At 37.0% G+C, this 144179-nt stretch overlaps 6 protein-coding genes and 1 long non-coding RNA gene across 16 annotated transcripts in view; 5 read left to right on the plus strand and 2 right to left on the minus strand.

Moving 5' to 3' along the window:
* The first annotated feature begins 12928 nt into the window (after positions 1-12928).
* On the plus strand, positions 12929-15000 carry LOC149629851 (uncharacterized). Of its 2 annotated transcripts, none has more exons than XM_089851531.1 (2): positions 12929-13398; positions 13469-15000. In XM_089851531.1, the coding sequence occupies exon 2, from the start codon at positions 13486-13488 to the stop codon at positions 14605-14607; it is 1122 nt and encodes a 373-aa protein (XP_089707657.1). In that variant the 5' UTR covers positions 12929-13398; positions 13469-13485; the 3' UTR covers positions 14608-15000. The 2 variants fall into 2 exon arrangements, with proteins under 2 accessions (XP_089707657.1, XP_089707656.1); XM_089851530.1 differs by having other exon boundaries at positions 12929-13178; positions 13247-15000.
* On the minus strand, positions 14764-18494 carry LOC149629852 (uncharacterized). Of its 5 annotated transcripts, none has more exons than XM_089851529.1 (7): positions 18243-18494; positions 17949-18103; positions 17549-17875; positions 17402-17491; positions 15553-17343; positions 15356-15491; positions 14764-15290 (listed from the first exon to the last, which is right to left on the minus strand). In XM_089851529.1, the coding sequence occupies exons 3-7, from the start codon at positions 17828-17830 to the stop codon at positions 15046-15048; spliced, it is 2544 nt and encodes an 847-aa protein (XP_089707655.1). In that variant the 5' UTR covers positions 17831-17875; positions 17949-18103; positions 18243-18494; the 3' UTR covers positions 14764-15045. The 5 variants fall into 5 exon arrangements, with proteins under 5 accessions (XP_089707655.1, XP_089707651.1, XP_089707653.1 ...); XM_089851525.1 differs by having other exon boundaries at positions 18162-18494; XM_089851527.1 differs by having other exon boundaries at positions 17549-17887; positions 18162-18494.
* A 1957-nt stretch (positions 18495-20451) lies between these two features.
* On the plus strand, positions 20452-22059 carry LOC149629853 (uncharacterized). Of its 3 annotated transcripts, XM_089851539.1 has the most exons (3): positions 20452-20822; positions 20914-20934; positions 21007-22059. In XM_089851539.1, exon 3 carries the CDS (start codon positions 21014-21016, stop codon positions 22028-22030), a length of 1017 nt encoding a protein of 338 aa, XP_089707665.1. In that variant the 5' UTR covers positions 20452-20822; positions 20914-20934; positions 21007-21013; the 3' UTR covers positions 22031-22059. The 3 variants fall into 3 exon arrangements, with proteins under 3 accessions (XP_089707665.1, XP_089707664.1, XP_089707663.1); XM_089851538.1 differs by lacking the exon at positions 20914-20934 and having other exon boundaries at positions 20454-20822; XM_089851537.1 differs by having other exon boundaries at positions 20775-20934.
* Positions 22060-25639: 3580 nt separating this feature from the next.
* Positions 25640-41032, plus strand: hop (tyrosine-protein kinase hopscotch). Of its 2 annotated transcripts, none has more exons than XM_089851540.1 (14): positions 25640-25842; positions 25947-26299; positions 27432-27728; positions 28735-28995; positions 30425-30582; positions 31984-32509; positions 33938-34150; positions 34240-34361; positions 34732-34876; positions 35423-35576; positions 36702-37162; positions 38121-38432; positions 39714-39880; positions 40697-41032. In XM_089851540.1, the coding sequence occupies exons 2-14, from the start codon at positions 26015-26017 to the stop codon at positions 40989-40991; spliced, it is 3396 nt and encodes a 1131-aa protein (XP_089707666.1). In that variant the 5' UTR covers positions 25640-25842; positions 25947-26014; the 3' UTR covers positions 40992-41032. The 2 variants fall into 2 exon arrangements, with proteins under 2 accessions (XP_089707666.1, XP_089707667.1); XM_089851541.1 differs by having other exon boundaries at positions 26001-26299.
* A 2346-nt stretch (positions 41033-43378) lies between these two features.
* Positions 43379-44633, minus strand: LOC149629855 (uncharacterized). The gene is made up of 2 exons (XR_016374364.1): positions 44196-44633; positions 43379-44079 (listed from the first exon to the last, which is right to left on the minus strand). It is a non-coding gene; the product is annotated as an uncharacterized LOC149629855 (long non-coding RNA).
* A 10888-nt stretch (positions 44634-55521) lies between these two features.
* Positions 55522-90504, plus strand: LOC149629856 (dual specificity protein phosphatase 10-like). Of its 2 annotated transcripts, none has more exons than XM_089851542.1 (4): positions 55522-55793; positions 70275-71018; positions 77460-77855; positions 88246-90504. In XM_089851542.1, the coding sequence occupies exons 2-4, from the start codon at positions 70325-70327 to the stop codon at positions 88614-88616; spliced, it is 1461 nt and encodes a 486-aa protein (XP_089707668.1). In that variant the 5' UTR covers positions 55522-55793; positions 70275-70324; the 3' UTR covers positions 88617-90504. The 2 variants fall into 2 exon arrangements, with proteins under 2 accessions (XP_089707668.1, XP_089707669.1); XM_089851543.1 differs by lacking the exon at positions 55522-55793 and adding an exon at positions 64170-64366.
* A 44278-nt stretch (positions 90505-134782) lies between these two features.
* Positions 134783-144179, plus strand: part of LOC149629857 (uncharacterized) — a 17893-nt gene continuing 8496 nt past the window's right edge. Inside the window, exons 1-3 of the mRNA XM_089851545.1 lie at positions 134783-135253; positions 135368-135711; positions 141595-144179. The exon at positions 141595-144179 is cut by the window's right edge and continues 6857 nt beyond it. The gene's annotated coding sequence lies outside the window, so the exon portion shown is untranslated. The remainder of the gene's footprint in view (positions 135254-135367; positions 135712-141594) is intronic.

The following is a 144179-nucleotide window of genomic DNA, read 5'->3' on the forward strand; positions in this document are numbered from 1 at the left end:
TATTAATTTCAAACTATTCATAGAAAAGTTTTGAAATTGGCAAAGAAATCTTACATTTTGAGAATTGAAGACCTTAAAAATAAAGAAAATTCAAAACTGTTCATTGAATTATTGAAGAATCAAAATAAGCAGCTAATCTTACCGGCTATGCAGACAGAATGTTTAAAAAAGTAATGAAGCTAAAAATTATTCTCAAACCATATTTTAAAAAGTGTGGTAATTACGGAAGTCCGCATCGATGTTCTGCACCAGATTGAGAATGTAAAACATCACGATCATAAAGATCAGGGTTGAGCGAACGACATTTTCAAGACGCGACATGTTGGTATGTATATCTGAAAAAATCAAATATTTATGGTAGAATCTGGAGGTACTGTAGAGATTTGAAAGACATTTGACTCGAAATGACTGCGCAAGTAGATTTACAGGTTTGTTAGTTGTGCACACGAAGCAGAATTTTAAGCAGAACGCGTTATCTTTTGAGTTAGCTGAGCTAAATTAGCGTGCAAGTGTAATGGCATGGCCAGTGTTAAAATGGTCAGAATGGATAGACGTGAGTCTGGAAATAGCACACTTCCTCTGGTCCAAAACCGGTTCATTAATTGCTTGGACTAGTTTTTAAATTCAAGAAGTGGGGGTCACTGGTCCTCGGGACCAGTTGACTAATTGCAAAATCTATAGGATAACAAAGGCGGGGACCAGTCCGGAGACCAGTTCATTATTTCGGACACTGGACGGGTCACTGGTCCCAAGAACTAGTTTAAAAATATCCTTATTTCCAAATAAAAATAAATGTTGGTAATCCCTCAACCTCTTGTCTTAAAAACAAGATGGCCCTAGGGCTGGGCCTTAATAGTAATTTTACAAGGCTCACGTGACCCCCCCCCCGTATAGATGATCTCCAATAAATCGTACAACTAAAAACATTTCTGAAGCACAATCGTGTCTCCCCTTAATTTCTAATAGCGTCACATTTCATATAATATTAATGAAACTAAATTGTGCACCCCACTAAATTATAATTTTTAAAAACCATACGAATCAAATAATGTATCTAAAACAAAATCCTGGATCCCCTAAACCAGAAATCACTATGACCGTAAACCGTCCCCTCTATTTTACGAAACCTAACCATCCAGCATAATCTGATGTGTCACGCGCACAAAGTGCAGTAGTGCACGAAAATTATCATCTTGTTTCCTTCACTCAAAAAAGCCCGCGAGATTTAACTACCTTTCTTTCTTTTGCTTTCTCCTCTCCGAGCGGGATGCCCCCTCTCCCTCTTCCCATTCTCACTAATATACCAGGCAGGCAGTTCTCTCTCTATGCGGTGCTTCGTTTCCCTCCGATCCTAAGAATTAGGTATAGAGTCCCATTGGACCGAAACCGCTTTTTTATGGAGAATATATTTAAATTTCCAGCCCGATGGCGGGTTTCTGCTGAATGGGAATTTATTTGAAAGAATTAGTTAATTAAATGTCTGTGAGGATTTCGAATCACCGCAGCAGCATGGTTAAATATCAGGCTTTTAATTCAGAGGCTCGGGTTCAAACCCAGAGAAGGAAATTGTAGGTTTGGTTAGGTTAGGTCATGTCAGGTTAGATTAGGTCATGTCAGGTTCGGTTAGGTTAGGTTATTATCCTATTAATTAGCTGCCACCTTTTCCAAAACATTCTCCCACTAATTAGCTGCCACTTTTTCCTAAACATTCTCCTACTAATTAGTGCTACCTTTTCCAAAATATTCTCCTAATAGATAGCTGCCACCTTTTCCAAAACAATGGTTCCAATAATTTGTTGCCACCTTTTCCAAAACAATGGTTCCAATAATTTGTTGCCACCTTTTCCAAAATATTCTCCTATTAATTAGTTGCCACCTTTTCCAAAATATTCTCCTATTAATTAGCTGCCACCTTTTCCAAAACATTCTCCTACTAATTAGCTGCCACCTTTTCCAAAACATTCTCCTACTAATTAGCTGCCACCTTTTCCAAAATATTCTCCTAATAGTTAGCTGCCACCTTTTCCAAAATATTCTCCTAATAGTTAGCTGCCACCTTTTCCTAAACAATGGTTCCAATAATTCGTTGCCACCTTTTCCTAAATATTCTCCTATTAATTAGCTGCCACCTTTTCCTAAACATTCTCCTACTAATTAGCTGCGACCTTTTCCAAAATATTCTCCTAATAGTTAGCTGCCACCTTTTCCAAAACAATGCAATTCTCTCCATTATCAATCACTCTTAAAATTAAATTTTGCATTTCAATCATCAATATATATATACAACGAAAACTGTAGGGTTAAAAAAATTCCTTAAAAAATGTGAAAACGTTTGCTTTTTAAATTTTGATATATATTTTCCCAAAACCGCACATTTGGGCTGTTTTCGGTTAAATGGGAAACGCGTTCGGTCGAATGGGACACAAGCAACAATTATATACGAGGCATGTAGTTCTCGGTTCCCTCTCTCTTCGTATCGCCATCGCGTACGCTAGCGATCTCTCTCCCCCCGCACACTTTTGTTTTCCCTCTCTCTCTCATCCTTCGCGTTCGTTCGCGTACGCGTCCGGCACAGGGACAGGGACAGGGACAGGGGTTTGGTGCCCTTTCTTAAATTTTACCGGAATAAAATTCCGTGTAAAATTAAAAAAGAGTTTCTACTACAATCAACGATTTAGAAGCAATTACGACGTGGAAAACACAGTACAAGCTGCTCTACCCACTTCAGATTACATTAATAGGTAAAACTTGATGTCGACTTCAGTGTGATTTGAAAAAGCTACGAAAAAATATGCCATAAAGATAAAATGAGGAATACATAGATTTATTTCTTCTAGGCCCTACTTTGAATCTTTAACAGGTAATTTTACGGGCTTTTCTGCTTGAATTAAAGGGGGGAGGTGTAGAAACCTTCACCCCTGACGTCATGCATAATATATCTGAGCTTAGAAACCACCTGACATTGACGTAGCTATCGAGATGTGCCGCAACTCCCGCAACCTATGACCGCCGAACCTTCGCCAACATTATTAATACAGGCCTGAGCGCTCTATCTCGAGGAAGGGGGTTAAAGCGTATTTGGGCACCACTCATAGATCTCGCTTTTCAAAACCTCAAATCTCTAAATTACCCGTGAATTTTTAAACCCAGCAAAACTTTGCGATTGAGGGATTACCATAGATAGTTGAATATCTATATGATATTGAATTATTAGAATATAATTGTTTGCACATCTAAATTTAAAATTAAGTTATTTTATCACAAAGGAATGTTACAACATGAAATATTTTATCACATTTTAAAACTAAGAATAAAATAGTCTCACATTTAAAAATATAAATTAAATAGCGTCACATATTACAAATATAAATAAAATAGCGTCACATATTACAAATATAAATAAAATAGCGTCACATATTACAAATATAAATAAAATAGCGTCACATATTACAAATATAAATAAAATAGCGTCACATATTACAAATATAAATAAAATAGCGTCACATATTACAAATATAACAAGTTGGGAAAGCCAAAATATTACCTCTCCGAGTGGAGATGACTATCACTACCCCTTAAACAACCTAAATATATGCATCTTTCGCTTTTTTTTAATTCTTTGCAAGTGCAGGAATTCAATTTTAAAATAGTCAATTGTTCAAGCCTTTTCAATATCTCTCAATTGCTGTGGAAACTCTACTCTCTCGCTATACCTCAACCGTATTCTTAGTCTACCAGTATGATTTGTAACATTTGTCCATATCAAAGCTGAATCATACCTCGCCACACAAAAAGCAAATGTCCCCAAAACATGGAAGCCACAACCCAATTACACATAAGCTAGGCTCCCACTTAACCAAAATAATTATTAAACAGTTAAATACTCACAAAGATTGGCAAAATCAATCTCCTTCAGTAATACGTAGCGCTTAAATATATTATTTTCCGAACAAAATTAATCGAGTAAATTTAACGCTTAACTTCTTCTCTTGAAATTCTATCAAAGAGTGATTCAACTGTTTAAAAAAAGGTTTTTTTCGCAAATAGGGCGCTATCATATCAACCGCAATTCCGTCATATTTAAAAAATATACATTGCCAACACTTTTTTAGACACAATAGTGGAAGTTTTAGTCTCATTTCAAACATGTAAAACAATTATCTCATCTACAAATAGCTTACACATGTCTTTTTTACCAATACCTAGCCGTTTGGATTTTTCTAAAGCAATCTTAGCACCAAAATATTTTTTGATACAAAATAAATGTTCTATATTCTTCATTTTTGAAAATATATTTTTAAGCGTTTATAATGATTACTCTCTACACCTACAATAATCAAACACAAACAAGGAGTATAAATCCACTAGTGGAAGCGGTGTTTTTATTGAAAATATATATTTTTAAGCGTTTATCATGATTACGCTCTACAGCTACACTAATCTTACACAAACAAGAAGTACTATAAACCCACTACTGGAAGCGGTATTTTTATTCAAACGTAAAACAATTTCGGTTAAGTTTATCATCTCTAGACATCGGTAAAAATGTCTCTATCACTCCTAGGTAATGCAGAGGATTTTACGGCATTGTAACTCAAATTCATCTGATTATGTTTTAACAAGGTTAAATCTAACTGGGAGTAAGATGAAAGGAGTATAAGCTTATCTGTCTTAGGAAATATGAAATTTTATCTTCTCAGTTCGTTAAATCATAAGTTTATAACGAAAAAACGCGGAAGGGGAAACCGAGCAGACAAATACGATTTTGGGGGGTAGAAGGTTAAGAGCGCCATCTGTCGTCCGTGCCAAAGTTGAACTTCCTCTCGAAACGCAATGAGAAAGTGCATAAAATAATGCCATCAGCTATTTAACTGCGTCGATATATTTAACGACTTGACCCATGACATGCCCTTAACACTGGCTTCTATGAATCCTATTTATTCTTGGATGCTAGGAAACTTGGTGGACGTAACAGTCTGTACCAAGTACCCAAGCATCCTTCAATAAACGCCTGGCAACATTGCGGTACGCATGGTACAACTAAAATATAGGATGTGTATTTATCTTTCGACTCACTCAATCGCTTCAATACTTACAGAGAGACGAAGTATTGAAATCCATATTATGTACGCTATATATAAATGTAGTAAAGCTGAATTAAAAAGTAAACACCATATTATAAATGTTAATATCAAAAGATGTTCTTGGAATATTGAGATGAAACAGAGCTTTATAGCTACACAACTACTAAAAGAATCGTAATGCCGAAAATTATTTAAAATATTTCCATTTAATATTCTGCAAAAAGGAAATGTTATCGTTTTGTAAGAGATCTTATCATCCTACTCGCTTTATTACCTCTCCGAGTGACGTATGTCACGGAGAGGTTCTAATTTCGACGTGTCTGTGTGTGTGTGTGTGTGTGTGTGTCTGTCTGTTGTTATTGACTTACACCCCAGGGGACCGCGTTCGCAGTTTCCGAATCGAAGCAAATGTGTTCGCTATTTCCGGACCGCATTCACAGTTCCCGGAAAATTCAAAACTTGAGGCTATCCACAATTCAATTGGCCACTATTACTTCATCTGACTAGTGAATTGTCCATTCCACATGAACGCCAATCTGTATTCACTGGCTTCTAACACCATCATCTTCTGGGCGTTATTTTAGTCTATCCCACATAGACACCAGTCTGTACTTACTGTCTTCTACCACCACCATCTTCTGGTCATTGTCCATCCCACATGGACACCAGTGTGTACACACTGGCTTCTAACACCACCATCTTCTGGTCATTGTCCATCCCATATGGACACCAGTCTGTACACACTGGCTTCTAACACCATCATCTTCTGGTCTTGGTTTTTGTCCATCCCACATGGACACCAGTCTGTACACCCGTCTTCTACTCCAACATCATCCTTAAGGTTAAGACATACGCGGCGATCGGCCAGGGTTACGAGAAACGTCCGGCCTCCCTAAGGTGGGGCTTCCACCAAAGGTTCACGCAATTGCGCTGTTCTTATCCATAGCTTCGATTCGAAACCCTTATATACTACCTATTTGAGTAAGGCGAAGCAACCGGCGTATGCTTCATTTCAAACGCCAATATTAGTCAAGGCTCTCAAGAATGTTTAATTGTTCTTTATCAACGCGATGTAACGATCAATAAGGCGAACAACTAACGAAGAAAATATTTAATATTAATTATATTTATTTTAATATTTAAGATAATCTTGTTTCTCGACTCAAAATTAAAACAGAAAGAGTTAAAAAGCAGTCTATGCTTTAGTCTGTGTGTGTCCGTCTGTTGTTACACTAGTGCATCGCGTTAGCAGATCGCTTTGTGTTTTATGGAAAGAAATCCTACAAAACCTTAATATTTGGTTTTCTCATAATGCAAAATTAATATATGGAAATATTTTTCGTAATTTCGATGCCTTTAGTGGTTTTGTAGCTATAAAGCTCTGTTTCATTTTGATATCCCAAGAATATTTTTTATATTATTATTTGAAATGGATGTTTATATATTACTTAAGCTATACTACATCTGTTTATAGCGTAATCCTTTCTAAAGTGATTTCAAGAAGAACACTACTATGTTGATCAAATGAACTTTTATTTGTCAATAGGCCTAGTGAACCAAAAAGTAAACGCTTGGGTTTGGTTTTCGTTTCTGTAATGCAGAGACAATAACGGTTCAGAGTGAGCCGAAAGTTAAATACACTTTTAAATAACTAGGCTTAGATTTTATAATCATGGTGGAAATATGGGCCGCGTTCAGCAGAGCCCAGCGCTGTTAGCAGTGTCATACATGACGGGATTTTGCTTTTGAAATTTGACGTCACGGTGCTCAGCGCTGAGCCAGCGCGGTATTCAAAGAAAATAGTCGGGTTTTTGGATAACGTGACGTAAAACGCGGAGTTCTCAGCTTGGCGAAAAAACCATGGAGGAACTAATACAAATAGCTCTTGATGATTCTGATGGGACTATGGCTATTTAATTGGCGTGAAATCAGTTGATCTAATTTTAATTATAAACGTTGTTGTTATCTATCTCTATAAATATGTTATCATACAATTTTTATTAAGCCTTGGTACCTTGCACGCTTTATTGCGCTAGCGTCATTTTTAAAACGCCGATGACCGGAGAAAAGCTATGACGGCAGAGCTCACTGGTAAACATTTCCAAAATCCACTGTCTTTTTTGGTGAGCTCTGCTGAACGCAGCCCAGACCAGTGAAAGGTCTGATCGTAATCGGGTTACAGCTTCGTGTTTTCATGCTTTTTATGGTGCGCATTTACTTTCAGTGTGTGTAGCCACAAATAAGCTTTGGTGTTATGTAACGTTAACAGTCATGTTGACAAACTAAGAAAATCGTTGAGGTGAAACGAGAGGATAGTGTTTACATGGCAACCCTGTTGTGAATATGGCTTTGAACATAGAGGGCATACAGTTGAGTAGTAGAAAATTGGGCCTTTACAAACACGTAAAGGTAAAATCCCTCCAAAGTTTTATCTCTTCATTTCCCGTTTTTCCCCCATCGGATGACTTTAATGTGTACAAGTATACCCTTATTGGATGTAGAATGTCGCCTGATTTACAGTATATTTGCTATGCTTTGTATACTGCTTTAATATTTCATAAATTTAAACTTCAGTATTTGTTCATAAAAAAAAGAAACATTACCATATCTGGGTAAATAAGTTTGTAAGTAGTCGTCTTGACTCGGAGAGGTAATATTTTGGTTTTCCCAACTTGTATTAACTTTGAAATGCGTGTAGTGTTTCGATTCAGATGTAATCTTCATTACTCGTTCTATATAAACTCTCACTTGTGTCACTTCAAAGAAATAAGTTTATCTTAAATAATTAATTAAATATAAATGATATTAATTATTTTAATCGCCAGTAAATAACTTTAAAAATAGTTAAATCGTTTAAAATAAAGTTGTTCCTTTTATCTTTCGAAACTTTGCTAATATTGACGTTCAAAGAGAAGGGTGCCCCTCTTGCCCGCTTTCTTCAAATTTCGGGGTATATATACGATTCGTTTCCATTATAATAATAGATAAAAACGCATTCGCTTGAACCGATGGTGGAAGCCCTGCCATTGGGAGGCTAGACGTTTCTCGTAACCCTAGCCGATCGCCGCGTATATCTTGAAACCAATAATAGATCAAAACGCATTCGCGTGAACCGATGGTGGAAGCCCTGCCATTGGGAGGCTAGACGTTTCTCGTAACCCTAGCCGATCGCCGCGTATATCTTGAAACCAAACGATGATGACGAAGGAAAAGAAGCCGGAATGGACAAAGACCTGAAGATGGTGGTGCGTAGAAGCTGGTGTCAATGTGGAATTGACGAAGAACAGAAGATGGTGGTGCTAGGAAGCCAGCAAGTACAGACTAGTGTCCATGTGGGATGGACAAAGAACAGAAGATGGTGGTGCATAGAAGCTGGAGTCAAGGTGAAATTGACGAAGAACAGAAGTTGGTGGTGCTTGAAGCAGACTAGTGTCCATGTGGGATGGACAAAGACTAGCAGATTGTGGTCCTTAGAAGCCAGTTAGTAAAGACTGGTGTTGGTAGATGAATGACCAAATTTCCTTGAACCGCGAACGCGTTCCGGAAATCGGGTATTTGTTTGCTCCGATTTGTAAACTGCGAACGCGGTCACGTGGGGTCTGACAGACAGACACACAGACAGACACACACACAGACACGGCCGGTGTAATACCTCTCCGTGACATACGTCACTCGGAGAGGTAATAAAATAGCGTTCTTATTTAAAAATAGAACTAAAAAAAAAGTATCACATTTTAAAAATTATAAATAAAATAGTATCACATTTTAAAAATATAAGTAAAATAGTGCCACACTTAAAAAAAAAATAAAATAGTACCACATTTTAAAAATATAAATAAAATATTAACACATCTTAAAAACATAAATGAAAGTGCCACATTTTAAGAATATAAAAAATAGTGCCACATTTTAAAAATATAAGTAAAATAGTGCCACGTTTTATAAATAGGAATAAAATGGTGTCATATTTTAAAAATAGAATAAAATTATTCACATTATGAAAATAGGAATAAAATGGTTTTAATGTGGCTCTATGTTATTTGTAATTTTAATGTGGCACTATATTATTCGAAATTATAATGTGGCACTATATTATTCTCTTAATCTGTTTTATTTGAATTTAGTAAAAAAATCAATGTTCTGTTGTAAAATTTCAACTTTTAAAATGAGATAAAAAACATACTAGAAAATTACAACTAATAGAAAGGTTTATTCATTCTTAAATTCCTAATTTTTCATTTTAAATTTAGAAGTTCAAATGATTCCCTAATATTCTAATAATTCTTGGTGTTCTATTATCTAAGCTCTTCCCTCAGCCCCTTAAAGAGGGATTGACCATGGTTGGTATTGGTTCGTCCATGAGTCCGGAGACCAGTTTATTATTTAGGACACTAGGGGGGTCTCACTGGTCCCAAGGACTAGTTTAAAAAATATCTTTACTTCCCAGACTGCTTGGAAAAGGCCTGTATTAATAATGTTGGCGAAGGCCGAACCCAAATGCGTTTGCGTGTACTGATCTAGGGTCGACTTTTGTCCTATATATGTGAATAGCCAATGAAACGCGATGAATGAGGAATGGGTGGTTTAACAAAGTTTGACCCTTTAGTTTTGGGTCTGTTAAGGATACCAAGATGAATTGTACTTTCTTAAAGGGTTAATAACAACAGGTGCCAATATAAATTTCATTGTACTCTGTCTCTTACGAGATGCAACTTGGCCCTAGACCCGCACCTTCTGGATGCAGCGCTTGGTAGAAGAGCTATCTCCTAAATTCTTAGTAAAATTTGAAATTTTCAACTTACCCAGTTACTCGACAAACACGGAAATAATGTCAAAAAAGATGGGGGGATTACGTTTTATAGCTGCATTCACAAACTTAATAATATATGATTTTATAATGAGTTTAGATATAAAGGTTGACTCCAGTACACGACATCGCATGTGCTCGGAGAAGATGGGGGAATTACGTTTTATAGCTGCATTCACAAACTTAATAATATATGATTTTATAATGAGTTTAGACATAAAGGTTGACTCCAGTACACGACATCGCATGTGCTCGTAAACAAAAACAAATTAAAACTCAATTGCTCAAAGTCATATGATTCATAACATAGGGTTGGGATACATGAGTAAATTTTTTTAATGGGTGAATAAAATTGTATGATAACCATTTTTCAATCGATTTATTATGATAAATTAACATCAAAATCATTAGTAAAAGTTATCAAAACCTTTCCTTTATTTTTAAATAATATTTTAAAGTTTCAAAAGTTGACTTCTAGGTCTAAGACTGTTTTTTTTGTATAATAAAGACAGAGTGACCAATTACTGACCTACAGCTCACCAAGAAGTGATATCTAGTTTACTAGGGAGAAGGTATAAATTCGCCACATTTCCAGCTCTTTATCTGCAGTCTAAACGTAGGTCCGGAGTTAATCCCTGCCTTAAAATTACAACCGGCATCTCATTGGTTTTTTGAAAACTCACGTCAGCGAATGACCAAAATTACGTATTTTCCAACTAGGGAGAGGTGAAATAGTCCGGCCTCCCTTTACGTCTCCCCTTGCATTTTGAATTTAGTAGAAAGGCAGGTAGGCCTAGTTATGCGTTGGTCAGAGGGACTTATTTAAATTATCCATGAAATTTCAAACTAATTGTAATTTTAAAATCACTCGGTGTTATTTCTTAGATGTTTCACTAAGCAGATTGGTCTTATAATTAGTAGAAGAATCGATAAAAAATCACTTGATTTACTTTTCACCCTCCCTTTAATTATTAACTGATATAAATATTTAATTCAACTGGAGACTATTTTCCCAAATTTTGCTCGATTTTAACGAAAAAAACGGGTCTAAAACAGGGATCCATGTAATTTTAGAATCAAACTAAAAGCAAGGCAAAAGAGCCTCCTGATCAGGGTGGGAAATAAGGACATTGGGCCAGCAACCCCCCTGGTCGGGAATAAATAAACTGGCCCATGGTCATTGACTAGGGGGCGTCGTCTGCTAAACTAAAGAAGTGGATAATTAAAATAGTTAAGATATATTCTGGACTCTGGCTACCCTTGAATTTTATAAGTGGTCCCGTGGGCCACTGACCTCCCTCCGATTTAATTTTTAAACAAACTGGTCATTTGCCCTGTGCCACCGCCTTATTTATTTGTTAGTTGGGTTCAGGGTGGGAAATAAGGATTTTTTTAAAACTGGACATTGGGCCAGCCACCCCCCTGGTCGGGAATAAATAAACTGGTCCACGATCCTTGACCAGGGCGCGTCGTCTGCTAAACTAAAGAAGTGGATAATTAAAATAAATGAGATAATATCTGGACTCTACCCTTGAATTTTATAAGTAGTCCCGTGGACCACTGACCTCCCTCCCGATTTACTTTTTAAACTGGTCCAGGCAGTTTTTAAACTGGTCATTTGCCCTGTGCCACCGCCTTATTTATTTGTTGGTTGGGTCCAGAGTGGGAAATAAGGATTTTTTTTTAAACTGGCGGTGGCACAGGGTAAATGACCAGTTTAAAAATTTAATCGCAGTGGGGTCAGTGGTCCACAGGACCACTAAGAAAATTTAAGGGTTTCCAGAGTCCAGACATTAGCTAATATATTGTAATTATCCACTTCTTCAATTTAGCAGACGACGCGCCCTGGTCAGTGGTCATGGACCAGTTTATTTTTTCCAGGCCAGAGGGGTCGCTGGCCCAATGTCCAGTTTAAAAGAATCCTTATTTCCCACCCTGGACTTTAATAACGGTTTTCTGTCGGATTTTGAAGATATTTCCAAAATATTCGGATTTAAACATTAAACAGTATCAAACCACCCATAAAAGACCCTCAAATAAAATACAGTTTAAACCAATGAAAATATTTTTATTTTGGAAATCATTTTACATAGTAAGAAATTGTGATATCATTTTCAACTTCTGGTTGTTTAAAACATTTTCAACGTTATCTCATAATCATTGTCAGTTGTGGCAGTTGATAGAGGAGCTTTCCAATAGCCGTAGAGTCTAAATTTGCTGCCCCGCACTGCGTCCTTCATTAAGTTACGAGTCAAATTCCCACATTATCATCCTGTTTCTCGGTGTTAGTTTAGTTATGATAATCAGTTTCTAATATTTCAAAAGATCCCTCCTCTAGGTGTCTTTCAGCTTTTCGTTTTACGCTTTTTCGGGAACCACTCAACCAGTTTTTACAATTTTGACAACGCGGCAGGTTGAGTTGGTCCGGAGAATTTAATACATGTTTGGTGACTCGAGGAATACATCTCCTGAAAACTCCCTCGCATTTAGCGGAAATGTACTTTGTATAAGGACTTTTGAGGCATATTAGAAATTTTGAAGGAGCTTTGGACCCTATTTCCGCTTTGGTAAAGCCACAACAAATTTGATAACTTCCATCATCGACTTCTCTTAATATTTCTAGCATCTCCAATAATCGTTCTGATAAATGCCAGATATTATCAGTTTCATCAAAATAAAACACATTTGAAATACGATTTATTTCTCTTTGATTTAGTTGTAGCGACGCCGTAAAAGTCTTGACGGATATCACAACACGAACGGGTTTTAAACACACATTGAGCTCGCAAAACTCCTGTGTATTCTCTAAGCCTTGGTCAGCCTCATCAAATTCAAATTGGCTTACAAAATCGTGGGGATAATAGACGTGATTGGCTTTAGTAAGAATTAGCGAGCATTTTTCACCCTTACTTAAATACTCTAATTCCAAAACACCTTGACCACATTCAGTAACTACCTGCTTAATTGCTAATAAAAGCAATTCCGGAACATCAATTTCCGGACTCTCGCTTTTTATCACCGGCTCCATTCCTTGGCACCAGAGAGAATTAAGTAGGGAGCGGAAGGCTGGTTGAAAAATGTAGCTCTAAAAACCACGTGACTTAAATTGTAGTACAAACCGTTTTCCGGTTTGACGTAGACAGGCACCTCCTTTATGGGCGGGTTTAATAAGACCGTTGGGCTGGGGATTGCGGGGGAAATCATTTCAAATTTCAAGCGCGCTGGTGCCACGCGCTAGCGCTACCCTGCTGGAGCCATGGCTTCCCTAAAGGGTATTCAGTTGAAAGGTAATTATTCTTTTTTTGTTACTTTAATTATAGGTCCTATAAATATTCATAATTATTACAATACTTAGGTGTTGTAAACCATTGTTTTCAATTAACTGTAAAGAAGATCAGGACCCAGATGTTCGTATTTCGCTTTGAAAAAGAAGCTGTGAGAGTGTTTTTTTCTCATCTGGACAGCGCTGGCATTAGAGAGCAGTTTATACCATACCTTGTGACAAAGGTTCAATGCGTACAATTTAAATCTACTAGGGAAGAATTTTTAAAACAAACGCATGATTTAATGAAAATAGAAAGGAAGGAACAAGAAATGGGGCATCTATTATGTACAATTTGCCCTATGTTTAACGATCTCCCACAACCAATGAAAAGGAATGTTGTAAGTCGCATTCTTCAATACTTCTTTCTCGAAATTATGGTCAAGATGGAAGTTGGGGTTGACAATGCTGTTAGCATGGAAAATGCTAAAGTGGAACGGGAAAGGAAAAAGGTGGAGCTGCTTGGATCGCAACATCGGAAACGAAACCCCTTTGCCAACATCACTAACCGTAAAGTAATTACTGAAAATACTCCTGTGACAAGATATGTAGCAGGGTACTGTGCCTTTCAGTTGGTTAAGAACAAAAAATGTCCACCAAACCTAGTCAAAATGATAGTCAAGGACAAAATCCCGTCTTCTCTCGATGTTACAGAACCAGACAAAACAGGGGCTTGGATTGTTAAATTATCTAGGGGGGGATTAATCTCAGTTACAGATGAAATGTTTAACCTAATCCAATTAATTAAAAAGATATCGGACTTAATCTATGTGACTGATGTGTCAAAAATTAGGAACCAAAATTTAAAAACCCGAACTATCCAACACATTTTTCAAAATTCAGAAATCAATGAACTCTGGAATTCAATGTACAGTGAAAATGACAGTAGAAAATGGCTTTTAAAACTTGTGGATTGTTTTTTAAACACGAGGGGTAAAGTGTTAGTTCGTGACTTATTGGAGCAATACCAATACGAAACGAAAGAAACACTCAAAGCTAAGAAAGCTTTAAGAAAATCTTTGCTCGAAAAAAGTCAGGAGTCTAAAATTCAACCCACAAGTACAATGAAACCAAATATCAAAAAGTCAAGATTATCAGTACCAGTAAAAGTTCTAGAAAGGCAAATCCCGACAATTCAAATTCCTAATACTGAAATGTCATCAGAGAGATTAGTTAAATTCAATGAACATTCTGAATACAAATTTTTAAATGGTGATCCTGATCTAGATCTATTCCTACAATTCATACCACCAGAAGATCCAACCCCAACTATTCAGATTACCGATACTGACACATCAACAAAGACATTAGTTAACATAAATGAACATTCAGAGTATTCATTTCTGAATAATGATCCTGACCTTGATCTATTTGTGCAATTTTTACCTCAATAAGCAAGCCAATGTGATATTCACTTCAATTCATTCGTGACCAAATGTTCCTAAAACATGCAACCCTTTAACTCACACACAACTTGTTATTATTTAGAATAATTAGCATAAATTTGAAACAAATGTACATAATTTATATATCTAGGAAAACAAATGTGATACGGTTCATGAAATTGTTTTTTAATTTGCCTTAAAGAGTAAGTGATATAACACTACGTTAGTTTTCAAAATTGAAGGTAATCACAGCAATAATTGGCTGATTTCGTTGTAGTAAACCAACAGTATTATAATTGTGTTCCTATTCCATGATTGTATCAGTGCATTATGTTGTATTTGTGCATTAATATGGTCAAAAATTGGTGATTAAATCAAGATACATGTTCTTAAACTTTAAAATCTGGTTACAAACAAGTTTAATAATATTTATTAACTAATAAACGTTTAAAGAACCGTCTTTTCAGAAATAGTTGTATTTCCATGAATTGCTTCTACAACCAAACCCTTTAAGGCTTTCAGCTTATCCATGTTCGCTTCAAATAGTGAAACTGATGGATTGCAGTTTCGACCTCCTGAGCATCTCTGCCTTCCAAAATACTGTTCCAGGGGGTCTTGGTTCAAATGTTGGGTTAAAACATATTTCGCACCTTTCTTCAGAAGAAATCGTACTATTTGGACTGTTGAAAGGGCTGTAATAGAAAAGGTTGACAATATTTAAATGTGGCTTATATTACATTCAGAGCGTATTAATTACCTGTCATTCGTAGCCCTTCAATAGTTGTTGCGGATAAAAGCATGTTGCTCCTTTCTGTTTTAGAATAGTCTCCTGGGCGATTTAATACATCACTCTCCCAGTCATCCAAGTATTTTATAAAGTCAACTTCTAACCACTTAATGACAAATTATATAACATGATTATTTGATTAAACCATCCATGATTAGTTTTAATACCTGCAATCGTTCATCATGCTCATGCTCATATATTCTTTTGTTGGGTTTTCTCTTTGCCAAGGCTTCAAAACAATTTCCAACATTGCACAAGTCAAAAAACTTGTCAAATGTCCTAATAAATTTAACCGTTTCTTGGTATTTATCTTCTCCGAAAAGGACTTCTATCGCAGACGCAACTGTCTCGCTCAGAACTTGACAAGCTAAATTGACTTTCATCTTTGAATATGCATTCAAGAAAACGTGACTGTATGTTAGCTTGGAAACATTTTTAAATTGGCCTTTCATTCTTAATTGCGTGTAGTAAAGGCGCAAGATAACTTTCCAGGAAATATCTTCGCCATTTATCCATAGGCTACGAGAATTGGAATTTGCCCCACTGTTGCTTACACAGTTACGCACTGTTTTTATCAGGTGAGGTGCATCTGACAGGAAGTATATGTCCCTTTCTTCATCAGCAGCGTGTATATTACTAGTGGCAAAAGGTACATTTTTGGTTCCTTGGTGATCAGCGCACATGCGAAAAACCTTACGGTTTATTGAAGCTCCGTCTCCAACAACCGCTAAAATTCTAAATCCATTGTTTTCCAACAAAGAAATGGCTTCCCAAACAATTGAATATAATTCAGCGCTCGTTACTCCTTTTGTTGGAAAATGGGCAAATGGAATTTTAATATTGCTTGTTATGCCACGAAGCATAAGTTGAAGAATGCTTGTTGCTAAAGGTGGCACAGTTGTTCCCTTTTCTCTCATCACAGTGTCATTAAGAGAGTTATGATGGTCCAAGACATCGATAAAACCAGTGACGTACCCAGTATCTTTATGACAAATTAGGTCTGGCTTGATAGCCATTTCATCCAAAAGAAGAACAAAGTACTTCTTATGTTCTGGAAGGTTATCAATGTCTGTAATATTTATCATTTCATTGATAGCATCTTCATTAAATCCTGATTTGTTTGTTATAGTGTGCTCATGATGATACAATGTTCTTGTCGTGGGTAGCTTTATAATTCCAGACAATTCTAAAGCTTTGTAGGCTGATTTGGATTTGTTTTTTATATAGGAACACCATTTAAGGAAGAATGAGTCCCATCTCATGCCATATTTAGATCTCTCCAATGCTAATAACTGTTGTTTAATAAAAAGAGCCATGAAGGATCCTGGCTTCTCTTTTTTAAGTTTCTCTTTGAAAAGTCTCTTCAATGTTGATAAGTCTTGTTTACCTTTCTCAGATAGGAGTAATTTCGTCTTGGATGCCCTTTTAGTTTTGTCTTTTATTGTAATATCTTTAGTTACTTTTTTACTTATTGCTTGGTAACGACAACGCAATGTTCTTAAACTTGACCGATATTGTTGGCATGAAGCACAACGATTCTTACTAACCGGAACTAGGCCTTCGCATCTATTGCTGTAAACAGCTTTTAAAGCACTGGAATAATTGCTATTTCGTTTGTGGTTATTTGGGCGTCTCACATTGTAAAGCCTGACAAGTTCACCATCATTATTTCCTGGGCAGATCTTAAATTTATCAAGTTGTGATAAATAGTTGTAAACGTCACGATTTGTTTTAATGTCCAGATGTTTTTCAATTTTATCACTCGGTATGTTTTTACCCAACGCAGTGATTGTCACAGTAACAGGTCCATTTCCCACAAATGAACATGATAAAACTATCTTCCCATTTATGTGTTTTATGAACATAACACCCTGGTTTACTTTTTCCATCGACCAAGACATTGGTGGTGATAATACTTTCAAGTCTAAGATATCTTGGGATCCCTTCTGATCAGACACCTATATGACAATAATGTAAATAACTTGCAGTTTTCACTATTTGCAAATCCCTGCTTACATTGCATTCTTCATATCCTTTGTTAGAAGCTTCTTGTGTATCATTAATTTCCTGTGTTTCTTCAACATCTGCGATAAGTGTTATTTCTTCCTGAAAAATATGTTTTTCAATACTCCAGAGATAAACAAATAATATAAACTAGGTTACTTGAATGGGTTCCCAAACAGATGCTAACGGAATAGGATCTGGATATTCGGGAGTTGGACCTCTGAAACCATAAAAGTGTCTCGAACAGATATAAGAACCACGAGAGACCTTGTCTATGGTGAAATCTTTTCGACTACAGGCATTAACCCATCGTTGACACTTTTCTTTTTCGTTGTTTAAAGATGGAAACTTCACAAAAAACACTCCAGGCGCTCCTCTAACCTCCCTAATGCTTGAAGTTTGTTTAGACGAGCAAGAGCCATATTTACAAACAATTCGCATTATTATTGCGTGTCAAAAATCCAAATATCGCGACGCTCTCTGTCACTGTCAGAATTACTACTGTTAGAATTACTATTAAATATTAAATTCTTTTTATAAGGAGTAATTAAAACTTCACCTTTTATCTTCTAAATAGTACTTGTTACGATTAAACGTAAGTTTTAACGTTATTCCGTGTCAAAAATCCAAATATCGCGACACTCTCTGTCACTGTCAGAAGCCTCTACTCTAAGCCTTGGACTTCTTACAAAACCTTTTTCCAACGATTAACCCCTGTTAGAATTACTATTAAATATTAACTTCTTTTTATAAGGAGTAATTACAACGTCACCTTTTATCTTCTAAATAGTACTTGTTACAATTAAACGTTAGTTTTAACATTTGAGAAATTAAATGTGATTGAAACACGAACCGACAGGTTTCGATGGTTACGCGCTCAGGTCTGCTACTGCCAGAGGCTGCTGCTGGTTGGTTCACACAGTGCCACACCCCCAACACTTTACAACCAGTAAAACACTTGCTTTTAAAACAAAGTCATGTGACCGGAAAAGAGATTGTACAGAAACAGAGAAAATAGCAACGTAGCCCACTTGTTTTGCGCTACATCCCGTTTTGCACTGTCAAAGGCTATAGCTTCCGCTCCCTACTTAATTCTCTCTGTTGGCACAGACGACAGCCATCTACTAGTACTCTCCCGTCTGTATTCTGTAATGATCCCAGCCAGGCTGGGAAATAAGGATATTTTTTAAACTAGTCCTTTGGACCAGTGACCCCCTAGTGTCTGAAATAATTTACTGGTCTCCGGACTGGTCCCAGCCTTTGCTCTCCAATAGATTTGCAATTAATAAACTGGTCCCGAGGACCAGTAACCCCCACTTCTTGAATTAAAAAACTAGTCCAAGCAATTAATAAACTGGTTTTGGACCAGAGGAAGTGTGCTATTTCCCAGCCTGATCCCAGCATCCCAGGTGGGAAAACTGGAACTTTCTAACACTTAAAATTTCCCTTTTTGGAGCAAGATTTCCCTAGTTCAGGGCTGCCAGATTCCGCGCATAGAAAATACATATATTGAGTGACAAACTGACAACTGTTTTTGGCGATGTATTTTCGTAACGAACAGTCGAACACAATGGGATTCTTGATAGCAGACTACTAGCAAGACAGTTCGATAAATTTATCGCCTGCTTGCTGTCTGAGTTTAAGAAATGGGCTGGAAATAAGCTTTTTCTTGTTTTCCAAACTTGTCTTGACGCAGGTCAGAGTGGGAAACAAGGCGGTGGCACGGGGCAAATGACCAGTTTAAAAATTAAATCGAAGGGGGTCAGTGGTCCACTTGATCACTAAGAAAATTCAAGGGCAACCAGGGTCCAGACATTAAATCAAATATTTTAATTATCAACTTCTTTAGTTTAGCAGACGACGCGCCCTGGTCAATGGTCAAGGACCAGCTTATTTATTCCAGACCCCGGGGGGGGGGGGGGGTCCGCTGGCCCAATGTCTAGTTTAAAAAATTTCCTTATATCCCACCCTGGCGCAGGTAGTGCTTGGCGGATTGAGAGCAGTCTGGGAAATAGCAGTGCACTTCCTCTGGTCCAGTTTATTAATTGCTTGGACAAGTTTTTTAATTCAAAAGTGGGGATTACGGGTCCTGGGGACCAGTTTATTAATTGCAAATCTATAGGAGAACAAAGGTGGGACCAGTCCTGAGACCAGTTTATTATTTAGGACACTAGGGGGGTCACTGGTCCCAAAGACTAGTTTAAAAAATATCCTTATTTCCCAGACTGATTCGATGTATTTTGACATTATATGTATTAAAATAATCTAAGTTTTGTCTATTGACTTTTTATCTATTTATGATTTATTATCTAATTATTGTCATATTCACTGAAGTGACTTGAAATTTTAAAAAAAATACTCAAATTTCAACACTGGCTTTCGTTTCTTTTTGAATTTATTATATAATTAATTTTTTATAATGACTTTTCACAGCAATTTTCATGTTTTTATTACAAGAATTCCCCTTTCGGCACCGAGGTTTTCAATTTTCATAAGTTTTGCAGAGACAGTATTACTAGCAGACGAATCATACCACATAGTTACGATTCTCCCGCAATTCAGATGGCGCTGTAGTTGTGTCTAATCAGCGCCACTAGCGGATGGTCTGAGAACTACTCCCATAGAGACCAGGTATATTTAAGAGGGTTTGCAGAATCATAGCCAGGTGGCTCGAACGCCGCGCCATCTGACGAAAATTCTGCAAACCCGCTTAAATATACCCAGACTCTATGGGAGTAGTTTTCAGACCATCCGCTAGTGGCGCTGATTAGACATATGGAATGGCCAATTGCCCCTTTTTTAACATTACGACCAGAGTCAGAGGTGGATTAGCCAGAGTGGAATATACACCTATTTTTATCAGGAAATAAGGCGGTGGCACAGGGCAAATGACCAGTTTAAAAATATCCTGGACCAGTTTATAACATTCAAGGGTAGCCAGAGTCCAGACAATATCTTAACTATGATTTTAATTATCTTTAGTTTAGCAGACGACACGCCCTGGTCAATGGCCATAGACCATTTTATTTATTCCAGACCAGGGGGATAACTGGCAGGCTGGGAAATAAGGATATTTTTAAACTAGTCCTTGGGACCAGTGACCCCTCTAGTCCCCGAAATAATTAATTGGTCTCCGGACTGGTCCCAGCCTTTGTTCTCCAATAGATTTGCAATTAATAAACTGGTCCCGAGGACCAGTAACCCCCACTTTTTGAATTAAAAAACTAGTCCAAGCAATTAATAAACTGGTTTTGGACCAGAGGAAGTGTGCTATTTCCCAGCATGGATTAAATATACCTTACGTATAATAGGTATATTTAATCCATGTTCCCAGCCTGATAACTGGCCCAGTGTCCAGTTTTAAAAAAATCGTTATTTCCCACCCTGATTACGGCCCGGGTATAGGAAAAGGCCGATCCCCCCCTGCTTTTAGGTAAATTCGTTAAACTTTTTCTTTCAAAATACTAAAGAAGTACGACTTAATATTTATTTGATGATCGATTTTCTCGTGTTGACTTAAAAAGCATTTTTGGCAAAATTTGAAGGTTGCATTTAAGCCTTGGTCTATTTTCATTAATAGGAAATATAGGAATAAATTTTCAATTCTTTTAATTTAGGTTCAAAATGGTTAGGTGTATTGTTCCTGGCTGTAAACAAGCAGAAGGTAGAGGAAAGAAGCGACAAATTGAGAATGAAACTGTTATTAGTTTCCATTCCTTCCCAAAGGATGTTGAAAAACGAGCAAAATGGATTAGGGAAATTTTTGGCCCGGAAACTGACGCTTATGAATATGATAATTGGGTGGCAAATAAAGGCGAAGTAAAAATATGCAGCAAGCATTTTAAAACTACTGATTTCAGTGTCAGTACAACCAAAAAGCGACTTCTGCCAAACGCAATACCCTTCGGTAAAAGTGACGAGAATAGAGTAACCCATCATCTAAACTCGCCTTCGAAACAAATTAACCCTTCACCGAAAAGAGAATTAATATTACCCCTTTCTCCACTCAATGAGAACAATGGAAATGATTTCACAACATTAATTGTACCTGAAGTTTGTCGTTATCAATGCGAACAAACGTTTAACGCAGTACCCGAAACGCTAGGCAATGTACCCGAAGTTTCTCGTTATAAATGCGAACAAACTTTTAACGCAGTACCCGATGAACTACATGATCCCAAATGCGAACAAACCTTTAACGCAGTACCCAATGAACTACATGATCCCGAATGCGAACAAACTTTTAACACAGTACCCAATGAACTACATGATCCCAAATGCGAACAAACTTTTAACGCAGTACCCGAAGCGCTAGACCTACACGACCCTAAAATTCCAAATGAATGGTCTTGCCGTAGAGATGTTTCTACGCAAGCATCTCATATCGTAAGAAAGAGGAAATATAAAACTTCGCCTAGAAAATTTCAAAGAATGAACTTAACTCTTAAAAACAAAGTTGAACGCTTAAAAAATACTATAACTCAGTTAACCGCAACTGTTAAAAAACATGAAGATGAAATGAAACGAAAAGAATTTGTACAATTGAAAAAGATCATGAATGCGAGCTTAAACAATGATTTGAAAGCTAATTTGCTTCTCGAGCAAATTATCACATTCAATAAAAAGAAATTGCCGTATTGAGTTTTAATAAAATTATTTTTCAACTTTAATTACACCTGTTTATTGAGCTTAAATATAACTATAAATTAAAATTATGAAACTGGTATTGAATTAATTAAGTTTATTAATATTAAGTATATAATAGTTCTAATCAATATGCAATGTTGGCCAAATAGTCAAAGACACTGTTCTAATGCGAACGGGCCTGATTTGAAATAAGAAATCCGGAAAACGAGCTCCATCTTGCGGGAAAACCGCACAATTATATACAAGTACAAAACTCCATCTGATGAGGGAGCAATGCATACTCGGGCCTTTATTCTATTATAGGTGCTCTTGCTCCTCTTAAGATACAGTCTCCATGGTTGGAGGCTACAGGGATGCCATATTGGGCTGGAAAGCCGCCAATTGGGCTTCTCTAAAATATTGGCTGGAAATAAAATGGTTGGCAGTGATGACAGATTGAGGAAAATTTCCCATATGTAGGGAAATTTTGACTCGTAAAAGCGGTAAAACGGGAAAAAGCTAAATTCCTCCAAAAATTTGCTAAATCTAGGGAAATTACATGTTAAGAAATATTTTATTGAAAGCCAACCATCTCAACATAAAAAATTCAACAACGTTGGATTCACAATAGATGGCAGCCCTAGCTGCTACTGTATTTAGTAATTTCCAAACATTGAATCAGTGTGGGAAATAAGGATTTTTTAAAACTGGACCTGTGGCCAGTAGAGCCTAGGTATTTTAATTAAAAAACTGGCCACGGTGCCGCCTACCACTTTTAGCCTCAAAAATCAGGCTTTCGTAATTTAGGGCCAAATTATCTATTCTATTTCTGGACAATATTTGCTAGGACGTAGGCTTAGTAGGTTACTTTTTATAGTTATGGGTATTTAAAAATATTGGAGTCTTAAATTAAGAACTATAAGTCTTTATTGAGTAATGCTAAATTAAAAAATCGGCCCGTAGGGAGGGAGTTGACACTCCATTGTTATCTTCCCATAGACTCTAATACAGTCAAAGGCAGCAGGCTGCCTTTCCATAGAGACCAGACCCAAACAAGACTACGGAGAGATTATCTTCCCCTTAGCCATGCTTTAGCTAACTGCAAAAATCACTTCATCTACAGATTCTACACTGTGTAGAGCGTAGACAGACATACGAAACCCACCCATAATCCCACTCCCACAAACACAATTCAGGCCAAGCAAGCAAACAGCATAGAAGCAAAGACGAGACAATTTGAGGGATTAACATAGTATTTATTTAATGATCCAAAATCTTGAGGGGGAAAACTTTCAATTAATGAAGTGGCCACCAGGGCCAGTAGACCCCAAAGCGTTTAATTTTTAAACTGGCCCAGGTAATTTTTAAACTGGCCTGTGAAAGTGCCTTATTTCCCACACTGCATTGAATTATTAAAAGTCGTCTGCTAAATAACTGACCCTATTTGTGGTCGTTAGTTCGTTACAAAAATACATCGCTAAAAACAGTTGTAATACTTTCTCATGCTATAATTCTATCATTTTCTATGCGCGGAATCTGGCAGCCCTGAACTAGGAAAATTCTGGATCAAAAAGGGAAATTCCATTTTTCCCACCTGGAATCACTGGAAGCAGTCTTGGAAATAAGGATTTTTTTGAAACTAGTCCTCGGGACCAGTGACCCCCAGCGTCTACAATATTAAACTGGTCCTTGGGACCAGTGACTCTATCCCTAATTTATTTTTTACTAATCCTATTGAAAAATTAAGGGAGTATTTCGTTGACGCACAGCCCACTCGATCGGGCTATAGATGCAAAATTATGTCAAAAATCAGAGTTAACTCTTAACATTTCCGTCCTAATTTTGAAAATACTGGTTGAAATCTCTTGAAATTTTAATGAGATTTGCAAAATAATGTTTGGTATTTTTGTGCAAAGTTTTTCTCTTACAAAGCTTTTTGTAACAACATTAAAACGAAAATGAACCATAATTTAATGGCTTAGTCTCAAACAGTTTAAATTTGTTTCTTTCAGCTTCACTGGTTCAAGTCTCTTGAAATTTTAGTGAAAGGCATATTTAAAGTTTTTAAATTATTGTGGAAAATTTCGAACTTTTAAAACGAATAGTCCTTTTCCTAAAATTTCCCTAAGCGACTAAATAGGTTGTAGGATTATGCACAAGCACAATTTTAATGAATTTTTTGGAAGTGAATTGTTTCTTCGAAAACTTCGAAACTTTGCATCATAACTTAAAACCGTTCAATGTGCCTCTCACTAAAATTTCAAGAGATTCGAACAAGTGAAACGGAAAAACTTATTAAACCGTTCCAAGACCAAGCCCTTTAAGTAGGGCTAATTTTCGTTCTAATATTTATACAAAAAAAGAAGGGAAACTTTTCAAAATTTCCAAAACATAGCAAACGTTGTTTTTTCACATCTCTTTAAAATTTCAAGAGGTTTGCACCAATAGTTTCAAAATTAGGGCAAAATAACGGTGTTCCTCCCATAGCCGGTCATGTTAAAAGCTGGCTCCTTGGATTTTTCGAGCGAAAAAGCTCAAAATTACCAACACGCGCTTTTACATAGGAAAAACATTGTGTGGAGGGGCTTCTATAATCTATAGCAAAGCGTGTGAAGCCAAAGCGTGATCGAGTGGGCAGTGGTTGTAGCAAGGAAGGAGAAAATGTCAAGGCTAGGAGACTATATCCATGGAGTAGAAATTTATAATGTCTAGAATTTTTAAACTGGTCCCTCCTGAATTTTCATAAAAATTCTCAATTAATAAACTGGTCCCAAGGACCAGTAACCCCCGGATTTTGAATAAAAAAACTGGTCCGAGCAATTAATAAACTGGTTTTTGACCTGTGGACCTGTGCTATTTCCAAGACTGACTGGAAGTCTGGAACAGGCTGGGAAATAGCACACTTCCTCTGGTCCAAAACCAGTTTATTAATTGCTTGGACTAGTTTTTTAATTCAAGAAGTGTGGGTCACTGGTCCTCGGGACCAGTTTATTAATTGCAAATCTATTGGAGAGCAAAGGCTGGGAGCAGTCGGGAGACCAGTTAAATATTTCAGATACTAGGGGGGTCACTGGTCCAAAGGACTAGTTTAAAAAATATCCTTATTTCCCAGCCTGGTCTGGAACTATTTGGGCTTCTTTTCAGTCTGGGAAATAGCACACTTCCTCCGGTCCAAAACCAGTTTATTAATTGCTTGGACTAGTTTTTTAATTCAAAAAGTGGGGGTTACTGGTCCTCGGGACCAGTTTATTAATTGCAAATCTATAGGAGAACAAAGGCTGGGACCAGTCCGGAGACCAGTTAATTATTTCGGGGACTAGGGGGGTCACTGGTCCCAAGGACTAGTTTAAAAAATATCCTTATTTCCCAGACTGCTTCTTTTAGAAATATCAATTGGCCATATGTCTAATCAGCGCCACTAGCGGATGGTATGAAAACTACTCCCATAGAGTCTAGGTATATTTATGCGGGTTTGCAGAATTTCCGTCAGATGGCGCGGCATTCGAGCCACCTGACGGAAATTCTGCAAACCCGCTTAAATATACCCAGACTCTATGGGAGTAGTTTTCAGACCATCCGCTAGTGGCGCTGATTAGACATATGGCCAAATTGGCGGTTTTTGGGCTTGTTTCCATTTGTTTTTGGCGAATTCAAGGGTTTCATTGAATCCCTGGATTCCTTGCTTAACCGCTGTATTTTCTGCGTTCAAAACAAATTTGAAATTACCAGCATTAGCTATAGTATAATTAATTCTAATCCTTATGCAAATATAACTGCAATGCATTTAACAAAGCTGTAAAACCTCAACTGCATCAAGAACAAACTAGGTTAGTAAAATAATCCCCTGCCTTCCAGATGAAGTAGAAAAACATTGTTTTTTACCGTCACCCTAAGCCTTGGTCTGTTTATTATTATAAAAATTTTAATTTAGATCCTTATAACGTTATCATGTGATGATATTTGGTTTTAAATTACTGGAAAAAAGGCGTTTAAAACAAAATGGAACGCCAAGAATCCTTAGAAAGTTTTGTTTCAATTCAAACTCACACGATAAAAGAACCCATTCACGTTCTGGGACGATGCATATTCATCGCGGAGGATTTGTACATTTACGCCGCGAAATACTGCGGAATTGGTCCAATTTCGCGACATTTATTCGGGTTATGGTGCACCGATTCTAACACGTGGCTTAGCCCCTGTCAAGAAATTGACGCAACTGGATCGCTAAAATGGTCTTTGGAGTTTAAACTGCGTTTCAAACTTCCCAGCATCGGAATACTCGAAGTAAGTGAACGTAATAGAGTAAGCAGGGTTCATACAAACCTGGAAAACCTTGAAAATCAGGGAAATAAGTAGTTGACAAAAACCTCAGGGAAATTTCGAATTATTAGTAAAATTCAGGGAAATTTTGAATTTTTAGTAAAATTCAGGGAAATTTCGAATTTTTAGTAAAATTCAGGGAAATTTCGAATTTTTAGTAAAATTCAGGGAAATTTCGAATTTTTAGTAAAATTCAGGGAAATTTCGAATTTTTAGTAAAATTCAGGGAAATTTCGAATTTTTAGTTAAATTCAGGGAAATTTCGAATTTTTAGTTAAGTTCAGGGAAATTTCGAATTTTTAGTTAAATTCAGGGAAATTTCGAATTTTTAGTTAAATTCAGGGAAATTTCGAATTTTTAGTTAAATTCAGGGAAATTTCGAATTTTTAGTTAAATTCAGGGAAATTTCGAATTTTTAGTAAAGTTCAGGGAAATTTCGAATTTTTAGTAAAGTTCAGGGAAATTTCGAATTTTTAGTAAAGTTCAGGGAAATTTCGAATTTTTAGTAAAATTCAGGGAAATTTCGAATTTTTAGTAAAATTCAGGTAAATTTCGAATTTTTAGTAAAATTCAGGGAAATTTCGAATTTTTAGTAAAATTCAGGGAAATTTGCGTCAAACAGGGGCCGAGTAATTAAACAAAATGTTCATAAACACCCCCTCCATAGGATTAACATTACACCCAACTTTGCATTCTCATAACTCTGGTTCTACTAGAGATACAGGGATATCCTTTGACTATGTTATAGCCCTATTTGCACCCCATCCAATCATACTTAAGACTTGGGATTAAGACAAACAGGGGCCGAGTAATTAAGCAAAATGTCCGTAAACATACCCCCCTCCATAGGATTAACATTACACCCAATTTGGAGGCTCATAACTCTGGTTATATTAGAGATACGGGGATGTCCTTTGGGTATGTTATAGCCCTATTTATCCCCCATCCAACCATACTAAAAACCTGGGGATCGAGTAAACAGGGACCAAGTAATTAAGGAAAATGTTCGTCTCAGGGAAATTTGTTTTCCAAAAGTTGTATGAACCTTGGGAATAAGTTAAACCATTTTTTCTCAATTTCCTTGATATATTCGTAGAGATTGAAGGATTTGCCCGCGTTGGATTATTATTTCCATCAACTACGCCACGATTTCCTTAACAGTAAAATCCCCGAAATGGTTCAACATAAAAACAAAGCGTTAGGTTTAGCGGCCACTGACATGATTCGCGAAATGTTAGAACATAATTTGAGTATCGAAGATATGAAACATCGTTACAAGGATTTTTTACCGAGGGAGTTATGGAAAAACCATCGTTATTGGGTTAAAACTCCGTTGTTAGAAGCCGTTAATCGTGGCTGGCAAAATAGCAAACAAAATGTTGGCTACGTTAAAGTAAGCATGCGCGAACATTTTTAGTATTAAATCCATGGATAAATAATGCGCGTGAGGAAATTGTTTTCACGCTATAGGATAGGCAACTCCCTACTTCTGGCACCAATTGTAACAGGTTTAGGCCTAGGCTACCGCTATGTCAGTAGAACTATTAATAATGATAACTCACTCTCGGTATATCCAGTGAACTGCCAGGGGCTCGGTTCATATCCTGTCCTCTGCTGCTTATCAAACACCGTGAGACCGCGACTCCGTAACTACCCACCGCCGACCTCACTCAGTCACAAAACAACACTCCTCCCGGATCCCAGGCTTTTATAGCCACCACTCTATACTACCTTGGTCACGTGTTTAGCACACGACAGGATACTCCTACACTATCTCGAACGACAGCTTAAGCAAGTAGTCCACTTAGCCTTGCGAAACCGTATCGTTACCGTTTTAAGTTCGTAAATCATCCGAAAGAGGGCGCCCATTACCTAAGTCCGAAAGCGTCGTTTAAGAAACGTTATCAGATGGAGTTCTGTTCGTATTTGGATACGTGACGTTACGTTAACGATACGGTTTCACAAGGCTTAGTGGACTACTTGCTTAATTCTGTATTTACTCTGATAGAACATCGGTTGTTAGCACGCGTAAAACCCAGGTCTGTATGTAACGTAGCTTTGTACGTGCTGTCAAGAGATGATAGAAAAACTTCAGGATCTTCAGAATTTAAAATATCCCCGAGTTTTTTATCTCGAGTGCATGCACGGACCTCTACTTTACTTTAAATCCTGAAGATCCTGAAGTTTTTTGTCTCTTGTCAGCACGTACAAAGCTAGGTTACATAAAGACCTAGCTTTGGGCGTGCTAACAACTGATGTTGTAACAGAGTATACACAGAATAAGCTGTCGTCCGAGATAGGGAGTTGCCTGTCCTGTAGAGTGAAAACAAATTTCACGCTCACGCGCATTCTTTATCCATGTTAAATCTTTATATTTTAATTCTATGGGAATTTCCTAGGAACAATTTATAGTTCAAGTCTGTGATTTAGCGCCCGATTATGGTAGCGAAGAATACAAAGCTCAAATAGACGAAGATGGCAAAGTTTGGGAAGTAACGCTTCAAATAACTCCTTACAATAGCCAGGAACCCGGGTTAAGGATGCGACTCAAGAGTAGTAAATCAAAATGGACTCATATATGCTCAATTGAAGATTTATATTACATTAGCGTTCGCAAAGATAATACTCTCGAAATTAGCCGGAGAAACGGAATACCTCAAGTAATTTTTGCATTTTTTTTAAGTTCTTATAGTAACTGAAAGTCCTAAAAAGTAAGCAATGCCAAGGCTCCCTTGATAAAATAACGGCTGGTGCAGGTTGATCAGGTAAGGGGCGGCAATAGCTTGTATAGAAAAAACCCATCTCATCCCTAGATGGCGTTACAAATCATCAATTTAAAGCAGTAGCAAGTAGCACAATGCATATAAACATTTTGGCCTATCACCTGTGTCAAAAACGGATTAATGTAAGAAGAACGTTGAACCTAGCATATTCGCTACCCATCCTCGACTACTTTGTATGTTTTGATGGGAGTGGCTTATTATTTCAAAACTCGCGCTCGCCATCTATCGGCCTAATTCTCTTATATTTTGGGCTTTGAATATAGATACTGCATAAGGAAAGTAAATAATAATAGTAATAACTCATAAATGTACTACAATAATAATTTTAGTACAAAGAAAGAAAAACCCGAAACTTCAAAGAAAATATTTAAAGAATTATCATTTATTCGTAACTTTAAAACTTAATTCCACCAAATCGGGAGTTATATCGCATTGTTGTCCATTGGCGCAATTTCGAAAAGAAATTTAACCACGAAAATAGAGATAAGAATGACAATTTTGACCGCTAGAAGTCGCTATATCCGAAATTTTTGGGTGGAGTCATAATATAAGCAGACGAAGTTTCTCAATAAAGTATGCGAGGATGGTACCAGAGGGTAATGCTTTGATCCGACGTTCTTAGTACATAAATCCGTTTTTGCCTGTGTTTTATAACATTTGTTAAGATTTGGGTTTCAAAATCTGCACAAAAGCGCTATAATTAGTAGCAATTAGTAATAGAGAAAGCTATTTTCTGTTAACAAATTACTATTAGCATTGACAACACCATATTTTCTTAGATCAACTATAGTTATGTTAAAAAAATTAATTTCTTATAAATAATTTTTAGAATATGTAAAACTTAAGAAATATTCATAGTTATATTGTATAATTTATTATTAATAATTGAACTTAACCCGGGCCTCGTACATACTACTCCGGGTACTCCCCGTTTGAATATCCGTTTTGGCGCGAAAATATTTCTGAAAACGAGCGCCCCTACTGGCGAAAATTGGCAAACTAAAATTCCACTTTTGGGTTGAAAAAATTAGCAAGCTCCAGCCGTTATTTTATATAATGAGCCTTGGCTAGGGCAAAGTGCTAGTAACGCTCACTAGGCACTAAAAAGATAATGGGAATAGGCCTACAGTGAGGTCTACATTTCAGTCAAGAGTTAAGTCGACAGCAAGACCTAACAATGTAATTTTTCCTCGCATATGTATTTCAAAGCCTATATATTTGTACATTTCAGAATCATCATAAGTAAAAATTACTCCAAATAAGTTATACTGAGACATTGAAGTGTTGTTTGTTTTCAAATTTGTAGTATGTCAGATTTGATGACGTTTTGCAATTGAGGTCTTTCGTATCGTGTTTAGACGGTTATTACCGTTTGATGGAAAAATGGACCTTCAATCTTTGCAAGGAACTCCCAACACCATCTTTACAGAATCTCAAAACGTTGAAATGTCATGGTCCTGTTGGGTAAGTTAACATGGCGAAGAATGCATTCAGGATAATGTAAGAATGTTGAAAACCTGGCAAGGTCACATCTGTCTTTTTTGGAACATTTAAAAATGGTGGTATAGCCATAAAATCTGTTTTTAGGCAAAGATTTGTTTTTAAGGTAGCTTTCCAGTAAATGGCGCCAGTAAATTCCCATATAAAGGTCTCAGTTCCTAGCAGACTTCATACAAACCTGGAAAACCTCAGGGAAATAAATAGTTGACAAAAACCTCAGGGAAATTTCAAGGAAATTTCAAATTTTTAGTAAAATTCAGGGAAATTTGCGTCAAACAGGGGTCGAGTAATTAAGCAAAATGTTCATAAACATACCCCCCATAGTATTGACATTGCACTAAATTTTGGAGGCTCATAACTCTGGTAAAATACAAATGTAATTAGGAATATTTTAAAATTGAGATAGAAAACCAGTAGATGGCACTTGTAAAATTCCCTTATTAGATAACACCTTACAATACGTTTCTAGCGCCATCTGTAGATCAAAAGGTAAGAGACACAATTTTTCTGATCACTTAAAAATGGATATAGGAAGCCAGTAGGCGTCGAAATAAAATTCCTTGCACAAATGTCCGTTTAAAAATTAAATGCTTGGGTGTATACGTAACTCTTCATGGTAAGGCCATTTTAAGTGGCAAATGTCCAGTTTATTTAATTTTAGTTCTTGGGCTCTACTTCTACTGGCCAAATGGCCAGTTAAGAAAAATCCCAATGAGATAGGTAGTTACAGTTCAAATTGGCTTACCGCGAAACACATTGTTTTTTATCAAGCACGTTTATCAAAACATAACAGCGCCATCTGTGAGCTTCTAGCAGAACTAATTAATAATAATAATAATAATAATAGCTTTATTTATGGATATTCCTATCAGTTTACAACTGGTTAACGTAGGAGTTCGGTTTAACTTAAAAACGTTAATTAAAATTAAAAGTTATCTCTGATATATTCTAGGATTACAACTTTTACTTGCTTATTTGCAATTAGAAACATCATTATGATTTTATTTCATCTGTTTATTACATTAAAAAGGACTAGAGTTTTTATTATTTAACACGCGTATTTTATTTAACAAGCTTAAAAAACTATCTTGACAGCTTGTTACGCAGATTATAGCAGCAGACGGCAATAAAAAGGTTCTTCAAGTGAATAATAGGTGGCGCCACCCGTATTTGATTTTATCTCATTGAACAATCCTTATTTCTCAGCCTGCCCAAACGTGGTCCACGCCCTCTGTCCCCAGTCATTCAGTGACATCGTTAACCTTGTCTTGTTTTTACATTCTGACATTCTGTATCTTGAATGTGTTCTAAACATAACTCAATGAATTCACTTCCCGTTTACCAAATACAAGTTTCTTAAATCAGGTACAAATTTTCATACCAAAAATTGAAAGAGAAGCGAAACTTTGACCCTGGTAGTTACTTAATCCGCGAGAGTTCGTCTTGTTACGACGAACTTCGAGTTGACCTTTGCATTCCATCGGAAGATAAGCCTTTAACGTTAAAAGTCTTTCGGGGGGAGGAAGGCAAATACCGTTTAACGGAGGAAACAAACACTTTCGACACTTTAGTCCAACTAGTCACGCATTCCTCTAAGAAAATTCGTATACAGGATCCGGTTTACTGCGTCTCACCTTCCGAGTACGATAAGACTCGTCTGCTCTTATGCCGTCCCGAGAATAAAGAAAGCCAAATATTACCGAGTCAAGGAGAATGTTCCTGCACTTCTCAATGCATCCCTAGTAACGCCGTTGTTATTAATACGGCTCAAGGGGTCAAAGGTCAATTTCATACAGTTTATAACGATGCCAAATTAAGACAAACTTCCGGGGAAATGAGACCTATTATTGTTAAAGCGCTTTTGCCGCAGTATGTTACGCCGTACATTCAGGTACGTTTGTTTGTTTGTTATTTTTGTTTAACTAATCTAATACACTCTTATCTCCCATTTACTGTTCTGGGGCGACCTAGAATTGCTCTGAAAATTTTGGCCTTTTCCTATTAAGGGTTCATAAAGAGCCTGGATAATTCAGGGATAATATAAGTCGGGGATTGAAATTTTTGTCCTAGAGTGTCTGGATTGGTCAGGGGTTTTGTTTGGTATATCAAACAGTGCTTTGAGCAATGCTAATTATGGGCTCCAGGTGTGACCATGCAACACCTTAAATTAGTCAGGGATATTGATGGAAAAATTTCGTCAGGGATAAGCTGGAAAAGTCCGGGATTTTCATTTAAAAAATTTCGTCCGAACCTTAAAAAGGACTATTTATTCCGGGCTAAACTTCACAGGGTTCATACAAACCTGGAAAAATCAGGGAAATAAATAGTTGACAAAAATCTTCGGGAAAACTCAGGAAAATTTAGAATTTTTAGTAAAATTCAGGGAAATTTGCGTCAAACAGGGGCCGAGTAATTAAGCAAAATGTTCATAAACATACCCTCCATAGGAATAGCATTACACCCAACTTTGGAGACTCATAACTCTGGTTCTACTAGAGATACGGGGATGCCCTTTCAGTATGTTATAGTCCTATTTATCCCCCATCCATCCATACTAAAAACGTACGGCTACGACAAACAGGGACCGAGTAATTAAGGAAAATGTTCATAAACATACCCCCCTCCATAGGATTAACATTACACTAAACTTTGAAGGCTCGTAACTCTGGTTCTACTAGAAATACGGCGATATCCTTTGAGTATGTTATAATCCTATTTGCCCCCCATCTATCCATACTAAAAACGTACGGCTACGACAAACAGGGGCCGAGTAATTAAGAAAAATGCTCATAAACATACCCCCTCCATAGGAATAGCATTACACTAAACTTTGAAGGCTCGTAACTCTGGTTCTACTAGAAATACAGGGATGTCCTTTGAGTATGTTATAGTCCAATGTATCCCCCATCCAACCATACTAAAAACGTAGGGCTACGACAAACAGGGGCCGAGTAATTAAGAAAAATGCTCATAAACATACCCCCTCCATAGGAATATAGCATTACACTAAACTTTGAAGGCTCGTAACTCTGGTTCTACTAGAGATACGTGGATGGCCTTTGAGTATGTTTTAGTCCTATTTGCCCCCCTCCCTCCTTCGTTAACATTTGCTCCATAAGATACTCCATATACGGGAAAAAAATCAGGGAAGTATATGGGGAAAAACCTGGAAATATCAGGGAAATTTGTTTTCCAAAAATTGTATGAACCCTGGATAAGTCCATGATTTTCAGTATAAAAATTTCGTCCGAACCCTTAAAAGGACTATTCATTCCGGACCAAACATTTAACAGTTATCGATATATTCTTCTTTATTTAGGATTTTTTACAACTATGTAGCAAAGTGATGCAATGGCGATGTCAAGCCATAGTTTCAACCGTTGGAATTATTCTGCATAACCCTTTGGCTTTAGTCCTGGAATCTATGCCATTAGGACCCCTCAATGTCTTTCTACGCAACAATCGGAATGATCTGGAGCAAGTTGATCTGATTGAAGCCGCGACTTATCTCGCTACCGCTTTGTGGTATCTGGTAAACAATTAAGCAACCTTTTGTGCCACTCGCTACACTAAACTTTGACTCTGAACTGACACGGTTTAATTGGTTGCTTGGGTTTGTAGGAAGAACAAAATTTTTGTCACGGTAAAATTCGCTGTGGAAATATAATGGTTGCGTCCTGGACGGAGAATTCCTTGAAAGTCAAATTGTCAGATCCTGGTCTTCTAATTTACGACATTGATGAGTGAGTTGGGATCCGGTCCACAGGGTTCGTACGGAACCAGCATGGATAACCTGGATAAGTCAGGGATATGAAAATTAGGGAGAAAGTTAGGGATTTAAAGGTTTTTCCTAAAAAGTCAGGGATGTGTCAGGGATTTCCTTTGGTATATCAAACCATGATTGCTTCGAGCAATGCTAAATATGGGCTGCAGGTGTAATTATGAAGTGGGCTCTGGTAAACACGTACTTAAAATGGTCCCAGGGATATTGCCAAAATTTGGTCAGGGATAACCTGGAAAAGTCAGGGATTTTCAATGTAAAAATTTCGTACGAACTCTGGCGGGACTATTTCAAGCGAGTGAACAGTCCAAATTGTTATCTTTTTCAATTAGTTATCCGTGGATTCCACCAGAATGTCAAAGTGAATATTCTTTGTGCCAATATTCGATCCAAGCCGATGTTTTTGCATTTGGCACAACAATGTGGGAGATATTCTCTTACGGAGATAAACCTCTTGTTAATGATTATGGAAATAGTGTAAGTATACAAGGTGTTCCATGAAGGGTTGGGTAACTGAAGTACAATGGCGTTGTTCTATGGGAGATTTTGAGTCGAAAATATAACTTCTATTACATTTTGACACAAGCGGGGTTCATACAAACCTGGAAAACAGGGAAAACCCGGAAAATTCAGGGAAATAAATAGTTGACAAAGACCTCAGGGAAATTTAGAATTTTTAGTAAAATTCAGGGAAATCACGGAATTTGCGTCAAGCAAAATGTCCGTAAACATTCCCTCCATAGGATTAACATTAAACTAAATTTTGGAGGCTCATAACTCTGGTTCTACTAGAGATACGGGGATGTCCTTTGACTATGTTATAGTCCTATTTGCCCCCCTCTTTCGATAACATTTGATCCATAGGATACTCCATATACGGCAAAAATTAACCTGGAAAATTCAGGGAAGTTATGGGAAAAAACCTGGAAATTTGTTTTCCAAAAGTTATATGAACCCTGCCACCGTACTTTGATCCCATTCTTTCTGGAACACCGTGTGTTGTAATTATTGGTGGTTGTTTAGGATGTTTTCAATGATCACCGAAGTCATCTGCCAAATCCTCCCGAATGTCATGAAGACGTGTACAAATTGATGAGTGAATGTTGGATCCATGATCCTGATAATAGAAAACAACCGCAAGCAATTATGAGAGACGTTAATCAAACATTATATGAAGGTTTGTGTAATGTTTAATTAAGATTTATGCAAACAGGATTTGTGGGTTAATTTAGAACTGAAACTTGAGATAAAAATAGATCAGAGTGTTAGGGTTATGATTTAGTTTAGGGCTGCCACGGGTCAGGGAACACCTGGAAAAGTCAGGGAATTTAAAAATGGGCCGAAAAGTCAGGGAATTTTAAAAATTTCAACAAAGTCAGGGAATTTGATTTTAGTGGGTAAAAATTCTGGGGATAAGTCTTTATTGAAAGAGTAACGAAAGTTTTTCCTCATCTCGTCTCTTAACACAGAGTGAACTCTAGAGCAATCCTTAAAAATGCTGTCTAGAATTGTTTTTGTAAAGTAAATGCCTTTAAAAAAATCTCTTGGACTGTTATTTTCATTTGGTGCAACAAATACATTGGAAAGCTTTAGGCCTGTGCGGGTAGCGATTTTTGGGTTTCGGGTCGGGTACGGGTAGTTGAAAAAACTTCAAATCGGGTATCGGGTCGGGTACCCGGATTTCTAACGGGTACTCGAATAATTAGGCCTAGCTAGACTACCATTAGTCGGGTGCTTTTCGGGTAGCAAAAAATCATATCTGGTACTTATCGGGTTGAAATACTTTTATTTGTGAAAAAAATAAGTGTCATGAAAGACTTGGATACCATTATGGCGAAAAGTACAAAAATAAGACGCTAAAGCTATTAGCGAGGATTGAAATAATACTGAGCATTGTGGAAAAGTTTACTCAAACTGAAGTTCAAAAAACTTTGCCAAACCAATACCCGATTGTCCTAAGCCTTGTCACGGGTTATGAGCGGGAAAATTTAAATATTCGAATAATTTCGGGTATTAAGAAATTAAGTTTTCGGGTATCGGGTCGGGTACGTACCCGACCCGATACCCGACCGGGTAATTTTCGGGTACCGGGTACTCGCACAGGCCTAGAAAACTTAATGTAGATCGAGTTTATTTAATTATAAGCACTTAAAACGTGCTGTAAACATTTACACTTTCGGTTTAAAAAGCTCAGGGAAAACCTGGAAAAGTCCGGGAATTTGGTTCTGAAAATTCCGTTACAACCCTGTGTAATGAAATTTGCCCTGTAATAAGGCTAATAGCTATTCAATGTCTGTTACAGTCTACAACTCTCGGAGAAATCATTCCTACGCTACCGTTTACCCTGTTAACAAAAGCCCAACACGTAATGATCATTTCGACTCAAACAACATCACCCCACGTTTACCCCGACATCACACCGAATCTCGTAACATCGAGCCGCCATTGACAACGATTACGACGTTCACTGAACGCAAAAATCTGATCAAAAGTGCGATAAATCAAGTCAAGTTAACAGCCACCAATAGTTTCTCCTACGATCAAATGTCTGCCAATGCTAACAGCGGTTCCAGCGAAAGATCAACGTTTACGATGCTTTCCGATGTCGAGAGTTTTAGCGATGGTCCCGATGTACCCGTTGGAAGTTTGATTACGTTAGATCAGACCATGAACGAGAGTGACAGAGATAATACCATAACGGACCAGTCGTCGCCTTGGGTTATCGATATTAATGACCTTACCATGGGTCAGACTTTGGGACAGGTAGGAGAACTTTGGAATTATTTGTTACAATGGTTCTCGTGGGTCTGGTTGATAAACGGAGTTTTTAAATGAGACCGAAAGGTCAGGGAATTTTAAAACAGGGTTCATACAAACCTGGAAAAATCAGGGAAATTAATAGTTGACAAAAACCTCAGGGAAATTTCGAATTTTTAGTAAAATTCAGGGAAATTAATAGTTGACAAAAACCTCAGGGAAATTTCGAATTTTTAGTAAAATTCAGGGAAATTTGCGTCAAACAGGGGCCGAGTAATTAAGCAAAATGTTCATAAACATACCCTCCATAGGATTAACATTAAACTATATTTGGAGGCTCATAACTCTGGTTCTACTAGAGATAAGGGGATGTCCTTCGAGTATGTTATAGTCTTATTTGCCCCCCATCCAACGATACTAAAAACTTGGTATTTCGTCAAACAGGGGCCGAGTAATTAAGCAAAATGTTCGTGAACATACCCTCCATAGGATTAACATTACACTATACTTTGGAGGCTCATAACTCTGGTTCTACTAGAGATACGGGGATGTCCTTTGAGTATGTTATAGTCCAATTTGCCCCCCATCCAACCATACTAAAAACTTGGTATTTCGTCAAACAGGGGCCGAGTAATTAACAAAATGTTCGTTAACATACCCTCCATAGTATTAACATTACACTATACTTTGGTGGCTTATAACTTGGGTTATATTAGAGATACGGGGATGTCCTTTGAGTATGTTATAGTCCAATTTGCCCCCGACTCCTTCTTCGTTAACATTTGCTCCATATACGGGAAAAACCTGGAAATCTCAGGGAAATTTGTTTTGCAAAAGTTGTACGAACCCTGTAAAATGAGGCTAAGAAAGACAGGTTTTCCTTATTGTACATCAAAACCGGTTTTTGTTATTGCATATCTTGAAAAATATGAAAAGCAATGAAGTAAAATTTGGCACTTTTCAGGGTTTTTACGGAGAAGTTTGTCGAGCAACATTTTCTCAATGGGAAGGATTGAAGAAAGAAATGGTGGCCGTTAAACGAATTAAGAAATCAGTTCTTTCGGAAGCTGGTCTGAGAGATTTGCTTCGGGAAATCGATATCATGAAGTCGTTAAGGCACAAAAATATCGTCGAAATTAAGGGATTAGTGGAAGAACCTCAAACGATGCTAGTCATGGAGTATTTGGAACTCGGAAGTCTTTTGGCTTATCTTCAGATGTACAGAAGGAAACTCACAATTAGTCGATTGCTCAAATTCGCCTCTGATATTGCTGAAGTAAGTGCTTTTTATTGTAATCAGTTTTTCTAGTCCCGTTGCGGCCAATATAATGTCTGCTAGCGTGTGAATTATTATTAATCCCGGGTTTTCGGCACCACAAAATGGCCCGAATTGAAACAGGCCTGCTTTGAGTTCATTATCATTGGTTTTAGGTTTCCGTGAATTTATAGTCAAAAATTTATTAATCCCGGGTTTCGGCACCACAAAATGGCCCGAATAGAAAAGGCCTGCTTTAAGTCCATTATTATTGGTTTTAGGTTTCCGTGAATTTATAGTCAAAATTTTATTAATCCCGGGTTTCGGCACCACAAAATGGCCCGAATAGAAACAGGCCTGCTTTTAGTCCATTATCATTGGCTCTAGGTTTCCGGGAGTTTGTAGTCAAAAATTTATTAATCCCGGGTTTCGGCACCACAAAATGGTCCGGATAGATACATGCCTGCTTTAAGTACATTATCATTGGTTTTAGGTTTCCGTGAATTTGTAGTCAAAAATTTTTTGTTTCCGGGTTTCGTCACCACATAATGGCTCGAATAGAAACGGGCTGCTTTGAATCCATTATCATTGGTTTTAGGTTTCCGGGAGTTTTTAGTCAAAAATTTATTAATGCCGGGTTTCGGCACCACAAAATGGTCCGGATAGATACATGCCTGCTTTAAGTACATTATCATTGGTTTTAGGTTTCCGTGAATTTGTAGTCAAAAATTTATTGTTTCCGGGTTTCGTCACCACATAATGGCTCCAATAGAAACGGGCTGCTTTGAATCCATTATCATTGGTTTTAGGTTTCCGGGAGTTTTTAGTCAAAAATTTGTTAATCCCGGGTTTCGGCACCACAAAATAGCCCGAATAGAAACGGGCCTGCTTTGAGTCCATTATCATTGGTTTTAGGTTTCCGTGAATTTACAGTCAAAAATTTATTAATCCCAGGTTTCGTCAACACAAAATGGCCCGAATAGAAACAGGACTGCTTTAAGTCCATCATCATTGGTTTTCGTTTTCCAGGAATTTGAAGTCAAAAATTTATTAATCCCGGGTTTCGGCACCACAAAATGGCCCGAATAGAATCATGCCAATTCGAGCTTAGCTACCCCCTCTCCCGCGCCATTATGGTATGTTTTCTTCACAGATAGAAAGTTGTTGTTTCAGCTTATATGTTTTGTAGCAATAGTTCAAGGTTGCCAAGTCCCTATATGAAATTTTTGGTGTCTTTCAGTCCCGATCGAGTGTAATGTTAGTTATTATGCTACGAAAAATATATGTTCGATCATTCTACAGGGAATGCACTACTTAGAAGGAAAACACATCGTTCATCGGGATTTAGCCGCTCGAAACATCCTCGTCGCCACTCCTGAAAACGTTAAAATAAGCGATTTTGGCTTGGCACAATTCACGGAGAATCATTATTACAAAGTTAGGACGGAAAGAAATTTACCAATTCGTTGGTAAGTTAATTATTTCTTCGATATTTTTTAAGCCTTGGCGAATACCACTTTTTAACTATCGGGACGAATATGCAATACAAAACCTTTTCCTAATCAAATAACGGTGTTAGATAGGCTTAAGCAGGGTTCATACGAACCTGGAAAACAGGGAAAACCTGGAGAAATCAGGGAAATAAATAGTTGACAAAAACCTCAGGGAAAATTCAGGGAAATAGTTGACAAAAACCTCAGGGAAAATTCAGGGAAATAGTTCACAAAAACCTCAGGGAAAAATCAGGGAAGTAAATAGTTGACAAAAACCTCAGGGAAATAAATAGTTGACAAAAACCTCAGGGAAATAAATAGTTGACAAAAACCTCAGGGAAATAAATAGTTGACAAAAACCTCAGGGAAAGTTTAGCATTTTTAGAAAATTCAGGGAAATCTAGAATTTTTGGTAGAATTCAGGGAAATTTGCGTCAATCAGGGGCCAAGTAATTAAGCAACATGTTCGTTAACATCCCTTCCATAGGATTAACATTACACTATACTTTGGAGTCTCATAACTCTGGTTCTACTAGAGATACGGGGATGCCCTTTGAGTATGTTATAGTCCTATTTGCCCCCCTCCCCTCCTTCGTTAACATTTGCTCCATGGGATACTTCATATACGGGAAAAACCTGGAAAGCTCAGGGAAGTATATGGGGAAAAACCTGGAAATCTCAGGGAAATTCGTTTTCCTAAAGTTATATGAACCCTGTTAAGGTTTTGAAAGCCTAATTAAGTTAAATTGATGTTAATTAACTAACATAAATACTATTTCTAATTTGATACAGGTATGCCCCAGAAAGCATCCGATATGGACGATTCTCTCACAAATCAGACGTCTGGAGTTACGGCGTTACATTATGGGAGATGTTCTCATTCGGTGATAATCCTATGATTCCTAATGTTCCCGATACGAGTTTAGCGGACGTTTTAGAACGAGGTGAAAGGTTAAGTTGCCCCGACCAATGCCCGTTTGATGTTTACATCTTAATGGGATCTTGTTGGCAAATGGATTCACACGCCAGACCCTCTTTCACCGAAATATACAAACAAACGATGGTCCTAAAAGAAAGACTAGAATAGAATAATCAATACTTGTAATTAAAACACTCGTTACATTTTAACACGTGGGGTTTGTTGAAAGTTCAAAGGTCAAAATAATTGCCTATTCTGATGCTTTAACACATCGGGTTTGTTGAAAGTTCAAAGGTCAAAATAAGCCGCCTATTCTTATGCTTTAACACATCGGGTTTGTTGAAAGTTCAAAGGTCAAAATAATTGAATATTCTGATGCTTTAACACATCGGGTTTGTTGAAAGTTCAAAGGTCAAAATAATTGCCTATTCTGATGCTTTAACACATCGGGTTTGTTGAAAGGTCAAAGGTCGAAATAATTGCCTATTCTTCCAAGAATAAATAGGGTATATTGTGTTTTTAATTCGGCTTCAGTTGCACTTGCGCAAGCTGTGTTCGCGTCGACTGCTTATTAATCAACCAATAAAAATAATTCTCGTTATATTTTAACACATGGGTTATTTTTGAAAGTTCAAAGGTCAAAATAATTGCCCATTCTTTTAAAAATAAATATGGTATATTGTGTTTAATTCGGCTTCAGTTGCACTTGCGCAAGCTGTGTTCTTTTATGCTGACGAAAAATACGCGTCGTCTGCTTACAATAAAAGGAAATAGTTCAAATTTCAAAAACGTTTGTGCGGTTTCGTTTAGGCCTTTGCGAAAGCACAAATTGAAAGAGTTTTGGGTGGTTTTCCCGTTTCTTGGTTTGATTGGTTAAAACTTTGGCTAATGAGAACGCTGCTCCAATTTTGCGATAACTATTATTAAAAATCGGTGCTATATTACTGAGTTCTATTAGCATTATCTAATCCTATCTTAATTAATAGCATTTTAAATTGTTTTCAATTCATATTAATGCCCTTTAAAATACGTATTTAACATATTTAATCTCTCTCTCGCGTTGCACACTTTGTTTTTATTTTATCAAATTATCTTCTTATATAATTAATATTTAATAATAATTATTATGATTATTATTATTTCAGTTTAACAAAATTTATTTTAGCATTTTTATAGGATTCCTAATATTTTACAAATACCCTTTTCCCGATAATTAAAAGTCTTTAATTATAATGACAATTTTAAGGAATAATTTCAAATAATGTAAATAGTTGTTATTTGTTAAGCCTTGGCCCATGTTTTAAGTTTCCTCAAAATTTCCGGGATTTTCGTATTTCTCCAGGATTTTCGTATTTCTCCAATGAGGATACTAAATATTTTCAAAGAATTTAAATATACTGTTAAGCCTTGGCCCATGTTTTAAGTTTCCTCAAAATTGCCGCGATTTTCATATTTCTCCAATGAAGGTTCCAAATATTTACTTGTTAAGCCTTGGCCCTTAGAATAAAGAAAAGCTCGATTGTTAAGTTTCTTCATTAAATTTTCCGTTATTTTACGTAGTTTGCCTCAAGTTTATGGCGGTAGTTGCGTAGTTAGGAAACCGTCCAATTAATAGAAAGAAGCGAGAATTGGCGCCAAATAACACTAACCTACATTTAATTAAAAACTAAATAAATTTAAACATTCCAATAAAAAAAACCCGATGCGATTCTCGTTTCAAAAAATATTAAATTCACTCAGTAATCAACCCCATCTTCTGATTATTTAGGGTACACATAGCCCACTCGATCACGCGCATCACGACGCAAGCAGCAGCGGATCGAGTGGGCTATGGACTAAATATAGCGACAGTAGTGGGTTTTAGTTTAAACTGTTTTCACTAGATGCTCCAAAGTCAGGGCATGGATAGAGAATGCGCGTAAGGAAATTTGTTTTCACTCTACAGGATAGGCAACTCCCTCTCTCGAACGACAGCTTATCCTGTATATACTCTAGCTGTTACAGCATCGGTTGTCAGCACGCGCAAAGCTAGGTCTCTATGCAACGTAGCCTTGCACGTGCTGTCAAGAGACCAAAAACTTCGGGATCTTCAGGATTTAAAATATCCGCGAGTTCTTTAGCTCGAGTGCACGGAACTCTTGGCCTTTGTTTCAAATAGGCGTGAAATTGCCTACAGCCTACTACACGTATTTGAAACTAAGGCCTAGAGGTCCGTGCACTCGAGCTAAAAAACTCGCGGATATCCTGAAGATCCTGAAGGTTTTCGTCTCTTGAAAGCACGTACAAAGCTACGTTACATAGAGACCTGGGTTTTACGCGTACTGACAACCGATGTTGTAACAGAGTATATACAGAATAAGGTGTCGTTCGAGATAGGGAGTTGCCTATCCTATAGAGTGAAAACAAATTTCACGCTCACGCGCATTCTTTATCCGTGGTCGAGACTAGTTTTAGCTCCGCCCTATTGGACGAGTTTTGATTGGTTCCTGCCTTCAGTGAGGTAAAATTAGTGTGTAGTACATTACCCAGCATGTTAGGGGGAGCCGACATTCGCCTGTAAGGTGTTTGGTTCCGAAATATTTTGCTCCATTTATTTTTATTTTTACTTAATTTTTAATGTTAATCATTCCGCATTGTTTTAATTTTTTATTATTTTTTCAGCGATTTTTATTAATAAATAATAATTTTAATAAGTCTAGTCTTAAAGGGCCATGTTTTTGAAATATAATGGTTAAAGCCCCAGAAATTAAGGATTGATCAAATACTTGTATTTTTAGTATTAAATTAAAGTAGCTTGTTAATTGAAAACTGGTTTGTTTATTTTGAAAATAAAAGAAATTAATAATAGGGTCAGCTGCCCTAATTTGGAACAGCTCTAATTTGGAACACTTTTCTTAAAATCGTCATAACTTAAGTTTGAGAGCTTCAAATTAATATTTTAAGGGCTCATTTGGAAGAATGAACATCCCTCTATCCATAAAACACGGCCTCAAGACTCTATCATAAATTCCAGAGAAGATACAAGCATAATTAGACAACCTCATATTTTGCATAATTTATTTTTTCCAAAATGAAGGGAAAGTTCTTGCATGGGTCTCGGGAAATAAGCTTTCACGGCCAATGGGAGAAACATAGGCTTGCGAAAACGATTCCATTGAAAACTTCGGATCTTTCTCTTCAAATTAAACACTTTAAACGCCAGGTTAGGCCCAAAAATTATTGAGAAAACTCGAATAGAAAATATGTCCTCATTTGCCTAAAATGGAACACCCCGAAACACGAAAATTTACTCTATCTTTTTACATCCATAACTAATGTTTTGCTCACTAAAGGACAACAAAAAAGACCTTAGAAGATGCGTTGATTCATTACCTGTTTAATAATTTTGGTCCCGTAAGCGTAGATTAAGATGCGGAAAAGATACGGGAATTATTAGCCCAGTGTCCAGATTTAGTCATAAACGCGATGCCAATTTTAGCTGATTTAGCATGTTTCGCCTAGTGATATTGGGTTTCAAACACCGTATCATGACTCATTTGATGTAAAATGTAGATTCGACACAATTACGCCACAAAAACATAACAGTGTTGGTTACTTTGATCTAACTTGGTAATTATTTCATTCGAAATACCGTTAGAGTGCATTTAATTTACAATGTTTAACCGTAGTGAACTGACAGCGCGCCAATTTTTGAAGCTTTAAGCAGATGACACTCGGTGCCCTTTAAAATATATGTACAGGTATAAAATGGAAAGCGTTGGTCGCTAGATGGTCGTAGCATCGCTAACAAATTATATTTGCTTATTATTAGTTGCAACAAGTCGGGAAAACCAAAATATTACCTCTCCGTGTCGAGATTATATAAACTTAAGTATCCAATGAAAACGTCGACCTTTTTGCCCTCATCCTTTCCCGCGCTTTGCGCTTCCGCATTTCATCCTTACTCTCAACATTATCTTCCTCCATTTTACATACAAAAATCGAATACTCACAAAAAGGAGCGGCAAAAACCTGCTGGCTCTTTACAACCACTTAATTTGACTTAATATCCAACTTCCAAACACAAATATTTACTGGTAGATAAATTGACAACCTACAAGCAAAGAAAAATTCTCAAGAATGGCTCCCGCAAATTTAAAAGGTCTATTTTCAACTAGGTTTTTTTGAAATTTTTGGTCTAACTGTTATCTACACCTAGATGGTTTTCAGAGAAACAAACAAGGAGCATAAACACAATAATGGAAGCTTCAGTTTTATTTAAAACATGTGAAACAATTATCATCTCTGCAAATAGCTTACACATGTCTTTTTTACCAATGCCTAACCGTTTGGATTTTTCTAAAGCAATCTCAGCACCAAAAAATATTTTTTGATACAAAATAAATGTTTTATATTCTTATTAAGAATAAAACAAAAGGATAAAAAAGATCTGTCCTCTCGTAATTTTTTAAGCTTTTATCAAGATTACTCTATACAACAGTAACAAGGAGTATAAACCCATTAGTGGAAGCAGTATTTTTTTTCCGAAACAATCTCGCTTATGTTTATCCTCTCTAGGCTTCGCTAAATACGTATTTCTCTTACGTAAAATATTAATAGACAGGCAAGGATTCATACCATTAAAGAAGGAGAGCAATATTATCCATATTTTCATTTCATATACAGAGAAAAGAAATTATTATGTTTCTGAGAGGAGCTTCCCATTTTTGTTGTTGTTTTGAAAAATATATCGCAATGCACGGGCCTTAATAGATATAGGAGGCAATGAATGAAATATATCACAATGCACAGGCCTTGATAGATATAGGAGGCAACGAAGGAAATATATCGCATGCACGGGCCTTGGTAGATATAGGAGGCAATGATAATCTCTCTCTTTGCACGAGAGATTTATCTTTAATATTTAAATAAATATAATTATTTTTAATTATTTTAATCTTCAATAATTAACATTAATAATAGTTAAATCGTTTAAAATAAAGTTATACCTATTATCATCTCAAACTTTGCTAATATTGACGTTTAAAGTGAAGGGTACCCCTCTTGCCCGCTTTTTTCAAATTTGGGGTATATATACGATTCGATTCCATTATAATAGTAAGGAAAAAGCGCAATTGCGAAAACCTTTGGTGGAGATCCCACCTTAGGGAGGCTAGACGTTTCTCGTAACCCTAGCTGATCGCCGCGTATATCCTAAAACCAAACGATGATAATGGAGTAGAAGCCAATGATATAGATTGGTGTCTATGTGGAATAGACTTTGTGGATGGTGGTGTTAGAAGCCAGTGTAAGTGCAGACTGGTGTCAATGTGGGATTGACAAAGAATAGAAGATGGTGGTGGTGGAAGCCAGAAAAGTACCAGACCGGTGTTCTTATGGGATGGACGAAGACCAAACATGGTGGTGTGAGAACTCGAGTATAGACTAGCCAAAGGAGAGAAATACAATTTTCCAAATTTCTGTGAACTGTCAATGCGGTCCGGAAATTGGGAACACGTTTGCTCCGATACGCAAACTGCGAACGCGGTCACGTGGGTGTAACAACGGACAGACAGACACACAGACAGACACACACACAGACAGACACACACACACACACAGACAGACACGGCCGTTACAGAACCTCTCCTGGACTACGTCACACGGAGAGGTAAAAACACGGATATTTTCGTATTCAAATTAGGGTGTTCCAAATTAGGACGGGGTGTTCCAATTTAGGACGGGGGCGTTCCAATTTAGGACGAACTGTTCCAAGTTAGGGCTGAAATCGATCTTTTTTAAAACCTATTTTGCAGGAAAAGTACGCGTCTTAGCAATCTGAAAATGGGTGCAATAGATCGGCAATAGTTCAAACTTATTGTATTGGTCTGCTTTTTAACTTCAGTAACTTATTTGGTATTGAAAAATCTGACTTTCCAAAAAGTTTGAGAAAGTGTTCCAAGATAGGGCTACTGACCATACAGTTTTAAGAAACCAACATGCTTTGTTAATGATGAGGGTGTTTTGTTTCCGATTCTCTCGTCGAACGTGTTATTTCGAGTGTTTATTATAGTTGTACACTCAGTCCAAGTCGAAATGAAACGTGTTCTCTTGTTGAGTAAGACGACTCTGAACGCCTGATCAACGTTATTTCGTAAGGAAGGTTATGGTTTCATTTGGTTCCGGCCGCGATTTGTCCATGATGATGGTAGATTGGGAGAAATTGTATCTACTACCATAAGTTTGTAAGATTTTGCAGTCCATCTTCCTATTTAGTCTGCATTACTAAGCCTTTGACAGCGCGTCACCAGGCATCTATTTACGAAAATTTCTGATCTTTCAGCTACGTCACTCCATGACCTTTCACCTACGTCACTTCATGACAAGCTTTCACTGACCAGTGACAAACTTATGAAACATATTTTAAGAACTTCTGGTACTACTTAAATAAATTAACTTTCTCTGGATCTTGATAACAAACAGGACGGAGGAAACCGTGTTTTTGTCTGAAACACGAATCCATTATCGAATTAGATTTAGTTTATTTCATTCTAATAAACCTTTTTCATACGTCTTGGGTAAACTAGAGTGTGGTTTTTGAACAGCTTGTTGTGTACGAAACTTCAATTTTTGGATTGGAGGTTGGGTCCGCTTGTGGTGAGTTACTCAGCCAATAGAGAGACGGATATCTTATAAGACGATCGGAGTTTACGTTATGGCGGAGCAAGTTACGAATAACGAATCGGGTGTAAATGTATTAATTTAGAAATGGATAAAAGGCTTTCAAAACAAACTCAGAGTATTTCCGCGCCAGAAAAACATAAGTCCGTCGGCTTTCTTTAAAAACGTTTGCACTCCTCACGATACACCGTTGCCATAAAAAACGCAAACACCGTGCACTTGGATGAACCCTCCATGCTTGAACTTACTCGAATAAAAAAATTAACCCCGCCTGTTTAACTTCACTCTCCACCGCTGTGGAGCGCTGCTTCAAAAGCTCGTTCTCGGTCGTGGCCGATATTTTAGAAATTTTATCTCTCCATTCACGCGAGCTCCGTTGGAAACTTTAAAAAGCTTAACGTCAGAACTTTCAGACACAGAGGCTACGGCAAAAAATCTTACATAGGAACTTGGTGTAAGATTATTCTACTTGTGTCATCACTAATTAAAATCCTAGTAACGAATAATTTTCTAGAGCCGAAGAGCAAAGTTTCTTTGAAAGTGAAAGATCTATCGCCTAAGATTCTTGCAAAGTTTGAGATGTCAACTTACCCAGATGCGCAGCAAACACGAAACAATTCCGGGAAGCTGGGGAATATCGTTTCATACCTGTATTGTAAATTTTAGCAATAGAGAATTATGTGTCTAGACGTCAAATTACATAGCAAAACTAACCAAGGAGAAGTAAAGGATATAAAGGCTAAGGAGTCATAATTTGTTCTGATCAAGTCTTCTTCCATTGAACATTGCATTGCCGAAAAAACCGATCGTTGTACATCGTTCTAAATTATCTACAGTTGCAGTCTAGAAGAACTATTAAGGATTCCCTCAAGGTATCGCTTTTTAATATTTTTAAGTAAATTATTTGAAAGTCAAATTTGAAACTCCTTGCCGCGCTCAGTTTTTGAACTCCTAGTTTCCACGTTAGTCATATGGTATGATGTCGTAAAAAACATCGTATAATCTCTTTAACAATAGGCAATAATAATTTTGTTATAGTTACGAAGGAGGTTCTGTTCCCGACATGTCTGTCTGTGTGTCAGTGTGTCTGTTGTTACTACCCATTGGATCGCGTTTGTATTTTGCAAATCGAATCCATGTGTTCGCCATTTCAGGACCACTATCACAGTTCACAGAAATTTAGAGAAGTTGGGAAACAAAATAATGTTTTGAAAATGTCTGTAATATTTTTACTTTGGTGCGCTTTAGTGGCTTTACAAAGCATTGACACAACCCTAGATGGCAGGCTGGATGTCCCATTAACTCCATTTTTTACACTAAAACTGCTTTAAGCGAGAAAGATAAATGCTTTTATGCAATTAAAATAGTTTATAATTTTGGTTTTATTGCAAAAATATTTTCTGCAGCTTTTGCTTTCGTCTTTCGTTCACCGCTTCTCTGAATAATTAGCATTTAGTACGTCATAAACGGAAAAAGAAAGAAATTGCTTTTGGTTGTAATAACTATCGACCTATTTAATAAATTTAATAATAATTCAGGTTACTAGAGGGCACGCAAAATGTTAATATGGCCGGGGCCATCTTGTTTATCCAGATAGTACTCTATCACTAATAGGGACTTGGCAATTCGGCCTTAACTCCGCCCCCAGTGCCATTATGGTATGTTTTTTTTAACAGAATGAAAGCTATATAAGCCCATCCTCCTGGTATGTTCTTAGCACTAGTGGAAGGTAGCCTGACGTTGCATGACGTAGTACTACCAAGTCCCTATTGTCCTGATAAGACTTTCTGGTGCCTAAAAAAGTATTTTCCTTGAAAATTCACGAATTTAACCCTTTAATATACGCAACATTGAAAACAAAAATGATTTCTGGATAAAATTTTAATTATAGAAAAATAATTACACAATCAAATTTAAACTCATTTTGCATGCAATAAATGAACCAATCCAAATGTATCTTTAAAAGAAATCTTTATTGCTCTACAAGAACACTCACTATCATGCGCGTTTAAAACTTTGAAAATTCTAAAAGCAAATATTCATAATGGTATTTTATGATTCCTTATTAATTTTTGAACAACAGTGACTTGAAAAAATTCCAATTCATATAGGCCTAACAATTATTTAAACTTTGAGACTTTGACAGTACAACATTCGTTGCACAAACAAATTATGGAAATGATTGGTTTACTATTGTAAATTGGACTGTGGTAGTAAGGGTAAGCCGCATAGTGAATGAGCAGCTTAAAAAAATATTACACTTCAATCGTTGATCCACTTCGTATATGACGACCCCACCACAAACACACGTAGGTATTACGAGATTATTTTCGTGACTTGTTTCGAACCGAGTCTGTCAAAGATATTTGCTAATATTGGTCGGAGATATTGGCAAAAATCTATCGAAGATATTGGCATAAAAATGCAAGAGACATTGGCATAAATATGAAAGAGATATTGACAAAAATCTGTCAGTGATATTGGCATAAATCTTTCAGAAATATTTGCAAAAATCTGACAGAGATATTTAAAAATATTTGTCAGAGATATTGGCAAAAATCTGTCAGACATTTTGACAAAAATCTGTCAGTAATATTGACAAAAATCGGTCAGAGACATTGGTATAAATCTTTCAGAGATATTTTTAAAAATCTATCAGAGACATTTACAAAAATCTATCAGAGAATTGCCAAAAATCTGTCAATGATATAGGCAAAAATCTGTCAGTTATATTAGCAAAAATCTGTCAGAGATATTGGCAAAATCTGTCAGAAATATTGACAGAAATCTATCAAAGATATTGGTAAATCCCGCTCATGAAATTTCTAAACGAAAGTTTCCTGCAAACCCAGCCAGAATGAAATTCTGGTTTACCTCAAAACAAACCTTACCCTCATACCCAACCCATATTCATTAAAAAAATCTAGGTTCCTTCCTAGTAAGACCGGACCGTTTAATCGTGAACAAGAGATACTAGTTGATTTTTTGTAAATACGAGTTTTATCAAGTAGTCCTCCTCCCTCTAAAGGTCGTTGGAATTTTTATTTAACACACAGAGAGAGAGAGTGAGTGAGTCAGAAATAAATAAGCTGCAGATATGTCCTTGCTTTGCGAGGCCACTTCGAGGGCGTCGACTATAATAAAGTTGTTATACACTCTGTTGTTGTTATTACTCATTCCTCCATCCATTTTAAGAAGTGGAAGATTGCAACGGAATATTTTTAAAAATGAACAGTGGTTTCATTTTAAGCCTTTGTCTTTGTCAAAAGTCAATAGAGCGGTTGAGAAATTGAGCTTAAAAACCGAAAATGTTGGTCGTAGGCCTAGGCCTTGTTTACCAAAATTTTCGAGGTTTCGCTGGTCTTTTGAGCGATTGTAAATTAACTTCTCTTAATTTCCATGTAAATTTTTAAAATTTGATTAGAGCGTTGCATTAATTGATGCAGAGATGCCAGAGAAGCATACATACAGGAAGGAGACCACCATCTTGGGTTATTTTTGTCAGAGACAGTGAGAGTCATCAAGCCTCCGGCGTGCAGTGAACTCGGGCTCCGTCTGGTGTTGCCTTAGGCATGCGGAAATAACCTTGGTTTGTCAGAAAGTTTATAATGGAATGGTCTATTTGAGAGAACTTTGTGAGTCCACAGACACAAATTCAGAAGTATCCGACCCAACAGAAACAAATTCAGAAGTATCCGAAACCACAGACACAAATTCAGAAGTATCCGACCCCACAGGCACAAATTCAGAAGTGTCCGACCCCAAAGTTACAAATTCAGAAGTATCCGACCCCACAGGCACAAATTCAGAAGTGTCCAACCCCCACAGGCACAAATTCAGGAGTATCCGACCCCACAGATAGAAATTCAGAAGTATCCGACCCCACAGACTCAAATTCAAAAGTATCCGAGCCCGCAGACAGAAATTCAAAAGTATCCGACCCCGCAGACACAAATTCAGAAGTATCCAACACCACAAACACAAATTCAGAAGTATCCGACCCCACAGATACAAATTCAGAAGTATCCGACCCAAAAGATATAAATCAGAAGTATCCGACCCAAAAGATATAAATCAGAAGTATCCGACCCCAAAGATACATACTCAAACTAAAAGTATGCGACCCCACAGACACAAATTCAGAAGTATCCGACCCCACAGACAATTTCACAAGTATCCGACCCCAAAGATACAAATTCAAAAGTATCCGACCCTACAGACACAAATTCAGAAGTATCCGACCCCGCAGACACAAATTCAGAAGTATTCGACCCCACAGACACAAATTCAAAAGTATCCGACCTCACAGACACAAATTTAAAAGTATCCGACCCCGCAGATACAAATTCAGAAGTATCCGACCCCAGAGATACAAATTCAGAAGCATCCGACCCCACAAATAAAGAGCAAACTAACGATAACGAAAACGAAAACTCCGGCCACAGTTACTACTACTACTACCACTACTACTATCACGGCTCGGAGAAAACTAAGAGCTTCATCGTGTACTAGGCCTACGACGTGGCTAAAAAGTATAACGTTATACCACAACAGTAAAATTCACACCACTGAACATTTCAACAAGAACAAGTTGCCCCGCGACCACAGAAACAGTTTTTAAAAGGCCTATCATATAGGCTGATAAAATCATTGAAGGGGTTCTCTCACGAGATAGCGACAACAGTCGTCAGAGACGTTTGATAATCAGAATGAGATTACGATAATCATAATTAAAGTGGCCCGATTTTGTTTAAACCAATCAGGATTTCCCTCATTTTGCGGTGTTCCGCGAAAACCAGTGATAAGAATTTATTAAACGGTGTAGCGGTTTCTCGGGGACAGACCTCGGGCGCCGGTGAAACATCTGTCCTTCGAATCGCGAGTGGAAAGATACCGTAAATATAAATAAAGAGAATAAAGGAGAGGAGTTGAAGCTCCCTCGCTCCACGGAGCGTCTATTTATAGGGAGAGGAACTTCCTCCCCCTCAGGTACTGTAAAGGCTCTTAGGCAACGTAGAGACTATTTGTCCATAAAATGGGGAAAGCGTATTTTAACCCCCCCTCGGTTTTCGCTGGCAAAAAGGGGAGCCTATGTAAACAACAAAGATGGCCGCCTTCACTCGTTCGTTGAAAGGCATAAGCACAAACGGAAAAAAGCTACAAATTTTGCTCTACTTTCCACTCCTCTTCTATACTCTCCTTGATATAAATTAAATAAAGCGCATATAGTAAAATACCTAAAAAAAGGGAAAGATTCACGCTATTAAAGTGATAGTTGCATATAAATAGGTAAATAGATTATGAATTGAAACAATATTTTCCTATTGCAATGTAAGAAAAACATGCAGTGTTTTGAGAAATATCTTTATAAAAAATTAAGCATCGGCTCTTCATGCACCAGATTATAGACCATTCCATTAAATACTTGCAGAGGAAACAACACACTGGGACGGTGCAGTGCTGCCATCGGCGGCTATTTTCTTCGTGCCGCCTGCGTTCACTCCACGTGGGAGGCTGAATAACTCACACTGCCTCTTTCGGTGCTTATTGGTGTGAGGGAAATAGACTAATATGGTGGTCTCGCCTCTGTGTTGTTTCTTCTCTTATGGCATTAATGGAATAGTCTAAAATAGCTCTTGTTTGAAAAGTAGGCCCAAACAGTTTCCTAGAAATGGCTCAAACAAATCTTTTCAATGAGCTTAATTAACACATTTTCAAGTATTTTAAAGTACTAAAACCTTATGGTAAGTCCAAGTTCTATAAGCCTTTACCGAGAGGGGTGACGATGCAGGACAAACACCTACCTCTTTTCACTTATGATTCAACCTCGCTAACGCTAGACAAGATGTTAGAATGCAGTCAGTTGTGGAGAGTTAAGGCCTTTTAACAGGAACGAGGGGCTCATAAAATTTCGGAATCAAAAGTGACCGCGTTTGATGGTATGTGTCAATTGAGAGTCAAAATAGATTCTAATCCAAATTTTAATATTCAACATAATATTCAATCTTGTTCATAAATTTTCACACACTTTTATAGGGGTCAAAATAAAAAATTAAACAAAAATCAAAAGGGGGGTTTGCAATTTATAACCTCTATGGAATGTCTCCTTTAAGTTTCAAATTTTAGGGGTGTTTAGGTTAAAATCGTGCAGTTATGCACTAAAAAGAATAATGTTCAAAAATAGAAAGTTAAGATTTTTTTAAAATTGAATCAATCCGTCAACCATAATCTAAGTTCTTTATCCATAGTTTCAAGTCCGTTTATCAAAATAGTTTCAAGATTTTAATTTCTTACGACAAGTTGCTCCTCTTCCATATTTTTCTTAAGGGTTCAGGTTTCTATCTCCTTCTTCTCGATTTAAGGGTTAATTACTTTCTTTTTTTTTCTTTTAATATTTCGCGCACTCGCGCTCCTTCTCTTCTTCAACTTAGGGATTAAAAAAAATGTCTCCGAGTTTCTTTTCCGAAAAATTAAGGATTCAAATTGATGAAAAATAAAGGTATCAAAATGAATAAAATAAAATCTCCGATTGTCTAAGGATTTCTTAAGGGTGAGCCGACAGGGTTTCGTTAATAAGTTCAGGTATCGACTGAGGGTGGGACAGGAGGGACCTCGTATATATATCTTCTAGTTTCTCGCAAGGATTTCTGGGACAATGACGTTTGTTGATTGACTTTGGTTAGCCGAATAGTGGACCATATTTATGACGTAGCCGGGCGGATTCATGTTAACAACGAATAGGCAAAACTTTGAAATCTGGGACCAAATTGGGATTGGTCAGTTTAAGGGTTAAAAAAAATTGTTCTAGAAGTTTCTCGGGCCAGGTACCAGGATAGTGACTCAAGGTCGTGTTGCTTGGGGTCTAAATAAGCGAGACATTTCTCTGGGTTCTTGGAAAGTACTTTAGTTGCTAGGTATTTCATTTGGCACTGTGGATATAGGGGTATAGGAAAGTTCTAGAAAGTTCTTTTTCAATTTTGATGGGCTAGCTCCTCATATATTGTACGAAAGAATTTCTTTTCGGTTTATTTTAAAGGGATAGGTTTAAGTTTAAAGGGCTAGTATTATCTTTATGATGCTACTTTAAGGTATTTTGTTATTAATTTAAAGATTAATCGGAAATTTAATTTGATTTTCGAGTTAAGATGGTTACAGTTCTTGCCAATATCTAACTTAAAAGAGTTCTATAATTTCTTTAATGTTCTATTTCGTACCCATCACAATAGAGCTATATCAGTTGAAGGGGGGAAACGTCACAGTTGGGCTAGCCAATAAACGGAGCCGGTTTGCACCCTCCCTCCGTGCGGGCCGCTGAAGAACTCTATGCTAAATTTCCCGCACAATATGGCGCCTATAGGCGGAGACTGGCGAAACCCCGCCTCAAAAGCTCTCTTTTCCCCCCGAATTGAAATAGCTCTATTTGTTCAAGCTTATGACTGTCAAGTGCGCCTACTTTGAACAACAGTATATCGGTAATAATACAGAGAAAAATAGAGAGAGTGGAAAACTTAAATTTAAAGTTAACTACAATTGAAGTGCATTAAGAATTGGCCGAAAAACGTGTACGACTAATGTCCAACACCTCTGTAGACCATAAGTTCATAAGATATGTTCCATAAGTTTGTCACTGGCTACTGAGTGCATGTCGTGAAGTCACGTAAGTGAAACGTCATAGATTTTACACAACCAGTAAGGCCTCGTATTTAACTTTATTTCAAATAAATTCTCTATAAAAACCTCGCTTGTGTTTACTATTTGTACTTTAAAGGAAACACAGCTAACCTCAAAAAAATGTAAACAAAGCCTCTAGCCCTGTGTTTAGTTCGGAAACGTAACGCTGGGTGTCGCTGCGGACTCAAGATGACCTCATTCTCATTTCTATCTCGGCTCGCGCGAAAACCCGTACAATCTGTTATTTCCTTCCACCCTCCCGCATTAGCTCCCCATCAAAGACGAATCCTGACTGGCTGTTCGTGACGTAGCCGACGTCATACGGTGACTCATTCAGCGCTAAAACCGAACCATGGCAGAAGTTTACCTTCTGGCGAACCTGTTGCTGCAGTTTAACTTGAGATTTGATAGAGGTTGGTAGCGATTTTTATTAGCGCGGCGCGAGGCCTCAAAAACGAGTGTTCGAGTAGTGTTTTTAATGTTGTTCCTTCAAATATAAACAAACTATTTCCATTGTTAATTTATAAATATGCGAGGATTAAACTTGTGAACAATTAATTTATCAGTTTTAATCAAAGAATCAACGTCTATGAACTGTATTTTCATTTTAATCAAGGATTTATTGAAGTTAATTATTCTGTAAGTACACATTAATTCATTTGGCAACTTTAGTATTAAGTTAGTTTAGCACTACTAGGTTAGTTTAAATGCGGGTCAAACGCTGCGTGTAAGAACAAATTGGCCGAAATGACCCCGAGATTAATCATAAGTTTATAAGATGTGTTCTATAAGTATGACACTTCCTATTTTAGAGACATACCTATAGCTAGTTTTGAGAATGACGCGAGAATAGGCAGTCCATCTTTTTCTATTTAGTCTGTGCCTCACCAGGTGTCAATTAATTTTCATGAAACCATGACCTACGTCACTTCATGACAAGCTCCAGTTTGTAACCGGTGTCAAACTTATGGCCAACGTATCTTATGAGCTTATGGTATTGGTTACGATTAACAAAGGTACTGTGCAACTGTCGCTCTATAACTAGGTTAGTTTAAATGCGGGTCAAACGCTGCGCGTAATAACAAATTGTGCATAAATAACCCCAAAATTAATTGGACTACTTTATTCATTAAGTTCAAATTAAGTTTAATTAATGCCAAACTTAGCCAAGGCTTAACTGTCGCTATACAAATAGCTCATAATTTTGTATGCTGGTTAAAGAACAAATAGACTTAAATGACATCAAAATTTATTGGAATTCTTAATTAATTAAGTTAAAATTAAGTTTAATACTAAACTTACTTAGCCAAGGCTTAACTGTCGCTATACAAATAGACCAACATTTTGTACGCTGGTCAAAGAACAAATAGACTTAAATGACCCCAAGATTAATTGAAATTCTTAATTAATTAAAAGTTAAAATTAAGTTCAATACCAAACTTAGTCAAGGCCTAACTGTCACCATACAAATTGCTGGTCAAAAAACAAATAGACTTTAAAAATGACCCAATTAGGCTTAGCGGTTAACGTAATATTCTATTACAATACTTATAATATAAGTTTATTTATGTAATGTTAAAGTAGTTAGTCATTCTTAGTAATTAAGGAAACGGGGTTCATTGTTACGAAATGAAATGAATTATTGTCGATGAGACATGAATCAGCCCGAAGCCTGTCTGCACACCCCCGCTCGGAAAGTTTTGATTTCTAATGTCAAACTGAGCAGCAATCACAATTTTCCTATTAGACATATTTCATATGAATCATTTAGGATTTATGGTAAATTGAAACTGCTTGTTTTATGACTCTTGTTGTCGCTATTTACAAAGTAAATATGTATACAATGAAAGGAAACCAAACAAATATGAGGTCATTTAAGTGATACTAAGTGGTGTGTTGGTGTGTGTTTTAAGAAATTGTGAAATAGGGGAGCGGGTGAGTCACCGGAGTACAATTTCAATCGCTTTGTTCACCTATTAGTGTGATTTCACAGAAATTTGAAGCGTCACCATGCCTATTTGAATTCACGTGGGTTTAGATTAGGTTAGGTTATATTGACATGTGACTAATTCTTAGTGAATTGTCGTCGACTTTTTAAGTGATTCACGTCGCTTATTAGGTTTTTATGTGAATTGAGATTTCACGCGACCAAAGAAGGAGTTAAGTTGAAATTACACTAATTCACGCGACTCTAGGAAAGTTTAGGTTGAATTGACACTAATTCACGCGATTCTGGGAAACTTTAGGTTGCATTTACACTAATTCACTCGATTTTAGGAAAATTTAGGTTGAATTTACACTAATTCACAGCACGATGCTAGAAAAGTTTAGGTTGAATTTACACTAATTCACGCGACTCTAGGAAAGTTTAGGTTGAATTTACACTAATTCACGCGACTCTAGGAAAGTTTAGGTTGAATTTATACTAATTCACGCGACTCTAGGAAAGTTTAGGTTCAATTTACACTAATTCGCGCGACTCTAGGAAAGTTGATCCTAGAATAATTGTGGTTGATCTTACACTCACACGACTTAAACCAATGTGAACTTCATCTTAACCATTATTTTCACGTGAATTTAAAATAATTCACCAGCAAATTCACCAGAATTACGTTAAAATAGTATTCACACACATATCTACAACAGTGAATATCCCCTCGGAAAGCGGGTTATTGTATTCAACGTTCACGCGTGGTTGCCTTGGCTATATCATACAATTTTTCTTATTCAGTGATTAAGAAAAAAGTCTGTTTTTATTTTATCTTACCAAAATAAAATTTAAAAAAAAAACTTTTATAAGGCATATGATTCATAGATATAATTTACGGCCCAATCTGATAATAAATAATCTGTGTGAAACAGGTATTGCTACCTTTACCAACCTGTCTCTTTCAAGGTTATTTGTGCATGGGGTAACCCTTTATGACGTCATTTCTCCGTATAGTTCAATCCTCCCCACCCTTATCAGTCATAAAATATCGCCTTACAATCACAGTGCATAATTTTCGTAGAAATTTTATGTATTACATTTCTGGTTAAAATTGTTAAGGAAATTGAAATTCGTGATTTTTTTTTTTTACATTTTCATTCATCCGGGTTTTTACCGATTACACCCACGTGACCATAAAATATCTAATTTTTTATATGTATGCATATATATTTTTTAATTTTCTACCTTGCACTATCTGAAAAAATTCAAATTTGCAAAATTAATTAAAACTTAAAGGGAGGGTGAAATGGAAAATCTAGTGATTTTTTTTTGTGGTTGATTGTTCTACTAATTATCACACCAGTCTGCATTGTGAAACATTCAGGAAATACCAGTCTACGAATGATTTTAAAATTCAAAATAGGTTCAGATTTTAAGGATAATTTGGCATTTCCATAAAATCTGCACCTAATTTTAATTTTAAAATAATTCAGAGATATTTCCTGTATGTCTCACTATTCAGATTGGTCTTATAATTAGTAAAAGAATGCATTAAAAAATACTTGATTTTCAACTTCACCCTCCCTTTAATAGAATGCTTTATACCGAATAATTTTAGAACTGGAAACTGTCCCTTTCCTTGAAATACTCCGTATTTGGTCAACTGTCCTTTCCCTCTAAGAAAAACCCCTTTCATAATGTTGAGAGGTTGGTTTTTGAATAGCCAGAAAAGTTCCTATCTACTGGGTCTTTATGCCCCAATTCGACACGCTTCGCATAACAAAGGGTGCTTTGAAATTTATGGAAAACTTCGTGAACCCGTAGAAAAGACACCTCAAGAAGGTTAAGCCTAAAATCCTTTTATTCATTTTGAAAAGTTGTTAAAAACTTTGGTTTGTATTGAAATAAAATATAACAATAAAAATTAAATATAAAAATAATTAAATAAATATAAAAATAAATAAATAAATATGAAAATAAATAAATAAATATGAAAATAAATTATCTCCTATTACAAAATAATTAGCATTTAATTAGTCTTAAAAATAATCATTTTTTTTAGTGGCGTCTGCTAAATGGGACCACTTACCCCTTATCTCTCTCAGCCTGTGAGAATTCAACCAATCCCTTTAAGGGTAAGTAGTTCGATTTAGCAGACGCCACTAAAGCAATGGCGGACGACGCAGTAGTCCTTTATTATTTTTAAGACAAATTAAATGCTAATTATTTTGTAATAAGAGATAATTTATTTATTTATATTTAGAAAAAATCCATATGTTATGTTACCTAAAATTTTCCTTTAAAATAACATCATGCATATGTATGGATGTAGGGATAGATTTAATTTTAGAAGTAGGAATGGAGAACTGTTAGTATTTACTTCAGTCCAGCTCATAGCCCAGTATAGAGCCCCTCCCTCCAACACGTACCGAAAAGTTCACCCCCCCGTCCCGTGGAAGGGGGTCCGGGACTTTGACGCGCGCCCAGATTGCTAGATCTGTTCTCCATTCCTACTTCTAAAATTAAATTTATTCCTGATGGTTTAGTGTCAACATAGACATGAAAATCTTCCCTAAATTCATTCCCCTCTTTTAAAAAGCATACCCGTCTAGCTAAGCTAGAATCGAAACAGTTCTGTGAATGAATTTCAAAATTGTTATACTATTGTTAACCGAAACCGGAAAAGGAAGAGCTCCTTCTTGTTTCCGGTCCAACCCCCTTCCCCCGTCATCATTTGGTCACCACGTTTTTTTACTTTTGGTTTGTTCTCATCTCATCTGAATGAAATTTGAAATTCCCACGGTGGGGACTAAAGCAGGAAACACAGGGTTCTCGTTTTACCCTCAGCTTATATACAGGGGGTTCTAAAAATGGCGCCAGGACCGCTGTACCCTACGATTTTGAGTCCCAAATATAAGGCTTATCAGGGTTCGTACAAAATTTTCAGAACTAAATTTCCCCAACTTTGCTGAAATTTCTAAAATTCCCTGACTTTGCTGCAATTTTTAAAATTCTCTGACTTTTCCCTGGCCTTTTGGGCCCATTTTTAAAATTCCCTGACTTTGCTGAAACTTTTTAAAATTCCCTGACTTTTCCCTGACCTTTTCGGCCCATTTTTAAATTCCCTGACTTTTCCCTGGCTTTGCTGAAATTTTTAAAATTCCCTGACTTTTCCCTGACCTTTTCGGCCCATTTTAAAATTCCCTGACTTTTTCAGATTTTCCCGACCCGTGGCAACCCTGAGTTGAGTCAAAATTTGTATCGTCTGAAAAGGCATTTAGTAATACAATGAAATTTTGTTTTTAAAAGCCCCAAACTTGTAAACGGTATAACTTCAGCTTTCCTTCTGCACTGAACCCACCATTATGGCCATGCAATATATCGCACGAGTCTTAGCTCCTTATCCAAAGAAAAGCTCTCCATTAAATCCACTTCGGCCTTATTACCCATTTTGCTACACCCTGTATGTTTGTACAAGCTGGGTACATACCTATTGTATTGCAGTTCGCGAGAGTAAGACTAAACCAACCAACCAACCAAACCGGAAGGAAGTTGGTGTAGTATCACCCGTTTCCGGTTCCTTTTAAAATTAAAATTTGCAATCAAAAATTTTTTAGAATTATCGCGTCAGTATACTATAGATACATTGCTATTTAATTTTTTACAGTTAAATTATGAAATAGACCTAAATTGTAATTTTTGCATTAAACTCGATGTATTTGTACTTAATTCTAAATTAAATTAATTTTATTTCACTCGTGATTCTATATTGGGGTCAATTGCAAGAGCTTTAATTTGAATTAAATTTCAATTCTTGAACAAAACGTTAGTAATCTTATAGACTGTGTTTTTTTCTAGTACTATGCCATTTAGGGTATGTTAGGTTAAATATATAAAATCTTATCAGTTCTTGACAGTGTAGTTTGATTCAGTTCAGTTTTTATGCAGACCTTAACTCGGTTGAAAACTTCACGTAAAAAATATATTTTTATTTATTATTTATAAATTCGAAGGTTAATGATGTAACCTCCCGTAATAATCAAGGGACCTCCTGGGTTTCCACTCCAGGGGTGTACGGTTACATAGAGGATTAACACACAGCGTTACCTCTGACCTTTCCCCGTACTATATAAGCGTCGACTGCTTATGCTATTAAGTCAGTCATTCTCCACTACTAGAATGTAGTAGTATGCTCGAGCATAGGGCGTCTTGCCCTGGTATTGGACTTCATCCATTATTAGTAATTATTTAATTCTTTAGTTGTATAATGCAAGTCGGGATTTAATTATTATTTAATTAGTTAGTTTAATAAAGTATGATTGAACCTAAGGAACAGTGTAGTTTATTCTTAGTTATAGCCAAGGCTTTTATGGCCACGTGGGCGAGTTTAGTAATATCGCAAGCGTGGTTACAATATTTTAAGGAATTAGTTGACGAAGTTTCTTGAGAGGATTTTTAAACAACCTTCTATACATTCAGGGTTGTTATAAACGCGGAAAACCTGAAATACTAAAAATCATTACCGTGATTATTACTACTTCTCATCTTTTTGAACTAAACCCCACTTAAATTAAAATTAGGAATATTTTAAAATATAAGGGAAGTTCAATAAAATTGGGATATAATTAGTTTTTTATTATAATACCCTGAAATTGGGTATATTTTAATTTTTTTGTGTAATTCAATGAAATCGGAGGTATTTTAATTTTTCAGTATATATCATTGAAATCAGGGTTATTTTAATGTTTTGTACATTTCATTGAAATCAGGAATAGTTTATTTTTATAGCAGATTTAATTGAAATCAGGGGTATTTTAATTGTTAGTATATTTTATTGAAATCAAATCATTGAATATTTTTTTTAGTATAATTCAACGATATCGGGGGAATTATGATTTTAACAACTATCAATAAAATCAAAAATATCTTAAAATGTAAAGTTTTGATAAAATTCTTTAATGTTCTTGAGTTTTAACTAACTTTATCAAGTTTGCTCTAATTGGGTAATTTCTTCAATTAAAAACATCCACTGTGGATATTCGTCCTTCAGATTATATGATACAGCTGAAAATATCCATGATATGTCAAAAAAAAAATCTGTTTTTTTTTTACAAAAGTTATATGAACCCTGACAGTTTTTTTTAAATCCAAGACTTATTTTTCAAAGACATCCTTGGGTAGGAAAGACCGAGAACGTGTCGTGATAAAAACAACGATTCTTCCAGGGTTAGTCCATGTCAATGCGAACCTGCAATGAAACCAAGCTAGTATAGAGTACGTTAAGTTTTTTTTTTGCAAAAAAACCAGCACGGATTAACATTAAGAAGAAGATAAACTTCTCCTCTCATCATCTTAGTAAAGCTGCCAAAAATATTTTTTTAATGCGAACGCGGTTAGTGGTGTTGGATAATTGCTGAAATTAGAAAGCACTTATATCAAAAGTATATAGAAATAGAAACAAAAAGTGCACTTCATTAACAATTCCCTGCCTTTGGTTAACTGTAGACGACATGTAAACTCAACCCCTTACTGGAACCAAAGAGAATATACCAAGAGGAGCAGAAAGTTTAGCCTTTCACAAGGCTTTTGAAAAGCCCTTCCACGGTTTTGGAGTAACTAGATCCGGTTTTTGTTGATTGGCTAAGCAGCGACGCCTTTTATTGGTTAAATTATGTCGGCTGCTTACTTTGGTGGTGGCAAAGGGTTGATCTCCGGGTTGACCGTTGACGTACAAAAGGTAATTTTTAAGCAGACGACACGGTCACGTGAACAACCAACTGAAACTTGTTTCTCCAAATTCAGAGCCATGCACTCCCTATTTCCAAAGTTTCTGCTCCTCTTGGTATATTCTCTTTGCTGGAACTAAACCAATCTTGACGGAAATAGGTTTAAAGAAAGTACTACATGATGCTGGTGATCCAAACGTTAATTTCTGGTACTATAGGAGTTAGCATCTGCTACATTATGAGCCTCTAGAGAGCTTTCAGATGGGATAGTAGTACGTCAAACACACCCTCCCAAGTCTTACCGATGCTGTTCTGGTAGCCATATTGGGGGTGGTCTCAGCCTCATTCCTGTAGTTTAAACCCACCAATATGGCAGCGTAAATTATGCCACGAGACTCAGCTCCTCCTCCAACTGAAAGCTCTCTATTCACGACTTGTTCGCTGTGCCACTGTGCAGAGGGGGGTCGACACTATTCTTTTGGTAAAGGAGTTAGGGCTTCTCATATTTCACTGCGCGAGCAAGTTTCAACGATGTGTACTTTTCGTGTGTTATATCTATATACTTTTGCTTATATATATGTTAGTATTTAAAAAGTGCTTTGTTTGTATATCCTGTTTGATATACACAGACTAAACTCATTAACTTCTCAATTATATTGACCAATCAATCAACAGTGTTGTTGATAAAGAAAAGCCACTTGCCATCACAGAACCCAATGTTCATCTTCATGAAACACGTCTCTAATTAGGCATGGTTTTAATAAATTTAAAACTAATTTCTAAAATAAAACATTTATGAAGTCTATTGAGTATTTGTTTATTGTCAACAATGACATAAACCAAACCAAATCATTGAGTCATTGACCCAACCCATGTTGAGAGCAAATACTTATTTTCAAATGGGGGGAAGTGTCCATCCCCTTGAAATCTTAGTAAGTAGTCAAAGAGTTACGGAGTAAGATTTTCGTGCCAAGTTTGTTAGAATGAAAAAGGCGGGAAAAAAGTACTCATCGCATCCCGGGAGCCGGGCCGGGTTAACCCACCCTAACTTCCTCCCAGGGGTCCCCATGATCCATTCCTTCAAAATAGAAAAATAACAAGCAAAAATTCTTTTCCCCAAGTCTATAAAAAGTCACTTAACTTTTAGCTCGAACTACTTTAATAGTTATATTACGAATCAATACGCCTCAGTTTAAACTACGCGTTGTGTCGTGTCGTATGTGATCATTGGGAAAAAATTAGAATTCACTTGGTTTTCCATCCATAACCAACGGAACGGTTAAAACGATGATGTCATTGAATACGTCATCCTTTTAAGGGGAGGGTGCAGTTAGCCAGGGACCCGCTGTTGTAGGAAGGAACACTTTCGCTTTGGCACGCGAGCAGATCGCACGCGTGTTTCGGTCTCGGAGCTCAGGGTTTGTAGGCCCTAGTTACTACGGATTTCCGCTAGAGGCGCGAGAGTGGTGGTGTCCGTGTTCCGTTCCGTGTGTCTTTCGTATGGGACTTACTGACTTTATAATATACTAATAACTTTTGGCAACCTTTTCTGACTGGTAAGAGAATTAGAGATACTTTGCTTTGACTTTCTTTTAATTTCTGTTTTTTAATTCTTTCTTGGCTTGACATTTAATTTGAGGATTGTCTTTATTTTAAATGGTTTTTTTTTAATTATTTATTTCTTTTTAAAGATCTTTATTTTGTTTTAAACTGTTCTTTGGGGAATTTATTTGTTTCTCACATGAGTGTTAAAATGTTTTTCTGAATTTTTAAATTTCGCGCACTTTAATAATTGAAAATAATGTCACGTGATTAGGGTAGGGGTTAAGAACATGGATTTATTTATAGATAGGGTTTTCCAATAAGGTGGGATGATTCTAATGCTAATGTACCTTCTATTACATTTTGCTTCTAGGGACAACCCCTAAATTAGTCATGAACATTGATTGCCCTAGTCTTTCAGATTCTTATTTAAATTAAGTTAAATGCGGTTATCAGTGGTAAAACCCATAATTTGTTTAGGGGGTGTCCGTGATGGGATAATGTCATAGATGTTGCAATTTTTGGAACAACTTGTGTGCATTTAAATGTATTTAAAGCAACTCTATAGTGGCAAATTATACAATTCTCTCAGCTTCAAATTTAAATATAGACTCTATTTAGTTAAATGATAAATCTCTGTTCTACTCCGTTATCTTTATTAGCATAAGTTCATAAGATATGTTCTTCATAAGTTTGTCACTGGTAACTTAGAAACTTGAGCTTGTAATTTTTGAAGTGAGTGAGGTAGGTCATAGATTCGAGGTAAAGCGACATACGCCTGGTGAGGCTCTGCTGTCAAAGGGGGCTTAGTAATGCAGACTAAATAGAACCTAGATGGAACTTGGTCCTGCATGCAAAATTAACCACAGAGTGTAGGACTTCAATTCTCGCTTCCGTCGTTCTGCTAGAACTAGCTCGATCTGTAAGTCTCTCAGTAGCGTTACGAATTTGTATATTTAGTGTCACACTTATTAAAAATATCACTTATAAACTTATGATAGTGTGTAGACAAATACACACTCTGCAAACATTTACTCTTATTTTTATATGTACTTAACTCCGACTCAGGGAAAGCAGTTCTAAAATCCTTGAAATAATGCATACCGAAACGAATTAGAATGAATAGTAACTAAGTTAATAAAAAGAAAACTCGTAGCTCTCGGCTCCTCATTAAGAAAAATGTTAATGGGGCTTCTTCAATTCCATTAGGAGAAGCTTACGTGCAAGCAAACCGTGACTGACTCATTCTTGAATAACTTAACTGTGCAGTTGTTCTAGTCCGGGGTTTTTCTCTCTTTTTGATGCCCACACTTTTTCTTTCATAGCTTTAAGGTTTAGTGCGAAATGCGTAGAGAAATAAATGCACTTTAATTAGATTGTCGCCTGCTGTTATGACAAAATAGAAATTAAATTAGATCTGTGAATCTTCGGGATTTTATTTTATAGATGTGGTTTTATGGTTTGAAGTTTTTTACCTTGTTTGTAGAAATTCTTGGGAACTACTTGTATCATAGTTTGCTACATGATTTTATCATAAGTCTATTACGTAAGGTCCCCATAAGTATGAGTCGTCCCCAATTAGGTCCTGTACTCATATTAACATTTGAAAAATTTGGCGGGTACGAAAAAAGCGCCATCTATAGTTCCTAGGCTGTTTGCTTATACCGGAAGTTAGGATAGGTTTGAAATTACCATACCTGCTTCCTTCATTAGGGGCATTTGCTAATGACTTAAATTGACTTTGTTTCTGACTTATATGAACCTTACATAATAGACTCATGATTTTATACACACATCATAAGTTTATAAGATATGTTCCTACCATAAGTATGACACTTTCCATACTTCGTAATGCTAGAGACTTATAGTTCGAGAACGACAAGCGAGAAGTGCAAACTACACTCGGTGGTTAATTTTGCAGGACTTCCATCTAGGTTCTATTTAGTCTGCATTACTAAGCCCCCTTTGACAGCAGAGCCTCACCAGGCGTATGACGCTTTACCTCGAATCTATGACCAACGTCATTCACTTCATGACAAGCTCCAGTTTGTAACAAGTGACAAACTTACGGAACATATCTTATGATATATGAGGAAATGTGTTTTTTTGTTTGTACTCAAACTTAAAACCAGCCTGACTATTTACATGTATTAGAAACAATCATTTTGAATTTTGAATTTGGGTGTTATTTACTTTGTAAAATTCTTGCTTTAATAGAGAGATTAAAATTGGATCGGTCCTTGAAAAACCGCGAACGTATTTTCAGCAAATTTTAAAGAGATGGTGTTTTCTTAAAAAAATAAATAATACTTAGCTGTCATAGATTTTTTTTTAAAACCGCCCCACTAGCCTTCCCATTTGTACTACGTGAACTAAATTTTGAGCATTTCAATTTGACTGATGTAGCGCGACTTCATGCAGCCTTGAAGGCCACCAGCATTGCTAGAACAACGGAGGCTCTCAAAGAATAGACCGTATTGCTATTAGAGAAATACACTAATGTAACGTTTATTGGCGCCTTTGTCGTTCTATTGAGACAGTGTTGTAACTCTTTTATGTTCTTACATTATATCGTTTTGTTTAGCGATGTGTATGTCTTAAGCTGACGCTACTTATTCGGTATTCAAGGAATAAATGCTATTGCTATTGCCAAGGCTTACGGTTGTTACTCGCGTTAGGGTGAGCACACATCTTAAGTGATTGTCTATCCCCATGTCAAACTAAACAATTTCAACCTGATCATAGTTGACCCGAACTCCAGCAAATCCATTTTAGGCCGAAACAAACAAACCAAACCTAGCCTCGACCCCTTACCCTATAACTGAAGAAACCGTTATCTAAAAATCGTGTTATTTATTAGACTTCAATCTGACCCCCATTGATCCTAACCTAACCTTCCATATCTTAAAGCATGGTTTTCACTTGGCGTAAATCACGACTTTTCGCCCGACGTCAAGCGACTACCGAAAAAAAACCTAGTTACGCTGGACAGAAATTACGCTGAGTGTGGCGATATTAGCTTTCTATTTTTTCGGCCGCGTTCAACGTTAACGCTCTGCACGAGCCAATCAGCAATAAGCTAGAGTCGTGACGTCATTTTTGACCACGCGTGTTCGGAAGAGGCCGTCGGCGGTCCGCCATCTTTTTATTTATTTCGATCCTAATCGAGTCAGTTACTAATAAAAGTCCCTGAAAATGCCGAAGTTCAATGCTGAAAGGTTTATTGAAGAGGTTAGGAACGATACAAATATGTATGATATTAGAAACAAAGATTGCAAAAAAGAAAGACAATAGATGTTCCGCAATTAGTGCAGTGTTCAGTTTATCTGTTAAGCCTTGGTTCCATTATTTGCATGAACTACGCTAAGTGAAAACGCTATAGCGCTGGGCGACAACGTGAAAAACAAATCTGACGTTTGACGTCCAGCTGCAAAGTAGTTTTTTTCGGTCAAGTGAAAACCATGCTTAAACCTAACGAACTAAAACTAATTCTCAAGAAACGAAATTTAAACTAAGCCTGCAGACCTAACCTTTCTTAAAAAAATTAAAACCAAAGTATAGCACGTGTACCTGACCCCCTTGACTCTTAACCTAACCAAACATAACCCAAAGTTAACTTAAACTTAACCCTAATCAAACCTAAACTACTTCACCTAATCAAAAGCCTAACATGAAATGAACCATACCCAAAATTAAACCTAACCAAACATAACCCAAAGTGAACTTAAACTTAACCCTAACCAAACCTAAGCTACTTCACCTTAATCAAAAGCCTAACATGAAATTAACCTTACCCAAAATTAAACTTAACCCTTAAACCTAAACAACTTCACCTAATCAAATGCCTAACATGAAATGAAACCGAGGGGGTAGACACTTGAGAACTCTGGTGTACAATATGTCTTGAACTCAATGTACTGTCAAAGCTGAACTCTGAGTTCCGAAGGCTTTGAACTCAATGCACTGTCAAAGCTGAACTCTTTTGAACTCAGGTGTACACTGAGATCCAAAGTGTCTACCCCCTCGAATGAAACTTACCCAATCTTAAACCTAAAAAAACATAACCCAAATGAATTTAAACTTAACCCTAACCAAACCTAAACTAATTCACCTTAATCAAAAGCCTAACATGAAATGAACCTTACCCAAACTTAAATCTAACCCTAATCAAACCTCTACTAACACGCCATAAGAGTCCAGATTCTCAGTACTTCTGCATGAGTGACCCACCAACAGTAGCTGGTGTTTATTTCTTCCCCAAATTACGGAATATGTAGCAGCACCAGCTTGAGCTTGTAAGCAGCACCACGTGCCATGAGAGTGTACTGTCTTCATATTTTGAGTCTAGGCAACGAACGAACCTAACTTACTCATCGTCTCCCGTACTGATGTACAGAAATGGAGTTGTCTTCAAGAATATTACTTACTCCAGACCGTTCCGTACTTCCTTCTCATCCCGTTAGAAGATCTTTCTTAGTCTCAGATATTAGCAATGCATCCCCATCCCCTTCCCGTTCTCTAAAAACAACCAGAGACACTTCTAGAACTCTTTGGCATCCCTTCACCGAAACCAGAAATTATGTTGACTCGTCAAAGACGCGAGACATTTTAAAAAGGGTTAAATTTAATGAGGTTAGAAAACATTGCGGTCCCGCGGTTTATGACGAGGGGAAAAAACTATCACGTGATTTACAGGTGTCATCCCCATACTTTGGGGAATTTAAATTAGTTACTTTTGATTAAGTTATTGTGATATTTATTTATTAAGTACCTATACGGTCAATAATTTTTTTCTTTGCAAATTAAAAAAATCTCATTTTGAAATGAAGTTTGATATGATTTGAACGTGGTGAAACTTCTGTTATGGTTCATTCTTTATGCACAGGTACAATTAGTTAATTTCCCAATTTGATTGATCAAAGTGCCTAATTAAGGATCGTTTAATTCATCGAAATTGAAAGTTGAATAAAGAAAGGTCTAATTTTCAATAATGAAGATTATGGGTTAGTCCAAAGATTAATTAGTTAAGGGTTAATTATCATGCTCTTCGTGGTTTTCAGTTAAATAGTGTCATAGAACATAAGTTCATAAGATGTAGACACTACCTATACTTCGTAGTGCTACAGAATCCAAGCGTCACTTCATGACAAGCTCTCTGTAACTAGTGAAAAACTTATGCAACATATCCTTTGAACATGAATTTATTTATTAACATGAATATATATGTGTATCATTAGCCTTTCTATCATGTTATTCAGGGATGGGAGGGACCTTTCTATTACATACGCGTTTAACGTCATCGCGGTAGCCAATCAAAATCGAGACACCTGGAAGTTCGAACAGCAGACGACCAGTTTAACAAAATTGTATGAGGGATACAATTTTCGGTTAGGTTCACCAAACTGCGTCAACTGAATATTAAAAATGATCGCCAATACGTGAATAAATATCTCAACACGATGTCCGAAAGTGATAGTGATCTTTTAAAGGAAATTATATTAAGTGCCTGCAATGTTTTTCCTAATCTGAAACTGAAAACTGTTGGTAAAGTGCTAAGCCTTGGCCATTATGAAAATTAATGTAACGGTTGAAAGTAAACTACTAACATTTTAAATCGTGAGAATTGATGATGCTGGTTTTTTCCCTGCTGTTGGAGTTAAATTAATGCGGTAGTTGATCAATTTACAAGCATAATTAGCCTTCCGCGTGACAAGAGCTTTAGCTTTAAAAACAAACCGACAGAAATCCTCTGACGTCACTCAAACTAAGCCCCTCCCATCCCTGAATATGTAATTTAACAAGTCAATGCAGATATATATTCATGTTAATAAATAAATTCATGCTTTGAATCATAGGCCTAAATATCAAAAATCCCTGCCATTTGTGTTCTTAATTGAATTTAAATTTTTAATCTTTTTGCAGAACCCTAACGACGGTTTAAATTTCTCTCGGAAATTCCATATTTGTTCTCAATGTCCGGGGCGGCTCAACTCATCGACGTGTCCGGCATGTTGCATTTGGGAGGTGACCAACGACGACCCAGTAAACTACACTTGACTCTTGACCGCCGATTATGGGCGTCATGTTCTCCCAATTCATCCAACCATCACGCTTCACCTACCTTACCAATGGCCCCGAGTTGCGGCACTCGTGTTGTCAACTCCCCACCAGTCCAAAAGAAATGCCGTTTAGACCAGCAACAACAGCAACAATTACGTTCCCCAACGAACGCTAACGCCAACCCAAATAACACTTTCAGTAGCAACAACAACAACCTTAATTGCAACAGTAATGTGTCCAAGATAGTACGGTTTATGAATGTTGCCGAGTTGTCCGATCGCGTAACGCGTGGTAGGACTCGAAGTGGTACCGTTCTCCTGGATTGTCGACCATTTATGAGCTATAACGCGGGTCACGTGGTTGGGGCTTGGAACGTTAACTGCGCCGATAGGATAACCAGGCGTCGTTTGCAACAAGGTCGCGTGCCCTTATGGGAATTGGTGACCACCAAAGAAGGTAAAGAACTTTTGAAGAAAAGTATGCAAAAAGAAATAGTTGTTTACGATGATTCAACTAGTGACATTGAGAAGTTGCCTCCGTGTCATCCATTGGTACTTGTTCTCACTGCCTTGTGCGAAAATGGAGCCACACCAGTTCTAGTCAGAGGTCAGTGCCACTTTGCTTTTCTTATGGTTATCGAATTTTTATTTATCTAAATGTTTTGTTTTGTGTTCTTATATTTTCGGATAAAAGTTGATCTAAAAAACTTTTCGCTACCCTAGTTTTTTTGGTAACCTTTGACCCGTTTATACCTAAATTTAAATTCATTGAAATCGTGAGTTTCGGGGCTATTTAAAGTCTTCTTTTTTTTAAATTCAGGAAAATCATAAATTTTTTTTAATAATTCGGGGATATTATGAAAAAAATTTATTCAGGAAAATAATGAAAATTTCAGTAACGTTTAAATAAAGTTTTTCATTAAAATTAATTTAAAATTGTGAAAATTTCGAGGGTACTTAAAATTAATTATCAAAATCCAAAAAAATTTAATTTTTCTCTGAATAAATTAAATGCTTCAACTAAAAAAATAAGTAACAGCACTTCCGTTGTTAAGTTGGTCTTACACCTGAATATACTCCTGCAAATCGACTATCCTAAAATTGCATGACCTCTATTTAACATCCCATAAATACATGATTTCGAGTGATTTTAAAAGTGGCATAATAATTGCGTGTTGTTAATTTAGTAGGAATTTTAATTTGCGTCATTCGTTAAAATAAAATAAAATAAAATGCTCCCGCATCCTCGGTTGCTCTCTCAGACCTGCACGCTAATATCCGTTTCCCGCCTTTTTCGACATACACACTTCCGGTTTGAGAAAAGCGCAATCAAAAAATTAAAACTCGTACGAGCTTTTCAGCTTTATAGACAAGGTACGGGTTCGATCACTGAGGGCAATTGTATAAGCCTTGGCTGCTTCGCTCGTTTGATTTTTAGGTTAGGGTAAACGCTTTTAAAACATAACGGTTAATCTAGCGATGACTCATTGCAGCTAACTTCCAAACTTATGCCATGATGTTTTCTACCCTCCCTTCCTCTCCTCTATACGGGTTTTCAACGTGGCGCGATTCGAGCTTTGACGGTTTCCTTGGCGCAGTTTGGGTTAGCTATTGGAGTTGATTAGATTTATCGCGTAAGAATAGGCCCTCTTTAAATGGGGGCGGGGCCGCATTGTCTTCTGCTGGAGCATGGACGAAGCAGTACTGAAGGACGGATGGCAGAGGGAGAAAGTTGAAAAATACTCGTTAATTCGCCTTCTAGCGGCAGATTGTAGCTAGAATGGCATAGTTGAGTTTATAATGGTTGCATAGAACAAAGCCAAAAATGCAGTAGAAATTGTTCAAATTAGATATCTGATATCCAAAATTTAATTGATATGTAATTTATTTATTTATTTTCAAAATATGTGAATCAGAACTTTGGGATAAAAATTGGGAAAACCCTGCTGCATATGACCTCAAATAGCTAACCCACTCTGTTTAATACTTAGCGTTCATTATAACGAATGGGAAATATTTTCCTAGGACACTACACTGATTATCTTTCTCTATGAAGGTTGAATTGAATGAAAAATATTTTAGGCTTAGAGGTTCGGCGAACTATGTAACCGCGTAATGATTAATGTCTTAATAGCGTGATGGAACCATTTAACGCGACTTGCTGTTGTAATTGCCTTCAAATTAAGGTACCGTTTTGGTGGTCAAACCGCCTTTGAAAGCTTCTGAATTGCGTAATATTCACCATTGAAGGTTAGACAATAGATCCTATGATTTATTCATTATATCAGATGAAAATCATGATTGGGCTTATATACTTATGGTTCAATTAAGGCAGAGTTTATTTAAGTTAAAAACTTCTAAAGGTACAATCCTAAATTATCGGTCCTCAGCCCACAAACGCTATCAATTCGCCTCTTTAGGTTAATAGACAAGGGACCCCTAACAGCAAGCATGCAACCCACTTCCGTTAACGAACCATCGGGTCGCCGCGAACGTCCTATCCGTTTATCGGCACGCGAGTCACTCAAGAGTGAAGCCCCACACAAGGTCCCCCTAAATATAACCCCCAACGAAATAAGCAACCTAAACTCTTTTTCAACGATGATTTTGTTACAGGCCAAAAATGATGAATGGTTCCCTTAATGTTTAGTACTTAAGCTTCTCTAATGTGCTGTTTATCAACGGTAAATGGACGTAAGTTAGGTAGTTACCAGTTGTGAAGTTTTCATATGGGAAATGCTCTTTGGCCATTTCTGATTCGGAAAATGCTCTTCTTTGGCAATTTCTGATTCGGAAAATGCTCTTCTTTGGCAATTTCTGATTCGGAAAATGCTCTTTGGCAATTTCTGATTCGGAAAATGCTCTTTGGCAATTTCTGATTCGGAAAATGCTCTTCTTTGGCAATTTCTGATTCGGAAAATTCTCTTTTTTGGCAATTTTTGATTCGGAAAATTCTCTTTTTTGGCAATTTTTGATTCGGAAAATTCTCTTTTTTGGCAATTTTTGATTCGGAAAATTCTCTTTTTTGGCAATTTTTGATTCGGAAAATTCTCTTTTTTGGCAATTTTTGATTCGGAAAATTCTCTTTTTTGGCAATTTTTGATTCGGAAAATTCTCTTTTTTGGCAATTTTTGATTCGGAAAATTCTCTTTTTTGGCAACTTTTGATTCGGAAAATTCTCTTTTTTGGCAACTTTTGATTCGGAAAATTCTCTTTTTTGGCAACTTTTGATTCGGAAAATTCTCTTTTTTGGCAACTTTTGATTCGGAAAATTCTCTTCTTTGGCAATTTCTGATTCGGAAAATTCTCTTCTTTGGGACTTGCAGTTTCTGAAAAATGCACGTTTGCCAATTTATGTTTTTCGATTTTTCGAAAATGTCTACAAATCTAATACAAAATACTCAATCTCACACGAAAAAAAGTGTTAATAAATTACACGCGAGTAAACTAGTTTCCAAGTGGATAGGTTTCCTGTTTCTTGTGGTGGAAAGAAGCCCAAGCCTTTTACTTTCAAATTGAAGTGATCTGTAAAAAAAGCATGAAAACTATATCAAGTTTGGGCCGGGCGACAGTGTATAAAATGCATTTGAAAAAGATGGTCCCGTTGCGTTCTGCTTTGCTCCGTGCCGTGCCGTGTGAGTCAACGTTGCGGAGACACAAGAGTCAGTGTATGTATGTCCTCGTGAATCATCGCAGTTCTCTCTCCTCAACTCCTGCGAGCTCTATATATAGCGGAATGGATCTAAATATATTTTTATAAATACATAGGTTAACTCACTCACTCACTCGCACTCTATACTCTACTTCTCTTTAAGCTCTTAATTCTAAGAGACTTATACTCTGTCTCGTTTTCCATTTGCAAGGAGTGAAATTGAAATGTTATAAAGGAATATTTCATCTGAAAATGTTTTGACTTATTTCTTAAATCGCGATTTATTGGACTTGAATCGCAATTTATTGGACTTGAATCGCAATTTATTGGACTTGAATCGCAATTTATTGGACTTGAATCGCAATTTATTGGACTTGAATCGCAATTTATTGGACTTGAATCGCAATTTATTGGACTTGAATCGCAATTTATTGGACTTGAATCGCAATTTATTGGACTTGAATCGCAATTTATTGGACTTGAATCGCAATTTATTGGACTTGAATCGCAATTTATTGGACTTGAATCGCAATTTATTCGACTTAAATCGTAGTTTATTCGACTTAAATCGTAGTTTATTCGACTTAAATCGCAGTTTATTTGACTTAAATCGCAATATATTTGACTTAAATCGCAATATATTTGACTAAAATCGCAATTTATTTGGCTTAAATCGCAATGTGACTTAAATCCCAATTTATTTGACTAAAATTGCAATCGGTAAATAGCAAAATATTTCTGTAAAATACTGAACCAGAAGTTACTTAATCAAATCATGAAAAATAAATTAATTACTAGTTTGCGCAATATCAAAACCCTCACTTCCATCAAAAGTAAAATCTCGTACTGTTACTCCTTAGTAAATAGCAGAATGCTTTCATCCTTTCCTTTCTCTTAAGTCTTAAAGCACCCCTCTATATTAGAGAGGTACAGTCAGTTTTCAGTGCCAAGACTGTTTGGTAATGGGTGGGATTTGGGAACATATAGAGTTGTAGTAAGCACACGCCGGCATCGTATATATACCATCACCAAGATGTTTCAGTCTCTCTCTCTTTCCTCTTTGCGACTAAATGGATGGCTAATTAATGAGTGGGGTGGTGTGCTAGAGTTCGGACCCACAAAAGGAGACATCAAGCTAATTTAGGAGCGGTGCCACGGGCGGTTTGCCGCGCGGGTGACTCGTTCGTGACTAGTTCACCAAGCTCCGCACCCATTAGACACATCGGAGGACTTCAGTTGCGTTTATAGAACTCCCTAAGATCCTTCTCGACACTTGGATAAATTTATTTAGTCGCTGGTGTTTACTTACAAGCGGTTTGTGTGATTAATTTCCTTTGCTGTGTTGATTGCGGCTTCGAAGTTTCTTGTCACTAGTTCAGGTAAATTGAATTTTTGTTTTGAGCAACTGTGTCCTGATTTTGATCACCACTGCGTCCTGATTTGATCGCATCTGCATCCTGATTTTATCACCACTGCGTCCTGATTTTATCGCAACTGACCGCGCTGTATCAATAATACTTAACACAAAACTTAGAAGCCATGTAGCATCTTTTGTTAAATTGGATTATCCTTAAAGTGTTAGTGACATAATTTTCGTCATCCTCATACTTAAAATGCGAAAAAAATCCTTGGAAAATCTAGTTTATTATGATATGTTTACTTTTTTATTTGGTTTCGTAGCAATTTATTAAATTGCAATCAAAGTTTTGTGTTTGGAAAAGGCCTAGTTGAGATTTTGTTTCGTTTGATGACGTAGTAAGGAGAAATTTTCACTCTAGATGTCGCTCACGTGACGCGCCTGTTAGTGTCGCCGCGCCGCGTTAAGCCTAATTTATTCAGATTCGCGCGCGCGCCGCATTAGTAGACTCGGGAGTCTCGCGCTTGGCTTTTCCGCGAGATGCCGTGAAGGACGTATCAAGGAGAAAAACCCGCCAAAAATCATCTCCGCAAATTTGCCTTTGTCCCCTAAATTTCAAGTTTTCAAAGTGTTTTTTCTGTGTTTTCCCTCATAATTAAATATTATTCAAGCATATTTTTGGAATCAGAAGAGTTTAAACTCTCAAAGAAGTAAGGTTTTCTTTAGATTTGAGATCATTTTTAAATCACGTCGCTATTCCTTTAACTTAGCATGTCCGTTCTTTGGTTATCCCAAACGTGAAAAAACTGTCTTGGACTAATCTTAAGAACGGCCATTTAGCGATAAACTAGACGTGTATGTATTCAAATTAGAAGTTTTGTTCTTATGCAGGCTTAAAATATTATTAACCTGACACAACCCAAAATTCGTTTGGTTAAATGTTATCGTTGAAGTCCATGCCTTATCATTACGAAGTATATCAATCCCGCATCTAGATCTTCCATGCTAATACCGTAAAAACCCCAACAAATCCATCCTCGAATTCAATTGTATTGGCTTAAAATATCCCATCGAATCGAAAGTCGATTTAGAAAAGATGACATATCGTTTAAACCCAATCCTATAGTCAGACTGGTATCGCTTCAGTTCAATCTGTTTCAATATCAATAAAGCTGAAAGGGGACGCCCCTGTTCCTCGGTCGGGACTAGGAGATGGCGCGTGCATACGAAATGAGCTCGAGATGGGGAAGTACGGGGATAATATTACGGGGAAGCGAGCGACGTGTGGGGAGGAAGTTTGCTAGCTACGGTACCCCGACCGAAAATTCCATCGGAACCCGCAGGAATGTACGTCTATGTGTTTCCTCATCGAAGAATCTTTCTTTGGTGTTTCCCGTCCCGTCCCTTGTATAATAAGTCTTGATTGATGCTATCTATCTTTTGCTTTTGACTAGATTAGTAACCAACCGAGTTAGTTTAGTCTCCCCGTCGTAATGGAGATGTAACGACGTAGGTGAAAGGGGAAATTCATTGCATTGCATTGCGTTGCGTTTACCAAAGCTTTTTTCGGTAGCGTGTGTGCGGTCTATTAGTTATTTCACTGTTTACCAACCGGTACGCCGCCGGATTTGTGAGTTTTTAGATCAACTTTAAATTTTGAGTCGAGATGTTAACAGATAAAATTGATCTAATATCGAAAAAGTCTATTATTGGTCTACAAATAATTACTGATTCATTGTCTGTCGGGAGTTTAATTTAATCACTTTTTTAACACAGATTATAAATCGATAATTTTTTCACCACCAAATTTACATTATCGTATAGATAGTTTACAAAAATGGAGGATTCATACCATTTACACCAGGAGGCCAGACTACCTGTAGGGCAAAAGGGGATGGGTTTCTGTCCTCCAGGTAGCCCGGACTCCTGTTGTAAATGGTATGAATCTTCCTTCCATGTGTGTAAAATATCAATAGGGCAAAGTAGAAATTGAAATCCAATTAAAAAAATATTTAAAGTAAATAATTTTGTTTTTCCAGGTGGTTTCCGTGAATTTCAACGCTCATACGAAGATCTCTGTATGTCGAGTTCTCTTCACCACCAATCCTCTCCAGTCACCAGTCCCCTAGCTCCGAAATTCATCGTCGACAATGAGAGGCTGCGAGACATGGCTGATTGCCGAGTGAACAGCGATGATCTGATTAACCATGACTTACCGGCTACGGCCATCTTACCCTTCCTATACTTGGGCAACGAACACGACGCGTCCGACCTACGGGCACTCCGCGAATTGGGCATCACCTACGTCCTCAATGTTACTAATCATTTACCCGGGTACCACGAAGAACAGGGAGTAAGATACAAGAGACTTCCGGCTGCGGACACGTGTCAACAGAACTTGAAACAGTTCTTCGAAGAAGCTTTCGCCTTTATTGGTAAGCCTTTGTTTCCCTTTATTTTCATTACTATTATTATTGTTTCAAGTAGTTGAGCAATGAGTTAGGTATTTAAGATTGATAGTCCCAAGGTCTTGCGTGAGTAGGTTTATGTTTACTAAAATGTCGCCAAGAATTTTTCGGTTTTATTTTTCCATTATGAAATATCCCGGAATCGAACGAGGGTTGTTGGGTTGGGTTCAGTGTTACTAAACGGCCTATGGAACCAATAAGTATAGATGAAGCCTGAACGCCCCATAAGGGTCCGTAGAGTAGTGCTCATGCATGTTTTAAAAGACTTTTAGACTGTAGTTAATGACCCCTTATTTAAACTAAAAATCCCACCAGTTGACCTTGTTGATGGACCCGGACTCTTCTATTGTAAAACTCTACATATTTTACCAACCGCCTATTAATTTGCCAAAATGGTTCCTCTTCTGAAGACTAGCATAAATCCATACGGTCTTTATTCTGCACTGAAATAAATAGCGTATATTTATATATGCATTAATAAACAAGAAGAAATTTGCAAATTACGCAATACGCTTCCCTTATTTTAAAAAATATTTTTCCTCTCAACTTAATAAAGATTCAATTGGCGCGCATTTTATTTTCGTCAGCAACCTCCGCCAAAAATTCCAAACACGATCGTCTTAAGATTAAGAGAAAGGGTTCCTTTTTAAAAAGAGAAATTTCCTTTTAGAATAAATGATGGGGAAACCGAGTTTATGACGTAAGATACTTTTCCATGACGTAACGAAACGTTTGACGTAATTAGGAATGCCCGTCCGTCCCTAAGAAGTGTGGGTTGTTTAAAAAAAAACGTCAGAGAAGATTTCATCAAGATTCTAGCTAGGCTCGAAAGGGTTATTATTATAAACGGGCGTTTTCTTTTTTAACATTTTCTTTAAGACGCTGGATTTTTTAAGAATGTTCGCTTTGTTTGGTGTGGTTTTATACTTTGTTACGTGATCAGCGCGACGGATCTCAGAGACGCATGGCTAATTATATACTTTTAAAGTTGACGTTAGAAAACCGACAAACATTTTGTTCATTGCCATAGACTTATTAAGGCGCCAAATAGAGTGTAAAAAATAGGAGTGGAACGGTGCTCTGAGGACCTTTTGTTATGTCAGATTTTGTCACGTGATCAGCGCAAAGTTTTTACTTCTAATTTAAGTTTACTAAAGCCGACAACCGTTTGCCATAGACAAAGTAAATCAAATAGAAGTAGAAGGCTTTTTTGCCCCACGCTGTGCGACATTTTCAATGCTAGTTTATTGGATGCGCCATCTGGCGACTTTCTTTTCAGCTTTATTTATCATTTATTTTAAAAATGGCGACGTTCTAATCTCACTATTTTAACCTTTTTTCTGACTGTATCAAATCCATAAGCTCCATTTTCTACTTTTAATCGCAAGAATAGAACAATAATCTTGTAAGATCAGTTTTACATTATTAGGTTAAATTAACTTAATACCGTTGAAAGCTTAAAAATAACTGGCGAAAGTAAGATTTCAGACGGCGTTATGAATTGTATTTACTTGTGCGTAACGCTAGGTGGTTTTAATAGCACAAAATAATGACTTTTACTCTACTTTGATGCCATAGATGGCGTTAGTCAAAGACAGCTTATTCATAAACAATGGCGGTTCCCATTTCTACCCTTGTGGATTGTTCTTTATTTGTTTTCAACGCTACATGACTTAAAAAGCGGCTTTGTAATAAGGAATGTATACTTCAATTCGTGGCTAGATGGCGCTAGCAAAACCACTTACCGATAAACAAAAGTATCTTTCATTAATTTACCTTATTAAAACATGTAAACTGTAGAAAGGAGAATTTTGTAATGCCTAAATTAAGAGCCGTGCCGTAAAGAAGGCCTATAAAACAGACATCTTTGTACACGTACGGATCCAATTGGTATAGGGGGCTATCGTATATGTCATCACCGCGGGATTTCCGGAGGGGGCTCTAAGGGGTCGCGTATTAGGTTAAACCGTTACACTCATTCCTCGATCGCGTATAAAACCGCCTACCCTCTCTCCAATTTTATATTAGTATCTCCTACAAAAGGCGACGGGCACCCCGGCCGTGACGTGATCCTTTGCGTGACTCCTCGAAAGGAGGGTCAAGCGAAACCCCTCATACGTCATCGCCACGCGACTCCGTTCAGTCCCTAGATAGTCCGTAGTAACCCTAACCTCTCTGAACCGCAAACTGTCGCCGTAGAATTAAAAGCCTCGTGAACGTCAGGGGTGGGTTCTTGTAATATCAGAAGGCATCGGACGGACACGGACACTAGTGGCAACAAATAATAAGACAGGCCTCTTCGTTTATATGTAGGGGGCGCATACACACGCGCGCGTGATTCACACTCGGCACGTGGATTGAAACGCGCGCGCGCGGGCTCTCCGTTCCCGCCAAAAGCCGAAAAAAGATCTCGTGACCCGAGAAAAAAGGCGCCTTTTTTGCCTAGAGCTGGAAATAAGTTAGAATCACGACAGTCAGATTTTTTTTCTATACAATTTCGGAATAAGTCCTGTCATAGGTAATATAGTATTAGAAAAGTATGCTTTTCGAAATTGAGGTGACTCAATTATTTAAGTTCTTCTATATGGTTTGAAGGTTATTTAGAGAACTTGCATTTTGACAGGTGTAACTATATTAGAATTCTACAACCGGAATCTTTAAAACGTTATTGGGCGGTATTCAAAAACTAAAAAGGTTTCTTTGGGCAAGTTAATATCGAAAGAGCTCTTCTATACTAAACAATAGATAATTATAACAATTCAAAACGGTGCACTTATAACTGTCACGTTACTTATTGGGGGGAAGAGGGGGAGGGAGAAAAACCTGTTTGGTAAATTTCAAAATGGCCGCCGGTGACATCAGCCCTCACTTTTATCAAAGTAAACCCGACCTTATAGAATTAAAAGTCGGTGTGTCATTCTAATACACCATAAGCCCTACCAGGTTTTTGGCGGGAAATGGGGGGGGGGTGAAAGTTCATTGTGTCCAGTCCGAAACGGGTCCCGTCCCGCGATCTCCGCGCCATGAGAGGACGAAGGGGGCCCAAGGTGGTTGGTGTAAGGATAGGACACACTCATATCCCGAACTGGGACGGGTGCTGGTACAGCTGCCTCTCGAGTGACGCTGCCGCGTCATGGCTGGGTCCTTCGGTCTCCGAGAGAGAGAGACGGGGGTCATAGTCATACCTGCATGGGAACTAAAAAGGGCTTCCCACACTATTAGTCAACTCTCTTTTACGCCTTTTATATTCGCTTATTATAAAAGCTATCGAGTCGGAACACGTCATTTGCCGATCTCTCGAACCTAACTCGCGTTGAATGAGTAATCGGAACTCCGTTGGCCTCAGATCCCGACGATCTCCGTTTTTAGACACCCCCCTACCGCCCCCACTGCCTTTTCAATGACTGATAAATTTGGTTATTCATTCGGTAATGAAGGTATTGATATTCATTTTTATTTTAGTTCCTGTGTGGTGGTAGAAGTATATATGAAAAATATGATTGCAACTTAAGACTTACTAACCTTTGTGAGCTAACCCAATTGAACTTTCTGTAACCCTTGCTTTAGTTGTGATGTATGAAAAGATTTACTTCAGTTAGAGGCCCATTACCGCTAAAACAATAAGCCAATTGTAAATGCAATTGATTGTGGAATGTTTAGTCTTTGTTGTTAGAGATGAACTTCAGTTTAGGGTGCCTCAGAGTGCTTAATTTAATTTTATTGAACTTAAAACAAATTACTTCTAATTAAATAAGTTCATAAGATATGTTGGCCATGAGTTTGTCACTGGTTACTGAGAGCTTGACATCAAGTGACGTAGGTCATAGATTCTAGTAAAGTGACGCCTGTTGAGGCGCTGTCAAAGGCTTAGTAATGCAGACTAAATAGGACCTAGATGGAAGTCCTGCAAAATTAACCACCGAGTGTAGTCTGCAATTCTCGCTTGTCGTTCTGCTAGAACTAGCTCGAGCTGAAAGTCTCTAGCATTACGAAGTATAGCTAGTTTCATACTTATGGAACATATCTTATAAACTTATGTTATTTTTATTTACTTTCATGAAAAATTAGTCGGCTTTCAACCTTGCATCACGTAGCTTTCCTAAAAATTAGTTTACACAGTATTTGCACCCGATTCAAATCTCCATTTATCCTTGTGTGTCTTGTGTGAACCCCACGAACCTAATTGCGACGTATAAATAGGTCTTTTTCATTTTGAACTTTAATTTTAAGTTAGTAAACAGTCACAATGTTGGCACTAGAACCGAAACGAACCCAATAGAAAAAAAATACCAAAAAAAAATAAAAAAATCTGAATGTGAAGTTGGTTGCATTTTGGGGTCACCAGACTTGTTTCTGGTATTCTTAAATAGCTAAGTATTTTCTCTCTTAGTCTTAGTCTTAGTCTTAGACGAAGACACGGTTAGTTTGCGAGTGATGGAAAGACTGGGGGGAGGGGAGGGGGCGGAGCGTAAACAATTTTTAGAGAAGGTGACTCAGAAGTGGGACTTTTAAAAACCTTCTTTACACGCTCTAGCTAGCTTTGCTTTAAAAGGCCGCTTTGCTGGCTTCGTTTGAAGATACGAAGAGAATTAGAAATTACGAAACGAATCCAGGCATTTAGCTGATTCACAACTTGGATTTTTTCTAGGCAGGCCTATGTTACGTTTCAATAATAAATATTGACTTTTTGTGTGTTATATATTAATATTTATATTTATATTTATATTTTAACGAGAGGGTAAACTGTGTAGTTTTTTTGTTTAATCAATGCAGAAACCTAATCTAATCTGCACGCGTTATTGTTGCGTTTAATTTTGGTTTCAATAACGTTTTTGATAGTTTTAATATCGGAAAACGTGAAATTATTTGAAATCATAATTATAACCATAAGTTCATAAGATATGTTCCATAAGTTTGTCACTGGTTACAAACTGGAACTTGTCATGAAGCGAGGGAATCACATCAAGGCTATGTCAAAGGCTTAGTACTGACTAAATATTAAGATGGACTGCAAAACCGAGTGTAGTCAGTTCTCGAGCTGCAAGTCGCAACAATTAAGAAGTATAGGAAGTGTCATACTTATGCAACATTTCTAATAAACTTATGATGATAACGATGTCAGATATCCCTAGCTTCCTCCATAGTGTGCCGTGTGCAATATTCTAACAATAACATGATGAAGTCGTAACTGTGTCGTTTTATTTGAGATATCAGCAAAGTTTACAAAAAATATACATTTATCAAAACATTTAATTTATTATATTCTAGTTTAAAAATATTGCGCGATTCAAATTTTATTTGTTTAATTTAAAGCTCACTATCCCTTTAAAATTGAATTCTAATATATACTTATGGCGTTCTCTTTCTAAAAAAATTACTTAAAAATATTTATTTATTTGCAAGTGTTGAAGTGGTGATAGTGAATTTTTAAGTAGAATTCGATATCAAATTTTTGCAAACCATCCGGGGATATTGTTTCTGGTTGAGTCAGCCCTTAATGGTACCTCTTTCCTCTTCCTCTAAACCTAAAAAACAATTTGGGTGGAGATTGGACAACAACAGCAACGACCCAGATTTTTCCTAAAATATCGACACGCAGTGAATTCGTTTAAATACATAAAAACTTCCATTGTTTAATTTACAATATTTATATCTAGGGACGAATATTTTATTTTCAACCAAGTCATTTCCTCGTAAATTTTTTTTTTGATTAGCATCTGTTACCTAACAAGATTTAAATATTATCATAAGTTTATAAGTGATATGTTCCATAAGTATGACACTATTTATACTTCGTAATGCCAGAGGCTTGCAGCTCGAGCTAGTTCTAGCAGAACGATAAGCGAGAATTGCAGACTACACTCGGTGGTTAGTTTTGCAGGACTTCCATCTAGTCCGGTTTGGTCTTCATTACAAAGCCTTTGACAGCGCCTCACCAGAATCTATGACCTACGTCACTTCATGACAAGCTCCAGTTTGTAACCATTGGCAAACTTATGGAACATATCATGAAATTATGATATTTTTAAAAAAATAATAAATTTATCGTTGTGCTTAGGATTAGTGAATAGCTTAATTTCTCCGTGTATCAAGTTGTTCTGTCTAATTTAGTTTTGTAAGTAACCATTGAGGTTTGAACTTGCGCAGTAGATACTGCGCATATGACTGCAATTAATTCATAATACAAAAATAAACGCCATAAATAATTTTCATGTTGACAATTATAATAAAATTCTTGGAAATAAATTAATTTAGGGGTCATTGTACCCTAGAAGAGAAGGTCTTTAATCTATTTATGCATGAAGAGTTGTTTTAAACATAGATGTGTATATTTAAATGGCCGGGCGTGGGCCATACATAGCCAGTACTGTAGTATGTAATCTCGCTAAAATACTGGTTACGTAGTCTCGTTTTTATTAACTTCGCCTCATTTTATACTAAACCGCAAAACGAGTATTCAAAGACGCGGAAAACAAAAACTAACTCTTATATGTTTTTCTTTCAATGTAACCTGAAAAGAAGTATGACTCATCCATAGTGAAATTTGAAATTCTCGCCTGGATCCTCTAATCTTTTTATTTATTTGAACAATTTCTATGGAAATATAGTCCGTTAGCTCCTTCGACTGTAAGACGTTATTGCATTAGGAAATTCGCGTAGGGTTTACCATGTATGAGAAGGAGAGTCAATGGTAGAAGGGGGATGGTAACTATAACGGTACAGCGTGATATATTTCTCACGCGCATCTACCTCGGCGCACAGCCAAGAGCCAGTCGTCACGTGATCCGTTAGGAATACTGGCCGTAAATATCTATTAGGTGTGGTTTTCCCAGGCGCTTATACAATGCATCTGCTTTTGTATTATATTTATGCGTTATAAAAGGTAAAATCAAGAATGATTATGCACTCCATAAAGCAAGAATAAGTGAGGGTGTAGTGGAAATTTAAAGCAAGGGTGATTAAGAGTGCAGTTGGAATTTTTTCTGATAAAATTTAAAGCACTGATGATTAAGAATAACGTGGAAATTTAACGCCATAATACTAAAAGTGAGAATAATTTAGCTCAGAGTGAAATTTGACCTAAAAATTAAAGCAAGAATGATTAAAAATGTTGCGTTAAAATTTAGAAGCAAAGGTGATTTAGCATGGAGTGGAAATTGGCTACAGAAAAAGAAGAGTGTGATGGGAATTAGGCATAGATATTTAAAGTAAAAGATACCTCACATGAAGTTAATTTTAGAAGAAAAAAAATCCAATTTCTAATGAAATATTCGACAATATTTGTGACGTACCAAAGCGCTAACTGATTTTAGTTTGGCCTCTTTCACGGCAATCAATTTGTAATCAGTTCTAGGGCTTCGTTTTTGGTGTCTCCCTCTGTCCGCCGTGGTTCTTTATCTATCTCTTGAGCTGCTGGAACTAAATGCAGCAGGCCTTCTTTGCTTCACCAAACTTGAATTGTCAGGAACTCGGGGCACACGCTTCTAATAACCTTTCTATGTCCATTCAACGAACTGGGCGTACTGTGATGACCCGCTTGCTCCTTGGCCGTCTAACTGTGTTACGTAAGGATTATTAAGTCGATGCCCCGACAACTTAAATAGACACCGTGTAGATTAGGTTTATCTTGGTTATTTCCCAAGTGGAGGGGATTTCAGGTTAAACTGTCCGTGTTGTTGGGATTAAAGGACTTTGACTCGGACTTTGAGGAGCTTCGCTGAATTTCAGAAATAACGTAATGTTAAAGAGATTATTGCGTTTAGAAATTTCGTGAAATTCTGTGTAAAAGTTTTCTTTTTAATGCAATATAAAAAACTTTAAAATATGAAATTCTGTTTTTAAAAAATCTACTTCATCGTATTTACGCCATTACGCCATCTAGAGGCAGTTGTTGTAACGCATAGTTTCAAAATTGAAAACAAGTCCTCAGGAACACTAGTATTCAATGTTCATAATATTAGCCACAATACAATTTTCTAGACATTTTAGACACGTTTTAAAGTTGAAAAATAAAATAAACGGTTTTAAACTTGAATTCTTAAAAAACCCAGACTCTTTTTAAACGCTCATTTAGCTCAAGGTTGCTTTGATTCGAAGAATAGACACGTGTAAGCATCGTGCCTAACTGGTCTGGATGGTTTGAACCCTTGAGATGAAATCTGAAAGAAAACCGCCCTTTCCACGAATTTTATACTAGGTCATTTTCGTGAATAAATTTTAACATTTATTTCAAACGTAATTGACAGAAAATGCAATGCTAGCAGACGATAAGAGTTGTCTAATTGATCATTTGTATAATTGGTTTATTGTTTTTGTCGACGTCACGTTGGGCCTTCAGTGCACATTTATCTAAGAGATAAAATTTACTGTTCAGTTTCCTAGGTAACGCAAATTAGGTTTGGTTATGTGTCAGCCAAGGCTTAGCTAAATCCCCAATAATCCATAGTGCTAGAATTTTGCCAGTAAAGAGGCTTTTGGAATGAAGTTGCCGCATCTTCAATTACCTATTCATCAGCACGCAACTCTATGGCTTTCGCGTTCCCCCAAATTACCAATAATTAAAGCGGTAACACGATTTTTCCGAGGCGTACAGAGTGTGTGCCTAATCGCGGTTTCGTTTCAATCGAGGGTGGTCCACGGAAAACCTTATTCGTGCACCCAGCCCTCTTCCGGAATGAAAGGTGTATTGTTAAAATGTCGCCTAGCACAACTGACAAAGGCTAGGCTCTCCTTTTGTTCTTTATACTCTTAGGGTCAGGTAATATTAGCTACATCGACTGCACAGACATAGAATTCACGAGGACAATGGAATGGTGCTTAAGTCGAACGTGCAGTAGAATGAATTCAGGTGGGCGTTGGGTTAGTTTGGCCTACCAGGATGTTAGGAAAGTCTACTCATGAACAACCAACCCATTCAATTTGTTGAAGTTAAATATAATTTATCAATATTTTGCCTGAAGGGCCACCCTTAACAAGTAATGAACGGAGTATTTTACAGATAACCCTTTAATTTAAAGTAAGAAAACTGAACCACAATGCTAAATTAATCAAATCCTCCAATTAAAACTTGTAAACGGGGGCCCTTAGGGCATGATGTCACAGAACATTTTACCCTCAAAATCACTCCTAGATTCATCCCACCCTCTTTTGAAAATCTTGTATGGATAGAAACGCTGTAAACACACGGTTTATTGACTACCTTCGTTAAAATTACGGCCAATTAATCCTCGATGTTTGAAGTTCACGTCAAAAAGGGATTTCTAAAATACCTGCTGAAACAAACGACATTGCTTGAAACGCGTACGTCATGGTAAATTTAATTTGATGTCCAAACAATTTTTCCCTACCTGAAACGGACGGACTACGTCACCTTACCACTAATCTGACAATGTAATCTTGACATTAACATCGTATGACAACGTGTCATATCACATTTACCACACCATAATCTCGAATCGATTTGTTCAATGACGACGTGCATGTATGCATTTTGTATTCATTTTGAAAGTGGCGGGGGTGGTTGGGTCGAATTAACGATTTTTTCTTACACGAGCGGAAAACTTCGTCGTCAGGTGAATTGCGTGAAGGGGAACGAAAGATTGAAACCTTTCTATTATGAGTCATCGGTATTTTCTTCCAGAGCTTTAAATCACGTTAGCGTTAATATTACAAAGGAAAAACCTAGCTTAGTTTTTTGTGTAAAGATGCTTCACGATTGAAGTTGAGGTTAGTGAACTCGGAACAGGGTTCATACATGAACTGGATAAGTCAGGGAATTAAAGTTTTTCCTAAAAAATCAGGGATGAGTCAGGGATTTTGTATGGTATAACCAGGGATAGATATAATTTTAGAAATAGGAATGGAGAACAGAGTAATGTGGGTGCGCGTCAAAGTCCCGGACCCCCTTCCACGGGACGGAGGGGGGGGGTATGAAAGAAGAGGCGGGAGGGTCATAGCGACAGAGGTAAAAGGGAATTACGTATTTTTCACCGTCCCCGTCAAATATCTGCATGATAATGTCTATTAGAGACTAACCGTTTGTACAACTTTGAAATTAAGTAAAACGATGATAAATTAGGCCTAGAGGTTAATTATAAAGACTATGAGTTTGCCTCCGTCCTAATATTTAGCAAAACTCAACCGAAACACTTGTAAAACAGTAACTTCCAAGGTATCACTGATATTAGACATGCAATTTGCTAAATTGTGACAGTGCATAATGAACAAAAACCTACAAATATACTTCTCAAAAATATATAAGATTAGCTTTAGCATTGCTCACAACTACAGTTATTTATGTTTTCAAAATTAAAAAGTTTAACCTAACCAATTTATTTTTTTTTTATTTCATTAATAGATGAAGCTGAACGACTAGGAGGTCGAGTTCTGGTCCATTGTCAAGCCGGTATCTCACGTTCGGCCACCATTACAATCGCCTACTTAATGCACCACACTAGAACGTCCCTAGGAGATGCCTACAGAATGGTTAAAAGGAAAAGGCCCATAATCTCCCCTAATTTCAACTTCATGGGACAACTAATGGAGTTGGAACAGTCCCTAAAATCCTTGAAAACCAGTCCAACAGATGGCGTTATTCAACAACAATCCTCATTGGATAGTGAGCCATCTTCACCCACGTCTTCTGGTGACTCCAGCGAAGTCAGTTCACCCGTTGAACGTGACGATATCACGCGGGCTGTACCCTGTTTTCAAACGGCGGACTTATAACAACGCGGTTACTTTCTCGACGAAGATTTAAACGGGACCAGCCTGACATGTTCATATTCATAATCCCCAAGAAAAGAAAACCCCAACCAAATATGTGATAAAACGTACTCTCTCTTCAAAAAAAAAAAAGTTTTTTACTTTCTCTCCAATATCGGTAGGGAAAATTATTAGTCCGACCCTTCCCGGCTGGCAGGCTCATTTCATGTCGTGCGCCGAATACCCTACTGAACTAATTTAAAAACAGCCTTATGTGTGCCATTACATTACGCGAGTTGTTTCTTAACGCTGTCGACGTGTTTTTTGATAGTTAATAAATTATCACAGTCATAAACAATAACTTACTTGCCGATGTCAAAAAATAAAAAAAATGTTTTTCGAAAGATACGAATTAAATGCATGTGTAAAATTAAAGAAAAATATGATTGATTGGAGAAATTGGATATAAATGAATGTTTGGTATTATAAATTGTCACGTTTTAGCTTGATAAGTGTGTGTAATTATTAAGGAAGAGCTCTTAAGTTTGATGGGAAAGCAATAGAAAGATTAGTGCAGTAGTGAACACCCAACGAATTTCTAAAATACTTCCACATTTTTTATAAATCTTAGCCAAATATTTGAACAAATTAACGGATAGTGATATCCCCATTTTCTAAAAGTTTACATATTAATAACAAAAGTGATATGATATGATAATAAGTTAAAGTACTACGAAGTGTTATTGACGTAGGTAACATCTGACGTCACTATCTTACTTCAGAAAAGGAATATTATTATTTAAGTAGTTTAATAACGAGGGGGACGACACTCTAAACATGATTCAGATTGTCTATTCCGTCGGTTTTATCACCACTTTTGTTATTAAATTTACACATCGATATAAAAATCAATTAAGAAATTTTCCTAAAATCCAAACCAATCACGAGCTTCAAATTAATTAATTAACTTAGTTCTCCATTAGTCAACACCAGCAGGTGCCTTTTGGTATTTATAAACACGTGACGTAAAAATAACGAATTTTCTACCATTTTTGTAAGAACTTAAACGGGAATTTTTATACACGTATTTTTACATTTTCATAATTGGTAGCTCCGAACTTAGACATTTCTCAAAATAAAGCGATACTCTGTCTGAAAAGGAAAAACTAGAGTTTAGCTTTAAAAATGCCAAAAGAAAATAATATAATATCCTAAAGTGCGTTAGAGCGTCTTCCCTTTTTCAAAAAAAAAAAAACATCTGGAGCCATTTTAAAAAATTACGAATGAATGATTTTGTATATATAATTTAATGTGAAACTTTTGTGTTAAAACTTAGTCTAAAGTAAGAAATAATAATTTTTGTTCAATATTTAAATTTTCTTTTGCACACGGCACTACACACATCTTCAACATAAACATGTTAAAAAAATCAAATGGCGATCTGACTTTTTTTGTATTACTTCAATCACTGAGCAAATTCTAGTCTTTGAAAATTAAACAAATTGATAATTATTATAATTAAATATGTACTTTAAAAATTTAATATATGTTTTTGTAGAACCTTTCCCCCCCGTGTTTTTTAAAATTACACAATTCACAGCACGCTGTTTGGTTCATTTTATGTAAATGTTAACGGAAAAACTTATACGCAATACGGGCCATCTTGTTTCTCCCCGTCTTAACTTATGATGCTTCAAAAAATGGGCGGGTACTAAAGCTCATGACGGACCGTGATTCCCTGTGTTGCGTGTGAATATTTCTGGTGAAAATATATCAATAACATTTGTGTTTATGATAAAACAAAATGAATCCTTTCCCAATTACCAACTTCATTATAATTCAACGCTTAAAAACCAAAAAGAACGTTGAATTTAATATGGTTTTTTAATAAAAATATTTAAAGATAAATAAATTTGTGTTTATTTTAATCTTTTTTACACCGATTTTATTTTAAAATGCAGACTCGAACCCCGTCACCATTCTGGCATGACGTAATACTACCGAGTCTCTATTAGGTAAAATCGGGTAAGTATCGTCTTCATTTTTTACAAAGTTTTCCAGAGTTTTCCATTGGATGTTAGGTCTGTCACCAAGGAGCAATGTTTGAGGAGCTGTAGCTTTAATGTAACGATATTTCAGTAAATAGTCATTTTCACTCTCAACTTTTTTTCAATGTAAGTAAGAAAATGTGTACTGTTCTAAGCGGTAGTAGTTGGACACAAAACCACAGTCAAAAAATTAAAACAAGTAGAAGTAGTCCAGGATATCGAGGGCGTAGTTAAGCCTAATAAAATATTGACCCTAACCAATCGATGAAGCAGGAGTTTCAAAGGTCAACTTTTTAGACATATTTAAAAGTAGCATAAGTCATAAGATCAATTCAGGAAGTTTAGAACTCATGCTAGTTTTTCAAAGCCCTGCCTTCAATAAACATCTACCTAAGATGAGCATTTTGGAAAGTGTGGAACTTTGCAAATTACAAGCACATAGAATTTAAATCAACTGTGGTCTTGAACTTCAACCAAACGTTTTCTTCTACTTCATGGTGATGGAACACCAAAATGGTAAGTCAAATTATTTTTCTCTCCATAATTCATCACAACATACCTGCAACATTGACCTTTTCAATATGTAGCGACATTTAAATAGGTAATGTGTCAGTTGAAGAAATACAATCAGTTGTTAGTAATACTTTTCATGAAATTTCTCTTTCAAATAAATAAAATTTTTAATCCTTAAATATTTGGGGACTGTACAAGTTAAGTAATTTGGTATGGTCGGAAACTAATATTTCATTTGTAATCTGTTTACAAACGTTGTAAAAGGTCCCTTCGAAATTGTAAACTATTAATTACTTACATCTATTCTATAGCTGGTAATAAAAAATAGAACGTTCGGCCTGACTTGTGTTGTCATAATATTATTAAGGTAGACAATAAGGTCAATTCAATTGGTTCCTTGTACCATTGAGCAGCAATACTCATTGACCGAATCTCGCCGGTTCTTTGTAAATGTGCTGTTTTAAATTACAAACTGAACAGTGACAACGTGAACGAAAGGGTAAAAGAGTGTTCAGTTTTGAGATCGCAAATGTGCTTTTGGCTGTGCCTTAACGTCCGCACTCACTTTCTGATGCCAAATTTATAATGTTAATTAAGAAATCTAGCGAAGTGTTTGGCGAAATCGTACGTGTCAGTGTATCCGAAAACTTGGTTCTTGAATAGCTTAATGATTACTGCTAACATCTAGTAAATACCCCAAATCTTATAACCATGATCTGTAATTACTAATGTTGTAATCCAACATTCACGACTTTGCCCTTGAATGATGTTAAACATAAATAACAAAATGTCAGTCAATCGTAGCAACCGACCTAAGTTGTTTTAAGCAACTTTGTCCATGTTTTTAATTTTCCTCGGGTCAGGGGTCAAAACAACAACAGATGTTATCACCGAATGTAGAAAAACATATAGATCGTAACAGTGGTCCATATTCCAAATTTTATGTCCCTGACCTTGAAACGTTTTCTTCAAGCCATCTTTTCCAACCATTTCATTGTCACTTAAATACCCATTTATTTTGTTATTTGGACAATGGCGTGATCATTTGTTTGTTATTTACAAAGTCAATCGGCTTGTAGAGTACTCGAAAGGTTTCTTGAACTCATTCATATTCGTAACTAAAGTGGTAAGTCCCTGTTATCTGCATTAACAATTGTGCACACCGTCGATACAAATACACTTAAGCTGAAGCATTCATTTCCGCTGTATTGGAAGCCATTTATAGATAAGCGTTCCATCATCCGGTTTTTTAATCACAGGAGATATTAATAGACTTTCTACAATATTTTTAGCAAAGAGAAATTGGAATAAAATCCTTCCGTAGTGCACAGTATGATGTTAACGACATACTCCAAATTTTCTTCATTCCTTGTAGCTTATTTGGTCAACCAATTAGGGCTCTACTGTAATTTGACTTTAATTTTAACTTTAATTAATTTTTTGGCTATTGGAGACCTACAAAGGTTTCGTAGTGCCATTTTTGGTTGGTAAAATTCATGTTCATCAGCCATTAAGAGTTACAGATATATTTAGTGCCATAAGGGTTTGAATTCTATAAAAGCCAGCCAAAAAAACCCTGGTTTAATTGTGTATCACTAAAAGAAAACCATTTCACAAAACCCATCACTAAAATCTTCAATTTTGACTGATTTAAATGCTTAAACAATTCACTTTAAAGATAGTTTAAGATATTTATTGTATCAACTTCAAAGAAATATCTATGATTCTTGAATGACAATTTCTATTCATTTCATGCAACTGCTAAATATAAAAACCAGGGATAGATTTAATTTTAGAAGTAGGAATGGAGAACGGTTAGTATTTACTTCAATCCGACTCATAGCCCACCGAGAATTGGGCCCCTCCCTCCAACACGTTACGAAAAGTTTAAATTATCTTATTGGCTCACTTAAACTACGTTTTGATGAGGTTGCTGACGGGGTCGGCGAAAAATAGTGAAGTAATTCTTCTTTACCTCTGTCGCTATGACCCTCCCGCCTCTTCTTTCTTAACCCCCCCCTCTCCGTCCCGTGGAAGGGGGGTCCGGGACTTTGACGTGCGCCCAGATTACTCTGTTCTCCATTCCTACTTCTAAGATTAAATCTATCCCTGTAAAAAGCCAATAAAACAATAAACTACAAAAAAGTAAAAACTTGCTGGGCTGGGTTTTTTTTAATGAAACCCGTGTGCCATCCTTCTCTCATTATTCCCTTCTGGTTTAATTTGTATTTATACAGAAGATTTTCAATGGCATATCGAAAGAGGCCATAGGTATTTCATTCCTTTGCTCAGAGACAAAGTGAACCAAACTTCGATCTCCTTACCGCACACTTATTTTTAGGGTTGTAAGTCGGAAAATTTTCCGGAAAATGACCGAGCTATATTTTTCCGGAAAATTTTCCGTATTTTTCCGCTACCTGTTTCTCAATTAAAAAGTTAAAACTTTTATATTTTTCAATTGCCTTTCTTTTCAAAACATTCATTATTTTTTTTCGGTGAATTCGGAGGGGGAAAAAATTGTCCAAGGGTACAGAGTCTAGTGACCCCTATTCTCTATAGCAAAAGCTCACTCATTGGCTATCGCTTGCATGCATAGGGTTACTGTTTGCTCTTATGGCGGTATAAAGCGTTAGAGAGTCGAGACCTAACCGTTAAGAGACCCAAGTGAAACTAAAATTATCAGGCATAAAGGATAGTGATCGTCTGCGTCATTGTAAGGGAAACGAGGTGTTATGTTGTTAATGTTATTAAGTTTGTTAACTCTGTTTAAAGTCACAAATTATGGGAAAATCAACCAGTAATATTTGGCGGTACTTTAATAAATCTAAAGATGGCAAAATAACTGGAGAATGTTTTAAATCTTTAAAAGTTTGATAAGCTCACTTAATTGCTAGTTTTATATTTTTCCGATTAGCGGAAAATTTTCCTCTTCGCGGAACATTTTCCGCGTTTTATTTTTCCGGAAAATTTACAACCCTACTTATTTTATTTTGCGCTTGGTATTAGGGGAACTTTTTCTTCTCTTATTTGTAATATTGGCGAATGGCATTGTTTTATCGAGTTAGCGAAAACGACCCCAACCTCTTTTAAAAAGCGTGTTATGAGTCACGGTGTTAAAAAAATGCTCGCGGGATAAATGTCTCAAAAGGTGCACACTGAGAAGCCGAGCTTCGCTTTCATAGTAAATTGCTATTTTAACTTATTACCAAGCCTTCCCCGGCGTTATTCAACTCATAGATATCTGAAATACTGTAACAAAGATGTTCTTTCTGACGTTGAATTAGCAACAACGTGCTGTAGTCTTATGTAGGGTCTTCCATAAAGGGTGGTAGGTCCGAAACAGTGGGATACAAGGGCGATTTTGAGTGAAAAATGTTCTATTGCATTTTACCCTAAGGGCCACAGTTTACAAGTTATGACTGGAGTGTTTTACAGATTATTCATGAAGTTAACGTGAAAAATTTCATTAAGGTGTCATTAACACTTTAATCATACTTTGTAAAGGGTAGCCCTTTAGACAAAATGTCATAGAACCTTTTTGACTCAAAATCTCTTATGGAACCCAATGAATACTAACGTCACACCATAATTTTGGAACACCCTGTATGTTTGAGTGAAAGTGTTTTGTTGGTATGTTCTTTAATTTCTCACGCATGATATCAGTAACACCATGGGAAAATTCACTAGCTGTTCTTTGTGGTTGAAACGGTGCCGAACCCCTAACCATTAAGCCTCTTAAGAACCGTGTCCTATTTTAGACTTGTAACATTCCAACTTTATGAATAACCACTTATAATCAGTGATTCTTTGAAATTGAAAGTTGTATATAAGGTTAGTTTCTTAAAAACAAACTCCTCATGGGGTAGAACTGGGCATCTAGTCCTTGTTTTTCGCGAGATTGCAGCGCCAATTCCATGAAGTCTGGTAGTTTTCGAAATAAAACGAACTAAGCTTCTTTGAACCACGCCTCTCCTTGGTCACGTGCCTCTGACGTATTTCAAATAATTTTTACCCACCCGCCGATGCCTTCTTTACAGTCCCTTTAAACACAGATGGAATGGAATGGAGATGCAGCGCGTACTGGTCCTTTTAGGGTAGCGCCTCTTTAGCGCCACGCCTCGACGAATATTGAAACTTTTTCGACTCAAACCATAGCAAGATCCTGATCCATGAGTCGAAAAGTTTCGTGACTCTCCCGCTAGGGGCGATGACAGGTGTTTAATGGTCTTTGGTCAAAATGAACAGTCAACTCATAGACAAAGCAATACTGAAGGACCGATGGCAGATGGAGAAAGTTGAAAAATACTTGTTAATTCGCCATCGAGCGGCAGATAGTAGCAAACCGGATAGTGGGGGGGGCAAATGGGGAATTAACGCTCTAAAGAGGGAAGCAGCTAACGTCTTATTTTGTCTAGATGGTGCTAGCTTTTTCCGGCATTTGACTCAGTATATTTAATAACCCCCGTCCATTTTGGGGCTGAAAAGGGGGAAGTAAGCTTAACATTGGTTGTTTAGTCGCTTAGCATGAGGCTCTATGGGCTACCATCGGTCCTTCAGTATTGCTTTGTCCATGGTCAACTCTTCCCGGGCAACGCAGGGTAGCTTCGAGAGTATACTATAATTGACTAAACTTCTGATATCCAGGGTTTAAAGTGTTTGTAGTGAGTAGCGTATCGTTTTTTCTTAAAAATAGATTCATAGCATCTCTTATAGCTGGTGCAGAGTTATTTTTAAATCGTAACCCACGAAGATGAGAGGAAAAAAGTATCTGGGAGCATTCACACCGTCTCGAGATAAAGATTATCCATTCCCCAAAGGTTTAAAGTACCTACTAAGATCCCGAACGGGCTATGATTCACTGCGTGACATAATTCTATACCTTATACTACTTCTCGGAAGCTACATGTATTCATATCACCAACGAAAGAGTGCGGCGTCGAGAGACCATTTACAGTAGTGTCTTGTACGCTAAATTTAAGGTATGGTTTGTTGGTTTATATTTGTCATTGAAGACACGATGCAAAACAGGATAAAATATTACGGAACGAAAATTGCAAGACAGAAATATAGTTCATGTACATACGTATTCAATTTTCGCAGAATCTATTATAAAAACTTATGCTTTCTAATATTTCACCGATTTTAACCCAACGCTTGATTGAGGATAAGAGGATAACTTAATCAAGCTTGCCTTCAAAGCGTTTTTGCTTAGAATTTGAAATCTCCAGAGTTCTTACTGGTCAAAATTAAAAATTAATTTGGTTAAATTTTGGTTGATGTAGCAAAAGGTACTATAGATACGTTGGATAAACAATTACACCTTAAAAGCATTTCTATTTGGTATTAAGATTGCTATAGCTCTGGTATCCATAGTTGGTGCGTATTCTAACACCAAGTGCCCCAAGGATCTAAAATTATAATTTTCAAACCTTTTTATTCCAATTAATTTAGCTGAGGTTGAAATATCAACAATTATTTTGTACCATTGGACAGAGATCCATATTATCTTACAGCCTCACGCTAGAATTAAAGTACCAGAGCTCTGACGCCTCAAGTTAAAAAAAAAATGCTTATTGTGACCTAAGTAAAGCATGTATAAAATCTCCATCGCATTGGCACTATAGATTCTCAATTGCCAGAGTTCTGACATCGAAAGTTAAAAAAATTATTTTTAAAAACTTAATATCTCGAGTTCTGGGTTATGTAGTCCCTAAGTTTTGGCTCATCTATCACACCTTAGAATGGTTTAAATAAAAATAACCTGAAATCTGGAGTTCTAGAATTTATTTAATGCCCAGTGGTTCTAAGTCATACATATCTACCTTCCAACTCAACAATATTCCCAAATGGAACCGCGATTTCCACTCACTAAACCCTAAAAGGGAGGCGAAATTTGAATTCTGAATCCCATATATACCTAAAGGTGACTCAGTTCATCCATAGGGGCTCGGAAGGTATAACAAAAAGCGTTGCGCGCTGGGAACTTATAGGGTGTTCTTGCTAGAGTTCTAGCTCTAGCCATAGTCTCTGGGGTCACTCAAAAGGCTTGATGCGTGACACGACCTTACCATTAGCGTATCTATTAGGATTAATAGGGCAGGCGGGATAGGGTGTATTTCTGAAATCCCGCCCATAGTTTCTCTGATTACGGGAAACGCACAGGTTTAGGCTAACTCCGCTACGCATTCATATTTTCAGAAGCTTATAATCTCAGTGAAGTTCACATCAGGAGCTGTCCCTTGCTCCAGTGAGCATTTATAAGGAGAGGAAAAAGGGAAGGTAACTAAAATGGCACAGCCCGATATCTCGCTCACGCTCAACCACCTCGGCGCACAGCCATGGAGACAGGCGTCACGTGATCCGTTAAGAAGAAAATTCGGTTATACGAAAAGAGGTTAGAGGCTCAAACAGAGATCAGCGTAGCCGTAAACAAAGTTCTCTGATATATTTTTTCCTCGCTGTTACGCCGATTGCGCATGTGCGGCACTCTGATACAAAGCCCCAGCTTGGTACCGGTTTTGAAAAGGGGGTGACGGAGGGGAAGGTAACTATAACGGCACAGCCCGATATCTCGCTCACGCGCACCTACCTCGGCGCATAGCCGTGGAGCTAGGCGTCACGTGATCCGTTAGGAAGAAAATTCAAAAAGGGTATATACGAAAAGACGGTTAGAGGCTCACAACAGAGATCAGCGTAGCCGTAAACAAACGTCTCTGATATTTTTTCCTCGCTGTTGCGCCGATTGCGCATGTGCGGAACTCTGATACCGAGCCACAGCTTGGTACCTGACGGAGAATTTGGGCTCTCCGAGGCTCTTTCTCATTTGTGCTCACTGCCATCTATCGCCAGTACAATGAATAACTCTATGGCAACGGCTGCAGCGCGTGATGCGGAATTTTCGATTCCTGTCTGCCGGACACAAGAAACAATTGATAAAATAAATCCACTAGCTAAAAGGGAGCCAACGCCGGTCACAGAGTAAAGCATTGCTTATAGTAACTCCCTTATAATAAGCTCCTGATATTTTTGAGTGGGGTCGGAGCGTTACGCTTTTCGAACACTGTCTCTACGCTATACTGGAACTCGCTGCAACTGGATAGGCCAGGAAATAAGTACTAAAGGTGATGAAACACCGAAAAGCTTTCACAATATGTCAGAAAATTAACCGTTCAACAATAAGAGTGTATGTATAATTTTTATTGGGTTATATGGGCCTATTTGGGGAGGCAGATTCGTATGAATACTCTAATATGAAACTAGCAGTAAAAGAACTCGGCGTTGCCCGTCTTTCTTGGCCACCATTTTTAAAGATGGCGTAGGAAATGTTCAACTCAAAACGATATCCGTAAAGCCCGACTATAGGATATAGCTAAACAGTATAAGTAATATTAATAAAGTCACTTGAAGCCTCAGATCGAGGTTATTTGGTGAGGATGGTTTAGGTTACATTTCTGGCCACAATTTTTCAAGATGGCCGCTGATTCAAATAGTCTTCCTTATCTACTGCTTAATGGTAATGTTTCTGAAAAATTTCGGATTTCTTGGTTAAGGTGTTTGGGCAGGGTGCTTATTATCAGTTGAGTTACCAACTCAACACTGCCTTTGCAAACAAAGACTGCACAAAGTGAAACATAAGTGGTCAAAATGGTTTGGTTGAAGAAACAGATATTCAAGTTTTCAATTTTAAAGACATTATTGGAAAACATCAATTAGGTTAATTGAAAACCAATTCTATATTATTTTTACTCTCCAAAATTTTATTTGCCGAGCATATTTTATTATGCAATTTCTGCAATTATGTTAAGTTTTAAATATAAACGTGGATAAAATGGTTTTGCTGAAGGCACAGATATTCAAATTTTCAGTTTTAAAGACACTGTTGTAAAACATCAATTAAATTGGAAAACACACATTTATTTTATTCTCTAAAATATTCCATTTGCAAAATATAATTCATCATGCAATTTTTACAATTAATTATGAGGTTTTAAATAAAAACGTGGACAAAATGGTTTTGCTGAAGAAACAGATATAAAATTTTCAGTTTTAAAGACACAATTGTAAAACATCAATTAAATTGGAAAACACATATATTTAATTTATTCTCTAAAAAATTCCATTTACCGAATATATTTCCTCATGCAATTTTTACAGTTAGGCCTAATTATGAATTTAGTTTTCAATAAAAACGTGAACAAAATGGTTTTGCTGAAGGAACAGATATTAAAATTTTCGATTTCAAAGACATCATTGAAAAAAAATATTTATATTAATTTTATTCTCCAAAAATGTAAAAATTCATCAAGCAATTTTTGCAATTAATTTTGAAGTATTAAATATAACCATTTTAATTAAGAAAACCCAATTGCTAATCCTTAAGCATTTTATTGCGTATATTGCTGTTGGTCGTGAAGTTTCGCGCCATTACGGACGGAGCATTCTACTTTAAAAGGCGTGAAGGAAAAAAATTAAGTCTAGCGCAATGTTATGTACGATTCGTAATTGAAATTCCTTGGCATTTGATGCAAAGTCGTGGAATTGAACACTAAATAAGCCAAATATGAGTCTCCTTGAAGGAATGAGTGTGTTTGAGTGTGAGTAGTAACATAGCGATTAAAAGACTGAGACATTCTTGAAGATTTTGGGCAACGTAACTCGCTTGTATCGTAAATTATTTTATAGGAGGTTTACTCATAAATAGAATTCGGAAAACGACAAGACAGAGCTCGAAGACTTCGACCGAGGGGATAGATACTTTAGAAGGAATCTAGAGGGCCTTTTCAGAGATCGTTTAAATTTGTTTCGAAATAGCTTAGACCGTAACAACGCAATAATACATATAACAATCGTAGACATATTGTAAATGTGCAAATAAATAGTAGATAAATGGATAATAGGAATTAAATTGTGGATAAATGGATAATGGGAAATTAATTGTGGATAAATGGATAATAGGAACTAAAGAGTAGATAAATGGATAATTGGAAATAAATTGTGGATAAATGGATAATAGGAAGTAAACAGTAGATAAATGGATATTTGGAAATAAATTGTGGATAAATGGATAATAGGAAGTAAACAGTAGATAAATGGATATTAGCAAATAAATAGTAGATAAATGGATATTAGGAAGAATAATAGTAGATAAATGGATAATTGGAAATACATTGTGGATAAATGGATAATAGGAAATAAATAGTAGATAAATGGATAATAGGAAATAATTAGTAGATAAATGGATAATAGGAAATAATTAGTAGATAAATGGATAATAGGAAATAATTAGTAGATAAATGGATAATAGGAAATAATTAGTAGATAAATGGATAATAGGAAATAATTAGTAGATAAATGGATAATAGGAACTAAATAGTAGATTGGATACTAGGAAATAAATGGTAGATAAATGGATAATAGGAAATAAATAGTAGATAAATGGATAATAGCAGAAGTAATATAAGAAACCTCCCTACGGGAGGGAAGTATACAAGACGCCATAGGCATAACGTTAAAACACGCGAGACATCCTCGAACCGCCAAATACCATATTCAGACACTATTGCTCATGGACAAGGTACGGTAGTCCTTCGATATGGTCGTTGGAAAAGGATAGAGGAAAAAGCGCTTCAAACTAGTGTAGTCTGCTTAGCCGTCTGTCGTAAGAAACAGATGATTCCTGATTTTACTAATAAATATTCACATACGGTTATTTCGAAACAAAAATCTAGTTTGTTGTGAAGCCAAGAAGATGAAAATGATGAATACAAGAATAAAGTTTCGAGATAGATAATAACACCATTTTAAAATTTATCTAATCTATGTATAGTGTTAGTCATATACCTTGGCTAGGTAAGGATTTAATTCAAATTTTATGCAAAGACCTATGAAAATCCTATAATCTATTAACTGCCTGTCTATTAATGATTGATTATCATCAAAATCTAAAAATACTGCATGAATTATTTCATTGTAAAAGTTTAAAATTACAATGAGTTTGTGAAATTGACAAACTTAAGCAGCCGACGCAATGACTTAAGCAGCCGACGCAATCACTTAAGCAGCCGACGCAATCACTTAAGCAGCCGACGCAATCGCGAGATCATAGAATGTATTCCTACGCTCTACGCGGCCCAGCCCTATTTTTTAAGTTTTGTTTACGGCCGTATAAGTGCGCGGGGACATTCGCAGTACGAGGATGTATCGGGAAAAATTCGCCTTTGTACACTTTCCTCCCGTAGGGAGGTTTCTTATATTACTTTTGATAATAGGAAATAAGCAGTAGATAAATGGATAATAGCATGAGTTAATAATATGTTAGCTCCCTATAAGTTACTCAGGCAATTCATTTTTATACTCCAGCGTTTTCTCCCGCGCCGCCGGCTTCCCAATTATATGCGACGCTCTGCGGCCGCCACGTGAACGAAAATCTTATTTACTCTTCATTCCGGTTTTTCCCCGGAAGCGCGTGTAGTGCAAGCTGGCCAATGATATCGGAGCTATTTAAGCAGCCAAATATTTCGCAGTAGCCTCGGTTAAGAAAACAGTTAACAGATCAGTGTATTGGATTTAGCTCAGTTGTATAATTTTCTGGTTTCAAGTCACAATAACAACTCTTAGCTTTAGAATTCTTTATCAATATCGGTAAATTGCATTGAGTTCCTGCATTTTTTTGTCTCAGTACTGACACAACGCCATGATTTAATGTTAAATTTTTAAAACATAAACATTCACGACTAAAACACTCCCTTGGGAAAAAGCAGCCGACGACTCGAGGTCGAGGAGCCGAACGAGCGGGGTTTTTTTTTCGTCAAGAGAGAGCGCAACATTCGGATTTTTTTCCCGCGCGGGCGAAATGAGAAGAAATCGCTGGATACATTACGCCTATGGAGCCTGAGCAACTTATAGGGAGCTAACATATTATTAACTCATGATAATAGCAAATAAATAGTAGATAAATGGATAAAACATATAAATAGTAGATAAATGAAAATTTTGAGATACCTCATTCAAGATAAAATTATTAATGGATAAAATTTTTGGCTCGCATTTGAAACAAGAAGAAATACATGAAATAATGAGAAACATTTTAGAAGAACATTAAATAATGGTTAGAATATCATTAGAAAACATTAGAAAATATTTTGATTAAAATATGAAAAAATTATAAAGGAAATAGGTCGAAAATAACTTGGAATTAATAAGGAAATAATTAATAACCTTTAATAAATACGGAAATATCGAGATAGAGAAAAATATTTGAAAATTAGTTTTATAAATAATAGCGAAATAATAAAAATAATATATATGAACTATTTGAAAAGAAACTTAGAATAAATACAGAAATAATTAACATAAGCACTAGGTATAATAAGCTGAATTAATTTAACTTAACAAATAAGGTAAAATTTAAAAATCAGAAATTAGAATGTCTATTTTAACGAAAGTGTCTATCCCCTCAACTGAGAGCGTAGCTCCGAAGAAAGTGGCGAATATCTGAGATAAGGAATCATCTTAGACGCGCCGGCGATGATCTAAGCTCGAGCCCATAAATTATCTTAGAATTTTCCACGCCAATTTTTAAAGAAAAAGAAATCTTTTTGCGCTGAGTCTGCCAATTCAGACTGAAGGCGTTCCTTCAAAGGGTTACGTACCCTCTAGCTAGTAGAAAAAATTCCGTCGCAGTCGGAAACTAGTTTATATTTAAGCAGTAATTAAAGGCCGAGATACAACACACCGAGCAGTGTTTCCCAAAGTTCCGGATGTGCATTTTCTTTGCACGATTATAAATATACTAGCTGTTACCCGCGGCGTCGCTCGCGTAAGAACTTCCATCAAAATGATACAAAGAATGGGTAGATTTTCACTGATTCGACTAATATTTTTGTAGTCGTGCCCTAAGACTATCGAAGGCACTCGGCGTTGCCCGTCAGCCCCTAAGGATGCATTTTTTATTACTTTTCACGCGGACATTACTCCATAAAGAAGGGCTTTTAAGTTTTTGGCCGCCATTTAAAAAGATGGCAACAAATCGAACCCAAAAGACCATTCAGCCCGTCTATAGGTTAAAGGAAACCAGTGTACCAAATATTTGTGAAATCGGTTGAAACGCGCGTACTTTATTGCATAGAGAATATTTTTTACATTTCTGGGCGCCATTTACTAAGATGGCGGCGGATTGGGGCAAATCTTTCTTTGTACGCGCCTACTACTTATGAGTAACGTTTCTGCAAATTTTCAGCCATCTAGGGCAAGCGGTTTGGGCTGGGCGTTGATTACCAGTCAGTCTGTCAGTCACGATTTTGATTTATGTACATATAGATGATGTCATGTGAAATTTTTAAATTTAAATTTTAGATAAATGTATTTTGAACAATTTCTACTCTACATTTGACTTTGTTCCGCGACTTTAAAAGGGAGAGCAACTAAATTATGTTGCTGCTTTTGTATTTTTTCCGAGTGAAGTTCTAAGCTTCATATCATGATTTTTAGCATCCCACAAGACTAGAAAGTGGATCCAGGGCACTGACCCTGAGCAGAACCCCGTTTCTTTAACTATTCTAGCTAATTTTTATGACACCTTATGGTTCCAGTCCCATCTAAGACTGGATGAAAGTAGGACTTGTCTCTAAGTGGTTCCCATATGGTATTTTACACTATTCAAAATGTTTATAGCACTCTCTGCTTTCTTAGTTCCAATATTTCCCATGTGAAACTTGCATTTTCAATCTTTTGCTAAATGACTTTAGTGCCGCTAAAAGCATGGTCGTAAATCAGTGTCCCCACAGAACCTCGACCCCACTTTTTCACAAGAAAGGCTATAATATTGTATTTAAAATTTATTTTAGTTTTTAAATACCAAGTATATACACTATGTTGAGTTGAAACTACCACGTGACACACAAGCTTTTCAGTAATATTTATATTATGTCAAAATTGTCTATGAACAGTATTTATATCATTGTTTTTAAATCTTTGTTTTCATTTCAGTTATCTCTCAACATTGGTTTTAATTCACACTTAGTTTAAGGTAGACTATAAAAAAGAGTTAGTGGTTGAATAGATAAGAACAGGAATGTATTCAGGATACCCTAAGAACTTCGAAACAAGGTAAGGCGTGCGCCAATAGGCTATAGTTTTCATACAATGAGGAGTTTATTTTTAAAATTAATGGCGCCCTCTACTGGAGATTTAATACCATTTTTAAAAGTTCCAAATATAATTAACTATAATGCATTATAATCTCTCGATTGTGCTGGAAACGGATTTTAATTCGTTACCCAAAAGGGATGTGATAGCAATTGTCAACGGAAGTAATTTACTTGCTCTGTTACGTCATAAAATCTGCCAGAGAACACCAAATTTGTTAATTAGAGATTGCGCAGTTCAAAAAATACGCTTCTGTGCTTGAGCTGATTAAACTCTTGTTTATCTTTCACTCCCAATCGTCTCAACTGATTCTGGGAGGAATTATCGGTACCAGAAGTCTATAATAACTTCTCTTCGTGAGAAGTGTACCACCACAAAGCGGGGTAATTGTAACATGATTCTTTCCAACATCAGAATTAACATTTGGAGTGCACAAGCAAGGTTACTAAACCGAATCACATACGCGATAAATAGTTCCCTCGTCTTTACTCTACTAGCGCTTAGCTATTTGCCAAGGCGCATGCACTTGTGATTAATTGTCCCACGTCAAGGCGACGTTTGTGGAAAGATTTCTGAGGATTTAGTAAATACCAAACAGTTATAGAATCCACTCTAGCACAATGCGATGCCTATCTGAAGTTTGATGAGCAGGAGAGCAAACAAATAGGGTAATTCCCTCGCCTGGGAAGTATCATGTTACATAAATAAAGTATTAAGAGGATACAAAGTGTCATACTTCTTCTATTATCCCCTTCTGTTGGTACTAATTAGTAATAATAATAATAATAATAATCTTAGCTTTGTCTATGAAGGGATTTCCACACACACTAAGCCTGTGGCTTATTTACAGGTCGGTCCCTTTACAATGAATAGAGGGGTGGTGCCTAGCCCCTATGCCACAACTAACTTACAGCGCCCCCTATACTAACTATTACCGTTGACCTCCGCATACCTGTCCACCATCGCTTGGGCTCAGCTCAGCTCACGTTACTTTATAGAAATTGACAACGAGCTCACCTCAAGCTCAAAATTGAAACAATGTTTCCTTAGAGCTCAGTGTGAGCTCAAGCTCAGTTAGTTTTTATAAATGAGCTCGCCTCGGGCTCGGGTTCATTCGCATAATTTTGATGGGCTAAGCTCGAGCTCAAGCTCTCTCTAATATCTTTCGCGGGCTCAGCTCGGGCTCAAAATCGATAAAATTTAAGGCTCACCTCGAGCTCGGGCTCATTCAATTTAGTAAGCTCAAGCTCGAGCTTGGTCTCATATTTCAGGAGAATATTTCTTCCAAACAGTGTAGATGTTGAAATAAATAGTTTTGCAGCTATTTTTACGCGATAAATGCAAAACTACAATACATATTTACTATCCAAATGACTTACACTACATTTGTATTTAAAAAATTTCAAAATTTCATCTACCAATGAGTTACGCTAGTTTCTGTTGGCACTGAATACGGCGCTGAGCCAAGCTGAGCGCAGTCTCAAAACAGTGAGCGCCCTTTCAAAATGAGCGGTCTCATAGTTTTCAGTTGGCCTCGCTCGAGCTCAGGAAAGCCAAAACATTTCTAAGGGAGCTCAGCGCAAGCTCTCGTTGAGTTTACAGTTGAACCTGGGCTCAGCTCAAGGCTCACTTTGTTTGTGACGTATTGTGAGCCCGGGCTCAAGCTCAGAAAACGTTTTCATAAACTTTCGGGCTCGGCTCGGGCTCGTGACTTTATCAATTATTTCGAAGAGCCTCGCTCTATTCGCGCTTGGGCTCGCTAAATTGAGGTGAGCGCGGACAGCTATGGACCTCAGCAAGTTTTGATGGAAAGGAGAAACCGGGTTAGACCGCGGAGGAAAACTCCTTTTAACAAGCGGTGAGAGAACTAGAAAACTAGTTAGTATCTTACGGATATTTGAGCACAAGCTGATCTAAATAAACAAATGAAATACACAAAATATTCAATTTTCAGAGAACCCAGAGCAGAAAATGAAATAAGACTCTACGTTCTTACTATAACCTCAATACGTTCTTGATAAAAATGAAAATATTCCACCATGATTCATTTCGTCTGTTTCCCAAAAGTCCTTGCTTGGAGATAAAAAACGTGTAGACTATAATTTTACCTTGCTCCAGGGGAATTTTAAAATAATCTTACAATAGATTTCTTTCGTTTCCCAAAGCTATACAGTATAAGTAAGGAACCAACCGACCTTGGCAGGGGGAGGGAAGGGGGGTATAAACCACGAACCGGAATGTATAGGTAACTGGTAGTCACGTGGTATACAGCAGCTGTCGCTATACCAAGGAAAATACATGTATGTAATGTTTTTATATAAAACCAGATACGCACCACCCATCTCTATACGAATTTTATATTGTTGTACAAGTCAGGTGGTTATGTTGAATATTGGAGAAGTTTCGAGATAGCTTCACTGAACTTCAAAAGGGTCTCTATAAAGCGTTGTTTGCAAATTTATCTGAAAAGGGTCAAACGAGGGGGTAGACACTTGAGAACTCAGGTGTACAATATGTCTTGAACTCAATGTTCTGTCAAAGCTGAACTGTGAGTTCCGAAGGCATTGAACTCAATGCACTGTCAAAGCTGAACTCTTTTGAACTCAGGTGTACTCAGAGATCCAAAGTGTCTAACCCCTTGGGGTCAAAAAAGACTAATTAATTTTAAAATAGGTCTAAAAAGGGTTGGCAAGTTAAAAATAGATATATAAATGGTCGTCAGAGTTTGAAATTGGTCTAAAATGAGTCGAAAAATAATAAAATGTAAAGTAAGAGTTGGGAAATATTTTTTAATTTTGAAAAGGGTTGTGTGGTTTTTAAATATTCGGTGTATTTGTTATAGGTCTGAAAAGGGTTGGATAATATGTTATAAGTCTTTAAAGGGTTTGGGAAGTTTTTAATATACTAAATAACTTTCGGGAATTTATAAAGAAGCTTAAAAATATCTTAGCTTAATATTGGAAATACTTTTAAGAGGTCATGCAAATTTAAATCTACGTTGAAAGGGTCGAGCAATTTTAAATATAGGATTAACGAGATCAGTCAATTTTAAAATAAGTTTAATAGACTTAATGCACCTTTAATAATATGATGCAATTGCAAAAATATAAGATAAAGCATAAGTTTATAAGATATGTTCCTTAAAGTATGCTTCGTAATGCTAGAGACTTTTACAGCTCGAGCTAGTTCGAGAACGACAAGCGAGAATTGTAGACTACACTCGGTTAAATTTTCAGTCCATCTTGCTATTTAGCCTGCCGTAAGCTTTTGACAGCAGCACCTCACTAGGCGTCGCTTTACCTCGAATCTATGACCTACCTCCCTCCTAGGAGGATATAGGGGTGAAGGAGTCTTCGACTGCCCTTTTTCCCATTGAAACGCGCTTACAGATTATCGTCCGTTCTGGGAGATTCTTAGCCGCGCACCTTGTTCCGCGCTCATCGTCATCGGACGTCGTTTGTTTTAATTTTTGTTAAAGGCGCTGCATTTTTTTAGTGCTTTAACGGACAATTTATCATTATTTTATTATTTATTAATTGTAAATTAAGGGTTCTTAGATAAAACTGAAGTAAAAGTAACGGTTTTTTACTCTTTCCCAACACCAAAAACTCTACTAGATAAGTGTTTAAGGTGGATTAAAGCCTGTGGGAGGGTCGAATTAACGCCCGATAAAAATATATCCCTAAAAAAAATATCCCTACATGTGCAGTGAACACGTAATATAGGCGGCGTTGCTTCAAAGGCCTAAGCTAGCATGAAAAACCCGCTATTTTTTTTTAATTGGATTTGCGTGGTCACGTGATGCGCGTAACCAATGTAACTAGGTGCGCCTGCACGAATCTCCCATCGGAGAGGCCGAAACCTGAGCTCTAAGAACGGGCAGTCGAAGACTCCTTCACCCCTATATCCTCCTAGCTCCAATTTGTAACCAGTGACAAATTTATGGACCATATATTACAAACTTACGATATAGAGGTGATGGACCCTGAAAATTTTGAAAAGGGTTGTGAGTTAGGCGATAAGGGATGCAGGTAGGAAAAATAATACAGACTTAAATACTCAGAAAAACTAAAACAAGAGAATTTTAAAACATTTTATTATAGAAAAGAATATGCAAACCCCACGATTGAAAGTTATGGAAATATTGAAAACTTCAAATTATTGCCCCATCTGTTGGAATTCAACACATCACCGACTCGTACACAGAGAAATTGTACAATAAGGCAACTTTTGATAAGGGGGGGGGATAGAGTGTTTCCAATGAGTCATACCTGGTGGTTTTAGAGAAGGCCTTGCCACGGTTTCCTATGAGAGAAAAGCTGATCCACTTTTTCGCCGATCGGAAGTGTGTTGATGGAAGAATGAAGGCAGAGTATGAGGAGTGAGTGAGTGTGGGAAGCCAGGTGAGACGCAACGACAACCCCTACCTACCCTTGGCCCCTACCGCTCCCAGAAAAGGTAGGAATAGGAAGGACTCTTGCGATATCACTCTTTATAGTGAAAACCAGACGTTCGTTATACCGAGCGAGAAATGCACGTGAGATCTTGTCACCATCTGGGGAATATTGACTCTAATTTATTTTACCCATCCCGAGAAGCTTCAAGTCATCCATGAATATGCCTGTTAAGGTTTTACTGAAAAGTCTAATTTGGTATTAATTAAATCTGTCGTTATGGATAAAGACCTAAAGAAGTAATAGATAAATGAAGAAAATTAATTAGAGCTTTTGGTTGAAGTAACAGATATTCAAATTGGTCAATTTTAAAGGCATGATATTAAAACATCAAATCAAGTCCAATCGATTATTTTCAATCATCAAAACTAAATAGTTGGTCGTGAAATAATTACACGCTATCTATGGTTTCAGTCCGGTAGATAAACGTGACCAGTAAGCATGTTATAGTCTCACAGAGAAACTTTAATCCTGCTTAACTGATGGGTGCAATGTACATATAACAGTGGTTCTTAAAGCTATGAACCCCTTGAATTCCCGTTTTGAAGAAAATAATAGTTTTCCGGACAAATCACTTTAACCCTAAACTGAAGATTCAGTTTCTGCCTAAATGAATTAAAAATGCACAAAATTACTTTTCTGGTTTGTCTGAGTTCTAGTGGCTGCTTCACGAAGTCATGAGGATTCAGGATCCACAGTTAGAGAACTGCTTTTATTACAACCGAAGGGCTAGACATTCGCCAAAATTTTGTACACCAGATTTCCGAATTTTTATGTCAATTCCGTTGATTACTGAATGAATCCCTTGATTTCGTGATTACGATTAGTTTCGGTCATTTCCATAATCTTTACACTGATTTCCCGTTATTGACGCTGATTACTTGCGATTTCTGTTTGAATTCCAATGAATTCCGGTGATCCTTTGGTGAATGCCGTGATTACCACTGGATTATTCGTGAATTTCGATGAATGCAGTGATTATAGAGTGATTATTTCTATGTCAACCGATTACAATTTTTATTTTTAATAATCAAGTAATATATTTCTGCGGTTTTGTACAAGTGACTAACCCCTCGATAAAATCCAATTGAACGTGATAATGTTGCTTTATTTCACATTTAGCACTTTTGATTTTCATCAGAAATAAATAGTTAATACTCTTAGAATAAATAAGCAAACTATTATCAACACGCGCTTGTTGCATAAGCCGAGTCCCATTCACGTGCACGTTAGCGCGTGCGTTCAACAAGTCGTTGAAGGAAAAAACCATGATTAATTTGTTGATTTTGTTATCGCCTGTCGTCTGTTATTTTTATGCGACGGTACAATTCAGATTGTATGTACTTAACAACACATACGCTCTTACGAATATTATCAGCTGCTTCAAAAACAAATGAATGTATGTCCCTGATATTTGGTCGTCCAACGCATTTGCTTTGCGTTTTAATCTATAATAAAGAAAAATGGCCTTCCGTTTATTACACGTGCAAAAATATATAAATAAAGAATCTAATGCTGATATCAAGAAGTGATATCTAGTTTATTAGGGAGAAGGTATAAATTCGCCTCCACATTTCCAGCTTTATCTCTAGTCCAAACGTAGGTGCGGACGGAGTTAAATTACAACCTTGGTCCTTGAAAACTCACGTCAGCACGACGCGAATGACGAAAATTACAGTCATATTTTCCGACTGAGGAGAGTGTAGCGAAATAGTTCGGTTTCCTTTTACGTCCCCCCCTTGTATTTTGAAAGAGGGACTGAGACTATGGCGCTCGAATACTTAGGCAACTTATACCTTCTCCCTAATAAACTAGATATCACTTCTTGGTGATACCAAGGCTTTTTTCTCGGATATATTTGAGTACTGTTCACAAACGTCAGGGTTAAATCGAAGGATTTCAATTTTACGTATACCAATGGCAAATAATAAAAAATAATAATTGAAAGTAATTAATGAAGCATTTCATTATGAATTTCAATGCTTGTGGAATTTTATATTGTTGGGGTTCTACCACCACATCGCAGAGAGCGTTTCTATACTATTTGGTTATGCTATGCTACACGTCGGCGTTCCAAAAAGGGTGGTATGGTGGGTTCTAGGGGGTTTTGAGCGAGGGGTTTGACGCTTTGGATCTCTATGTACACCTGAGTTTAAAAGAGTTCAGCTTTGACAGTGCATTGAGTTCAAAGCCTTCGCAACTCACAGTTCAGCTTTGACAGTTCATTGAGTTCAAGACATATTGTACACCCGAGTTCTTAAGTGCCTACCCCCTCGGTTTTGAGTCGAAACTAATCATTGTGCCCCTTACTGGGAATAGAGTGCTGTCAGAAGCGCCGGTGTGACGTCACCCATGCTGTTTCCCCATAAAGAAAAACGGCAACTGTCATGGCCGCCCATTGCTAAAGGCAGACTCGTGACGTTTAACCTTGGATCTGACGTCACAACTGACAGCACTCTATAATGTTATTGAAATAAAATTTTTGAATCAAAATCGCTCATGAATTACTATACGGTTTCCAAAATCAAAGTTTATTATTTTTTTTAATGTTTCGTTACAATCGAGTACAAGTTTAATTTTCATACTGCTCTGAAAATGGGCGTACAGTTTCGAAAGTAAATACTCAAAGGGAAAGCCTATTATTTTCTTATGAAGACGCTGTAATGATATTTTACACGAGCTAAATAAAAATCAACTCTCAGCCCAAAACCGCTTTACCCGGGAAACTAAACTTTTTCAGGGACGTAGTAAAAAGTTAACAACTCACTAAGAGATTTTTCGAATCGTTGCCACTTTTCATAGAATGTGGCGAAATCTATTAGCAATACATCAAAGGTGGCGTAATGTTTAATTACAATTATAGCAAGACTTATTTTTTTGAGAATTAAGAGCTATTAAACCTAACTGTAAATTCGGCACTTTTGGGGTCAAACTGTTAGTTCAATAACAGAGATTAACTAATATTAAACAAAACAGATATTCTATTAGAGCTACCGCTTCGTACTGGCTTTAATTTAGGCCTATAATTATGAATTCCTTGGAGGTCTAAATAGATGTAGGGACTTTGCACTACTATAGGCTGTTTTATGTTCCTGCGCTACGTCAGAAGAAACGCTGGAATAGATTTGGTTTTACAAAGTCATACTAGGGCTTGAAGATGGCAACCTGACACCAAATGAACCTAACACAATCCTGACCTAAACCTAACCCATTATCCAAATGAAACCTAATATAATCCTAATCCAAACCTAACCCTTTATCCAAATGAAACCTAACATATAATCCTATTCGAAACCTAACATATAATCCTATTCGAAACCTAACATATAATCCTATTCGAAACCTAACATATAATCCTATTCGAAACCTAACATATAATCCTATTCGAAACCTAACATATAATCCTATTCTAAACCTAACCCTTTATCCAAATGAAACCTAACATATAATCCTATTCTAAACCTAACCCTTTATCCAAATGAAACCTAACATAAACCTAACATAATCCTAATCTAAACCTAACATAAACCTAACATAATCCTAATCTAAACCTAACACAAACCTAACATAATTCTAATCTAAACCTAACATAATTCTAATCTAAACCTAACATAATTCTAATCTAAACCTAACATAATTCTAATCTAAACCTAACATAATTCTAATCTAAACCTAACATAATTCTAATCTAAACCTAACATAATTCTAATCTAAACCTAACATAATTCGAATCTAAACCTAACCCTAACCCTTAATCCAAATGAAACGGAGAATAAACCTAACATAATTCGAATCTAAACCTAACCCTAACCCTTAATCCAAATGAAACCAAGAATAAACCTAACATAATTCGAATCAAAACCTAACCCTAACCCTTAATCCAAATGAAACTGAGAATAAACCTAACATAATCCTAATCTAAACTTAACCCTTTATCCAAATGAAACCCAACCCTTTATCCAAGTGAAACCTAACCCTTTATCCAAATGAAACCCAACCCTTTATCCAAATGAAACCTAACCCTTTATCCAAATGAAACCTAACATAATCCTAATCTAAACCTAACTCTTTATCCAAATGAAACCTAACCCTTTATCAAAATGAAACCTAACATAATCCTAATCTAAACCTAACTCTTTATCCAAATGAAACTATATACCCAATCGTAATCAAACCCTTTATCTAACCGTAGCCTAAATGAAACTATAAACCCAATCGTAATCAAACCCTTTATCTAACCGTAGCCTAAATGAAACCGTAAACTTAACACTAACCAAAAATAACCTAGTCCTAACCTTAACCTAACACTATGACCCAAACCTAAACTATCACACCATTAAGACAATGTATGGTCTTATCATCCATACCGGGATAGCGGCATGAGTTGGAGCTACCAACTACCAAGTTCGTATTTCTACGGCGGATTTGACCTTCCCTTTAATGTTAGGCGTTAAACGTTGACTATGGGTCAACAGAGGCAAGCGTCCGGGCAAGGCGGGGAATTGTGTAAATATTATAAACGTATAATTTCCGCTATTAAGTGCTTTCCTCTTCGGGCCTCACAATGAAGCGATTGACTTCCTAGCTTATTTACCTTTGAGAATCAACAAACTATTAAAGGTGATGATTCATTGGAAGCATACACAAAAAACCTTTACTTTAGATAAATATGTAAGCTGTATCGCTCGAAACTATAATTTGTATATCCAATATATTTAATGCGTATTAACTATTCCAACAAACACTTACTTATATTATTTAAAAGTTATAGTGGTATATTTACTCTCACGCTTTCAAAAAATGTATTTGGAACAGTTCTGAGTCACTAGCGTCATATTTAAAGGACCAGTGAAAGGTATCATATCAACAAACATGACTGGAATAGTGCGGAGCCAATTGCGAGCAAATATTTTTATTTAAAGATTCAAACATTTTCAGAAGCAACAAAAACTGGATATTCAAATGCTACGTATCTAAATACATAAAATAAGAAGTGAGATGAGACTAGAAGTTTCGAGGTAACCAAATTCTTCACTTGGCGAAAGTGAATATTCTTGATAACACACCAACGGTTGTCCCTCTGGTAGCGGTTTCTGAATTTTCTCTCCAAAACGTGAGACGCTCGTGGCGTTAGACGGCCGAACTAGATTCAAGCACCCGCTTCGTCCGTGTTCCGCGGCTTTAGCTTTAGGTTGAGGGGAACGGGGGTAGGAAATTTTTTGGAACTCGACCAATTATTTTTCTCAGTCTAGTGTAGGCGCCATGGAAGCGGCATAAAATCCTCAAATTTGTTAACTAGTGCCAGGATCTACTACCAATGCTAGAGCTCTTTACTTCTAGTCTCATCTTACTTCTGGTTTTATGGATGTAGCTGGTCCTTTAGCGTCAAAAATGTCGCTTGTACATTGTCTGAAATTACTGGGCCCTTTTAGTAGTACGGTATAATTTACGATACCCTACCAAGATTTCGTGGAAAAAGCGTTGAAATTTAATAGATTTAAAAGGTTCCCATTTTTCTAATGTGTTGGTTGACCCAAATTTTCTTCTCGTTCAATATTATAGTCGGAAAGCTATTTTCCAAGAAGGGATATTTTTATGATACCATCGTCAATTTTTACCCGCATATATTATAAAGAATACCGAATATTAACAGTCTCCGTAGCTTATCGTTTAAAGAGAAAATGAACCACTAGCCATAGGCGCTGAGTGACCACTCTTCCTATATGTCCTATTTTTTGATTTTGGCCGTCTTTAGACGTGAAAAGTTATGGTCTCATGGTTGTTGGCTTGGCGCTTTTTTCATCCACCATTTTTCATGTTACCAACTTTGAAATTGTTAAATTTTAGTTCAAACTACTTATAGATGGCTCTACAATGTAAATAAATTTTGTTTATTGAAGAAATTTATTTTCTTCTCAACCGAATTCGGAAATAGCGGTCAACGCTTTAGCCATCATGACCACAGGGACAAGAGAATTCTTCAGATACACCTTATGCCTAGATAGTATTCAGAAGGAATTAAAGAGATGATTGGTTAGTGGGAATGTGTAACAAAACCGGAACCATCTTGTATTCAATTAATGCTATTTCCAGCCAAAGCATTGTACGACGCAATTTTAAGTATTTTATACTTTTTGCCGTATTTTAACTTTAAACCTGCGATATTACATATTAAGGACTTAATGTTTTGACTTTGATCCCTCAAAGGGGGCTAATCACTTTCAGATTACCTTTAAACCGAGTTTACATGTAATATTTTGGTACTGCCAATGGATATGGGATTTTTAAAGATTACCCGTAATCAAGGGCGCCCTCGGACAATAAAATTTTCAATCATTAAGAAAATGTTTAGGCTACAATATGTTAACTAATAATATTTAAATTCTCTAATTATTCATTTTAAAAATTTGCTTTGAATAATTTTAATTTGGGTTAATTAAAAAAATGGTGATAGAGACCATTTCGATGTAACCAAAAACGGATTTATGGGATAAGAACGTCGGAGTTAGCGAATTCACTCCCCATCCTCGCATACTTTATTGAGAAACTTCGTCTGCTTATATTTTGACTCCACCCACAAATTCGATCTCTAGATTAGTAGCTATATACAGAATTTGTGGGTGGAGTCAAAATATAAGCAGACGACGTTTCTCAACAAAGTATGCGAGGATGGTACTAGAGGCTAAAGCTACGATCCGACGTTCTTATCCCATAAATCCGTTTTTGATGTAACTAAGAGTTGAAGAAACGGGGGTAAAACGTTGCCTTCCATCTCTTTTTTTGGCACCTGCGCAGTAGTCTTTATGTATCATGAGAGTGGCAGAGTCGGATGGCAATGTATCAACCCTCTTGTATATCCTGATACAGAAGGCTGTCTACCTCCTTTTTTACATCGAAAAGGTCTATTGTAGTAGTTAAGAACATTCATCCTCCCTTGAAAATTTAATTTATGTTTTGCCTGAAAAACGCCCTTTTTATGTACCGGAAATAACGACTCGTACGTAGACTTAAAAGAAACTATTCCGTTGTATTTATGAAATCTCCTGCAGTGACAATAGGCGCATCTATCTATTGCTCAACTTAGGACTGTAAAATATCCCTAGGGAAATTGGCTCCAGATTTGGGGAGTGTAGCGGAAGAATAGAGAGAGAACGTGGTTGTTATTATTAGTGAACGATCCCTTATTTATCTGGATTCGTTTATCGCGCCCTCCTTTGGATTCCCTTCAGTGTTTTGCCCCATAGATTCCGATCTCGGGACCCATGAGGAAGAAATTGGGTCCGCCGTGGGTCGTTCAAGTTTACCACCTCCCTTTTTAGTCAGGGCTCTCAAAGTGTGTGACTTATACTTTGCGCCGGATAGACCTATAGTTATAGTAAAAAGCAGCGGATCTTGAAGGAGAGCGTTTTATAGAGGTGAAATTTTGACAATGCCGCCTCCCAGAATGCCTCGCGATTCGATATAGGAGCGTTGCAAGTGCTGCCGCGTAGCAACATTTTTGGACAATTTTCCTACTTTATTTTTGTGAGAACGAGTTTATATTTTGAAATCATACTGAGCAGTTGAATTGTACGACCATACTGAGCAGTTGAATTGTACGACCATACTGAGCAGTTGAATTGTACGACCATACTGAGCAGTTGAATTGTACGACCATACTGAGCAGTTGAATTGTACGACCATACTGAGCAGTTGAATTGTACGACCATACTGATTAGTATACTTAGTAGTCGTTGATGAGGGTAAAGAGTCAACGTTACAGGCATACTAATTATCTCTGCATCTAGAATATAAGCGCGAAATACCCAGTTGGTCGTTTTCACATGATTTCGCCGTTTAACAAAAGAGCAGTTTTGCTGCTCTGATCTACTGGATTGGAAATTTTCATCTGAGCTCTGGCATGATTTACTTTGACCTTTGAACCAACGAAAACATATCTTCTTCCTTCCATGCTATACTAGGGATAAACTCGCGTATGAATACCATCGCTGGTACATCGGCAAACGAGATTTGCTCACCAAATCTATAAAAAAAAATTCTAACGAATCCAAGAACTTCAAAAGGTAAATCGCTATTTTAGCCGGGAGAAATTGTGAAAGAAACTTCATAGTAAAGTAGGGCTCTGATTGGTTGACAAATGAAGCTCGAGAGAAATATAGACTACAATCATACCAGACGCTACTTAAAGCTGCCATCTACCTCTGTAACTTATATTCTGTTAATCCCATTTTTCTTCTATTTATCACACTGTGAGCAAAGCATTTATATCAAGCTTCATTAAATTCGGAACCAGTGTTACTATTACGTACCTTCCAGCCTTGTTTCATTCCTCTGGAATCCGCGGAACTGTTTTCCCCAGTAGGCCTATATCTCCCCTATTACGGGGATAGTTGCGACTCTAATAATGCCTTTATTTGGGATTGGAAACCTATTCTCTGGAACTATGTGCCACAAGATATTCCTAAAGTACCAGCACCACCACTCTCCACTGAATGAGAAGGCAAAATGGGGGGCGCTAATTCGAACCGAAACTCCTGCAGCTTCGACTCTGTGTTACTCAATGAATCCCGCTGAGTGCCAATGCTTGTTGGGTTTTACTTGGGGATTTGCAAAAGCGCCCTTGAGCCATGGGAGGTGATAGCTGACGATGAGGTGGATGAATTAGTCCAGCCTTTTAGTCTTGGCAACGTACGAATGGATATGTGTCTGTTCTTTTTAGAACTTATTGGATCTAAAAGGTTGAGGTTCAGGGAAAACTGGGTATTGAATTAAGGGCGACTTCGCCCATTGCCAATGACGGGGTCCCGCTCCGTAATTATTTTTATTTTTAGGGGTTTTAAGCTACCTGGAAGCACTGGTAAGAGGTTCTAGGTTAACTTAAGATACCCGTGTTTTTCCGGTTGTATGGGACCGGAAATCCGGAACAATTTCCTGTCTTTTTGGACACTAAATAGTAAGTTAAGTTTATAAGATATGTTCCATAAGTTTGACACTACCCATAATTTGTAATGCTACAGACTTACAGCTCGAGCTAGTTCGAAAACGACAAGCAAGGATTGACTACACTAGGTTAATTTTGTTGTCCATCTTCCTATTTAGTCTGTACTAGGGTTTTGATAGCGCTTCACCAGGCGTCGCTTTACCTCGAATCCATGACCTACGTCACTTCATGAGAAGCTCCAGTTTGTAAGCAGTGACAGACTTATGAATGAACATATCTTTAGAACTTAATTACGATAGTAAATAGTATTTTGTGAAACAATCCTTTTTCTTTCAACTTTCAAATTCAATAAAACGATACTTGGTTTGCAAATAATGCTTAAACTGAAATAGTTTTAACAGGTAGGGTTTTCCACCGTTACAGTCTTGAGAATAACTCAGCCATTACAATTTTAATGAACCTTAACCTCCCCTAGTGTTACTGATATTAACCATATAGTTTGGTTAATTGGGAAATTAACTAATTGTGACTAAGTATAAAGATCAAACACACCAACCACTTTCTGAAATATGTACAAAATCTTAATTCAGTTCGATGAGAACTCGAACATCAGCACGGTCAGCCATAGTTATAGATAAGAACGATTTCGGTTGAACCTCGACCTTAAATCCGTCCTCTTGGATCCCCGGGGGAAGGGAATGATATAACGTGTTGGTCATTGTCTATTATACACTGTAAACGTGTGTGTTAAATCTCTGCAATTGTGAATGATTCATACAGTTGTCCATTGTTTCCCGATATTCGGTGGAGGAATGATTTGTAGACAACGTGCAAGGTTTGTGACTATGACCTGTTATGTTTACTTGCGTCTGCCATGACAGTCTATTCGTAATCTAAGGAGTTAGTTGACCAGTTTGGACTAATTTAGGATAGGTTGAGTCGACTACAGATTACGTGTGTAACCATGCATTTTATCTTTGTTAATGGAAAGGCTTTCAAAGATTACGTGTAATTCAGAAATGTTTACTAAGGTTTTCGAAGCTACGACGCATCTTTCTAGGCGAGTTTCACTTTAGAAATTCAAAGAACATTTATTTTAAAATTTTCTATACTTGGTTTTGCTCTGTGTGACCAAAATATTCAATGAAAATATGATTTTATGTGCAATGTATTGAACAGTCATAAAAATAAATATAATGTATTTAAGCTACTTTTTGTTGAGAAATTTAAATGTATTTGAAAATTCTCGACACACGTTTGAGAAACACGCCGAAAATTCTGAGTGACTTATCCCTCGGGAAACGCTGATTCAAAATGAGTAAGTGATAACTCTTTAAACGATAAAGCTTGAACTTTGATTAAGACGGAGTTTTCCATTGATAAAATTTAATTATCAATTCTGAATCACGGACTACTTGATGTCTCGATCTATGTTTATTTTTGTAATTTTTCTCTAAGTGCTCTCGAACCAGCTCTAGGATCTTATCTAATGAAAAACCCTCAAATAGATTATATTTAGGCCTTATCAGGGTATCTCATCACACATAAAACACGTGAAATAGGTTAGCTATTCGAGGGTAATTTCTTCGATGCGTGTAGGGTGATAGAGTACTGACGGAATGTAGGACATAATCCCCCCTGGACATAATCCCCCGGACATAATCCCCCCATTAGAGAAGAAAAGGACATAATCCCCTCAGGTAGGAGACAAAATCCCCCGGACAATTTCCCCCGAATGGATGATGAAGACAAAATACCCCCAGCCCTAGGACAAATTCCCCCCAGCCCCAAGACAAATTCCCCCCAGCCCCAGGACAAATTCCCCCAACAAATATAAAAAATAACATTTTGGAAAAGGCATACCCTTGTTGGTCGCTAATATATTTTGGAAAAGGTGGCAGCTAATTAATAGGAGAATATTTTGGAAAAGGTGGCAGCTAATTAATAGGAGAATATTTTGGAAAAGGTGCCAGCTAATTAATAGGAGAATATTTTGGAAAAAGTGCCAGCTAAATAATAGGAGAATATTTTGGAAAAGGTGCCAGCTAATTAATAGGAGAATATTTTGGAAAAGGTGCCAGCTAATTAATAGGAGAATATTTTGGAAAAGGTGCCAGCTAATTAATAGGAGAATATTTTGGAAAAGGTGCCAGCTAATTAATAGGAGAATATTTTGGAAAAGGTGCCAGCTAATTAATAGGAGAATATTTTGGAAAAGGTGCCAGCTAATTAATAGGAAAATATTTTGGAAAAGGTGCCAGCTAATTAATAGGAAAATATTTTGGAAAAGGTGCCAGCTAATTAATAGGAAAATATTTTGGAAAAGGTGCCAGCTAATTAATTAACTACGCCACCAGATCGCTGAGGCTTCCAGTGTTTTAGATAATATTGATATTGTATTTTTTATTGTCGGGGGATTATGACCGGGGAATTTGTCTAGAGCGTGGGGGATTTTGTCTAGAGGGTGGGTAGATTTTGTCTAGAGGGTGGGGGATTTTGTCTAGAGGGTGGGGGGATTTTGTCTAGAGGGTGGGGGGATTTTGTACTCTTAACTACGATGGGGGGAAAATGACCGGGGGATTTTGTCTCGAGAGAGGGGGGATTTTGTACGTTATTAAAAATGGGGGGATTATGACCGGGGGTCTTTTGTCTTGGGGGTATTTAGTCCGTATACCGTACTGACGATGTAGAATCTTAGTAGATTTTTTCATTAAAAATACCATTTATATTTACTGTTTCTTAAATATCATGTGATAAAATTTTACATTATATAAACCAAGACAGGATTTACGTTAGATGAACTCGACATTTGTGTGACAACGTCTGCCTGTTGGGAAATGTTTACATTTTATTTCTTTTTGCTCTACTCACGGTTCAAATAAACCCGGGTTTTTTTTAAAAGCCCAACCCACCGGGTTTTATTGGGTACTTGGTTTTTTTGGGTTTTTTATCTTTAGCAGCTATGTGCATGGTGGAAATTGCCATTCAAACGTAACTGCTAAATAACAAAGTCTTAAAATGCCTCTTAAAAAATAATAAATAATATTAAATGGTACTTTTGAAGTGGAAACAACAAATATCTTTAAAATTAAACTATTCTCTCATTCAAATTCATCAAAATTGTAGATCTTAGTGTGTTGGGTTTTATTAAGTGGGTTTTTTATGGTGGGTAAAACCCAATAAAACTCGCGGGTTTTTTTGGGCCGGGTTTTTTTAATTCGAACCCTGGCTCTACTTATATTCACTTTGTTGAAGTCCACCAAAATATCTCGAACATAAAATCGTTGTTCTCCGAAATATCTCACCCACCGAATTGCTGTTCACCCAAATACCTCGTGTACCAAATTGTTGTTCACCCAAATACCTCGTGTACCAAATGGTCGTTCAACCAAATATCTCACCCAACGAATTGACGTTCACTCAAATATCTCACCCACCGAATTATTGTTCACCCAAATACCTCATGTACCAAATTATCGCTCACATAAATGTCGTAAGTACCCTACCAAGTTGTAGGAAAGCACTGCATTTGAAAGAATAATATTACACAAAAAAAGTGAATTTTCCACATAAAATTCACTACGATTGAAGTGACCACAAATATCTAAGCCACGCTTTACTGTATACATCTGTGGAAGATTATTTTGCTCTAAAATACTAGATTGTCTTCATACTTCCCTTCAACATTTTTTCTCATTTCCCGATTATTTCGCCATTTCGCTTTTTATCGATAATTTTTTAATTTCTCACAATATTTTCTCTTACCCACGTGTCACGGTAATGCATGTCCAAAGTAACACAATTACCATAAGTCTACCCTTATATAACCAACAAGTGAAATAAAGTTGTAAACTTGTAGTAAAATACGCCATGTTACAACTCGTAGTTAAGAAAGAATGCTCTTAATCGTACATAAATTTTAGCAGAAGTAGGATGAGACTAGAAGTAAAATGCTCTAGCATTGGTAATGATTGTATACCAAAATCCCCCCCAGCCAAAATCCCCCCGGCCAAAATCCCCCCGTTTAACCCAATGCGACAAAATCCCCCCAATGTAGGACAAAATCCCCCCAAATCATTATAACAAGACAAAATCCCCCCAAATCATTATAACAAGACAAAAATCCCCCCAAATCATTATAACAAGACAAAATCCCCCCAAATCATTATAACAAGACAAAATCCCCCCAAATCATTATAACAAGACAAAATCCCCCCAAATCATTATAAGAAGACAAAATCCCCCAACCAAAATCCTCTGAGAAATATATAACCAGACATACTGTGTGGTTTTGCATTAAATATATTTTTAATTAATAGGAAAAGCTTTTGGAAAAGGTGGCAGCTAATTAATAGGAGAATATTTTAGAAAAGATGGTAGCTAATTAGAAGGAGAATATTTTGGAAAATGTGGCAGCTAATTAGTAGGAGAATGTTTTGGAAAAGGTTGCAGCTAATTAATAGGAGAATATTTTGGAAAAGGTGGCAGCTAATTAAAAGGAGAATGTTTTGGAAAAGGTTGGAGCTAATTAATAGGAGAATATTTTGGAAAAGGTGGCAGCTAAGTAATAGGAGAATGTTTTGGAAAAGGTGGTAGCTAATTAAAAGGAGAATATTTTGGAAAATGTGGCAGCTAATTTGTAGGAGAATATTTTGGAAAAGGTTGCAGCTAATTAATAGAATATTTTGGAAAAGGTGGCAGCTAATTAATAGAATGTTTTGGAAAAGGTGGTAGCTAATTAAAAGGAGAATATTTTGGGAAAGGTGGTAGCTAATTAATAGGAGAATATCTTGGAAAATGTGGCAGCTAATTAGTAGGAGAATGTTTTGGAAAAGGTTGCAGCTAATTAATAGGAGAATATTTTGGAAAAGGTGGCAGATAATTAATAGGAGAATGTTTTGGAAAAGGTGGTAGCTAATTGAAAGGACCATATTTTGGAAAAGGTGTCAACGAATTATTGGAACCAAACCTAACCTAACCTAACCAAACCTGACCTAACCTAACCAAACCTAACCGTTAAATATAATTTGGAGGGATTTTGTCGATTAAATATGATTTGGGGGGATTTTGTCCATTAAATATGATTTTGGGGGGATTTTGTCCATCAAGTAGGAATTTTGGGGGGATTTTGTCCATCTAGTAGGAGTTTTGGGGGGATTTTGTCCGTTACTTATGATTTGGGGGGATTTTGTCCCGGGGGATTATGTCTGGGGGGATTTTGGGTCACACCCATTGGTAATAGATCCTGGCACTAGTGGAGAAATTTGAGCAGATTTTATGCCGCTTCCATCGCGCCTACACTAGAGAGAAAAAAATTGGTCGAGTTCTGAAAAATTTCCTACCCCCTTCCCCTCAACCTGAAGCCGCGAAACACGGACGCCGGTGCTTGAATCTAGTTTGGCCCTCTACCGCCGCGAGCGTCTCACGTTTTGGAGGGGAAATTCTGAAACCGCCACTGGAGGGCCAACCGTTGGTGTGTTATCAAGAATATTCACTTTCGCCAAGTGAAGAATTTGGTTACCACAATACTTCTAGTCCCTTATCCTACTTCTGATTTTAGCAAGTGGGATTTTAAGCACAGTCACAATTAGTAACAGAGTTGTAACAAACTGCATATTATTAACACAATAAGTTCATGTTTCGGAATCAACCTAGATGGCGCTAGGGTTTAAAATGTACTTCTCTCTATGTATGAGATATACATGTATTTTGTAAGCAGTCTCAACTCATTTGTTAACGTACTATTATTTTCTCTAATTAAACTTAATTTCATTATAACAAACAAGATAATGAAACAGTTCATAAGATATGTTGGCCATAAGTTTGTCACTGGTTAATGAGAGCTTGTCATGAAGTGACGTAGGTCATAGATTTACGTAAATCTACGCATGGTGGGGCGCTGTCAAAGGCTTAGTACAGACTAAATAGGAAGATGGACTGCAAAATTAACCGAGTGTAGCCAATTCCTGTACAGTTCTTGAACTAAGTCTATGTAGGCCTAGGGTACTAGCATTACGAAGTATTGCATTCTGTCATACTTATGGAAAATATCTTATGAACTTATTGTAACACGAGGGGAAGGCTTTGGAAGGGACTTACTTGAGTTCCTTAAGACTGGGTCCTATTGTAAACCCGTAGCATTATAACTTTAGGATTAACCACTAATTAAGCATAGTTTTTTTTAAATTGCATGTGTTTAAAATCTGGTTCCAAAAAAGCAACATCTTGCAGATTACAGGAGCAAAGCTAGGGTTTAAAGTCCACATAGACTGGAAACTCTCGCCAACTTCCAGTCCTTTTGAACACCCATGCAATGTTGGATAGCTTAGCCAGCTACGATTATGAATATTGCCATACTTCTATATATTATGTTACGCTTTGGGACTCCTCTAAACATCCCGAGATCCCTCACGTGGACAGCTACAAGATTAATGACACCCCAACCCAAACTACCTTTCCAGTATGCAATCATATTTTTCCCGCGTTTTCGTTTGGAGAAAATGTATATTGTAGGCCTACTATTTGTACCCACACGCGCTATTGTTGAGTTAGAGTGAGGATGTTGTACCATCCCCGAATGAAGCAATGTAGCGCACTTCCACGTGTTGGAAACGTGATTTTTTCCTTACATTGATTTAGGGCATTGACTGTCACTTATTGGACCCTGAAAATAAAATGTTGTATTTCTGGAGTTATACTAGTCACACTCCAAACATAGATATCGTAACTATAGCTAAGATTTCCGGAGTTCCCGGCGCTTTTAAAGCAGTTGGTAAAGATGCGGGTCACGTGATTGTGTACCAAACGAGAGGGATATTCAAAATTATAAACATGAACCATAAATCTAGAAGGACCAGAAACTGGGAGGTTTTTTTCTGCTTAGAACGTCTGTGTGCAGTTGCCCGCCAATTTTGCAAGGTACGCGCACCGCGGTACAATGTAAACAAACGTGGACGTGCCAGTTTTGGAAAAAGGTTTTTACATTTCAATTTCATTGAATCACTTTCACAATTGCCAAACACGCAAATCTTAATTTTTCCTATTTTTAATTACTTTATTAAACTCCACTTTTAAATAGATGTAAAGAAATTAACATTACTCCCAAGGCTTAGCGAAATGAGACGAAGCGGCCATCTTACTTATTACATTGTACCGTCTTTCTCCAAGACTTTGTCGTCTGCTAGTTTCTTTTTTTTCATTATTATTTTGGACACTTTAGAGAGAAAACATTAACATGGGATCCGCCATTAAGATTCTGGTCCATTATATTGAAGGTTCATGTTATAAACAAGCTCATAAGGCTAGAGCAAGGAGGCTTGAACGCATGAGCGAGAATTTTTGCTCTCTTGCCGTGAGGGGTAGCGGTAATCATGGTAAAAACATAGTACCGTTTAATGGAAGGAGGACAACGTGCATTTTGTCTGACTCCGAACCTCCCCTCTTACCAATCCTCCTTGGTTTTATTTCGAAAACTAGCACTTTAGGGAATGGACTGTGCAAACTCGCGAATAACAAAGACTAGGTGTCGAGTCCCACCAAAATACTGAGTCTTAAGGCTTTTTCAGACGATCCAACTTTTTGACTCAGCTCGATGGGTCAAAATGTTGTATCAACTTTCCCTTGAACTTTTGAAGGGAAAAGTGAAATCCTTCCTTTTCACACGGCTAAACTTTTACCGCCAAATGGAACTTTTTAAGCGCCACCTACCTTGGCACTTACGAAATAACCCGCGAAAAAGGCTTTTTTCTTGTAATTCATTTTGATTGGCTGAAGAAATGAAATGAAAAAGTTGAGTCAGCAAAAATAGGATCAGTGTTCCAATTTTTCCTAGCCAACTCTTTTGGTTAATTGATCCAACTTCTATTCACACGTTCCAATTAGTTCATTCAACTCGAGTTGACCCATCAAGCTGAGTCAAAAAGTTGGATCGTCTGAAAGAGCCTTAAGATCTAGGCAACGCATGGTGTCTGTACCGTATTTCAAATAATTTTAACCCCCCTTCTCAAAATTTATTGTTTTCACATAAAAGTATAAATTTCAATTTAGATTAATTAATGTGTACTTTCGATGTCTATTGCGTCGGTAGGCATTCCCTTACAAGTACGGGAATCCCCGGCTCTCAATGCTAACGTATCGACTATCCTCGGGAAAAGGTATGAGTCACGTGATAAGGCTGATAGAAGGAAAGACCTTTTTGACCTAAAGCGCAAAAAGTACCTGATATAATGCTTTTTTTGTTGGATATAAAAGTTATGTAAATATGCTTAAATGACTGTACTGGCGTAATATAAAAGTTTCACTCGGTGCTGTATGTTATAGCTTGTAGGCAGATAAGGATTGTCGACAAACTTCAAAAAGAGATGACTCGATCGTTAGCCTATAATGCTGGCCCTAGGAGCAGGAATGAGGGGATAGTCACTTCAAAAATGAAAAGTCCTAGTACTGAGAAGTTTTTCTAAAAATCAGGAAAAATAAATGAAAAACTCAAACAGACCATTTCGGAAATTTCAAAAAGAGAAACCAACAAACAGGACTGAGGCCGCCATTTGGGTATTCTTCCTCACGCCAAGAAGAAACGGAAGACAGAGCTCGAGTTCACTAAACACAGTAGGCTAGCCAACTGCCTCTGCCTTTAGCGGTGCTTTTTTCGAATGCGAAAATACCCAAATGGCGGCCTTGCCCCCTTAATGTGGGTTTCTCTGTAGGTATTTCACGGAATGGTCTATAAAACTTCGAAATTTTACGTCTCTACCCCGACTGCTATGACTATATCCCGATGGTTATTAGGAAATAATTTGTAGAAAATCTTTAATTTGTACAAATTATTCTAGTTCACGAGAAACCATTTTAGTTCACGAGAAATTACTTTAATTGACGAGAAATTATTTTAATTGTTGAGAAATGATTTTAGTTCAAAAGACATTACTTTCATTGACGAGAATATTTTTAATTGAAAAGAATATGTTTTAATTGACGAGAATATTTTTAAATTGACGAGAATATTTTTAAATTGACGAGAATATTTCAAACTTACAAGAAATTATTTTATTTCGCAAGAATTGATTTTGATTAACGAGAAATTACTTTAGTTCAAGAGGCATTACTTTAACTGACGAGAAATTACACTAACTAACGATATTTTTTTTAAATAAGAACGAGAATTTTTAACATTAAAGATAAATGTTTTTAAATAATATTAGAAATTACAAAAAACGACCAAAGTTCTGGAAATACACAAATTCACACAACGACAGAAAATTCTAAATATGGGAAATCAAGTACGGATATGCATAATCCTCGAAAGCGTCAAGCCCCTCGAGAGAAACGGAATATGAATGGGGTGCATGTTTTAAGTCCATTTAGGTCCGATGCGGGCCGCGGGAGAGTGGACCAAGGGGATGAAGCCGGGGAAAGTTTTATGAAATATGGGTGATAAAATGCGCCCTTGTCTCTGGCGGAGTACCTCTTTATTATCTCAGCTACCGTTTTGCCTGATTTAATAATAACTAAGTCCTCCCTCTATAGACTCCGATGGCATGCCGACAAAAATAAGCTTCTGGCAGCTTTACTTTACAAGTTAATCCTTAATTTTGGTACATTTGTTCAAAGTGCATTTCAGAGTTTCCCAAACGCTGTGTCGTCAGATTTTCAGATCAACTTTTAAACTTCGATACAAAAAATAGTAAATAGGGTTCGTACACATGGTGAATGAGTAATCGAATCTTTCTTTTAAATCAAGTAGCTGATTAGGCTTTTATTAGGATTATTAATAGTCAAAGGGACTGCAAAGAAGGCATCGGCGGGTGGGTAAAAATTATTAGAAATACGTCAGAGGCACGTGGCCAAGGAGAGGCGTGATTCAAAGAAGCTTAGTTCGTTTTATTTCGAAAACTACCACTTCATGGAATTGGCGCTGCAATCCCGCGAAAAACAAGGACTAGGTGTCCAGTTCCACTCTATGAGTAGCCTTTGTATCTTGGAATTACGTGATGTCTGTGACGTATTTCAAATAATTTTTAACCACCCGCCGATGATTTTGCAGTCCCTTTAAACCCAATTTTACTAGGGCAAACATGTTATATCAGCTAGAATTGGCATTGCAGAATTTGAATACTCGGATTAAAATGCCCATATCATCTCTCACTTGAAATAAATTGAAGATTGTACAACCCTTTCGCCACAAAAACATATCGGTGCACTTTTGTTTAGCTCCGTTACTATTTAATGTGATGTACTGTACATATGCGTTAGAATGCATTTCATTTGAATTAAATTAACTGTATCGAACTGACGTGCGTTAGTTTTTGGAGCTTTCAGCAGACTACACTCAATTTCCCTTAAAACATATGTAGAAGTGAAAACCTTTGGTCGGTCGATGGTCGTAGCATCGATAATAAAATATATTTGCCTATTATTAGTAACACAAATTTGAATTTCTACCATTTATATTTGGGTGTTCCAATAGACCCGACCAACAAATAAACAAGTTGGTTGGGTCTCGTCTCCATCTAAGGGATATGATCACGTGATTAACAAGTTTGCCTGTAGTACCATCTGTCGTTGAGGGACGAAAATAAATTTATTTTTTTCTGATTGGACTAGTCTCGACAGAGTCTGTCTCTTTGGGGTAAAGCAGGTTCTGCGCATGGCAAAATCGAGCCAATCAGGTTATCCCTTTCTCACCTCAAATCCCGAGAACGAGATCTGAGTCGTTATAAACATTCAAATTATTTGTTGGTTGGGTCTATTAGTTAAGGAAGGATGTGTTTCATTTTAGAACTGACTGTAAGGGTTATTAATATTATCTACCTTTTCTAAAACCAATTTCTGAAAAATGGGTGCTGCAGATCGGCAATAGTTCAAACGTTTATGTCATAGTCTTCTTGGTCACTTCAAACCGGATCTCTTTGCTTGTGTAACGTATAAAACCAGTTGTATACGGAAAGATTTATTTGATTTAAAACCGTCTTGATCGTTTCCTCAAATTGACCAAAAATCCCTCCGATACTCCATGGCCTTCTTTATTTATTCAGTATTGCCTACAAACTTTGAACTGCTGTTTAAAAATAGAAAAACCATTCTTTCCCTTCAATGGTAAATTATTTATTCAAATCCTTTTATAAACCCATACAATCCTTTTTAGTCCGCCAATCTCTCCCCATAACGCGGTGCAGAGGGGGTACTAGCTTTAATAATGGACGAGGTCTTTTTAAAAACAATTATCCACCATTGGCGTTCTCACTGAAATTATCGGCTTTGCTGACTAATCGTAGCTCAGCGTGTGTTTGAGTCACCCTAGGCCTTGCACTGACACTCTATTCGAATCTAGTCTAAAAGCAGAAGGCTAGATCTATAGGCCTATGCCTCTTTTAGAGGACTAAGATGAAAAAGTGCGGGAAAACGGTTACGGAGCACGCGCTTTTGTAACGATGTACCACGTGTTTCGTTATATACTGGTCTTTTTAAACCTATATCTTTCTATAGACCGTTTCAATTCAGCGCAAGAGCTGATGGTGAAACTTGCAATAGACCCTTATCGGAATGGAAAAATGGATAAATAACAAAATCTAATTGTGTTTAATTAAAAAATGTTTTATGAACTTTATTTGAATTGGTAAGTTTTGAAGAACAAGAATTACATTTTGAGTTAGAGTTTAGAAAAGAGAGTTGAACTCCTTAGAGGAGTATAGGAAAGGCATCAAAGAAAGGACAAGTGGTCTAAGTTGGTTACTCCACTTGCGAGAAAAATGGACGTAAATGATCAAAGGACTAATTCTTGTTAAAGCTTCTTTAGTTAGGGTGTTTTTCACAGTTCAGAATTTTTTACAGTGCCTAAGTGATCTCGTTACTTACCCAATTTAAGTCAAATTTTAACGTCCTTTAAAACTTCAGCTCTCAAATACCCATTTGTGACATATTTAGGCGGGAACGAAACAGCGCTTATTTAAATCGAAATGGCCCATTCCATTCTACAATGGCGTATATGAATTCACTTTTGGGGGCCTAAATTCCCCTTCGGAAATTTTACCCCAAATATTTCCTCTCATTCATTCAAATAATAGACGACCTATAGTATTTTTTTATAGACTATACCGTACCTGGGAGTATATCATACTGTTGGGGCCTTACCCCGAAGATCATGTGTAACTAAGGCGCACTTAATAGAACCTTGAACAGGGAAAGATTCTGAACTAGCGTATTCTATAGCGCTAACACGAGAGCCTTTGAACCGTTGTTTTTCGTTGGTGCCACCTAGTTATAGCAACAAGAACTTCTATTTACACATGATCTATCAACACAAAAAATTAAATATTTCCACCTGGAAAGGCATTCTGGGTGTTTTAAGCAGCTACAGATTTCAACCATGCCATTACAGAATCTAACTTTGAACGGGGATCTTTTGAAAATTTTAAATATGAGAAAGTTGAAACTGTTTTCTCATTTTGTCCAGTGAGAACTTGCTGTCATTTCTAAGACGCAAGGGGGAGCTGAATCGCACGACTCCACCGAAACACCTAGTGCCACCTATTTATAGCAACAAGCACGTCTATTTACTCATAATCTAGAAACGTAAAAAAATTAAATATTTCCACCGAGAGGTGGCTCATGGATTAAATATACCTAAGGTATATTTAATCCATGGGTGGCTACAGTCACAGATCCCCAACCTCGAAAGGCATTCTGGGTGTTTTAACAGCAACAAGCACGTCTATTTACTAATAATCTAGAAACGTAAAAAAATTAAATATTTCCACCGAGAGGTGGCTACAGTCACAGATCCCCAACCTCGAAAGGCATTCTGGGAGTTCTAAACAGCTACGGATGGCAACCCATGCCACTCCAAAATCTAACTTAGAACGGAGATCTATTAAATATGGGAAAGTTGAAACTAGTTTCCCATTTTATCAAGTGAGAACTAGCTTTAATTTTTAAGACACAGAGGGCGGCTGAATCGTACGACTCTACCGAAACATCGAGGATAATGGGAGGACTCGCTTGCCGTTGATGAGAGTAACGTAACTCTCTCCAACACGGTATTGTCAAGTGCGCCTGAACATGAGTGTAGAGATCCCCGGTTTGGGTCCTTCCACGTGCCTTATTCTTCTAAATGGGCGTGATGTATGTACCAGTCCCCCATTTATGAGTCGTCGCAATTTCATCTCATTCCGTAGAGAATTAACTTATGATTGATTTTAGAGAAGGTATCTGGTCTGGAGTTTTTTCTTTTTATCTTTTGTTTGCCTGTGCGTCCGTTGCAAGTTATTATGCCGAGCTTGTGTTGGGTTTGCAAGAGCTCGAATTTTACGGTAACTGCTGCTTTCTTTCAGATGAATATTGGAATTTCAAAATATTTTTAAAATGATGGATCAAGTGTTTGGTATCGTTTCATCGAAAACGTTTTATAAGCATTGATTCTAATTAATTTTGCGGTGCATTCATGACACAAGTTGAGTAATCTTATAATCTAAGTTTCTTATTTCGTATTTTCTCCATAAGAGTGTGTTGTTTAGTATAAGTGCAACTTTAAAGTTGAGTACTTTTATTCAGAGAGGTAGAATGTGCTGAAATTTTGGTGCTTCATTCTTCGCATCAGCATGTCGTGTTTTTCATTTGAAAGACGTTCAGAACCCGACTATTCCAACAACGATGGCATGACGCGTTCTGTCCTCTAATAGAGCGATCTCAGAAGCCTTAGTGTGACGTCGCCCATGCTATTTGCCCATAGAACCAAAGTGGTACCAAGCATGGCTGCCCACTTCCAAAGCTAAGCCCATGACGTTTTACCAAAACTGAGATAGCTCTATTGGTCAATTAATTTAAAGTCGTTCGTGTTGTTTTAATTCCTCTTTCTTAATAATACTTAAAATATAGTGGGGTGGCGTTGCAGCAAGAGGATCCCGGGTTCGATCCCGGACTGTGGCACCGGGTGAAAATCTGGGAACAAATCCTTCTGCGTAGAGTTTGCAAGTTCACTCCCCGCCGGTTAAAAGGAGTTTTCCTCCGCGGTCTAACCCGGTTGATTTCTCCTTTCCATCAAAACTTGCAGAGGTCAACGGTAATAGTTAGTGTAGGGCGCTGTAGGTTTGCTGTGGCATAGGGGCTAGCCTCCACCCTCCTATGCATTGTAAAGGGACCCACCTGTAAACAAGCCACAGGCTAAGAGTGGAAATCCCTTCATAGACAAAGCTTAGATTATTAATATGAGAATTATTCCAATAATATAAAATATGTTCGGAAAATAATTTGATACCATATGAATCAATTTTTGTTTCTACTTACTGTTATGACGGAGTCACTCTTAATCCTAATCACGTTAAAATAAATAGAGAAGTGGATGTGTCACGAGTGGTATTGATAAGTATCCGCATTGTTAAGGGTTTATACTTTGCCTATTTGTTTATACAAGTCGAGAACTTCTACGGAATCTTTTGTTAATCAATTTCGATCCAATTTCCGGAGTGGGGCGCCTCTAAAACCCCACCCCCTATATTCCCTTCGTTGCCCTAACAGCGTCTGCTATATATTTTTTAGTCAGCTACTGTTCGCTCTTACCAGAACTATCCCCTCATAGCCTTTGTCCTCACAGTATGGCGCAAAAACTTGTACTCAATTCATTCAGAGTGGTATTGGTATATATTTTCAATGTGGTACCACTCTCTGCTAATAGTACTTAGTTCCTTTTTTATGCGGGGCCAGCACTAAGCTTTCCTCTCTTTGAAACGGTGAAATGTTCGGATGTCGTTGAGCATTTTCGTCGCTTGAAAGACATCTTTGCATACTGGAAAGGATGTCTTTAAATTTATTTACTTCTATTGAAAAGTAAGCATACTCTAAATCTTACGTTCTTTAAAGGATGGAAGCGTTTAATTTCGACTATAGTTGATACTTTAAATAGTACGAAATGGGAAAATGGAATAGCTGAAGAGTTAGATTTTATTTCTATTTTGAAAACGGAAAATCAGGCACACAGCTCGTAGCAACAGACCACCAAACAAGAACGCGCCGTTACATTTCTGACCGCTATTTCAAGACATCGTGGCATAATCAAACCATAGATCCCGTCTGTAGTAAATAGCGAACCAGTATACTGTGTTATACACTGTGTCTTGATCAGACCATCAATAATGAAGGAGCCTCTTTATTGGGCCCAACTGAGTGGAAAGTATCAAAGAACCTGGGGTGTATATCCTTTTGATACGGAGATATGGACCCCCAAACATTGGCCCAAAAACAAGGGCCAATGTAGAGTACGACTTTTAACCGAGTTACCAGCTTGTTTAGAACTACTAGACAATTTCAATAGCCTTCAATCTAAAAACGTTTCGTACCTTTACTGAGAAAAGTATATGAAATGTGTAAAAGTATGCCTACGACGGTAATGTCAAGCCATTCCCAAGTTTCATAGTGTTTAGCTTATTAATTAGTGTACTAGAGCGCAGTCTGTGATGTTAAAGACTTGACAGGGATCCAACAATGAATCCAAAAATTCTTCGAATGTAATGGGTGCTGGATGATCTTCAAACACACTAAACAGCCTCACCAGGCGTCGCTTTACCTCGAATCTATGACCTACCTCACTCACTTCATGACAAGCTCTAGTTTGTAACCAGTGACAAACTTGCGGAACATATCTTATGAACTAATCTCAAAATGGTGACAATACGCTGAACCCCTGAATTAGGTCCTGTCCCATTTGTTTGGTGATCCACTAACTGGTAACGTTGTATTCACCACGAAATCTAATGACTAATGCATTGAAAGTCGCGGGCTTCATTTCCATCCTCCATACTATAGCTGACCAGAGTTAGGTCACTTTTTTAGAATAGAAAAACGAATGGGGGGTGGGTGGGGCTGGGGGTATCCCCCTGGCAGATGGGTGTCTAACCGTTCGTTATTGTAGTTTAGATATCGAGGCGTGATTCATTCTCGCGCGTTCGCCTGCTATCAACACCAGTGATTCGCGTTCGCATTTAATTAATAATGGTTACACAATAAACCCCCTAAATTAGCCGCGCACGCAATTGGCTCCTTACCCGAAAGCCCTAATTAAAATATCCGTTGAAAGACTTAATGAATAGAGATCAACTAATTTTAATAATTTTTTATTTTAGAGGTAATATAAATTTCAACGAATTTTTTTTTCATATTTAATTGTAATATTCTGAATTTTAGCGCTTAGTTGATCGCAATAGAGGGGAAACTTTTAGATTATAGAAGGAAAACTACTACCCCATATAAATTTATAATTACTTAGGAGTGATAATAGGGGCTTTCAGAATTGGATAAAAAAGGGAGAATGAAATTTTAGCCGACAATTTTAAATTTCATTTACTTTAATAAAATAAGCAAAACTCAGAAATTGTCAGGTTCAAAAGCAGACGTGTTAAAATTACCATAATTCTTTTTTTTTATTTTCAGATGCTTTTCTTAATTTTTAGTAGCCTAACGATTTTAAAAATTTATTCTTCTTCCTTTAATGCTTTTCCAAATTTTAGTACATTAATATAGTTCTTTCTAATCAAAATAATTAATGAATCTAAAAATTTACTAAACATAACTATTAATTTTCATCTAAAATTAACTAAACATAACTATTAATTTTCATCTAAAATTAACTAAACATAACTATTAATTTTCATCTAAAATTAACTAAACATAACTATTAATTTTCATCTAAAAAGTAACTAAACATAACTACTAATTTTCATCTAAAATTAACTAAACATAACTACTAATTTTCATCTAAAAATTAACTAAACATAACTACTAATTTTCATCTAAAAATTAACTAAACATAACTATTAATTTTCATCTAAAAATTAACTAAACATAACTATTAATTTTCATTTAGAAATGAAACAAAAAAAAGCATTAATTTTCATTTAGAAATGAAACTAAAAAAAGCATTAATTTTCATCTAAAGATTAATTAAAAAATAACTATTACTTTTCTTCTAAATAACTTATTCCATGAATGGTAAAGCTTCCTTTAACATGGTAGAATTCAACAATAGTAGGAGAAAATTTTTTTAACTCATGTTTTTCAGCTAAATTAAGTGTGTTAAAACATAACCCCTAAATTGAAAGAACAACCAGTAACGTGTGAATCAGACCCAAGTTAAACAAAAATCACTTTCATTTTAACAGCACAATTTTTCTACTTTTTCCTTAAAACATCCTCTCTTCCGCTAATATTCGGAAGTAACCATAACGCCGTACCCAGTTCCCTTTTGCCTAAGTCGGTCTTCCTTCCAAAATTATATCTGATCTCTCTCTCTTGGCTCGCGTTTTCCGATCTGAAAACTTTCTTGTTATAAATCTCCCACTGACAAACAGAGGAGAAAGACGGACATGAGCAGAGCTTTTCCAACACTATTTTTGAGTTGTAAGCCTCTCCTATCAGCGCGGGAGAATCCCTGCTCCCGTTTGTCATATCAAAATTTCCGAAAACGCGCGCGCAAACTGGAAACCAGGACATGAGCACAACCGACCGACTCAAAAGAGTATTGGACGAGCTGTACCGCGTACTAGAATCCGAATTTCATATATATTTCAGAAAGTAGGTTGTTTGGTCATTACTTGATCGTTTCTTTGTGTTTGCAATGTCACAATTGAATTGGTTAATTTTCGAATTTGACCAAACTGAATAGACCTTTCCTGTAATTGTTTGTAGTGAAACCGACGCGCCGGATCGGAGCGGTCTCCGAGGGTCCGACATTTACACGAAATCCCATAGGTTTCTCGCGAAATCTTTGAAGATATCACGAAATTACAATATCAAAGAGGAAATTTCGAAATCTTTGGCCAAATCGTGAAATCTAGATGAAAGAAGAAACATTTTCGAAATCGCGCAATCAAAGAAAAAAATCTCGAAATCTTTTTCGAAATCAACGAAGAATTCACGAAAACTTTGCGAAATCCCGTACGCTTATTTGGGAATGGTGATCCCTTGGGGGTCTCTTCAGATTCGCCAAGAGGCAACGCCAGATGGCGCCAGGAGTTCAATACAAGTGGAAGGTTAGCCAACTCGCATGCCCTTTAAAGCTTTCTTCACCCATGTTAATTAAGGTCGATAACTATGGGGCGCCAAACCGGACAAAATTAATTTACTGAGAGAGAGTTGAAACTTTTTGGAGAAAGTTGAAATTTTTTGGAGACCAAAAAATTTCCACTCTCTCACTCAGTAAATCAATTTTGTCCGGTTTGGCGCTCCATAGATAACAGTAACACTCGGAAAATTAAGATTTCAAATGAGTTTTGGGTTTGGTTGATTTCATTTCATGGTTAGCAATATCGAATTCTATAGTTTCAACTTCGACGCCCAACCCAAACCGCTTCCTCTAAAAGGTTGAAACTTTGCAGGAACGTTACTCATAAATAGTAGGCGCGTACTAAGATAGATTTTTCCAATCCGCCACCATCTTAATAAATGGCGCCCAGAAATGTAAAAAAATCTTCTCTATGCAACAAAGTCCGCGCGTTTCAACCGATTTCGCACTGGTTTCCTTTAACCTAAAGACGGGCTGAATGGTCTTTTGGGTTCTATCTGTTGCCATCTTTTTAAATGGCGGCCAGAAATTTAAAAACCCTTCTTCATGGAAAAATGTCCGCGTGAATAGTAATAAAAAATGCCCCGACGGGCTGACGGGCAACGCCGAGTGCCTTCGCTCCTAGGGTGCTACAAAAATATTTGTCATCAGTAAAATCTACCCATTTTTATAACATTTCGATGGAAGTTCTAATTACACGGGTAAAAGCTAGTTGTCTATATAGACAGAAATATATTGTCGGTTTTCAGCCCCTTGAAGCATCCCGGAAGCAATTAATAATTTGTTTGCGAAAGCCACATTATTTACTCTTTTATTAGCAATACATTTTTCCTTCATTTGTTTAAAGAAAGATTCTACTCCATGTAATGTTAAGTCCAATGTCCTTTTGAAAGGAGGTTCTCGTTTTGACGCGTCCGTCTTTTTATTAGTCATCGAGGGCAGGGTTTCCCGACAAACGCTGACGTTTGATTTGACTGTCATAGCTCCGCGTTACCGTGTGTCAGTTAAGTATTGGAATAGATTTTTAACAGAAGTGTAGGAAAATATGCGTATATTGGGGAAACCCTCCATATTTTCAGATACGAGTAAAGTGGACTTAGTAAATACGGGTTTTTACCTCTCCGTGTGACGTAGTCCAGGAGAGGTTCTGTAACGGCCGTGTCTGTCTGTGTGTCTGTGTGTCTGTCTGTCTGTCTGTGTGTGTGTCTGTCTGTCCGTTGTTACACCCACGTGACCGCGTTCGCAGTTTGCGTATCGGAGCAAACGTGTTCGCCATTTCCGAACTGCTTTCACAGTCACGGAAATGGCTCCTCTACTTGAGTTCTCACACCACCAATCTTCTGGTCTTTGTCCATACCACACGGACACTAGTCTGTTCTTACTGGCTGCTAATCACCACCATCTTCTGGTCTTCGTCCATTCCACGTGGACACCAGTCTGTACATACTGGCTTCTAATCACCACCATCTTCAGTTCTTTGTCAATCCCACATTGACACCCGTCTGCACTTACACTGCCTTCTAACACCACCATCCACTGGTCTTCCGTCTATTCCACATAGACACCAATCTGTATCATTGGCTTCTACTCCATTATCATCGTTTGGTTTTAGGATATACGCGGCGATCAGCTAGGGTTACGAGAAACGTCTAGCCTCCCTAAGGTAGGATCGCTACCAAAGGTTTTCGCATTTGCGGTTTTTCCTTACTCTTATAATGGAAACGAATCGTATATATACCCCAAAATTTGAAGAAAGCGGGAAGAGGGGTACCCTTCACTTTAAACGTCAATATTAGCAAAGTTTGAGAAGATAATAAGTATAACTTTATTTTAAACGATTTAACTATTATTAATGTTAATTATTGAAGATTAAAATAATTAAAAATAATTATATTTATTTAAATATTAAAGATAAACCTCTCGTGCAAAGAGAGAGATTATCATTGCCTCCTATATCTACCAAGGCCCGTGCATGCGATATATTTCCTTCATTGCCTCCTATATCTATCAAGGCCCGTGCATTGTGATATATTTCATTCATTGCATAAACATAAGCGAGATTGTTTTGGGAAAAAAATACTGCTTCCACTAATGCGTTTATACTCCTTGTTACTGTTGTATAGAGTAATCATGATAAAAGCTTAAAAAATTACGAGAGGACAGACCTTTTTTATCCTCATTCAAAAATATTTTTTGGTGCTAAGACTGCTTTAAAAAATCCAAACGGTTAGGCATTGGTAAAAAAGACAAATGATATTTTTCAAATCTTATGAGATAACGCCCACCTAGTTGAAAATTGCCGTTTTTTATCCGCGGGAGCCATTCCTTATGAGAATTTCGATGCTAGTAGGTTGTCAATTAAACTACCGGTATATTATTGTTGTTGGAAATTGGATATTAAGTCAAATTAAGTGGTTGTAAAGAGCCAGCAGGTTTTTGCCACTTCTTTTTGTGAGTATTTGATTTTTATATGTAAAATGGAGGAAGATAATGTTGAGAGTAAGGATGAAATGCGGAAGCGCAAAGCGCGGGAAAGGATGAGGGCAAAAGGTCGACGTTTTCATTGGATACTTAAGGTTATATAATCTTCTCGACACGGAGAGGTAATATTTTGGTTTTCCCGACTTGTTTACTTCTCCGAGCGAGTGACGATGACGTCACGGAGAGGTATTACACTGGACGTATCTGTGTGTCTGTCACCACGGTCGCAGTTGGCAATAGGAGCAAACGTATTCGCAGTATTCGGACGGCGTTCGTAGTTCACAGAAAGCAATATTGGTCTACTCCATTTTCATGGTTAGGGTTACGAGAAACATCAAGCCTTCCAATGGCAGAGATTCTATAATTACGGCTTTTCTTATCATTTACTGTACATTTATATACATCGACTACAAATTAGAGCCCGACGCCGCCGATAGTACGCCGGCGCGCCGCCACATTTCTAGTTTTTAACCACGCCGCCGCCGTACGTACTTTTAAACAGCGCGCCGCCCCGCCGCGACGCCGAAATATCACCGGCGTACGCCGGCGTGCCAACCAGTCTAGGAAATAGCACAGGTCCAAAACCAGTTTATTAATTGCTCGGACCAGTTTTGTTATTCTAAATCCGGGGGTTACTGGTCCTTGGGACCAGTTTATTAATTGAGAACTTTTAAGAAAATTGAGGAGGGACCAGTTTAAAAATTATAGTCTGTAACCGTAAAATTAGGAAGTAGGAAAGGGGGCCTAACTTCACGATTCACAAGTCTTTATAAATTTGTACTCCACGGATCTAGACTCCTAGCCTTGACTGGATCTCATTTTTGCCTTCCTTGCTACAACCACAGCCCACTCGATCACTCTTTGGCTTCACACGCCAATGTTTTTCCTGTGTAAAGCGAGTGTTGGTAATTTTGGGCTTTTTCGCTCGAAAAATCGAAGGAGCCATTTTTAGCATGGCCGGCTATGGGAGGAACACAGTTATTTAGCCAGAATTTTGAAACTACTGATTCAAATCTCTTGAAATTTTAAAGAGATGTGCAAAACAATGTTTGCAAGTTTTAGGAAATTTTAAAAACAATTCCTTTTATATTTTTTTTAGCAATATTAGTACGAAAATTAGCCCTAATTAAAGGGCTTGGTCTTCGAACGGTTTAAAAGTCTCTTCCGTTTCACTTGATCGAATCTCTTGAAATTTTAGCGAGAGGCATATTGATGGGTTTCAAATTATGATGCAAAGTTTCAAAGTTTTCAAACGAACAATTCACTTCACAAAATTCATTAAAATTTTGTTTGTGCATAATCCTATTTAGTCGCTTAGGAAAATTTTAGGAAAATTTTAGGAAAAGAACTATTCGTTTCAAAACTTTTAAATTTTGTACGATAATTTAAAACCTTTCAATATGCCTCTCACTAAAATTTCAAGAGATTCGAACCAGTGAAACTGAAGGAAACAAATTTAAACTATTTGAGACTAGGCCATTAAATTATGGTTAAATTTCGTTTTAATGTTCTTACAAAAAGCTAGGAAAGAGGAATATTTTAAACTTCGCACAAAAATACCAAACATTATTTTGCAAATCGCATTAAAATTTCAAGAGATTTCAACCAGTATTTTCGAACATGGACAGATCTTGTGAACACCACCACTTCACAACTGACATTAATCACTCGTTGTGAACTTACACGCCTCTAACGCCGCCGCCGCCAACAAAATTGTATGCAACGCCGCCGCCGGTTAATAGAACGGCGCGCCGGCGGCGCGCCGTCGCCAATATGCCTAAACTGTGCAAACGCCGCCGCCGACAACTTTTTGGCGGCGTCGGACTCTACTACAAATACCCTCATTTTACAAAAATCGCCAAAAAGGTGTTCGCTGGAAGTCAAACTTTAGCAATAGCTATGTTTTAAATGATTTTAGGAATAGCGTTTCTTAAACGACTTAACTAGAATTAAGGTTAATTACTGATGGTTAAACTAATTAATATCAAAAGTAAATAGATACCAAAAAGTTAATAGCTTTAAGTCAATCATACCTTCCCGCCTGCATGCTTTGTAAAATGAGTATCGAGTATCACGTGGCTTGCTTGTAACCAATAGCATGTTCGCATGACGTCATAGAAGCGACAAGAGATATTGGAAAGCAGTACAAATTACTGAGCATCATGGGAGTAAATTTAGGGCAATATCATTGGTAGCCGCGCTTACGTGATGGAAAATGGCGCCGTAGTAGTGCGGGTAATTGCTGAATTATGGTAAATTATATTAAAATACTAAAGTCTAAAACTGTAATTAGTTTCATAATGCCGCGTAAAAAACGATTTTAGTTTCGCCTTCGGTATCGACCTAGAGCAATTTTTATCTGAAACCTACGAATAATACCGCATACTCTTCCATCATGTTGCAAACAAAAGTCATAATCATATTCCTTATCTATTTTTCATATTACTATTTTATCACATTCATAGGCAATCACATGTAGTCTTCACAGATTTTGTACTAGGCCTAGGCTATACTGGCACAGTCTCACAGCAGACAGCTGATTGAAATTACCTTTAGAACGCATGCGCGTCGATTAAACCTTCAACAACCCGCACTACGTTGTCTGAGCGGCGCGACACTATATACGTTAGGTACATGTCAAGTGGTTCGCTAGGTGCTACGCCATTTGTGCGCTGCCGCGGAATAGGAGCGGGAATCTCAATTTTCATAACGCGCCCATGCCGGGGAGATATTAACTTCTTGTTTTTAATCTATTTACTTCTGTTAATATCAATTACATTTATTTAATTATTTAAGAAAAAACCTCTTAATAGGGTAGATAGCCCTCCTCTCGACTCGGAGAGGTTCATTTTGGTTTAACAACTTGTTTACTAGTTAGTGTGCTTATGTAAAGAAAATAGTCTTTAGCATTTTGATAAAACAGCCGAGGAGCTATTATTATCATATTCCTCGTGCGCTGATAACGATGAAACATTGTCATTATACATACCGAGTTTCCTTTTATTTCCCGAAACATGTAAATTAATTAATAATAGCAGAAGGGAATAAGAGAGAAGGGACACACTTTATATCTCCATAATACGCATCTGGGTAAGTTGAGAACTTTAACTTTGGAAGAAACTTAAGCTATACTGCTAGTAATTCAAGAGTATCCGCTTAGCTCTTCGGCTATAATTTGTGCGCACCATTCAAAAAACCTTTAAATATACAGTATGTATTATTTATTTCAAGTCATAATATTTGAAGCGAATACTCAGTAAGGCCCAATAACGTGATCATTTTTGAATGAGCGAGATCACGCTACACAATAGGATGACGAAGGCACACAAATTTAGCAAAGAATCTTACCTTAAATACATCATTTTTGCAGATATCCAAACATGTCGAGTTTAAATATTGTCTTTCGTTCATCCCTCTTCTTTATGATCGTGATGTTTATCATTCTAAACTTTGTGCAAAAAGCCGAATCGGAAACTCAGAGTACGTACTATTTTATTTCATTTTAGATATCTTATCGCATGGAAAAATTTCCTTTGTAAATAATCCACCTCGTTTCCATGGTAATATTCCCAATTGTAGTTGCCACTTTGCAAAACTTTCTTTGTTCTATGAAAATCTGCATAATTCAGTCACTGTATATTTCATTTAGTGCATTCAAAATAATATTTCTCTTTTAATTTTTACCTCTCCGAGTGACGTATGTCACGGAGAGGTATTACACCGGCCGTGTCTGTGTGTCTGTGTGTCTGTCTGTGTGTCTGTCAGACCCCACGTGACCGCGTTCGCAGTTTGCGTATTGGAGCAAACAAATACCCGATTTCCGGAACGCGTTCGCGGTTCACGGCAATTTGGCCATTCATCTACCAACACAAGTCTTTACTAACTGGCTTCTAAGGACCACAATCTGCTAGTCTTTGTCCATCCCACATGGACACTAGTCTGTACTTGCTAGCTTCCAAGCACCACCATCTTCTGTTCTTCGTCAATTTCACCTTGACACCAGCTTCTATGCACCACCATCTTCTGTTCTTCGTCAATTCCACATTGACACCAGGTTCTATGCACCACCATCTTCTGTTCTTCGTCAATTCCACATTGACACCAGCTTCAATGCACCACCATCTTCAGGTCTTTTGTCCATTCCACATGGACGCCAGTCAGTACATTCTGGCTTCTTTTCCTCCGTCATCGTTTGGTTCCAAGATTTACGCGGCGATCGGCTAGGGTTACGAGAAACGTCTAGCCTCCCAATGGCAGGGCTTCCACCATCGGTTCACGCAAATGCGTTTTTATCTATTATTTGGTTTTAAGATATACGCGGCGATCGGCTAGGGTTACGAGAAACGTCTAGCCTCCCAATGGCAGGGCTTCCACCAAAGGTTCACGCGAATGCGTTTTTATCTATTAATATAATGGAAACGAAACGTATATATACCCCAAAATTTGAAAAAAGCGGGCAAGAGGGGTACCCTTCACTTTAAACGTCAATATTAGCAAAGTTTCGAAAGATAATAGGAACAACTTTATTTTAAACGATTTAACTATTTTTAAAGTTATTTACTGGCGATTAAAATAATTAAAAATAATTATATTTATTTAAATATTAAAGATAAACCCAAGTACCGAAGTCGTTAAATCATTGCCTCCTATATCTATCAAGGCCCGTGCATTGCGTTATATTTCGTACATTGTCTCTTATATCTTTTTAGGCCAGTGCATTGCGTTATATTTCCTACATTGCCTCCTGTATCCATAATAATTTATTTTCTTTGTTATATGAAATGAAAATATGGATAATATTTTCGGCAATTCGATTTGAATGGCTCTTTCTGATGTATCATTATCTCAGCACTGTTCATAATGGACAGGAACGTAGAGATTCGAGACACTTGGAATTACGATAGTGTTTCAAATCCTCTGTAATGAGGGCTTAACGACTTGGAGTGACTGGAAAGATAGATACACATCCTATTTTTTAGTTGTACCATGCGTACCACAATGTTGCCAGGCGTTTATTGAAGGATGCTTGGGTACTTGGTACAGACTGTTACGTCTACGAAGTTTCCTAGCATCCAAGAATATATAGGATTCATAGAAGCCAGTGTTATGGGCATGTCATGGGTCAAGTCGTTAAATATATCGACGCAGTTAAATAGCTGATGGCATTATTTTATCCACTTTCTCATTGCGTTTCAAGTGGAAGTTCAACTTTGGCACGGACGACAGATGGCGCTCTTAACCTTCTACCCCCAAAAATCGCTGTTGTCTGCTCGTTTTCCCCTTCCGCGTTTTTTCGTTATAAACTTATGATTTAACGAACTGTTAAGATAAAATTTCATATTTCCTAAGACAGATAAGCTTCTACTCCTTTCATCTTACTCCCAGTTAGATTTAACCTTGTTAAAACATAATCAGATGAATTTGAGTTATAATGTCGTAAAATCCTGTGCATACAGTTACCTAGGAGTGATAGAGACATTTTTACCGATGTCTAGAGATGTTAAGCTTAAGCGAAATTGTTTTACGTTTGAATAAAAATACCGCTTCCAGTAGTGGGTTTATAGTACTCCTTGTTTGTGTAAGATTAGTGTAGCTGTAGAGCGTTGTTGCTGTTTAGTTTATACGCCCCCTAGGCCTATTTGTGAAAGACCTTTTTTACGCACTTTTATCATTCTTTATTTGAAAAAAGTGTTGGCAATGTATATTTTTTAAATATGACGGAATTGCTGTTGGTATGATAGCGCCCTATTTGCGAAAAAAACCTTTTTTTAAACAGTTGATTCATTCTTAGATAGAATTTCGAAGGCAAAAGTTAAGTGTTAGATTTGCTCGATTAATTTTGTTCGGCAAATAATATAATTAAGCCTTACGTATTACTGAAGGAGATTGATTTTGCCAACCTGTGTGAGTATTTAAGGAGATTGATTTTGCCAACGTTTGTGAGTATTTAACTGA

The sequence above is a fragment of the Phalangium opilio genome, unplaced genomic scaffold, assembly GCF_054372755.1.
Source record: "Phalangium opilio isolate 3A_F unplaced genomic scaffold, DU_Popi_V2 ptg000105l_1, whole genome shotgun sequence".
In the NCBI taxonomy this organism is placed as follows: Eukaryota; Metazoa; Arthropoda; class Arachnida; order Opiliones; family Phalangiidae; genus Phalangium; species Phalangium opilio.

Coding starts and splice junctions, on each gene's coding strand:
- LOC149629852 (XM_089851529.1), bottom strand. CDS start 17,830: ATGCGAATTGTTTGTAAATATGGCTCTTGCTCGTCTAAACAAACTTCA. Junction 17,492..17,548: donor CTGTTTGGGAACCCATTCAA/GTAACCTAGTTT, acceptor CATATTTTTCAG/GAAGAAATAACACTTATCGC. Junction 17,344..17,401: donor AAGGATATGAAGAATGCAAT/GTAAGCAGGGAT, acceptor ATTGTCATATAG/GTGTCTGATCAGAAGGGATC.
- LOC149629856 (XM_089851542.1), top strand. CDS start 70,325: ATGTCCGGGGCGGCTCAACTCATCGACGTGTCCGGCATGTTGCATTTG. Junction 71,019..77,459: donor CACACCAGTTCTAGTCAGAG/GTCAGTGCCACT, acceptor TTGTTTTTCCAG/GTGGTTTCCGTGAATTTCAA. Junction 77,856..88,245: donor AGAAGCTTTCGCCTTTATTG/GTAAGCCTTTGT, acceptor TTTCATTAATAG/ATGAAGCTGAACGACTAGGA.
- LOC149629851 (XM_089851530.1), top strand. CDS start 13,148: ATGGCTTCCCTAAAGGGTATTCAGTTGAAAG. Junction 13,179..13,246: donor AAAGGGTATTCAGTTGAAAG/GTAATTATTCTT, acceptor TACAATACTTAG/GTGTTGTAAACCATTGTTTT.
- hop (XM_089851540.1), top strand. CDS start 26,015: ATGGAACGCCAAGAATCCTTAGAAAGTTTTGTTTCAATTCAAACTCAC. Junction 28,996..30,424: donor GGAGAAACGGAATACCTCAA/GTAATTTTTGCA, acceptor TCAAATTTGTAG/TATGTCAGATTTGATGACGT. Junction 34,877..35,422: donor TTAATGATTATGGAAATAGT/GTAAGTATACAA, acceptor GTGGTTGTTTAG/GATGTTTTCAATGATCACCG.
- LOC149629853 (XM_089851539.1), top strand. CDS start 21,014: ATGGTTAGGTGTATTGTTCCTGGCTGTAAACAAGCAGAAGGTAGAGGA.